At 46.1% G+C, this 140,131-nt stretch overlaps 1 protein-coding gene and 1 long non-coding RNA gene across 2 annotated transcripts; one reads left to right on the top strand and one right to left on the bottom strand.

The window, feature by feature from the left end:
- Positions 1 to 18,288: 18,288 nt before the first annotated feature.
- LOC144328349 (uncharacterized) lies at positions 18,289 to 23,077 on the top strand. Its single transcript, XR_013393529.1, has 2 exons — positions 18,289 to 19,811; positions 21,682 to 23,077. It is a non-coding gene; the product is annotated as an uncharacterized LOC144328349 (long non-coding RNA).
- Positions 23,078 to 30,762: 7,685 nt separating this feature from the next.
- SFRP1 (secreted frizzled related protein 1) lies at positions 30,763 to 65,955 on the bottom strand. The gene is made up of 3 exons (XM_028741515.2): positions 65,116 to 65,955; positions 55,377 to 55,454; positions 30,763 to 33,006 (listed from the first exon to the last, which is right to left on the bottom strand). Exons 1-3 carry the CDS (start codon positions 65,789 to 65,791, stop codon positions 32,684 to 32,686), a joined length of 1,077 nt encoding a protein of 358 aa, XP_028597348.2. The 5' UTR covers positions 65,792 to 65,955; the 3' UTR covers positions 30,763 to 32,683.
- Positions 65,956 to 140,131: the final 74,176 nt, after the last annotated feature.

Genomic DNA, 140,131 nt, shown 5'->3' on the forward strand with positions numbered 1-140,131 from the left:
TGTGTGAGCATGTGTGCATAATGGTGTCATTTCACTGTTTGATGACCATAAAATTTAGTGACACAAGATAATTTAGTGTTGTGGATCAGGAAATAATATCTCTCAGAAAGTTGTAAATGTGATGGCAGCTCCTTATCCCGAGGAGTATGACAACTTCTTACAACATGTGAAGATTTATGGGTCTATAATAATAAATATCACAATGAAAATATCCCTCTTGGGGGCTTTGCTGAAGAGTCCTGAAAATGCTGGTGCTAGATGTGGTCTCTGCTACTTCATCACACACAATGTGTGTCAGGTTACAAGGTTAAGTCAAGAACAAGTTCAAGAATCAGACACATCACCACCAATCCATTACAATGGCAATAGGATGGCGGGACAGATGGCTTGAGTAAATAGCAAGGGTTTTTTCCAAAACAAAGAGGGCAGTTAATGCAAAACTGCTCTTTATATTCAGTATAAACACTTCCCACGTTCAGTAATGCCCTTTGACCTCATGGAAATGCCAACATTTTCTTAACAAAACCTTACAGATATTCCTCAGCCTTCTGCAGACATATGTCTGGTGGTATTTTCATTGCTTAAAAAAAACAGGTTGCTTGCACAGAAAATGTTCCATATGCAACTAGGACACCCTGGAGAAACAGTCACTCAGGGGTGCCTGACTGAATGAGCCAGGCTGCCTCAAACCTTTGCTAGCAAGCTGCAGAAGAGAACACTGAACTGTACTTTTTCTAATTTAATTCCCTTTCTCAACACCTGTTTTTTTTCTAATGAATTGATGCTCTTATATTTTGCAAATGTCTTACCTTGCTGCAAGTTTCTCATCGGCTTCTGATCTCTACCAAACAGCAATGTGGGCAAAGAAGAAGGAAGATGCCACTGAGAGAAAATATATATAAATCAGGGGAGCAAATGAGTGATGAAGAGCAGCAAACCAACACAAACAAGATGAATATTTGCCTAGGTGGATGTAATGCTCAGTAGTTTGGCTGCATCCAATGGGCTGCTTCTGAATATCAAAACTGGAGATTTTTTGGCACAGTCTTCTTGTGATTGGCTGGTCTGGTAAAGACATGTCCTGCTGGCATCAGACATCTTCACCAGCTCCCAGCAGAAGTCCCAGGTGATTCACTTCTGCTTTCCTTCTCCTTCAGGTAGTTGCTTAGCAATCAAACCCCACTAAAGTAAACATTAAATTAGGACATTTTGCCCCAATATTCAACTCCTTACACTGAATTGCAGTTGCCATTTTACTCCCCATTTCCCAGTCTGGAGAGATCCTTTCAGAGTTCTTCACAATCCCTGCACACATATCTCAGTACAGATCCTTGGAAGACTCTGGTCTCTACATCCCTCGCTTGGGAGAATAGATCACTTACCTCCAGCTTTGGTTGCAGTCTGGCGCAGCAGCAGAAAGTCAGCGCTGTCTCTGACACATCTGGGGGAAGGTGTCACTTCCTCCTCCACCAGGCATGGTGGGTGCTGGGGTTAGCCGCCAGGGAGGGTGGGATACAAATAAAAGTTGTTGTTGTTGTTGTTGTCGTCGTCATCATCATCATGGTTGTAGCCAATCACGGGTGAGCTAGGAGGCGTGGCTTGGGGAGCAGACCAGAGGGATGAAGTCTTCCCTCTGATCCACTCTCTGACCACAAAAGCCAGCTGTGCCCAGGCCCTGGCTGTGCCCCCTCATTGCTGGATTCCCCACCTACCCTCCCTGCTCTTTAAGTGGTTGGGCTGCCCAAGGATAAATAGACAGCCCCTTCAGAGGACCTTGCTACAGAAGTATTGTATTTGGTCGCCATATTTGGAGACAGGGAGGAATTTGCTTTTAAACAAATTGGGCCTGTCTGGGGGTTTTACCTACCTCATAGCAATTGACACAGCTTGATGACAGATAAGGCATTTGGTTGCATCATTTGTGGACAGTGGGTGGATGGGGGCCCACTCCAAAGGATCAGGGTATCCCCTTAAAGGGATCCAGTGGGGTGCATTTGTCCAGATGTCTCAGATGGGGGGCGGATGGGCCATGGCACCCCAAAATGCTGTGGTTTTTTATGTACACCATAGGATAGATCCTTACCCTTGGTTAACCCTGCCAAAGTAATCAACTAGCAGATAGGTTGGTTGATTCAGGATACACACCTATTGCCTTCAACAAAACCCGCTGATACCTGTAATCAATAAAGTTGGGGTCTTGGATGTCCTGTGGCGAGTGCTTCCGGACCAGAAAACATCCATGTATTCCTGCCATCTGCCTCCCTTTTCTTAAGCAGTTACTGATATACAAGAGGACTTCTGCACTTATTCCATGGCTGCTTTCTCAAGAGTCTTTGGTGAGGCATCTAGAGGCTTGCATCTATACAGTGGTGCCTTGGGTGACAGACGCTTCAGGTTACAGACGCTTCAGGTTACAGACTCTGCTAACCCAGAAATAGTGCCTCGGGTTAAGAACTTTGCTTTAGGATGAGAACAGAAATCGTGCGGCAGCGGCAGCAGGAGGCCCCATTAGCTAAAGTGGTACCTCAGGTTAAGAACAGTTTCAGGTTAAGAATGGACCTCCAGAATGAATTAAGTTCTTAACCTGAGGTACCACTGTGCATACAAGTCAGCAGATGCAATTTTTATGCAAATATGTGTCAGCTTTGGCCAACTTCTTTGTTTGGATACATTTCACACGGGGGGTGAGGAAGTAGCTGCCTTACTTGCTTCTCTGGCTCAGACATATAGCATACGTAGGCTACCCCCGCAAAATGAGCAATAACTGGTTTTATTTCTTAGTTTCTGGTACCCAGCTTTTCATCCGGCATCCATCGCAGAGCCACTTCCAAGGACAAAGGCCTCAAGCATGCTCAGTTCCAACAGTTTCCTCAAAAGAACACATTTGCCTTTTGGCCAATGGGGGCAACCACATAAACATACGTTACAGGAGGTTCTTGGGCATCCCACCCACTGCTTTTCCTTTGCTCAAGATCCCTCAGCCTCACATCTGACTTCCAGGGCAGCCCACAGCTGTTTGGCACTCTGCAGTGATGTCCCATTCAGGCACCCCAGGGCACTCCTGAGGCACAGCTGCTCCAATGCCACAAAGACTTATGGGCTGGATGAGGGTCCGGCCAGGCTGAGGTCACAGCCACTCATATCACAACAAAAAAGTAGCAAGGCTCGGAAGACCACACATGTTCTGATTACGGTTTCTCTCCTACAGTCTTCACAGGCCAACCTCATCATCAATCTTCCTCTGAAAGTCATCCACATCTTCATAAATAAATGCCACTTAAGGGCTGCTGAGTTTCCCCTTTCTCAGCACAGTTTACATTTGGCACTTATTGGGCTGTAAAATTTTTCCGAGGAAGGAATCAAGCACTTTCTCTATTTGCTTTCTTTCTCTCTCTCTCTTTTAAAAAATAAAAATTCGTGTGCCATACTCCAGGTATAATTCAGGCAGATCCAATAAATAAACGCTTCCTGGAGAGCGAAGTTAAATGGAAGTTGTCCACTTCAGCTAAATTGTCTAAATGCTCCCACCCTAACTCTGCTGCCATTGCGGAATATGGAAGCTGGACATTTTGTCCTGGAAGGAGAAAGCAGGCTGGGGGAACCTTTCTCCCCACAGGGCCACGTTTCCCCAAACTTTGATCAGACAGCCTTTCAAATAGAGGACTGCTCATGCCATTGCCAGTTTATTTATATGCTGAATTTTCCACAAGCACATTTGTGCTCAAAGTGGTTCACAGAAAAATCAAGTTCTGACTATGGTAATACAGTAAAAATCTATACAATATCACTGCACATAGCACTAAAAGAATGAATACTGAATAGCCCACAACCGACAGTTCCCTTGGGATCCCTTCCAACTCTACAGTTCAATGATTCTATGAAATAAACATTTAACCAGCCATACAGTTACAGATGGGTACATGGGATATTAGGGAAGGGGTAGTACATCTAGGGAAGGGGTAGTACCAGGGGTAGTACCTGGTGGGGGACATGTCCTGCTCCTTCTGGGGTAGTTTGTGGCTCCTAGAAGCTGCCAGCAGGCGACAGTGGCCACAATCCCTGGAAGCAGCTGGCTAAACCAAGTGAGGGGAGCGGATGGGTCTCAAACCCTCTATGAGTGAGGGACTTCCCCTGCATGTAAAGACAGGCTCTGGCATAGACAGGACCAATCGTGGGTCCAGTGGGTAAGAAGGCGGTTGGAGCTTTTAAGCTGCAGCCTTTCAGGGGTTAACTTTATGTAGTAGATGAAGATCCTTACATCATACATGGGGCTGCTGCTCACAATCCCATTGGTCGCCTACCCTGCCTACCCCTGGCTTCCGGCAAAGCCATTATTCCGAGGAAACAGACAAATCGCCTCATGGGGGCTGAGTTGCAAATCCAGGACCCTAATGGGGAACTACAAGCCTATACATTTGGGAAGATAATGGAATGTGAGCTTACTTTTTAACTGCAAGAGATAAGTCACATGGCCTTATGTTATCAAGACACGAGGTCAGTCGTGGCTAATTACCAAATGCCATGGTCAGCTCTTCAAGACCACGGCCATCAGGGTGACCTGGGCTCCCATGCTAGAAACAGCAGGGGCAGCTTGTCAACCCTCTGATGTACCTGAGAGTCCTATCCCTGGGGTTCCCCTGGCTGACTACAGGGACAAGGTCAACCATATAAATAGGGGAAATCGAAGCACTGCTGAGATCAGAGACCAGAGGCAGATGACGATCCCAACCCAGATAGAGGTTCCAGCTCAGACTTTGTGATGGCAGGAGGAGACCATCCAGCTCTAGGCATGTCCATTTGCTGTTGGGTCTGATAGCACAGACCCAACGAAGAAGCCTGGGAAGGCAATGCTAAATGCTTAAGAGTTTGCCCTAGGGATTGTGTGTGTGTTTTATGTGTAAAAACTTGACGAAGCTAATAAAACTTGTAAATCTTCACCCCCAAAGTACGCTTATTGCCTCCGAGTCCAAAAAGAACATCTGCCCTTGAGCAGAACACCATGCAAGGCAAGGATGGCAGTGCACTTGGGATTCTCTTGCAGCTTCTGAAATGGCCAGAGCTGCCCCCACTCCCCCCCCCCCCTGGAGCCAGGCATTCAGGCTGCAATGCTGCCAGCCTTGACTGATGGGGCTTAACAGCTGCCAGACAGTAACGAGAATTCAGTTCTGTGCAAGATGCTTAGCCAGCCCTCAAGAGCGTAAAAGCAACATCAATCTCAGAAACAAATTTTGGTCAGAGCCTGGAGCTGAGGCGCAATGAAAGCTGGTTTTGTACCTCCTGCCAGAGATTTTGCAACCAGAGACATCTTAAGGCGGGTCGTGCACAGCCCCATCATGTGTAGGCAGGCTGCCCCGTGCCATTTTACAGATAGAAACAGAGACCCTCTTGGATGGTTGCAATATTCCTGTTCTTCCTCTCTCCAAGGCTCTCTGCCCCCATTATACATTACGGAAGACCTTTTGCTTTTTGTACTCTGTACACATTTTGCCATAGCCTGTCCTGAAGTGATTTAAAAACCAAAAGGACTTTGGTTTTGGAGTAGAAGATACACCTAGAATTTTTTTATTACAGTATTATTATTATTATTATTAAATTTGTGTCCCACCTTTCCTCTCCAAGAAGCGCAGGGTGCCAGATATAAAAAATTTAAAACAGCACAATTTAAAATAAAATAAAAACATATTTAAAATATTTAAAAACAATTAAAATCATCTAAAACATTTAGAACATCTCAAAATATTTAAAAGCATTCGCATTCCCTCACAATTATTTATTTCATGGTTGTCTTGGCTGGTATCTCTCAGCCATCAAACGCCTGGGCAAACAGGAATGTTTTAAAGTTTCTCCTTCTGAAAATCAATAATGAGGGAGACAGATGCACCTCACCAGGGAGAGCATTCCACAGATGGGGTACCACCACCAAGAAGGCCTTGGCACGAGGCAACGCCAACTGGGCGGCACCATTATTCTTTAGGAATATGCCATCAGCTGGTTAACATGAGACACAGCTGCTGCAGAGTGTGAACTGTCAGGCTGTACATTTCATAGTGTCTGACTTATCACATTTACAGTGGTGCCTCGCAAGACAAAAATAATCCGTTCCGCGAGTCTCTTCATCTAGCGGTTTTTTCGTCTTGCGAAGCAACCCTATTAGCGGCTTAGCGGATTAGCACTATTAGCGGTTTAGCGGCTTAGCGGCTATTAAAGGCTAAAGCAGCTAAAAGGCTATTAGTGGCTTAGCGGCTTAGAAAAGGGGGGGGGGGCGAAAAAAATCGCAAGACTCGCAAGACGTTTCCATCTTGTGAAGCAAGCCCATAGGGAAATTCGTCTTGCGAAGCGCATCGAAAAACGGAAAACCCTTTCGTCTAGCGGGTTTTTTGTCTTGCGAGGCATTCGTCTTGCGGGGCACCACTGTATATCCTACCTTCCCTTCCTGAAGCTCAAGGAAGGGGGGGGGGGGTTAGAGAAATAAGTTCAGCTTCCATGTTAATGAGAACCAGCTAAGTCACACTTTCTGAACCAAAGCGTGAGCTGAAACAACTATCCTTTGAAAGTAACAGTTCTTCAAATTTTACGGAATCCATATTTAAAGTGTATGTTAGGGAAATGTGTGCAAATCTGTGTGTATGAGTGAAAATAAAGTATGAAATCCACTTTATTAGATAATATTGAGAACGCAAGTGCATGCATTAAAAGAAATGTGCACCCAATATATGCAAATGTTTGACCATCCTAGCTCAAGGTAATGTGGCCTCTTGGGGGACCTCCATCTCCCCCCACCTGCCCGACCTGTGGCCTCTCAGAGGACTTCCAGGCCAGGACCTACCTGCAGCTGAGCAAGTAGGGAAGGGACCAGGACCCCAGGCAGGCGGCCCTGGAAACACTGGCTGCACCAGCTCAGCAGGCCCCCGCGGCGAAGCCTGCCTGCTCTGGGGACGCCCCTCCCCCGGGGGCAACACCAAAGGGGCTTTTCCCCCTGGGGTGGCACTCTAGAGGTGGAACGAGGGCCTGGGCCAGCTCTCTTGTGATGAAATTATGGTTTTATTTTTTTATTTTTTAAAAAAGATTTTTATTAAAGTTTTCAAAATGTTACAAAAAGAAAAAATACAAAGTAAAAACAGTTAAAAACAATTCAATCTTTCTGTGTCTTATCTTTCATTGCTTGTTCCCCAGACCTCCTCACACCTCCCTTTTTTGTATCCAGTTCAATTAGTTGGTTCAGCAAATCCTTTCCCTCTTTGTTTTTATCCTAATCTTTAATCTTAATATATTATACCTTTAGATTATCACCTGTTAACAATCCATTTTTACACATCTTTATAACATTACTGCTGAAAACCACTTAACTTCAATCCAACATCATTCTAACATTCATTAATTTTACAGTATTTCTGTAAATAGTCTTTAAATTTCTTCCAATCTTCTTCCACCGACTCTTCTCCCTGGTCTCGGATTCTGCCGGTCATTTCCGCCAGTTCCATGTAGTCCATCACCTTCATCTGCCATTCTTCCAGGGTGGGTAGATCTTGCGTCTTCCAATGCTTTGCAATAAGTATTCTTGCTGCTGTTGTTGCATACATAAAGAAAGTTCTATCCTTCTTTGGCACCAATTGGCCGACCATGCCCAGGAGAAAGGCCTCTGGTTTCTTCAGGAAGGTATATTTAAATACCTTTTTCATTTCATTATATATCATCTCCCAGAAAGCCTTAATCCTTGGGCACGTCCACCAAAGGTGAAAGAATGTACCTTCAGTTTCTTTACATTTCCAACATTTATTATCGGGCAAATGATAGATTTTTGCAAGCTTGACTGGTGTCATGTACCACCTGTATATCATTTTCATAATATTCTCTCTTAAGGCATTACATGCCGTAAACTTCATACCTGTGGTCCATAACTGTTCCCAGTCAGCCATCATAATGTTATGTCCAACATCTTATGCCCATTTAATCATAGCAGATTTCACTGTTTCATCCTGAGTATTCCATTTCAACAGCAAGTTATATATCCTTGACAAAGTCTTAGTTTTGGGATCTAACAGTTCTGTTTCCAATTTTGATTTTTCCACCTGGAATCCAATTTTCTTGTCCAAATTGTATGCCTCCATTATTTGATAATAATGAAGCCAATCTCGCACTTTGTTTTTTAGTTTTTCAAAACTCTGCAATTTCAATTTATCTCCCTCTTGTTCCAAAAATTTCCCAATATTTCGGCCATTTGGCCTCCATATTGAGCTTTTTCTGAGCCTTCGCTTCCAGAAATTATGGTTTTAATGGAGATAGAGTTTTAACTTCGGTGGGTGTAGTTTTATTGGGAGTGGAGCTGTTTTAAATTGTTTTAAAATGTTATATGTGGATTTGTATTTTGTATTTGAATTTGTGAGCTAGGATATTATTTAGGGGATTATGTTGAGAAATGTATTTTTTATTAGTTTGTATACATCAGTATTGCTAACTGCTTTAATTATTGTTATTGTGCACTTTGTGGTGCCAGTGTGGTGTAGTGGTTAAGAGCGGTGGACTCGTAATCTGGGGAACCGGGTTCGCGTCTCCGCTCCTCCACATGCAGCTGCTGGGTGACCTTGGGCCAGTCACACTTCTCTGAAGTCTCTCAGCCTCACTTACCTCACAGAGTGTTTGTTGTGGGGGAGGAAGGGAAAGGAGAATGTTAGCTGCTTTGAGACTCCTTAAAGGGAGTGAAAGGCGGGATATCAAATCCAAACTCTTCTTCTTCTTCTTCTTTGTGCTTTTTATATTGTAACTTTAAGTTGTGAACTGCCCTGAGACCTACGGGTATAGGGCAGTCTACAAATTTAATAAAGTCCAACTACCTAGGTGGTCTCCTATCCCTTTTTTGCATCCCATGTGCAAAATGGCCACCCTAGCCCCATGTCCGTTCTAAGGCCATAGGGTCTGCCCAGAACAGAGGCTGATTCTGTCTGCATGCAGGGACATGTCAGGACCTCTTCCAGAAAAAGAAAGAAAAAGGACAATGCATGGAAAATGTTCCTCCTACCAAAAAACAAGGCCAACTTCGAAAAGTTGAAAGCAGACCACAGTTATAGGGGCGTATCCTCTGTAATGAAAGAAAGCTTTTTTCCTATTAATTTCCTTTCTTTCAATTTCCCATGTTACTGCTCCTGCCTAATGGAATTAATTTGTCATTGCAGCATGTTCTGGCAGTATGTTGTTAGTCTGATAGCAACTGTGACTCAAATGACCTGATTATTTTCTTGCGCCATGGAGCAAGCTTTTTGGCAGAGTTCCATAAAGTGTTGTCCAGAACATACAGTATCTGGATGGCAAAACCAATAACAGTGATGTGGCCTTTTCAATGCCTTCTGAATGCCTACATTCTGTGCAGTCAGAAACTGTGTGGGCTGAAGCAGGACTTCACCCAGCATCCATGCGATTTACCTCCAAACTTTCCCTTGTTTCTTCTGCACCAAGCAAATGAACATGTGGAGGTGAAGAACGGGGCAGTGGGGGCAATACCACTCTCACCCATACATCCAGGCAATGCCTGCTCTGGGTTTCAGAGTACCTTTGGAGGAAACCTCCTCCAGGGGCCCTAGGGTTGCCACACCTTCAGTGCCAGGTAGGTGTGAGTGTCTTTTTTTATAAAAAAAAAAAGGTCCGTGCAGCTTGCAAGATTCAGGATTAGGCAAATCCATGGAGCAGGCTGCAAATTATTGTATAGACTTTTTGGCAAGCTTCCCCTTATATATTCTACCCTCTCGGACACAGGGCTACAGTTAGAGATTAGGATCCTGGCACAGCTACCTCTTTGCTCATCCCTTACAGAAAATGACTGTTCTCCTGCACTGTCAAACTGTTATGTACTGAAGTTCTCACCCTGGGCCAGCAGGGGGGTACTGTAGATAGTTTTCACTCAGGTCCATGTCAGTTATTTTAGGCGGGAAACCCTGGGTTGTTGTTGCTACAATGTTGACAGCCGGCTGCCTATAAAAGCAGGCCGGCTGAGCTGTTTGCTGTTCAGTTCTGTTCCAGCTTACAAAATAAAGAGCTGCTTTGGAGAAATCGCTGTGTCGTCTGCCATGTCTACCCGCTATTCAACACAAACCATGATTTAGCATTGTGAGGATTAGTTTATCTTGGGCTCTCATGTCCCGTCCCCCGTCCCCCCACTCTAGCATGGCCACATGAAGCAAATCAGAAGCTTCCACTTACAAGCCAGCTACATAAACCACACCTTGTTTTAGTCAACCAAAGTTAAGACTAACCACAGTTCATCCAGGTTTGGATGTCACAAGATACAAGGGTGAGCCGAATATGGAAAGCAAAGCTTTTGAACTCTGCCAGAAGAGCTGGAAGGAAGGGCACACCAGCCTGAGGCTTGCACAGACTCAGCCCCACGAAGCCCATAATGCCAAGCCATGCTTTCATAATACATGGACATGCAAGGCTCGCTGTTCAGGAGCAAAATGGCTAACCTTGCAGTAACAAGGCCTCTGCAGCAAACTCTTTGTGGCACATTCAGCTGAGATGGATGTCTGCAGCCAGCCGAGGGGTTATATGTCCAGTTCATCTTGTTTGTGGCCCCCTCCTCTTCCCCGGAGGAGCTGTGGGGCGAATTGTCCCCATCATAAGAGAAAGCCAGATTCTTTTCAATAGTTTTTATTTTATTTCTCTCTCTCTCTCTCTCTCTCTCTCTCTCTCTCTCTGTGTGTGTGTGTGTGTGTGTGTGACTTAAGGAGTTGTGAATTGATAAAGGCTTCCTACCAGTCTATAAAATCTGCTGATACTTTAGCTTGGCCATAAACTCATAATCGCATGCAGACTATGCTGTGCCTGTAAGTGCAAGCAGATGTATCTCATTGCTGAAATGCTAAATCAAAGCACAAAGGCCCTCGCTGTTATCTCCAATCATCAATTTACATGAAAAGCAAAGGGCAGATTTTCAAATTTTATCTTTTGCAGAGCAGAACTGAGAGATTACATTCCCGAAGAAGCAGGACATTGCAAGAAAAACAAAACAGCTCAGAGAAAAATAAAGTTTTGTTACTTGGGGTTTGTTTACTTGGAAGGTTTTTGTCTCTTTTAAAAAAAAACAACAATCACCAACACACACCCACTCTGAATCCCATACCAAAAGGAATCCCTTCCCACCAATGAATTGTCTCTGTATTGTAGAAGAAAGTACGGACTCCTATGGAAAACTGCCACTGATGGAGGGTGTAAGGATGGAGGGAAACATGCTTTGTTCAGCCTTTTTCCTTTCAGTGTCAGATAGTGTTATGTAGTGTAGTTTCACCCTGGGCCAACAGGGGGATACTGTATATAGTTTTCACTCAGGTCTGTAGATAGTTTTCACTCAGGTCCGCGGCAGTTATTTTAGGCGGGAACTCTGGGCTGTTGTGGTTACAATGTGACAGCCGGCTGCCTATAAATACAGGCCGGCTGAGCTGTTCACTGTCAGTTCTATTCCAGCTTACCATAATAAAGAGCTACTTGAAGAGATCGCTGTGCCGGCTGCTATGTCAACCCACGACTTAACACTGGCGACGAGGATGGGATAGATGGACATCAGAGCACAGCCAGATGCGGCCAGCCTCTGAACTGAGCTGAATCACTGAGCTGAATCACAGAGCGAAATCACTGAGCGAAATCACTGGGCAGAACCAGTTCAGAGCTGACTGTTCTGGCTAGAGCACTGTGTTCCATCCATCGCCCTTCACGCCGGCATCGGAATCATGGCTTCACTTGTGCCTCTACCGCCGTTTGCGCCAGCCTCTGAATCATGGGACTCCTACCTCGCTCGGTTCGACTGCTACCTCCAAGCCAACGAACTGACAGCAGTATCACAGGATCGGAAGCGGGGCCTATTCCTCAGCCTCTGTGGGCCTGAGGTGTTTGAGACGGCCCGAGCGTTGGTTGCGCCTGAAGCAGTCCAGGCATCACCATGGGACACGATCCAAGAGAAGCTCCGCAACCACTACGCACCAAAGCCGTCCAAGATTGCTGCCCGCCATGCGTTCTACCACAGGAACCAGGCAGAGGGGGAGTCAATCAACAACTACACCACCGCCCTGCGACAGGCTGCAATGCACTGTGAGTTCCGAGACTTAGACGATGCCCTGATGGATCGAATCGTCTGCGGGGTCCGGGACATCCATCTGCAACGGCGTCTCCTAGCCAAGCCAGACCTCACGCTACAGAAAGCCATTGAGGAGGCTGTGGCCTCAGAAGCTGCTGAACGCTCCGCTCAGGAGATCCGCAAGTCCAGCAGCCTGCGTCTTGCTAGGGAGCCCGTTCCGGTGCATCATGAAGAGGCCAGCAGTGAGGAGGCATCCTCCAGTGAAGACGATGATGTGCACCAGACAAAGCGGGAGCGCAGGAAGTTCCAACAGAAGTCCAAGGGCCAACCGGAATGTGCTGGCTGCGGAGGCAACCATTCCCGTGCCAAGTGTCGATTCAGAGACGCCATCTGTAGGAGGTGTTCCAGAAGGGGCCACATCGCTAAGGTCTGCCGATCGGCTCCGTCTGACACCCCCCCTTCATCGACTCGCAAATCCAAGTCTTCACTCCAGTCTGCCAAGGAAAGTTGTTTCGCTCTCACCAACTGCCGCTGCCCGTCTGGAACCACGATTGGCCAAACCGACTCGCCTACGAGACGCAAGCTGAACGTCACGGTGCTCATTGAAGGAGCTCCATGTGACATGGAGATCGACACCGGGTCTGCCCTGTCCATCGTGTCATGGAGCACCATCAAAAGACTGGTACCCAGAGTGTCCAAAAGGCAACTCGACTCTCACCGCGTACACCTGAGAGACTACCAGGGAAACGACGTTCCCGTGGTAGGCGTTGGCCGGTTCCGGATCGCCTTCAAGGATTTTTCGGGCCTGCTCCGGTTGGTGGTGGTCGAAGGTCAGCGGCCAAGCCTCCTAGGGCTAGACTGGTTTGATGCCCTCGGCCTGGAAGTCACCGGCATCAACTGCATCTCTAACGCAGAGACTGAGGGTCTGGTCAAAGACTTTGCCGAGGTTTTTGACGGCACCTTGGGCCAATATACAGGTACGCCCATCTCCTTTAGCCTGGATCCACAAGTCGCCCCCATCAAGCTAAAGCCACGCCGGGTTCCCTTTGCTCTCAAGGCTAAGGTGGACGAACAACTGGACAAACTGATCGCCCAAGGAGTTTTGGAGCCGGTTGACCACGCAAAGTGGGAAACCCCCATCGTCACGCCTGTCAAGCCAGATGGGTCGGTGAGAATCTGCGCTGACTACAAGTGCACGATCAACAAGGCACTTCAGCAGCACGCTTATCCGGTTCCTGTTGTCCAACACCTGCTGCATTCCCTGGGTGAGGGTAAGGTCTTCGCTAAGCTGGACCTTGCCCAAGCCTATCAACAACTGCCAGTCGATGATGCCACTGCTGAAGCCCAGACGATCGTCACCCACCGGGGGGCATTCCGTTGCCGCCGGTTGCAGTTCGGGGTGAGTGTGGCTCCTGGCATCTTCCAAGGCCTTATGGAGCGTCTCCTGCAAGGGCTTCCGGGCGTGGTACCATATTTTGATGACGTCTTGGTGTCTGCAGACTCACACCAGCAGCTGTTCGAGCGCCTCCGTGCCGTGCTGACCAGGTTCCAGGAGGCCGGGCTCAAGGTAAAAAGGGAGAAGTGCCAGATCGCCGTTCCACAGGTAGAGTTCCTGGGCTATCTTATCGATGCCTCCGGTCTTCATCCAACCACATCCAAGATCCGCGCTATCCAGCAGGCCCCCACTCCAAAGAACAAAACGGAGTTGCAGGCGTTCCTGGGGCTGCTGAACTTTTATAACATGTTCCTGCCCCACAAAGCCACAGTGGCTGAGCCTCTTCACCGACTCCTTAGCACTAAGACGCCTTGGGCCTGGGGTCATCGGGAGACGGCGGCCTTCAACGCGGTCAAGGCTCTCCTTTCTTCGGACAGTGTGCTGGTACAATACAGTGAATCCAGGCCGCTGGTCCTTGCCTGCGACGCCTCACCTTTTGGCATCGGGGCTGTCCTTAGTCACCGTTTTCCAGATGGAAGAGAAGCACCGCTCGCCTACTTTTCCAGGACACTATCTCCGACGGAACGGAATTACAGCCAGCTCGACAAGGAGGCATTGGCACTTGTGGCTGGAGTGAAGAGGTTTCATGAATACCTCTATGGCAGGACTTTTGACCTCATCACTGACCACAAGCCACTCCTGGGCCTCCTCGCCGGTGATCGTCCAACTCCACCGGTCCTCTCACCACGCATGCTGCGATGGACTGTTTTCCTGGCTGCCTACCACTACCGGCTCATCCACCGCCCGGGGAAATCGATGGGCCATGCCGACGCCCTCAGCCGTTGCCCTCTTCCAGCATTTGTGGAAGACCCGGCTCCAGCTTCATCGCTCCTTCTGATTGAGGATCTTCCGGCAGCGCCTGTGTCGGCTGCCACTGTGGCCTCCGCATCTGCCCAGGATCGCACCATCAGCCGGGTGCTCAACTGGGTGTGGAGGGGGTGGCCACAAGGGCCCTTTGCATCGGAGTTCCAGCCCTTCGCAACCAGACAACATGAACTCTCAGCTCATCGCGGCTGTCTGCTGTGGGGAGACCGCGTCGTGATTCCCCAGGGACTCCGTCAGCGCGTCCTGGAGGCTCTGCACGTTGGCCACCCGGGAATTGTCAAAATGAAGGCGTTGGCTCGGTGTTACGTCTGGTGGCCTAATATGGACGATGCCATCACTGCCTGGGTGTCCGCCTGTCAAGCGTGCCAGGAGTCGAGGCCTGCACCACCGGCAGCTAAGGGATACACGTGGGAGACGCCAAAGACACCCTGGTCGAGGGTGCACATCGATCTGGCTGGCCCCTTTCACGGCCGGACCTTTATGGTAGTGGTGGACGCCTATTCCAAATGGCTGGAGGTCGCCCTGATGCCCTCCACCACTACCGAAGCTGTCATCCGGGTGCTGCGAGGCCTGTTTGCAACGCATGGGTGTCCTGATGTCCTTGTCTCTGACAACGGACCGCAGTTCACATCAGGCACGTTTGAGCGGTATCTTTTGGGACTGGGCATCCGCCATGCCCTAACGGCACCCTTTCATCCATCCAGCAACGGGCAAGCGGAAAGAATGGTGCGCTCGACAAAAGAGGCACTGGCGCGCCTGGACCGGGGAGACTGGCATGAGCGGGTCGCCGAATACTTGTTCGCGCAACACATCACCCCTCATGCGGCCACAGGGAGGAGTCCTGCGGAACTGCTTATGGGCCGCCGCCTCAGGTCACCGCTCGACCGGCTACACCCAGACTTTGCCGTGGCTGAACCCCCAGGCTGTGCCAACGCACCACGGTCATTTGTCCCAGGAAACCAGGTCTTTGCCCGGAACTATGTGGGGGACATCCCTTGGGTGCCAGCCACAGTAGTGGGAGTCACTGGACCTCGCTCGTACCAGGTGGCACTCGAAGACGGGCGCTTGTGGCGACGGCACATAGACCAACTTAGGCGCAGGGTTGGGGACTTGGACACTACCGAGGTGCCCCCAACTGCGCTTGCGGCTCCAGAAGAGACACGTACAGATGGCGAGGCCCCACCTACACCTCCCTCGCAAACTGCCAGCGTGGAGCCGAACCAAGCCGTCTCAGAACAGACTCAGACCACTCCACTTGCGGAGGCTCCACTCACAGCAGCGGATCCAGGGGAGTTGGTTCCAACGCCACCTAGGGTCGCACCACAACTGTGTGGCCCTCCGGACTTGGCTACCAGTCCCCGGCGGTCCGGCAGAGTTTCCAAGCGCCCAACTCATTTAAAGGACTATGTTGTTGGACAGGTATCACTGTTGGTCTAAGTATGGGAAATGTAACCGATATGCTTTTTGTGCCTAATTGAACCATTACGCGTAGTGCTGTATATAAGGAAACCATTACGATTGTAACTAACGCCTTATCTCGGTGGGGAGGGGTGTTATGTAGTGTAGTTTCACCCTGGGCCAACAGGGGGATACTGTATATAGTTTTCACTCAGGTCTGTAGATAGTTTTCACTCAGGTCCGCGGCAGTTATTTTAGGCGGGAACTCTGGGCTGTTGTGGTTACAATGTGACAGCCGGCTGCCTATAAATACAGGCCGGCTGAGCTGTTCACTGTCAGTTCTATTCCAGCTTACCATAATAAAGAGCTACTTGAAGAGATCGCTGTGCCGGCTGCTATGTCAACCCACGACTTAACAGATAGGGAATTTCTGCAGTGGGAAATTCTGCTTTTAAAAAATGCTGCCTTCCCAGGCCTGTGGCAGGTCTTCTGGGGCTGAAGTAATGCTCAGCAAAGGTTAGGTTATCAAGCTGACATCTTTTTAGCATTAGCTTTCTTGCCCTACACAATGTCTAAGCAGTGTTGGCTTTCAGATGTCTATATTAGCATGTTCCAAGCAGAAGGCTACCTCCCAATGTGCTGCGTGTGGGAGTTGGGCAACCCCCAGCGCCAGGGAGCTTGCAGGCCTCTTGTTCTGTCTCCCCCAGGGCCCTCCTCCCTTTCAGCAAGGCTCTCAAAAGCCCCGGGCTTCCCTTGGGACAAAGGCGGCTGAAGAGCCTTCCAGCAAGCAGGAAGCAGGGAGCACTCGTGCCATTCAGGGGCAGTCACCCAGCAAAAAAGCAAGAGCAGAACCTAATCTCCTCACAGTTACCCAGGGAGATTAACCATTCTGTGCAGTTTATTGTGACAGAAATTGTCTGTGTTAGTGACAAGGCAAATTGAACCCAGAAGGCTTGGGGGCCGCCAAGGTCCAGGGCATTTTCTCCATCCGAGAGAGAGAGAGAGAGAGAGAGAGAGAGAGAGAGAGAGAGAAGCTGCCCCCTTTTCAGCTTGCAGTCTGGCAGATTCTGGAGATGGATGCTCTTCTGCTATTCACAAATTTTAGGCATCTGGGGCTCCAGGCAAAGAGTCTGGCCCAATGGCCAGTTGCATTCTGCTCCCATGGACAGACAGGTGAGACTGCATTCTTGGTTCTTGAGGGAGGCTTCCAAAAGTGTTTTAGTTTAGAAAAAAGCAAATAAGCAAATAACACTGGAATTCATGGACATCCAATGAAGCTAAATGCTGGAAGATGGAGGACAGATAAGAGAAAGTCCTTCCTCCTCCCCCAGGAGGCAGTGATGGCCACCAACCTGGATGGCTTTCAAAGAGATTAGGACAAATTCATGGAGCCTAGGGCTATGGATGCTCACTGGTGATGAGGGCTTTCCTCTGCCTCTCTTCCTCCTTGTATGTCCCTTTGGCCCTGATCTGCTTTCTGTGGCTTCAGCCTTGGCTCTTTGGCCAACACCCTTATCTCAGCATCTGACCACCTAGAGCAGATCCCTGCTGAGACCAGACACAACTATACCTCTCAGATCTGATCGCTTCCACAATCAAATTCAGTTGATCCTGGCAGAGATAAGTCCCATAGGTTAACTCTGTGCAGCATGAAAAGGGACTTCTTAAAATCTCCCTTGTATCTTCCAACATTTGGCTTCATTGGATTTCTACAAGTTCTAAAGTTATGAGAGAGGGATGAAAACTCTTCTCTGTCCACTTTCTCCAGGCCAGGCATAATTTTCCTTGCTCTTCCTTGCCTTTCCCCTCCACTAAGAAGCCCCAATGCTGCAACATTTCCTCATAGAAAAGTCACTCTGCCCCCTGGATCATTGCAGTTGCCCTTTTCTGACCCTTTTCTGACTCGACAATGTCCTTTTTGAAGTGAGGTGACCAGAACCCTTCACAGAATTCCAAGGGTGGTTGCACCATAGATTTGAATAAAGAAAGATGAGTGAGTGGAATGTCCTTTGTCAACCTTGGGCACAACACCAAATGACCAATATCACTGCCGTCTAGAGATGGTCCTAAATTATCACCATGCCAAAGAATGGAAAGCAGTTCCATAAATTATGTTACCGGCCACCTGAATCCCTGCCGAGCCATTCACAGGATTCCAGGGGTTCTGGCCTTCGGTCAGTGTCTGTGCTCCTTTGCAGAAATGAAGACATGGCTGAGGCTGCAGTAGCTTTAAGAAATATGATGTATTAACGTATTTACTCCTGAATTTAGATGGAGGGACTCTAGATCTTACAGCATGGTCATCTCAAGAGGGGCCTGTTCCCCACAGCAGTGCAGCGCTGGAGTCCAAGGCATCTCTCCCAGCCAGTCTTCAGCCAGCCTGCCCAAGATGGATCTCTGTCTTTGTTCACCCCTCTTCTTACCAGTACACCTTGCTAAAGACTCTCTTTTCCTGTCACCACACACCCAGTTATACTGGCAACCTTCCAAATCTGCTGTCTCTGTTCATACTGTGGCATCTGAATATAGACTGCATTTTTAATCAAGGCATATATTGGCTTATATTTGATCAGGTTCCTAAATTAAATGGGCTTAGATTTTCAAATGTTTCATGCCAGGCAAGAAGGCCAGCTGTTTATAGAGAAAACCTTGGCCATTCTCCTAAGACAAGGGGCCCCCCTTTGATTTATAGCAGAAAACAATTCTCAAAGTCATAAAAGCTGGAATTACAGGTTAAAGAGCAAGGTTACGGAAAATAAAACCATGTGCCTTAAACTTGAGCCAGATCTTCTTTCTAAGGTTAAAAGGCCAAGACCAAATGGAGAAGCATCTAGCTGGCAGAAAGAGAGGCTTTTTGGGAAGTCTTTTTAAAGCATTTTTGGGAAGTCTTTTAAAACTGTTTCTTTCTTAAACTGAGAGAGTTAAAAAGAGCAATAAATGTTGGGAAAGGCAACTGGCTTGGCTGGGGAAGAAGAAGCTTCTTCCTATTTTATTTTGAGGCTGGAAAGGAGGGTGAAAGGGGGGGGTGAACTGAAGAGGTTCCTTTTAAAAGCTGTTTTTTACTGAGTTCCTTCCTTTTTACTTTGAGAAGCTTTATTCTTTTAAAAGGTTACCTATGATAATGTATGAAATATATTGGTTTAAATGTAATTATGCAAAGGATCTAGAAAGAAAGAAATGTTAAATTCTTATTTCATAGAGTCATATTGCTGTAGGAGACCAGGGGGGCAGATGAGCCTAGCTCCCTGCCAGAAATGAGACGCCATCCGAGCAGTTCTGATATATATGGTTGTCAGACATTTGTTTAAAGACCTCCAAAAGGAGATATTTCATTGATGATGCATGAGAATATGAACCCAAGGTCTCTGACATCTGTTCAAGATAAAAATTTAAGATTAACCATTTGTTTTAGAAGGCAACAGGGCAAGGAGGGCAAAGAGGTGAGCTGGTAATTAAGATTCCTTGTTGAGACACATGTAAAGATATATTAATACTTGTTTGTCAATTATAAATGGAAGGAAATATAGCTCTTTGTCTCCCATAAAAGGCAATAGGAAATGAGTGTATTTTTGTGATTGGTCATACCAATCAGCCAATAGGAATTCCAACCAGGCTGGTTGGACAGATGCAGCCAGAGGAGAAGCAAAGGGGGCTGGATTAAGGAAATATAAGTGCTGGCCATAATGGCAGGAGGCCAGGCCAGAGCTTGGTAATCATATACCACTGTGCCTCACATTTATTTGTCTGACAAATAAATTATTATTTTAATTTCTCTGTTGCTGCGTTGAATATTTCATTCCAGCTAAGCGTTAACCACAAGCAGGGTGCTACATTTTATGGTGCCTGCGACTCGGATAAGTGGTCTGCTGGAACGCAGCCCCTTCGCCTACTGAGCAGGGTACAAGACAGAGGATCACTCACTGCCTACTCAGCGCGCAATGGAAAATTTTTTTCCAGGGGAACGCAGCAGTCTCGTCTGTCTGATACCCTGCCCACCGACGGCGACGGACCGGGGGGAAACGGAACCAGCTAAGGGTAAGTGCACTAAAGGGTTTTGGCCCTCCAATTAATTGGGAGGAAGAGAAGTCCTGATCAAACTTCTGCGTCTCAGTAAAGGGGAACTGAGTACGCTAGGTGGCTGGGTACATCAGATGGTGATCTGGTGTAGGGAAAAGGGAAGATTGGGAGGTAGAGTGTGGGTGAAGTATCTTGCGCATTGCATGTGTGAGAAAGTACAATGTGTAACTGACCTAAGTGTGGAGTGAGTACTACTTCGTTTCCCAGTAAGGTGTGTGTGTGAGTGACTGAGTGGATACTTCACAGGGCCATACAATGGGAGTTGGGGGTTCAAAGGGGGGAAATACACCTCTTGAATGTATGTGAAATAATTTTAAGAAAGCCTTCTCAGGGGCATATGGAGTCAAAAGGACGCCAGAGCGCTTGAGAACGTTATGTGAACTAGAATGGCCAAAACAAAATACTGAATGGCCATTTCAAGGAACCTTTGATATAAATTTAGTAAGCAAACTTTGGTCTAACATCACCAAGGAAACTGGAGGGTGCCCAGAACAATTTTCATATATAGATTCCTGGCTGAGCACATTAAATAAAAATCCTCCATGGATAAGGGAATGCAAAGTCCAACGATGCAAATTATTGGCTGTAAAAGCCAAAGCTAGGAAAGGAATCTTGCCAAACAAATTCAAACCCTCCACCAGTTGTAACCCCAAGGCAAGAAAGTGGAATGAATAATGGGGGTGGAGTCATAGAACTTGATTCCTTGATAGATTATGATAAATATCTTCAGGAGGCATTGGAGTCCTATAATGAAGCCCAAGCAGAAGTGGTTATTCCACCTGTGAGTCCCAGTAGAACTCCATCTACAGTCTCCTTTAGTGGAACAACTGATTGCCTACCCTAAACCCCTGTACATCTATTATTACAGAAGTTACAGGGAGACCTTAATCGGTCAGCAAGCAATACAGCTAGGCGTATAGAGCTGCCAAAAGAACGCCTTGGGACAGATACCATCCCCTATGATTTGAGGCCCCTAGAGCAAAGCGAAGAGAAAGGTCACGTAGTAGCCCCTCTTAGAAGAGTATTTGATGCACTTGAGGAGCCTGTGCTGGTTAATGGGCAACCTGGACCACGGCCACCTCGAACTTCGACCCTGCAATGTATTCCATTCACAACTACAGTCTGATGAATTGGAAAACGCCCCATCTTTCGCAGAAAAACCTCAGGCTATGATGGACTTGGTGACTTCAATAGTAATACTCTCTTCACCACTGAGGAAAGGAGAGACATAATTGAAAAGGCACAGATATATTTGCGTGAGCAGGCCAGAGTGGGAAATATTTATAATATTGACCGTCATCTCCAGGACAACTATCCCTTGGAAGATCCTAATTGGGATCCAAACAATGCGATTTACCTGGCCAGACTTACCACCTACCGCCAGACGCTTGTGCAAGGTATTTGCAGGGCATGCCAGAAGCCCACTAATATGTCTAAAGTCTCAGGAGGGTAGATGTGTTACCCATAACACTGTTTCGTGTTCGGTGCGCACCCACAAAAAGACTTAAGTTGTCACCTTTTGAGCTCCTGTATGGGAGGCCGCCCTCCTTTGTTCAGGATATTCCAACTGACCTCAAACAAATAGGAGACCATGTGACACAGGGATAAGTGCAATCTCTCCCCCGTGTTTTTGTCTCTCTCCCGTGTTTGTTTGTTTGTTGTTGTTTTTTTCTTAACAGGTGGGCCCTCAAGCACACGCCGTGCAGCATTGCCAAGCCGATTCATCAGCTCCAGGCTGGCATAGCATATGGGTGAAAGAGTGGAAAACGTGATCCACTTGCACCTAAGTGGCGTAGACCTTACACCGTCTTGCTTTCTACTCCAACAGCGGTGAAGGTAGCTGAGGTGACCCCCTGGATTCATCACTCTCGTTTGAAGAAGTCTGAAGGCAGTTGGACGTGCAAAGGTGACCCCTCTAATCCTTTAAAATTGACTCTTTCTAAAAACCCCTGTATCTAGCCCTACCGGTAACGGGTTAGGTCACGGGCAACATTAGACGACCGGCCTGCTGCAGCCACAACTTGGAAGCTGGCTGACCTGCGCACGCCTGAAGCTTGAGGAGCGTCTGAACCAGCGACTGTGAGCGGGAAGATTCTCTTATACAATTGATTGACTGCCCCCTTGTGGAACAATTATCAGAGATATTACACATTGGGGATCCTTGGGATATATGTTTTGGTCTTGGTGGTTCCCCATTTCTGTCACTGGGGGAATTATATTGGGACTAATAGTTTTATGCTATCACAATAAGGTAATCTTTTGTGGAAGGAATGCATATGCTAGACATCAACATGATTTTATTATTAATCCTGATCCCTTGGTAAGGGGAAGGGTCCTTGAATCTGACCAAATTTGTTAAATATGGATTCAGCCATGACCACAATATGTGGGTAGGCTTAGCTGAAATGGTAGCCAATGTTGCAAATAGGACCAATTGCCTTGTTTGCTCTCTTGGGCCAGATGATTCAGAGGGAGGTATGCCCTTATTACTGATACCATTAAATGCCATTGGTATGGTAAGCGAAATGCCACACCAAACAGAAATACAGAATTTCCCCGGATGGAACTCAACTAAACCATTACAGTTACACCTGTACAAGGGGAATTCTGTGTACATAAATCATCAGATGCAGCTGATTCTACCATGATAGGCTCTTCTCATTGTCACTATACTTGGGATTATATTAAGAATAGTCATACCTGGGCACACGGTACTACCTATCGAACTCGGAATACCTTGCCCTGTGCACCTCCTTTTATTCATGCATGGAAAGTGGTATGGAACATAACTGTGACAGAGAAAGGCAATCTAACATACTGCACTGTGAACTCTCTGCCTCTTTTGATATTTCGCCTTCTGTACTCCACGTACCAAAAACCTCAGACCCGATGGTTGTGGTGGATATGTGGAGAATGGGCATACAAGAAACTCCCTTCCAAATGGAGTGGGACTTGTTTCCTGGGACGGGTATTACCACTAATGTGGATTTTGCCCACTAGTTCAGCTAAGCGAACACAAAGAAACGCTGATATTTCTCGTATAGCAGGAGGAAGTACCCAAAGTTGGAGCGGTACTAATGATTGGCCACCAGAGCGCATTATAGCCTATTATGATCCTGCCTCCTGGAATCCTGGTGAGCTCATACAAGGGGCACGGGATCCTATTTATAATCTAAACAGAATAATTCGATTACAAGCAGTAGTGGAACTTGTAACCAATGCAACGGCCCAGAGTTTGAGACTTATTGCATAACAGCTGGATGAAAGTAGAGCCGCTATTTTGCAGCTGAAAATGGGAATGGATTATGTACTTGCCAGGCAGGGAGGCCTATGTGGAGTCTTGAACTTGACAGGGAATGCCTGTTGCTTTAACATTTCAGATAATGGTTTTATGTATGGTGCCATGTATCATCTCATGTTTTAGGAGTACAATTAGCAAGATGATTTCAAATGAAACTTTACCTCATATCATGGCACTATATAGAGCCTTACCTCAGGAATATGATGTAGATCAAGCTATCAAGGACGCTTTGTAGCCAGGTCCTTGAGCTTGAAAGGGGGGAATGTGGCATCTGAATATAGACTGCATTTTTAATCAAGGCATATATTGGCTTATATTTGATCAGGTTCCTAAATTAAATGGGCTTAGATTTTCAAATGTTTCATGCCAGGCAAGAAGGCCAGCTGTTTATAGAGAAAACCTTGGCCATTCTCCTAAGACAAGGGGCCCCCCTTTGATTTATAGCAGAAAACAATTCTCAAAGTCATAAAAGCTGGAATTACAGGTTAAAGAGCAAGGTTACGGAAAATAAAACCATGTGCCTTAAACTTGAGCCAGATCTTCTTTCTAAGGTTAAAAGGCCAAGACCAAATGGAGAAGCATCTAGCTGGCAGAAAGAGAGGCTTTTTGGGAAGTCTTTTTAAAGCATTTTTGGGAAGTCTTTTAAAACTGTTTCTTTCTTAAACTGAGAGAGTTAAAAAGAGCAATAAATGTTGGGAAAGGCAACTGGCTTGGCTGGGGAAGAAGAAGCTTCTTCCTATTTTATTTTGAGGCTGGAAAGGAGGGTGAAAGGGGGGGGTGAACTGAAGAGGTTCCTTTTAAAAGCTGTTTTTTACTGAGTTCCTTCCTTTTTACTTTGAGAAGCTTTATTCTTTTAAAAGGTTACCTATGATAATGTATGAAATATATTGGTTTAAATGTAATTATGCAAAGGATCTAGAAAGAAAGAAATGTTAAATTCTTATTTCATAGAGTCATATTGCTGTAGGAGACCAGGGGGGCAGATGAGCCTAGCTCCCTGCCAGAAATGAGACGCCATCCGAGCAGTTCTGATATATATGGTTGTCAGACATTTGTTTAAAGACCTCCAAAAGGAGATATTTCATTGATGATGCATGAGAATATGAACCCAAGGTCTCTGACATCTGTTCAAGATAAAAATTTAAGATTAACCATTTGTTTTAGAAGGCAACAGGGCAAGGAGGGCAAAGAGGTGAGCTGGTAATTAAGATTCCTTGTTGAGACACATGTAAAGATATATTAATACTTGTTTGTCAATTATAAATGGAAGGAAATATAGCTCTTTGTCTCCCATAAAAGGCAATAGGAAATGAGTGTATTTTTGTGATTGGTCATACCAATCAGCCAATAGGAATTCCAACCAGGCTGGTTGGACAGATGCAGCCAGAGGAGAAGCAAAGGGGGCTGGATTAAGGAAATATAAGTGCTGGCCATAATGGCAGGAGGCCAGGCCAGAGCTTGGTAATCATATACCACTGTGCCTCACATTTATTTGTCTGACAAATAAATTATTATTTTAATTTCTCTGTTGCTGCGTTGAATATTTCATTCCAGCTAAGCGTTAACCACAAGCAGGGTGCTACAATACCTCAGAGCAAGTGAGAAGGATGGTTCTCTTGCCTTGCCAATGGCCCTCAATGCTTTCTTAATGGTCCTAAGCTTGGCCAGGTCATCCTGCATAGGCTAGCTCAGGAATTCCTCTGCAGCTGGTATTTTCCCCTTTTGATCCCAAATAATCAGAATCCTACCATTTATTAATTTCTAGGGTTTAGTGGTGCCCCTTCTAAGCCTATAACATCAGTCTAAGAGAATGCCTTCTCCCATGGCATTGAGGTCAGAGAAGGAGACCTGGCTGACAGTCGTTACACAGAATGACTCATGCAGTGCCTGGTTCCATAGAAGGGCCTTTTCAGTGGTGGCTTCACATCTGCGGAGCACTCTCCCTACTTCAGGTGCATCGAGCTACACCATGGTTTTCTTTTAGGAAACTGCTGAAGGCGTCACCTTCTAGCCAGCTTTTGGGTGAGATCATCAGTGACTGAACAATTCATGAATAATTTGGCACTGCTGATTATTATGAATTGTAGTGTTTCAACTATCATCATCATTATTATTATCATCATCATCACTTCATGGGAACTGTGTTACATATCCACGCTATGTTGCTTTTTGTGTTACTCTGTTGTAAACTACCCTGCACAGAGACCCTTGCACCGTGAAAGCCAGCAGATGTCCCTTGCTACTTGACTAGAGACAGATCTGGCCAGGCCAAATCCCTCCATTGCCCATTCATTCTATTTGAGGAGCTCACAGAGTCCCAGGCTGTGGGGCTCCTGGACCCACATTTGGGGAGGGGTGCATGTTGGGGGCAGGTCTGCCAAGGAACAAGCAGATTTCTTACCATTCCTTAAAGAACCCAAGGCTTGGACTGTCTCCCCACAGCCCGGGTCGTCTCAAGCGAAGTCGAGCTGACAGGGTGTTTAGCAAACATTTAAAGCCAGGAAGCTTAATAGCTCTTTCAGGATTATTAAATAAACATTGAGAATGAGTGAGGAGGCAGGCAAAGGAAATGGTGGTGGGATTGGGGGTGGGTGGGGGCTAACATAAACTTTCCAAGGCTTGAGGCCAGGGGAGGTGGAGCAAGGCAGAATCCTGCCAAGTCACGACGGCCCTCTCATAATTTGAGAAATGCCACAAATTCGTGAAACTTTGCACTGCTGTGTCGTGTTAATTTTGGGAGGGAGAGCCATGCAAATGTTTAGTCTGGCATTAATATTTCATTCCAGTCAAGGCCACCTTCAGGTGGGAGGCCAAGGCATCTGTTCCCAGTCCTGCGTTGAATTCAGTGACACAGCATTTTACACACAGGTGTCACGAGATCTGTGATGGCGGATGGTGACCTGTTCATATCAGGATATAATGAACCTTTCAATCAGCAGCTGGGTGGGTGTGCTAGAAGAGATTTGGGGGGCAGCACACACACACCCATGTTCAAAGGCAGCCAAGGAGGCTGAGCGCAGAGCCAAGCGCAGTGTGGCTTCAGTGGCTGGCTCCTTCTGCTCTTCCTGCCATGGAAGGGAAAGAGCGGGGAAGCAGCCCCCGATCAGTGGTGTTGGCAAGAGCAGCAGCAGGAGGAGCCACGGCCACTGAAATTCCATGGCCACCACATCCAGCTCCACCTACAGCTCTTTCCGCGTCGTGATATTGCACACGCAACACCCCCACAATTCTCTTTCGGAAGCTGGCGCCTCTGGACCAGAGAGAGATGGGACACTTTCCTCCAAAGGCGTTCATTCTCCTTTCCATGGTGACCCACAGAGGCATAAATAAGATAATGCAGCATTTTTAACAGTCAGAAGTATGGACACATACAATTTTTTTTTGTTTTGTCCTGCTGTCACTCCTGATCAAACAGGTTTTGCACCATTATCAAAGCATGCAAAGAAACCCCGTACAAAAACTTTTAACCAGAGATAGAAATGTGCTAAGAGCAGTCATCCCTCTTGAAAACTGTTTTCCGATTGGGGCGGGAGGGGGGAACTATTATCTATCTCAAGCCCCAGAAAAGGCCCTTAAGTTAAAGGAAGGGCGAAAACTTAGATACAGATAAAAACCTAAATATGGATTTATTTACAGGTGATCACTCAGGTCGCTTGAAACACAACAAACTAGGGTTAGAAAACAACATTTCTTCATAAAAACACTCATAAAAACTTTAGTTAAATGAACGTGAATAGACACAGGGAAAGCACTTGAGAGGGAAACAGAAGAAGTATGAGCCTGCACATAGAAGTGAAGTGGTTCCATCAAACAGTGTGTCCAATTCTGGGCACCAGCTCCGGCCACTGATGTGCTGGAGTCTCTTCTTCCTTGAAAGCCAGATCCTCGGAAATTGGCCTGGGCCCTAAAGTTGCAAGCCTGTGCCGGCTTCCTTGGCAGTGAGACCCAATCAACTCTCTTCTGCGCAGGGTCAGGCTGCATGTTTTGCAAACACCCGAGGTGGCCTCACCCTCTCTCGACTCCATTGGTTCCACTCAACAGCAGACCTCCAAGGAAGCAGGCAAGGGGCATTCCTAGTCCTGCTAGATGATATCCTCTTAGCTGGAGATGCTGGGGATTAGACTTAGGACCTTCTGCCACTGACCTAGGAAAAGGGGGAGCTGCCATCTGCCTTGCCAGATCATGGGCCCATCTTTCTCCATATCATCAACACTGACTGACAGTGGCAGACCAGGATTTCAGGGAGAAGTCCTTCCCTTGTGCAATGACCTGCACACAGATAATCACTGGCCCCAATGTGTAGCTGATAGTGCTGATATGGGCGGCGGGGGGGGGGAGGCCTAGTGATGGCTCCCAAGAGAATGTGCTGGAGCTTCCAGAACATCCCTGCACATTTATTGATTACTTTGCTGATCCAATGACCTCTACTGACACTCCTTAAGAGACCCAGAGCCACTACATCGCAGGACTGAGGGAGGCAGCGTGTTAACCAAATGCAGGTTTGTTTTCCCCACTCAAACAGGTGCTTCCCTTCAGAGCCAAAGCTAGCTCATTGCCACATACATTGCTCTGCACTTCTGCCTTGGACAAGATCCATCATTCCCCTTCACTGGGGAGGTGGGGCAGAAAATGAAACTTGCCACTTGAAAAGATAGCACAGAAAAATGTTGTGTGTGCGGAAACCAATAGGTTGCCTTCAGTATTCCGACAAACGAAGGTCACCCCAAGAACTCAGTGCAGGACAGCCTGATCCCATGCATGCTTACTCCAAAGTAAGTCCCACTGAGTTCAGCAGGGCTTACACCCAAAAGGGGCGCATAGGACTGCAGCCATTGGCAGAAAATCCAAACGTTTTATTCAACACCCTTATCAGTATTGAGCACAATATCTATGTGAACAATTCTCCTGCTCAAGCCCCATTGGGAATGGGCAAGATCACAGCAAAAATAAGCATCTGAGTTGGGCCTGACTACATGGAACAAATCCGATTCTTCTGCCCAGTAGTCCCACAAAATGGAACTGGAAAAGCTTGATTCTGTGATTGGGAGGGAAATAGGAAGAGACCAGGCAAATTTGCCTTGAGCATGTCTTACCTCTCTACTCCCCGAGAGGAAATGCATTTATAGTATCCCTGCTCTTCATATTCTTGCTCTCTCCACCCCACCCCACCCCGCATTTCCCAGAATTGCCACTGGCAAAAAGCTCCCCTCATTTTTGGCTTGCCAGTTTTATGTTGGGGGGATCTTATACACAATTTCCGTTTTTCTTTATAAAGCCACAATAAAAATGCATAACTTTTAGAAGTGAATCCAATATGCAAACTGGAAATATTTGCATATATTTAGCCAATTTGTAAATGTCTCATATTGCCTCATATAACAATGAAGAAGAAGAAGAGTTTGGATTTGAGTTTGGATCCCGCTTTATCACTACCCGAAGGAGTCTCAAAGCGGCTCACATTCTCCTTTCCCTTCCTCCCCCACAACAAACACTCTGTGAGGTGTGTGAGGCTGAGAGGCTTCAGAGAAGTGTGAACAGCCCAAGGTCACCCAGCAGCTGCATGTGGAGGAGCGGGGAATCGAACCCGGTTCCCCAGATTACGAGTCCACTGCTCTTAACCACTACACCACACTGGCTCTCACAATGGATATTATGCCTGTTTCCAACCTGGTGTCCCGTCCCCCCACATGCTGTTTGACTACAACTCCTATCATCCCTGACTACTGGCCATGCTAGCTGGGGCTGATGGGAGTTAGAGTTCAAGAACACCTGGAGGGCACCAGGTTGGGGAAGTCTGGGATATTGTGGCAGCTCTGGTTTGGGGCGGGTGGTGAGTCAAGGTACCATGGAGCCATGGTTGGGCAGAATTTGGCTGTGCTGAGTGCAGAGGCCCCAACCAGGCCACCTGCTTTCTCAGCTTTGAACAATGGATGTGTCTTCTGTCCCTTCCCAGCATCCATGAGGAACTGATACCTGATCCCATTTTAAATGGTATTGGAAAGAGAAGTCTGTGTTTTGTGTCAGAGACCTTGCACAGAGAATCATGGGGCTGCTGGGGTTGGGCAAATGTTGAGACTGCTTCTCTCCATAGAGCCTTTGCTGGAGTGGGGGACCTGCAGCTCCCCCAATGTTACTGGACTCCAACTCCCACCAGCTCCAGCCAGCCTGACTAATGGCCAGGGATGCCCCACATCTCTGTTTTTCAGAGTAATACAAAGATTTACAAGTAGCCTAAAAAGATTGCCATATGGCATTGGATGTATTTTTCTGCTCCTTGGGTTCTGTTATTCTTATGAAAATCAATATTAATAGAATAATGAAGAAAAAAGCACAAACTCCATTCTTAAACCTCAACATATCTCACATTTAACAACAAAATAACTGAATTTAAGAGGGGGTGGGGTTCAGGAAACAAGAAAATAGCATACTTTAAAACTAGAAAAAGCTACCAAAAACAAAATCCAAGGAAGGGGGTTATAAACAATCATGTAACTTCTCCCTCCTGGGAAATAAAAAGGAACCCAGCAAGGTCCAAGCACAGTTAAAATAACTTGACACATTAATTAGCAACAGTTCATTAGATTACACTTTTCAGTAAATAACTAGAACAAGAATGGGCCGCTGTCAGCCCCCAGAGCAATGTTCATCTAGCCTCTGGTGATGCTGTCAAAAGTGAAGTCAGTATGCAGTAAAAAGCTTCATTCATAAGGACGATAAAAATGTTTTCAAGTTGCAATACATATTCCATACTTTAATGCTACACATCTCTTTTGCTTTCCCTAAGCAATTTGTAAATGTAAAAATTATATTGGTATGTAATATGCTGTTCCTGAGTGCATGGTGTGCTCCATAATTGTGAGGCTGTTAATGCTGGATGGCACCTGGGACAGCTCAGTGGATAGCGCCAGTGGCGGAGGAAGGGGGCAGGGGACAGTCCACACTGGGTGCCATCTCTGAGGGGGGTGACAAGAAGGTACCCCGCGGGGTGCTCGTCCCGCCGCCGTGAGCAGAAGATCCCACCGCCATCCGTACGGCGCTTGAGTGTATCAGTGCCGCGCATGCACTACCGGGCGGTTTGCCCCGCCCCTCGACACCCCACGCTGGGTGCTGGAGAGCCTTCCTTCGCCCCTGGATAGAGCATGAGACTTAACCTCAGGTTTTGGGGTTCAAGCCCCACATTGGGCAATGTTGGAAAAGATTCCCACACTGGAGGGGGTTCGTCCCTTCCAACCCTACAATTCTATGAACATTCCAGAAGGATCTGTTTCTGCAGCAAAATGCACTTCTTTCTCCGAGCCCTCAGACCATTGTGTACAGCAGCCTCCCCAACCTAGGTGGCAAATCCAATGGTCAGAAATGAGGGGAGCTGTAGTGTAAAACAAATGGTTGGGGGAAGGCTGATTTAAAGAATGCCTCCCCCCCAAATACAGACACCAGTCATTTCTGAACTATGGCATTATTAAACTTACTCTACCCCCATTCTGCCAATTTAACAATTAACTCTTTATCTGCTTAATCCTGTGCCTTGGCAACACACAGGACAAATGGAGTGGAACCCAGGGGTTCTCGAACTGTTTCTCCCCTCCCTTCGTCCCCAGGGGTTCTCGAACCATGGTTCTCCCCTCCCTTCGTCTGCCTTGAGGAGGCAACCGGAACCCAAGTGCTTCCATTTATTCCACAGGAGAGTGTGAGGGTTGCACACAACCTTCTGCTGGTTCATGTGATGATATGTGGGCTGAAATACTAGCCGAGCTGTGGAAGCAGAAGAGGAGCCAGATGGGGCATTGAACTCCATCTTTCAACAACCACCTATGTAGAAATTTTGTCAGAAGAAAGAAGCTCTTCTGAGCTTCCTTCTTTCAAAACTGAATTGATGAGCCAAAGGGGAGAGATTTCTACCAATCTAATGTGAATTAATGAGGGTCCTCCAGCAGGGGACACTGAACTATGATTAGGGGAGAAATTCAATTCAGTTCCCATTTAAAGATGAATCTATCAAATCCACACTTTCCAAAACAAAACACAATCAGACCCCTCGTTAGGAAGGACTTCCTGATGTTACAAGCTGTGGAACAGACTTGGAAGGGGGTGGACACCCCTTTGTGAGGGGTTTCTTAAGCAGAGGCCGGACGGCCTTTCAGGGAGGGACTGAACTAGGTAGTCTTCTAAGTTCACTTCCAACTCTATGATCCAATGAAATGATTTAAAACACATCAAGTAAGCATGACATATGTGGGTGGTCTTAGGGTCCTCATTACTTCCTGTTGCACCTGCAGACACTCAGACTAAAGCTGAGTTTTTGTTTTTTTACAGACTAAAGCTGAGTTGAAATACCTCACAGTTTTTGTCGATGTTTTTGCCTTGCCAAAAGGAAAGAAAGAAAGAAAGAAAGAAAGAAAGAAAGAAAGAAAGAAAGAAAGAGATGTCTTTCTATTCAGTTATATATTCCGTTATACTGCCCTCAGTTACCTACAGTGGCATCATCACACAGCAAAATCTAACTGGCCACCTCTTGCTATGACACTATCCCATTCACCACAGGATTCCTTACTGGGTGGGATCATCCACATGGATGGTCACTGAAGAAATAGCCAGGAGAAATGACAGAATCAGAAAAAGGAGGTTATTCAGAAATCTTACTTTTTTAGTGAAAACTTACACCCCAGTGACATTGAAGATTTCTCCCTGAAAACTGGAGAGCAGCCAGCACAGCTCTGCTGAAAGTGCTTCCTTTCAAAATTACCTCAGTCAGGGGCTTATAGAATCATAGAATTATATATAAAGTTGGAAGGAATCGAGAGGGTCATCGGACTCCAACCCCCTGCATTGCAGAAAGCTCAACTAGATCATGCGTGACAGATGGCCATCCAACCTCTGCTTAAAAATTTCCAAAGAAGGAGAGTCCACGCAACACCAGATTTAGGGCAGTGCCCTGCACAGGGCACTGAGCTAAGGGGGCACAACATTGAGAAGATCCATCACTGAGAAGATTCATTTGGGGTGCCAAATTTTAGCCTGGCTCAAAGATTACCCAAATCTGCCCCCATCCACCACCTCTCATGGGAGTCTGTTCCCCTGTTGAACAGCTCTTACTGTCAGAAAGTTATTCCTGTTTAGTCAGAATCTCATTTCTTGTAACTCGAATCCACTGGTTTGAGCCCTACCCTCCAGAGCTCCCTCTTCCATGTGACAGCCCTTGAGATATTTGAAGACGGCTCTCATATCCCCTCAGTCTCCTCGTTTCCAAGATGGCCTGGGCAGGGGTGCGTGGCTGAGGAGATGTGTCCCCAGTGACAGACAGAGAGGCTTGGAGGGCTGCATTTGGACCTGGGCCTGAGGTTGCCCACCCCTGCTCTAAAGGAACAAACAGAAAGAAACGACAAGGGATCAAAGTTCAGTGTCCACCAGGGCAGAAGGAGCCAAAATGTATGAGCCACCAAGTCCAAAAGAAAGTCTGTGCAAGTTCAGGGCCAGCAACAAAACAAAACAAAGAGAAGAGAAGAAATGTTCCAATCCTGGCACCATCTGATCATTTGAAGACGGAGTGAAATGTGGGGCACTCAGGACTTTTCATTTTCTTCATGAACTTTTTGAACTCTTTGTTTTTCTTATCCCACTTGTGGATGGCCGTCAGAAGGTACTGGGTCTTCACTTTGCGCCCCATGATGAGAAACTGGTGACTGAGGTTGTCCAGTTGGTGGCAAGGACAGTCTGCCCCGTTCTTCAAATACAGCACCAGCTTCTTGAGATCTTTCTTCTTGATGGTGCCCAATTTCAAGGGCTTCTTCTTCTTGGGGATGATCTTCTTGTCTCCATTTTCTTTTTTTACCTCTTTTATTTTCATCTTTAAAGCTGGAAGTCAAAAGAAATGGGAAAAGGAATTTTTAAAACTCTTACCCATCAGGCACATGTGATCATAGGACAGGTGAAAGCAGAATCCCATTTCACTGCATGGAACGACTTCATTTCTTATACCACAAAATTAATAAGACATGAACACTGATGCAGCACGCATCAACTTGAAAAAAATAATCGTGGGAAAGGTCAAGAGATAAATTATTAATAGGGGTTAATAGATAGGTTGGCATTATGATTTGCAGGTCTTGGTGTCAGCAATCAGGGAGTGGAAAGGCGTCATCTGCTCTCTTCGTAACAAAAGTGGGAGGAAAGATAAAATGTTATTTTCCTGTTGCAACTTCCTGTTGCAGATAGTTTTCTATTGCAAAGCTTTATAATAAAAAGAAATAATTGAGAAATAAATGAGTGCTAGCCTCTTACAGAAAACAACAATAGCCAACTGTCCTGTGGCCAAAGATGGAGGGATATTGCATATCCCTATATGTGTGTACATACTGTACATACATTTCACCCAACGGCATCTGAATTTAGCACAAACAAGCTTGTTCAAGTCTACACTCACGGTCTCTTAAGTTGTGATCTTCTGTCAATTGCATTGAGGCAGCAATCAAAAAACCAAGGTTTACCTTGATCACCCTGACTTTTGAGCAGGCCTGCATAGGATTGCACTGTGAGCGATCCTAGATATAGGAGCTTTAGTAGCACCCAATCCTTGCAGTTTTGCTTGCAACTTGAAACAGAAGAGCAATGCCACTTCCAAAACTCTGGAACCCCAAGTGAACTTTTGCAGCCAGACAGGCAGGATTGCCCCTCTCCCTAGAGCCAAGCGCTGTGTGGGTTGTTTGTGCACATTTGTGTGGTGGGGCCAAAAGGTCAAATGTTCCTCTCCATCTCACTGCAGATCTCTCATTTCCAACTGTGGCTGCAATTTAGTGGAATTTTAAAGAAACAGATAGTGGCCAACCAAATGCCTGTGGGAAACAGGACATGAGCACAGGATCACTCTCTCCTCTCTCCACCTGCAGCTGTCAGCAATCCAGAAGCACAAAGCAGAGCAGTTGCAGATATAGTCACCCCACTCTGGCTTTTGCAGGTCTGGAAGGTACACATAAAGCTAAGAAGAGTCACACTGCCTGCTCCACTCATTTTTGCCTCTGGCACCCCCCACCACCCCCCACCCCGCGCACAATGCAAGTGGTTCTTGGAAGGTTGTCTTTGAGGCCATGTGGCCCTCTGGCTGATAAGGCTTGTGCCCCACTCCTGACCTACACAGGGCCACACCTCCCCCACCAACACCACCACTTTAAATACCGGTCAAAATCCACCATTTCTGTGAAGCCCTCAGATTAACTCCTTTGTCCCTCACTCCTTTCAGAAACTAAACCTAAGTATGTGGAACTGGATGTGTCTCATGTTGGAAATGCAACAGCAGAGATCATTCAGTGTATAACTCAGGGGTTAATTCTGTTGGTGTTAAAGTCGACTAGCTAAGAAGGGGAATGATGGAGATGTTGCTTAGCAACCAGGCAGAATAGCTTAATCCTTGCTGAAGTGCTGATTGTACAGTTCTGCAAAAGCTTTTCTTCTGTATGTCTGGTTATATGTCTGCCTGCTATAAACAAGGTCTGCTCCTTTCTTCTCAAATTATACACTGTTTTTGCTCAGTTTGCTCAGTAAAGTGTTTATCGGGGCTTTCCTCTCTGGACTCTGCCTGTATTATTTAAGTGACTTTGCTAAACTCCAACCCAGTTGCCTGTTACTCCTACCTCTGTCTCTTCCCACCCATCTCTGCTGTTCCTTTCTTCTGTCATCTCCCTTGCTTTGAAATTTACACTGTGAACTCTTCTCAGGGCAGGTCTTTCCCTTTGCTTCCTTTACTCTGCAAAGCACCATGTACAACCAAGAAGGTAGCACGACAAGAAAAGGGCGCACGGATGATGCACCATGTTTCAAGCATGGTGCAATCTGCAGACTGACTAGTCCTGCTGAAGGGCCATATGCGCTTGAGCAACAAACAGAGCCAAGCAGGAGAGAGAAAGGGCATGTTTAATGCACAACACATTGACGTCCTGTTTGCCCTATTAAACTGAATTCCATCACACCGTCACCCGCAAAGGAACATTCACTGTGGGCTGAAGCTGCAATCAATAACTCAGAGAAAGCTCTGTGCCCAGCTGAGAATATTTTCCATTTAAGTCACAGCAAATTAGCTTCTCTTCCTCCCCCCCCCCCAACACACACAAGTCTGGGGCTGTGCCTGCAGTGGCAAGCTGTCCCGAGCACCTTCACTCTTGAGGTGCAGAGCGGGAAGGCAGAAACTGCATCTTCCCGAGAGAGCAGCACCACGGCATGCCTGGCTGTCATCCACACAGCTTTGCTGCTGACTTGTCAACAAAGCCCAGGCAAAACGGGACCCAAGAGTTGCAGCACCTTAAGCACAAACAACATTTATGGTTGCATAAGCTTTTATGGGCCAAAGCCCCCTCCATCATATGCCTGGAGAACATCAGCCACAGATTGGATCCTCCAGGGCCACATGCAACTAAAGCAACGGAAAAAGCTTAAGCGGTCAAACATCTTGTTCAGTTCATGGTACAATCTGTGCTCCCAGCTGCACATATTTCTCTTGCCTTGACCTGGTCCTGGCTTGGTCCCTGAGGGGGAAGGCAGATGCCCAGGGCAGGGTTAAGATAGCAAAAGGCCCGTCAGGGTAGGGAGCCAAAGCAGGAAGCTGCCTTACACAGAGCCAAGGAGCTGGGCTCTTCCAATAACTAACAACTGGCCATGGGGAGCTTATGTGCCTTCATAAGCCAGACTCTGTCAAGTTAAAAAGGGTTAGCCCAGCCCTCTTGGCCTTTGCAGAGGGTGAATGGCAAGGCCTGGCCAGGCACAGCGGGCTCCAGCGCCCCTGGGGGCCATGGGAGCATGCTCCACCGCTGCCCCTACCTGAAAGCCGCTGCCAGTCAGCGTAGAACAGGGACAGCCACATGGTGTCCTCAAGATGTTGGTGAACTCCAGCTCCCACCAGCCCCAGCCGGCAGGTCAGGGATGATGGAAGTTGTAGTCCACAAACATTGGCTCTCCCTGGCACAGGCAATGCTGAGGTGGGTAGGCCCATTGTCTGACTCAATATCAGGCAGCTTCCTATGCTCCTATTGGTGGGATTTCTGCCAGATTTCAGGGGAGGAACTTACATTTTTATTTTTATTTTTACTGAATTTATAGACCGCCCTATACCCGGAGGGACGCAGGTGGTGCTGTGGTCTAAACCACAGAGCCTAGGGCCTGCCGATCAGAAGGTCGGCGGTTCAAATCCCCGCGACGGGGTGAGCTCCTGTTGCTTGGTCCCTGCTCCTGCCAACCTAGCAGTTTGAAAGCACGTCAATGTGCAAGTAGATAAATAGGTACCGCTCTGGCGGGAAGGTAAACAGTGCTTCTGTGAGCTGCTCTAGTTTCGCCAGAAGCAGCTTAGTCATGCTGGCCACATGACCTGGAAAAACTGTCTGCGGACAAATGGTGGCTCCCTTGGCCTATAGAGTGAGATGAGCGCCACAACCCCAGAGTCGTCTGCGACTGGAATTAACTGTCAGGGGTCCTTTACCTTTACCTTTATACCCGGAGGTGTCAGGGCAGTTCACAGAATAATTTCTTTTTTAAAAGAACTGTTTGCTGACACCCCTGCAGTGGAGGAAGGAGAGCTCCAGGCACTTCCCAACATTTGCCCACCTAGCTTTTCTGTATTTCCAAATTTAGTTGTTTTCCACCCATTCCTGAGGCAAGTCCACTGTCCTGCATAGCCCTCATCCCACCTGGAGGTTGGTCCGGCTACTGCAAGGACTCCCTTTATCGTTTTCGCCTGCAGAAGTCATTGGGCAAACGGCCAGAGGAGAAGACTGGCTTGGAAGTCTTTCCTCTGAAAAAAAAGCCTTCACCCCCTAACCCTCCACTGCAAGCACTGCCAGGGAAAGAGTAGAGTTTAAATACAGCCACTTATCATCACAGGTCTCGGCTTTTGGCCTTCAGTGGAGCTGCCAAAGCAAATATCCCTTTGCTGGTCCCCCAGCTTCCCCATCAGCACGCTTGAGCATCCTGTCCCAGGTGGGATCCCTGAGGTGCAAATGACGGAGAAACTGGAATCCCATCCAGATTGATGGGCGTTCAGCCACTCCACTGAACCCTGCACCATTCGGTCATCCTTCATCACAGCCATTATTCACCCAGAAAAGAGCTCAGCAAGAACTTAATTTTAGCATCAGCATGTACAGGAAATATCCAGATGGATGCAGCTAGACAAAAGAAAAGAAGAATGTACGAATGCAGTGAGTTGCAGTAGGCTATGGGCATCAGAGGACCAGGTAAGAAAGGGATGCTCAACTGTAAGCAGGACTGGCTCTAGACATTTTGCTGCCTGAGGCAAAGGCGAAGGTGACCCCCACACCCTCCCCATTCCACATACAGAAACAGATCAAACTAACGGCTGAATCAGGATAGGGTCCTCTTCTGCAGCTCAGGGCGCCAGGCTTCTGAAGGGGTGCAGGGTGGTCCCCACGGAACACACAGCTCTGTCCTCCGGCATTTCATCTCACTCCCTCTTCCACCTGATGCCTGCTTGCCACTCACTCAAGCATATGCCACAACGCGGCAGTGGCACCGGCCTGCACCCTGTGGGCAAAGCAGCACACACAGGTGGGCGCAAGGCCTGCTGTGATGCACAGCCCACTCATGCGGCCTGGGGGCTTTCCTGGCAGTGCTGCCTCTGGTTACCATCCACAGTAGGTAACCCAGGAGGGGGGTGGCATCATCATGTGAGCTTCATGTGAGCAGCTCTTTCTACAAGAAGGGATGGGGGTGAACAACAGCCTCGTGAGCCCCCATCAAGCCTACCCCTCTGCAGTTCACCACCCTGCCGAAAGAATCCTTAAGAGGCTGACCTCCAGGCTGAAGCTGAGCCCTTTCTGTGGCCTCCTGCCTGGCAAACTCTCTCCACCTCTGGGGTGACACAGTAGGAGCAGTAGGAAGGGCAATCCGGCTTGGAGGAAGCTGCCTCCGTCCTCCCTTCCTCCTCTAACGGGGCACTGGGCAGTGGAGGTATGGCTGAGTCCTGTGAGCAGTGGCAGGAGCAGCCCTAGCTTCTCTTCCTCGCCTCCAGGGCTGCATAGGAGCTGTGCCCCGGCACTAAGGCGGAACAGAGCTACCTCAGGTGCCTCACCCGGCAGGAGCCAATGCTCCAGAGGGTGGCTCCCCGTAGCCACTGCTTGCACGAGAGGCCACAATTGATGTGAGCCAGAGCTGGCGGTGGCCCAGAGCAGCTCAGGGAAGAGGCTGTTCCATGAATGCCCTCGACTCTGGGGAGGTCAGTGCCTGGGGAGGCCAGCAACACTCTGGGGCTCCTTGTTTGCATGCACAGTGCCATGCGGTGCCCCGGCTGATGCACTCTGCCCTGGGCAGCGACACTCACCTGGCCTTGCCATACAGTGGCAGAACCTGCGCAAGGCGTCCCCAATCATCTGTGGGGCTGGCTACAGAGGGCTGGCTGGCTACTCCACCAGTTCAAACCGGTTTGAAGTCCACATGCAGGAATCAACCGTCACCTGCTTCTTCCTCCCCACCTTATTTTCTCCTTCCTTCTTATTTTCAGGCATCATGATATATCATTATATCACAATGTTTAGCTGGTGATATATGATGATATATTGCCCAGTCCTACCAGGAACTCAATCTTCTTTCCCTGGACTCATTAAACTCCTCCTTCCCTGACTTACAAGCCAAAGCATCATCACTAAGGATGGGGGCAGGGAATCCCACAAGTCCTGGTGCTAAGTGGAAGCACCAGCCCTTCCTGCCCAGATTCCCTATGCAGGGAACAGGACGGGGCTTCATTCTGCATTGCCAGATGACCACTCTGCTGTGGATTTTCATTCAAGTGGTCTGAGGGAAACCTGCTTGTCTTCTGTCATTTTGCTTTTTTAAAGCAATTTTGCTGCCAGCTAGTGATGATGATGATGATAATAATAATAATAATAATAATAATAATAATAATAATAATAATAATAATAATACCCCGCCCATCTGGCTGGGCTTCCCCAGCCACTCTGGGCGGCTTCCAAAAAAATATTAAAATACTGTAATACATCAAACATTAAAAGCTTCCCTAAACAGGGCTGCCTTCAGGTGTCTTCTAAAAGTCTGGTAGTTGTTGTCCTCTTTGACATCTGGTGGGAAGGCGTTCCACAGGGCGGGCGCCACTACCGAGAAGGCCCTCTGCCTGGTTCCCTGTAACTTGGCTTCTTGCAGTGAGGGAACTGCCAGAAGGCCCTTGGAGCTGGACCTCAGTGTCCGGGTAGAGCAATGGGGGGTGGAGACGCTCCTTCAGATATACTGGACCGAGGCTGTTTAGGGCTTTAAAGTCTTGGCAGCCACTCCCAGTCACCAGTCTGGCTGCCGCGTTCTGGATTAGTTGTAGTTTCTGGGTCACCTTCAAAGGTAGCCCCACGTAGAGCGCATTGCAGTAGTCCAAGCGGGAGATAACCAGAGCATGCACCACTCTGGCAAGACAGTCTGCGGACAGATGGGGTCTCAGCCTGCGTACCAGATGGAGCTGGTAGACAGCTGCCCTGGACACAGAATTGACCTGCGCCTCCATGGACAGCTGTGAGTCCAAAATGACTCCCAGGCTGCACACCTCGTCCTTCAGGGGCACAGTTACCCCATTCAGGACCAGGGAGTCCTCCACACCTGCCCGCCTCCTGTCCCCGCAAAACAGTACTTCTGTCTTGTCAGGATTCAATCTCAATCTGTTAGCCGCCATCCATCCTCCAACTGCCTCCAGACACTCACACAGGACCTTCACCGCCTTCACTGGTTCTGATTTTATAGTTATATAAACTATATATATAAACTATAGTGATAGTTATAAAAGAAGAGCCTGCTGGATCAGGCCAAAAGGAGTCCATCTAGTCCAGCCTCCTGTTCTCACAGTGGTCACCCAGATGCTTCAGTAGGAAACCCACAAGCCGGAGTCGAGCACAAGAGCAGCCCTCTCTCTTCCTGCACTTCCAGCAACTGGGATTCAGAAGCACTGCAGCCTCCATTCAGGCAGAGGAGAGCCCAGCTGGCAGCCACTGATAGCCCTCTCCTCCTCCTCCTCCTCCTCCTCCTCCTCCTCCTCCTCCATGAATTTGTCCAAACGTCTTCTAAAGCCCTCCAAGTCTGCAGCCATCACCTCCTCCAGTGGGAGAGAGTTCCATAGACTGACTGTGTGAAGAAGTCCTTTCTTTTTTCTGTCCTGCATCTCCCAACATTCAGCTTCATTCTGTGCCTACAAGTTCTAGTGTTAAGAGGGAGAAAATCCTCTCCACTTACTCTGGGCAGCTTATAGCACATACAAAAATTGTAAAACATAAGACATAAAAATTTCCCAATATAGGGCTGCTTCTTCTAAAAGTCAAATACCATAGTTGTTTATCTCAATGACATCTGATGGGAGGGTGTTCCACAGGGTGGGCGCCACCACCAAGAAGGCCCTCTGCCTGGTTCTCTGTAACCTCACTTCTCGGAGTTGGACCTCAGTGTCTGGGCTGAACGATGGGGGTGAAGACGCTCCTTCAAGTATACTGGGCCGAGGCTGTTTAGGTATCTTCTATCGTGAGTACGCGGGTGGCGCTGTGGGTAAAACCTCAGTGCCTAGGACTTGCCGATCGTATGGTCGGCGGTTCGAATCCCCGCGCCGGGGTGAGCTCCCGTTGTTTGGTCTCAGCTCCTGCCCACCTAGCAGTTCAAAAGCACCCCTAAGTGCAAGTAGATAAATAGGTACCGCTTTGTAGCGGGAAGGTAAACGGTGTTTCCGTGTGCTGCGCTGGTGCTGGCTCGCCAGAGCAGCTTCATCACGCTGGCCACGTGACCCGGAAGTGTCTCCGGACGGCGCCGGCTCACGGCCTCTAGAGTGAGATGAGCACGCAACCCTAGAGTCGGACACAACTGGCCCGTATGGGCAGGGGTACCTTTACCTTTTATCGTGAGTATGTACTCAGTCGATAATAGCAAGTAATAAAAGCAATTTAGCCACTAGCTAGAGATGGAGCAGCCAGCCAGGAGACGGGGCTGTTACAGCCACACAAACGGAAATGAAGCAATTCCCCTGGTGACAGGATGCTGCTCTCGGGGGAATTTTCTCCAAAGAAGACTTCCCCTCAAGTGTGGCCAAGTCATTTTTTTGGAATAATTGTAGAATTTATTGCCTTTCGGTGAATGAGTTTCTCATCTTTTGTATTTTATATTGCATTTTATATCCACTTTGGTAACTTTTGGTTGTGAAGTGGTTTATAAATCCACAAACTGAAGAAATTAAATAAAACTTCACATGCAATGTGTGTTAAAGATGTAAAATTCGGTTTGAGACCAATGACAGGTCACCAAGACCCCTCACCCCCAAGGGGAATTGCTACATGGACTTCAAGATGTGCAGCCTCACACAATCACTGGTTGCTTTGAAGCAGCTGAAATTGCCTGGTAAAAACAAGAAAATATGGAGATAGAAAGGCAGCCCTCGGACTTCCTTGTAAGAACTCATGAGGCAGACCACTCTGTAGCATTGCTTTCCTTCATTTTTACATTAAAAACTTATGTGCAACTTATGGAGAAGTTGGCGCACAAGGTCAGAGCCAGACTTTCACAGATGACTTCAGTGCTGGTTGGAAAAGCTTCATCAATTATATTGCAACAACTGAACATGACTGTAACCCCACCCCCGACCCCAACACAGGGAGGTCTGTGGAAAGATGAACTTGGATGGCTAAAAGTCACGCTCATATTTCCTCTTGAACAATGATGTCCAGAGTTTGGCCTCATTGAACTTGCTTATGCGTTTGTGACTCTCTTGATGGTTGTTACTGTTTTCTATTTATATTTACCAAAACAACAGCAACACACAAACATACAACATAACCTGTGCAGATTTTAAGGATTTATACAGAGTCATCCTCAAGAACTTGCACAGTAATGGGATGGAACTGACTTTAGTCTGATTCCATGAGGATGGGCCCAGCACAGATTTTGCCCAGGAGAAGCCACCACTCCTGGAGCACCAGCTCAGAAGAATGGGAACAGCTGGAGGATTCAGGAGAAATGACCTGGGACATCTCAGGAGGAGCAGCCAGGGCAGCAAAGGGGCCTCCACTGGAGACCCCAAAATCTACTGCCTCGGGTGATTCCTTGGTGGGCAGCATTTTGCAAAGTTTTAAAGAAAAGAAAATTGACAATAGCCACAGCCACGACTGTGAAAAGTAACCCCCTGTTCCTGGAACAAAATTCACCATGGTTCAGTGCACCTCAACTATGCACACACTTGTCATTCAGGCCTCTGTTGCCTCTGGTCAAACGGAGTTTGTTGCTTTTTCAAACAATGCAAAAACCTAGCAAATAGTTTGGCCAGAGACAAAAGTGGGATGAGTGAACTGAGCAAACTTCCACTGTGCAAACTATCGTCAACTCTTTGATAAATATATATCACCACAAATGAAATCTCCCCTCCACCCCAACAAATGGAAAGTCATTAACTCCCTGTAATGACCTGACACAACAGGAACAGGATGTAATTGCTCCCCATTTTTCATGGGCTGCTCCAAAAGCCTTCATTCTTCAATGCTGTCCATCTCACTGCTGCTCTTGCCACCCGTGATAGATTTTCATTGCTTTAGAGGACTGCTCTCAAAATGCCTCCCAAGGGGAAAGGACAACAGATCCCACACTCCTCTGCATTGCAAGCAATGACCAGCTTGCTATGCACAGGGGCTCTGGATGCTGCAGAAATCTCAAGCTCCATCGAGTGAAGTTTCCAAAAAGCAAGATTGCTGGACCACATTCCTTCCCAAGTGAAACCTGGAGGTCTGCTTCATTCTCACATGGAAAAAGGTTTACTTCTGTAGTGTGTGAGAAAAAAAGAATGATCCATCTTCAGCGAAGCCCATCCAGTTCCTTTGTTTCTACATGGCTCTGGATGTGCCTTATGACTGGGAAGATACAACCCCAGCACAGGGACTCATTCATAGATGCAATGGGCAAGCTCTCTGGTGGCAGGTGATTTTGCAGAAACATCCAAGAGATGTGGGTGGTCCAACTCTACCTGATGGAGATATGCAGCAAAACTGGACACCCAGGAAGAGGTAAGGCTGGAGCCGTGAGTCATGCAGAGACACTGTGGGGACCCCCTTCAGTAAGTGGGTAGTTTGGGGCTCACAGGGGAATGAATTCATGTATTCATTTGTCAGGGCACACCAGCCATTGCAGCACAGGAGTGTGCTTTACCACACACTTGGAAATTTCTGGTTGGGGATGACCATAAGCCAGACCATCACAAAGCCCCTGCCAGGAACAGCCAAGAGCTTACCTTGGTGCATGGGCAAACATCGCCCACCACAGTGGCTTGCCAGCTCTACAGCAAAACATCGCAGGGTGGAGTTTTCTGCAAATGTGGTCAGGCAAGATTGACTTGTTGCTGTTTAGCATCCCAGCATCCACTTCACACACATCCTCCCATTTTCCATTTTTTTCTCCCCCAAAGTCAGTAAGCATCCCATGGCCTCTGAGCATGAGCAGTCCTCACTGGGCTATTGATTGCCCCCAGCTTTCTGCCATAAATTGAAATTGCAGGTTATTGCAAAAGTGTGATGCAGCAGACATACAAATGAACACATGCAAAACTGACATGGGTCAGAAACAGGCTGACCCCTTTGGACGCATGGCTTAAAATTCTCTCTGGTTTAGATTCCTGTTTGGACAAATGAACTGCCTAAACTCATCTGTACATTTAAATTAGGGATGATCTAACACCGTGGTTCCCAAAGTGGGTGGCACCACCCCTGGGAAGGGTGGGATTACCTGGGGGGGGGGCTAAGAGTCAAGGGGGCAGCTGGCAGGTGCTGGAGGCGCAAATGACCATCAGACTTTGAAAAGCTGGTATAACTGGATCAAGTTCATCAATTCTGTTTGTTGAATGAATGAATGAATGAATGAATGAAACAAAATAGTTTTCACTGGATTCTGAATAAATGTGCAATTAATGGTTATGATTTTAAATTTAAATGTGTTATTTTCTCCCTTGGTGGGTTGTGCAAACTGCTACTCTGAATAATGTTCTTTACAGGGTAGGGTAGGGGGCACTAGGGATGAGTTTATGGAACCAAGGGGACCGTGACCTGAAAAAGCTTGGGAACCCTTGAACTAACACAATCTGGGTGCAACCTCCTACCCTACTATAACTGACGGAGCCCTCCAGTCCAACAGAGCAGCGAACTTTCTGCACTCATCTCAGAGCATTCACACTGGTGTGCCTGAAGCCCTTCTGGACATGATCCCCTGCCGTGGGCCCAAGCGGCCCGTGTCCTCCTGCTTTGCTCTTTTTAGTGAAATCTATGCAAAATCTTTATCAATCAGATTTATTAAATCTGCAGATTTATTAAATCTATCAGATTTATTAAATCTGCACATGATCATCGGATGAATTTTACGATCTTTTACTGTTCTCAGTTCAAAATGCATCTATCGCTCTTGGAGGAGCCAAGCACTGAGCTACAGCAAGCAAAACCCTTCTAATATTTTTTTCCTTTTCCCAGTTTGTACCATGACTATCACTTTTTAAAAGCTGGTGTCCATTTTATTTCATGTTCTGCTACTTTTATTTATTGCTATTATACACATCTGTAAAATATGTGCTATGGGCCTCTTGTTTTGCTTCTTGGATGCTGGTCATTAGCCGTAACTTTAAATATTTGATTCGATTCATCCATATTGTTAATATGATGGCTGGCAATGTTTTTATCTCCCCCCCCCTTTCCTTGTCTCATATTTGAAAAATGAATCTTTAATTTAAAACAAAACAAAACCAGAAATAGGCTGATCTGCCCATCCCCCAGCTACCACCAAGAAATGGGCTCCTTTCATTGGAATCCCTTTCCTCTCAAAAGACTATGGGGTGGAGGCATCAAGGGGAGGAAACAAAATAGCCCACTTCACTCTTCCATCTCGAGAGAAGGAAAGCTGCCAAGACATCCATTAGATCTGTAAGACAAGAAGGCTTCAGGCAACGACCCGCCAGTCAGAGGGGTAAGAAAACAAAACGGGGTATTGATTTAATTTTAGTTTCCACTGCATTTCATAAGGACAGTGCTTTTTTCTGGGTGGACACAGGGGTATGCATACCACTAAACATTTAGTGAATCTTTGTACAGTGGTACCTCAGGTTACATACGCTTCAGGTTACGTACGCTTCAGGGTACAGACTCCGCTAACCCAGAAATAGTGCTTCAGGTTAAGAACTTTGCTTCAGGATGAGAACAGAAATCGTGCTCTGGGGGTGCAGTGGCAGCAGGAAGCCCCATTAGCTAAAGTGGTGCTTCAGGTTAAGAACAGTTTCAGGTTAAGTACGGACCCCTGGAACGAATTAAGTACTTAACCTGAGGTACCACTGTACTTTTGTCCATTTACTGTATTTATTTTTCCCAATTTGAACTATAAAATGGTGATTTTCTTGAGTCAAAATGAGAGTACCCCTAAACATTTTTTTAGGGGAAAAAACACTGCATAAGGACATAAGAAGAGCGCTGCTGGATCAGGCCAAAGGTCCATCAAGTCCCACCTTCTCTTCTGACAGTGACCAAGCAGATAGATGCCTGTGGGAAGCTTCCAAGCAGAAAAGTGGACAGAGAGATACACTTTCCGTCAGCATCTCCCTCTCCCGTCCTCTCTCTCCCTGCCTTCTTAATGACACGAGCGCAGTTGCACTCTTGTGAAACCCAGCAACTGCGTGTAGCCATATAGATGTCTAATCTGCTCTTAAAGCTGTCCAAGTTAGCAATCATTATCATTACATCTTGTGGGAGTGAGTTCCACAATTTAACTATGTGTTGTGTGAAGAAGTACTTCGAAAATGACTTGCAGCTAATAGGGTAGCATCAAAATGAAAAGGTAGGTAAAAGGTAATGGTAAATGACGCCCTGGACCGTTAAGTCCAGTCAAAAGTGACTATTGGGCTATGGTGCTCATCTCGCTTTCAGGCTGAGGGAGCCGGTGTTTGTCTACAGACAGCTTTCTGGGTCATGTGGCCAGCAGGACTAAACCGCTTCTGGCACAATGGGACACTGCGACGGAAACCAGAGCGCATGGAAATGCCGTTTACCTTCCCGTCGCAGTGGTACCTATTTATCTAGTTGCACTGGGGTGATTTCAAACTGCTAGGTTGGCAGGAGCAGGGACAGAGCAACGGGAGCTCACCCCATCACGCAGATTCAAACCACCGACCTTCTGAGGTAAAAGCAGGAGTGAATTCTGAAAGTTGTAGAAATGGACTGAACATGTGAGAAAGTGTTTAGTAGGTTTCTTGATATTTTGAAGGAGAACCGAGATGCAGAAAAGATGAAGGTGGCAGACCTGGGGCACTGCTTGTGGCAGCAGAATAACAGGCAAATGAAATACAACCCCCATTGAAACAAGCACCACCTTATCATGTCAATTTAGTAGTTTTTTTGCCACTAGAACAAAATATCTCAAGCTGGTTCTGAGAGATGAGCTGCCGCAGAATATCTCCTTTCATTTCTTCCCATGAGTTGCGCAGTCCAGCACCGCAGAGCCCAGAGCAGAAAGGACCCTCAGTCTGTGTCCACACTGAATACACAAGGGCAGACTAGTGAATCGGGGGAAAGTTGTGGATGGAGTGTATCTTGGTTTCAGTAAGGCTTTTGACAAGGCCCCCCACAATATTATCACGAAGAAGCTGGTAAAATGTAGGTTGAACAAGGTAACTGTGAGGTGGTTGACTGACCGAACCCATCCTCGTCATCCTGGGGAAAAGTGACAAGTGGGGTGCTGCAGGGTTTTGTCCTGGGCCTGTTGCTGTACAACATCTTTATAAATGACTTGGATGGAGGAATTGGGGCGCCCAGGCCCCCAGGAGTTGGTGCCAGTGCTCAGAGTTCTTCCAGCTTTACACTTCTACGGTTCTATGATTAGCTGACTTGGCAAACAAACATCTTCTGCTTGCACTGCTTGGCTGCCGGTTCCCCTTGAGTCTTTATTAGATCAGCAGCCTGAGTCACTGCACCTCCTCCCTGGTGCCCAGAGTATTATAGGCACCAGGAACCCTGGGGCATGTAGTTTCCAGGGCCTGCAACATCCATACTAAGGACTTAGTTGTCCTGGAAACGTCCTGCTTGCCCTTCTCCACTCGAGACAAGGCAAAGGCACTGCAACATTTAGTCTGGAAGGTGCCTCTGGACAATCAACAAACACCCAGTGCAAACCTTGGTGGAAGGCAGAGCTCAAATGGAAGGGTTCAGAGGATGCCAAGCCCATCTCCTCCCCCTGCTGGGGTCATATTCCAAAGTGTGTGTGTGAGTGTGATTGTGTGTGTGTGTTTGTGTGTGTGTGTGTGTGTGTGTGTGTGTGTAAGACAAACTGAACACACACACACCCTCTATTCACATATCATAACAATGCAAGCTTTCATTGTATAGACCTGGCTTTCTCCCCAGAAACTGTTACCTGCCAGTTAACAGTGTTTACCTTGGTGGAAATTCATGAGAATTTTGAGTCTGACTAGATTAGGGTTTGTGTTAAGTGCCAGGCATATGGTTTTGCCTGATAAGACACCCACTGGGGAACGCTTTCCTTCCGAAGAGCTAGCCAGGCTTCTCCAAGCGCTTTCCAAATGTGGAGCCTGTCCTGGGAGATAGTATTCTTCATGTCCCTTTCTTGGCAATCTGCAAGTTGACAGGTGCTGAGGGATTCATTGGTATATGTTTAATACCTTCTCCTTGTCCATTCTATTTTCCTTTCTCTGTCTCACACTCAGAGGCCCACTATTTGCCACTTGCTATAAGGTAGTGCCACACTTCCAAATAATCTTTTTTTGGCATTTGAGAGGCAGTGGGGATGAAGTGAGCCTGCACCTATGTCTGCACTCTGAGCAGAAGCAAGGGTGTCCTGGGACTGGGCCTTCTCTGTGGCAGCCCCCAAGGGGTGGACTCTCCTCCTCACACAGCTGCATCTGCTAGGCAGCTCTGCGCAGAAGAAACCTCTCTTGACCCTGGCCTGCAACACTGAAGCTGTGCGCTTTCAGAGCCCACCATATTGTGAATGTAATATGTTTTAACTGCTCTTAATTGTGAATTTTACATTGTTGCAACCTGCCCCAGGGCCTGCTAGTAATGAAGAGCAGGTAATGTATTCAAATTATTGTTATTATTATTAATGTTTCTAGTAACGTTGGGTAAATCTGTCAATTTCTGTTTCCCTCATTTTCTCATTTTTCCAATCTTTAGCTCAATGCTCCACATTGCCACAGCTTGGGATCATTATTTTTTTAAAGTCCTCATAAAAATTCACCAGCATTCCAGTGTGATTTTCTTCTAAGATGCACATGTATCTATGCAATTTCCCCTAAAAGAATGCATTTTGTATGTCATCCTTACAAATATATGAATTTTTAAGCAGGCATGTGTCTTTTAGCTCACATTACCTGGCTGGAGAACTGCATTGCGGGATTTTGAAAAGTGTGAACTGCGAAGGAGGGCTGTGTTTTGGTTCTTGCATGGTTCCATAATGTGTGTGTTAGGTAGGTTCACCTTTAAATGCTACCTAAATCAAAATTCTTCCCTGCCTCTATCTACACAACCTGCAGATGAGCTGCCTATACTTTACAAGGGTGGATCTGGTGACATAATCCCAGGATTACAAACTAGCCACATTTAGGTGCTGTAAATCAATTAAAAACACATTTCCAGAGTTGCAGTCAGGTTGGTGTGCCTGAGGCAAGATATGACTCCTGGCCAACAGCTAAGGGAGCTAAGGGAGGAAAGTCTGTTGACTGAGGCCTGACTTGGCAGGGGTCTTTTGATTCCCCCTTCCAAAAATCAATAGAAGCTATCAAAAGAAAAACAATACGCATAATTGCCAAATAATTCCTAACAGCCCTGTCTGGAAGAGGCCTGAGCCAAGTGCAATTAGGAACGGAAGACAAGAAAAGCAGCAGCAGCAGACTCTGCCAAGCAAAGGGACTCATAATTTGGTTGCAAACACCCCTGGCTGCTCACCCTAAAGTCATCCCACTGCAGCAGGACTAGAGGAGCTGCTCTCCCGACCATGGCATTCAAAGCAGCTGTTCTAAAACATTGCCTTTGGGCCAAACAAGACATGATATGGGACATTTCTCGAGAAACAGCCAGAGTGGTGGGGGGGGGGGGGTTATCTGGTTCACGCAGCAGCACTGGGGGAGGGGGGACTAACCTGGATCCCCCACATTGATTCTCCCATGGAAAATTTCACTGACACTTCTATTAGCCCCAGAGGGGAAAACACACAGGCACCATTTCCTCCCTAAGGCTTCATCGGGAGTAATAGCAGCTTCAGGAAGGAGTGACTTGGATCAGGGCTGCAACCAGGTTGGGGGGTTACACCCCTCGAGCCATGAGGCCATCTCAAATTGACCCTCCCCCCAGTTTTTTTGTTTGGGGGTTTTAAAGCGAGAAAAATCATAAATGTGGGAACATTGGAAGCTGCCTTAGACAGAGACTGAAGGTGGCTCCAGCTAGCTCAGCATTGTCTACACTGACTGGCAGCAACTCTCTGGAGTTTTCAGCCAGGAGTCTCTCCCAGCCTGACCTAGAGATGCTGTGGGTGGAAACTGGGACCTTCTGCATGGAGAGCAGGTGCTCTACTACTGAGCTATGGCCCTCTGCATCGCAGGGGGTTGGACTAAGTGACCCTTAGGGTCCCTTCCCACTTCACAATTCCATGATAAAGCACCTTTTTCTTTTTTTCTTTTTGCATGAAGAAGGTTCCAGGAGCAATCCAGCAGGGCTCTCCTTATTGTTCTTAAAAAGCAGAGCATGGGCCTGTTTCATATCTTTTTGAATATGCATTTATTTTATTTTTATTTGCATTACTTTTTATCACACCAGTGTTTGCCACCTTGGGTTCCTTTGGGCAGAAGTATGGGAGATAAATTTAAATAAATAAAATCTGTGCCATCTCCAGCAATTTTTTAAAAAAAGGATTTGGAAATAAGTGATATGAAAGCCCTTTCTCGGGATCTGTGAAGTGCTGCCCCAGGTGGCAAGCTACTGAACTGCAGGGGGCAGACTCTCAGGGAAGGGCCTTCAGGCGCTGGACTGGCTCTGGACTTGGCCCCACCTTTGCAGTGTGGTTCCGCATTTGCCCTGCCGCTTTGCCCCAGAAAACCCGCTCTTTAGTGCTAAACCAGACCAAAGAGCAGTCTGTGGAAAACCCGGTTGCTGTTTGTTTCAACCCAGCATTGAAGATTGGGTTTCCCTGGGGGCAAATGGAGGTGTGGAAAAGCCCTCTCTCTGCCGATCCAGAGTGGGAAGGAGACTGAGAGGGCTTCCTTCCCCAGCTGACTCCTGAGGTGCACCTGTATCCTTGTGTCTTCCCAAGGTGCTGGCCTCCCAAGGCTTTGTCTTGGTTTGTTCTCTCAGCCCCACTCACCCCTTTGGTTCTGGCTCCTGGCCTTGGACACATGTGTGCCACACAACAAAAGTGCTATAATCTCACCTTAACCAGCCACGGCTTCCCCCCTCAAAAACTTCTGGGAGCTGCAGTTTGTTCAGGATGCTGAGAGTTGTTAGGAGCCCCTCCCCTCCCCCCCCCATATACACACTGAGCTACAGTTCCCAGAGTGGTTTAACAGTCCATCCCTCTTCATGGCAAGCTCTGGACACTGTAGCTTTGGGAGGAGAGACCAATTCCTCCTTGCAAATGCGCTTCCCCTGCCCGCCCGCCCCCACTCCCAGTCAGACCTATGTCTAGTCTCTAGAAAAGTTTTCCCCAACCAGGTGCCCTCTAGATGTTTTGGACTACAACCCCCACCAGCTGGGGTTGGTGGGAGTCCTAGTCCCAAACACTTGCATTCAGCTGGCAGAAGAGGGCGCTCTTCACTGGTGGATGCTGGCAGGGCTGTCCCCACCACCCTGGCTTGGAGCAAAGGGAGCTTGGTTTGCACATTTAGCCTCCTCAGCACACTCTTAAAGGGGAGGATGACAAGATGTTGGCAAGGAATCAAAGACTTGAGCCATGAAATCTCAAGGTCTGAGGTTGGTTACCTAGAGCTATGGGTTCAAGAAAATCCATAGAACATTGGAAGGGCTGTTCTGGATCAGGTCAAAGGCCCCACTTGTCCAGCACCTTCCTGTTTAGCACAGTGGCCGACCGGGACAGGAGAGCAGCAGCACTCTCTCATCCATGCTGCCTCTAGCAGGAAGTCATGCACAAACAGCATGGCTAGGTGTCAGGGGCTGGGCAAAGGAGGAGGAATGGTGGAGACCGCCTCCCCGCCTGACCCTTCCAGGGAGGAGGAAGAGCAAGACAATATACAGGGGTCTGCAGGAGGTCGCAGCTCAGAGGCAGATGAGGGGAAAAGTTGGGAAATCATGGGAGAGCCAGAGCATCACCCTGCTGACACATTGTCATTGGAAAGTATTCCAGACCCTCCATCTCCTAGAACCCGGCAAGCCTTCAAAGTAGGAGAGCAAAGAGTTCAAAGACATGGCAACACCTGTAGAGGAGGTGATGAAGATGATGAATGAGGAAGTGGGAGAGATTCACTTGGGACAACGCCACTATCCAAGAGGCTGGGTTCTATAGCCTCTCTCTGTAAAGACTGAAATAAAAAAGGACTTAAGAAACTTTCCCTTGTCTTTATACTTTCCCGGGCAACCAGCCGGGAGCCGCTGACAGCATCCTGACACTAGTAGCCATTGATGAATCCATCATGAATGTTTATCGTCTCTTTTTAAAGCCATTCAAGGGGCTGGCCATCCCTACCTCTTATACTTCTGCTTTATACTGTGTGAAGAACCTGGCTGCTGGATGCCTCTGATCCAGCATCTCTTCTCCTGGTGGCAGAATCTGAACCCAGCAGCAACACTTGGGCTCCCTAGCAACTGCTGTACAATAAATGCACCTTAGAAAAAGAAACAAAACCCAGCAACACTTGAAGAACTCAACAAAACTAGCTCAGCAAAGCCAGGGAACCAGTCACAGCAATATTCAGGGATTTATTTTAGCCCTTCTTTAAGTAAGTGCGTTGTGAGCCTTGGGAAATCCTCAGAAATCAATCACAGAGCCACCACTGAGAAGATTCTTCTCCTTGTCATTGCTCATCTCATTGCTTGAGCAAGGTTTTAAACTGCGGCTGCAGCAACCTTCTGCAGGAATCTTATTGCCCTGTTTAAAGACTTGTATTTCTGGAGCAGGAGCTCTGCCCACCAGTGACAGCTCAGCCTTGTTCCAATGATCGTAAAGACTTCTTAAGCCCCAAGTACAGCAAGCACACATGGAGAGGAGAGCATTCAAAGATAGTGGTTCCTGGGCGTCATGGTCTCTTTAGAATGCAAGTACTGGGGACCTACAATAGCCCCGAGTGTCCTGGTCCCTTCTTGCTCCTCTCTTCACATACAGACAGCAGCCATTTTGTGCAGGGGCTCCATTTCCAGACCTTGCACACATCAGTGGAATGTATAAAAGCACAGCCCACCCTGTTCCTCTTTCCGCCCCTGCTCAGCCTCTTTCCGGTCCAAAAGGACCCGTGTGTCAACAGACACACCTAAAACAGTTGCTGCCTGTACTTAGTTACTCAGAAGTGTGTGGGGGGGGGGTTTCCTCTCAGTTCCCACTGGCCGAGGGAACTCATCACAAGAATTGTTGCTTTTCTCCCAAAAAGCACATCCTGTGCCAAAGACCTCCAACGCTTTCAAATCGGGGACAGGAAAACACACAGATAGATATTTGCAGCATCCTTATTCTACAACTAGAAGCCAGACTCCAGGCCAAGGATTGCCAGCATTTTGGGGCCGCCCATGGGCACATTTGCAAACCGAGAAAACTTGTTGGCACCACACAGACGTCCCAGCTAAACTCACCTCTCCAACAACAGCTATGAGACAGTGCTTCTTTCAAGCCTGATTTCAGTGGTGGAAGGGCAGAGAAATGGCGCCCTGGGGTGCACCCACTGGAGCCATGTTGGTGACCCAGGCTCTGAGTTAAGAGATTTACAAAGCTCTAACCTTTTTCCAAGAGAGCTAAAGCTCTTCCACAATAACAGACAGGCTTGTAAGTGGATATTGGCCTGGTCACTGGAGGTGAACAAGCATTGCTTCCAGCCAACTGGAAAGTTGGGAAGAACAAGGTTTCCAATATCCAGCCTGTGTGGTGCCGTGGTTCACACGTCAAGCACTCCAATCTCCACTCAGCCCTAAAGCTCACTGGGTGCCCTTGAGCCAGACATTCACTCTCATGGCCTGGTTGCTGTGAGGAGAAGGGGGCTCCTTGAAGGAAAGGTGGGGTATTAGTATAATAAATAGGATGGGATGGGATGGGATGATCTACTTCTTCTGGCCACCATTATGTGAGACTACGGCTGCATCAATGGGTTCTTAGTCTAGCATGTACCACTTAAAAGCCAACATCTCATACGACAAACTTGGAAAGGCAAGAACCTCCAGCATCACCTCTGAAATGTTAACCATTTTACTTTCGTGTATACCCCACCATTCTTCCTTCCATGGAGATCAGTGCAATAGACCCAAGGGAGCCCCAGCAATCTCCCATCCAGGAAGGGACCAGACCTGGACCTGCTTAGTTTCAGCAAGGCTCTTGCCTCACGTGCCTTCAGTCTGTGCCCCAGGAAATAGGGACCTGCATGGTCAGAATGAGGAATTTGGCTAAGGATCAGAATGTTCACAAAGGAGTCAACCTTGACAAACATTTTTTAGTGGAAGTGAGGAATCTGGAATATATATTTTCTCTACTGATGAACCTGACTATGTATTTCTTTTATTCTCTCTGGTTCTCACTTTCCCCTGTATATATTTCCTTATGTCTCAATGATCCCAATTAGAAAACTACCACCTTGCGCACGGGGTGGGGGGAATGACCTCAGGCCTGGGAGCCATGTGGCCCTCCAGTCCTCTCTCCTTGGCCCTTGGGACTCTCCCCAGGCCATACCTCCTCTCCTCAGGCGACATCCCAATTTCGGCTTGTCTTCTGCTCTATCAGTCCCAATTGGCACCAGCCACCAGTGCCAGCAACTAGAGGGAACCATCTTGGCAATCCCTAGGATAAAGGAATCCACTGAAGGTGCTGCCCTGAGGGGCTTGGAGAGAGATATACTTCACAACTGGGGATAACTTTTCATGCATCTGATGAAGAGGACTTGAGTTCACAAAAGCACCGGCCACATTGAATCTCCTTGTTTCTGCACCAAGACTTTATTATTCATACTGCAGCAAACTATCAGTGAGGGGACAATATTTATAACATCCCTCCCTGACCTGTTGCACCTCAGATGTTTTGGACTACAACTCCCAATGACTTGAATTTTGAATATTTGCAAATGTGTGCTTCTATCCTAGCCTGCACTCAGATGTTGGAAGCTGGGCTGCCATTTTGAACAAAAAGTTGGATGTTCGCCTCCACATCTGTTTTGCCATCCAGGCTGAACCAGGAATGCCCTGGCCAAGCCAGGACTCAGGAGTGGCTGTTGATATTATTTTCCTAGTATAAAAATGTTCCCAATAACCACTCTGGACTTGGAAAGATTTGGCAAAGCAGCTGCCCTTGAGAGTCAAGAATTTGTTAAAAAGAGAGTTCCACTCCCTGCTTTGACAAAACGTGGCACACCCAAGCACTAATCCCAGAGGAATGCCCACCTTCTTCAATAGGCCTTTCATTTCCTTCCTGGAAAATTAAGCTTTGCCAAAAAGGCATAAACGTCACTCGTTTGAACTGAACTTGTGCTGGCCAAATACCAGAGCCGGTCTTGGCTCCAGGGGCATCTTGGCTGGATACTCCCTGCCACAGCCCGCCATACAGATATAGCGCTTACAGACTGCTTTTATTCCAGCATGCAACTCAAGGCACTGTCTATGGCCTCTGCATCATAAGAAGATGAGAGCAGTGGAAACACACCACCGGGGGGGGGGGGGGGCGGATTAGGTCAGCTACTGTCTTGACACTTCACTGACCTTGCCACTTCTCCCCTGCAGCATTGACTCACCTGCTGGGAAGTCAGGTAACTGTCTGCCCTCCACCCCACTGTTTCCAAGTGCTGGTAGTTCCAAATGTAGCGGGCAGGGAGGGAGCCATCAAAGACTGCAAAATCTTCCACACCAAACTATGGATTACTTCCTACCAGCCCAGCCCACCCATTCCATAGGTGAGAAGCCCCTTCCTGTAAGCCAATGCCGCCGTCATTTTTGAGCTGGAAGAGGAGGGTTGGGTTGTTCTGGTTCCTGAGAAAACAAGTGTCCTCCATCCCTGGCCTAGGGCAGTTAAGCTCAGAAAAAGGAGGATCTCCTTACCAAATTCACTCGCACACAGGTGCTCCAGGATGGCGTCTGACTTCATCTCATTGTCGCAAGGAGGACATACTGCAGTGCCTGCCAAGAAAGGGGACAGCAGAGGATTAGTATGAAGGGCAAAATAATTATTTGGGGAGACTACCACTATAAGGGTAGTCCAATGCTGCCCCTGGGATGCTAGAGGGTTCTGTGGTGGAGCATCAGCTTTGAATGCAGAAGGTCCCAGGTGCTAGGAGATTTAGACTACCTGACCCCTGGAGGGGTCAATGCTGGGTGTGCTCCTTCAGCACAGCCAGAGTTTTTTTCAGGCTCATTGGCAAACCTGGAGAAAGCATGATGGCTATATTCTGCCTCTCTGGTTGGAGGCTGTGATGCTTCTGAATGCCAGTTGCTGGAACCCACAGGAGGGGCTTGTGCTCTTGCACTCAAGTCCTGCTTGCAGGTTTCCCATGGGCATCTGGTTGGCCCCTGTGAGAACAGGATGCTAGACTAAAGGGGCCATTGGCCTGATTCTGCAGGCACATCTTATGTTCCTATGAGAAGCAAAAGCCCTGACCGAGACCTTTGCTTAATGGGCTTCAGACCTAAAACCAGAGAGCCCTTTCCCATCTAAACAGACTGTCAGTATCAGCAATCAGAGCCTCCAAAGCTGAACCTGTCTTGTTATTCCCTGTCATTATCTTTACAATGGAATTGCTTTCTCTTCTCTCTCCCCCCCCCCCCCTTCACATTTCACTTGCCTCTTCGCTCATTTCTCCTAAGATGTCTACACAGGCCCTGAAGTCAGCCATGAAAAATGTGGAGGAGAGCTACAAGATTTCCAGAGCAATATGTATCCAAAGAAAACTCTCAGAAAACTCAGCTAGGATGACAGAAGTTCCCAGAACGCAGCCATACCTGAATCCCTCTGTGTGTGTAGGTCTGCAGGTGTCTATGCAACAAATGAAATCAGATTCCATTTTGTTTCTCTACCATGGACCTCAGCCAAGTGAAGACTGAGCTGATGGTCCCCAACAGAGGATTCATAGTCTCTTCACAAAAGAACAGTTACAGACAGGGATGGGGGAGGAAATTGTTTCAATTCACATTTTGGAGGGCAACCAAAATGGTCAAAGGCCTGGAAACGATGCCTTATGAGGAACGGCTAAGGGAGCTGGGCATGTTTAGCCTGGAGAAGAGGAGGTTAAGGGGTGATATGATAGCCATGTTCAAATATATAAAAGGATGTCATATAGAGGAGGGAGAAAGGTTGTTTTCTGCTGCTCCAGAGAAGCGGACACGGAGCAATGGATCCAAACTACAAGAAAGAGGATTCCACCTAAACATTAGGAAGAACTTCCTGACAGTAAGAGCTGTTCGACAGTGGAATTTGCTGCCAAGGAGTGTGGTGGAGTCTCCGTCTTTGGAGGTCTTTAAGCAGAGGCTTGACAACCATATGTCAGGAGTGCTCTGATGGTGTTACCTGCTTGGCAGGGGGTTGGACTCGATGGCCCTTGTGGTCTATTCCAACTCTATGATTCTATGATTCTAATCTATGTGACTGGCACTTTACAAAAGCAAAATGCAGCCATTCAAATTTATCTGAAATTTGCAATGCATTTCTCCAACCAAGGAATGGGTACAGAAGACGGTGGGAAAGAAAGGCATAATTGGTAGAAATAACATACAAAAAGGCATCATATTCGAGGAAATGTGACTATAAGGCAAAATTGCATACAAAAATGAGCATATTATAACAAATTAGCACTATAAAATGCTGATGAATTTTCAGGAGGACTTAAAAAATAAAAATAAATTACCAAGCGTGGAAATGTAGAGAATGGAAGGCTAGGGGGGAAATGAGAAACAGAAAAATGGTAATTGTCAACTCAGAGATGGTTGGGAGGACCAAGCCTGAGTTTAGAGTGTTAGAGTTGAAAGTGATGTGACCTAGAGGTAAAGCAGCAAGTGGAGAGAGAGGCAAAGCCATCTCTGCTGTCTCTTTGAATTCAAGGCTACGGCTGTGGGAGATACAAGACCCTACTCTGAACTCCACCATTGCAGGCTCAGGTGGTATAGATGTGTCAATGAACCATATCTCATAAAGGCACCTCAGTCTCCGCTGTGCCTTATTTCCAAAAGGAAACAAAAACCCTTGGTAAGGAATCCCTGGAATCTGGCCCCCAGCGGAGACTGGGGTGGGGGGCAACAGTTGTAATTATTAATACAAGGTGTGCCGGAAGTGGATATTGCTCGCCGTACCAAAACCTGGGGTCATCCATTGAAGCTGAATGGTGGGAGATTCAGGACAGACTGGAGAAATCACTTTTCACACAGCACACAAGGGATTTGCCACCAGAAGACGAGCTGATGGCAGAATTTTTTGGCCCTGCTTTTTTCAGCGAGGAGAATGAGGGGAAGGGAAATAAATTAGGTTCAAAAATCACACAAAGCTCACTGTGTGAACTTGGGCCAGCCAGTATCTGTCAGCCTAGTCTGCCTCACAGAGTTGTTGTGAGGATAAAATGGGGTGGGCAGAAAAAAACATGTAGAGCACCCCGACCTCTTTGGAGAAACATAAATGTAATAACAAGTGAATGCATAATATGAAGCCAATCCAAAGCTGCAGTGTGGAGATGTTCTTGGACTTGCCCAGCTAAGCCTGTGTTTCATAAGGTTTTCTTCCCACCTCTTTGCAGCAGCAGCATCCCTCCTCTGACCCTTTGCGCAGCACAGTGCTGCTCAAAGCAAAACCTTACTCCAGGGCGAGGGAGAGGAATGTGCCACGCTCTACTAATCGGCAGCTCCCACCCAGTGCATCCAGCAGGTCTGCAGGCTTTGCCATCGCCCTGCCTAAAGCAAAAGGAATTCAGGCAAGTCAGCATTTCAGAGGCAGGGACAAATCCCACTTCTCAGGCGTTAATAGAGGGAAAACTGGAAATGGTTTTGAATGTCTATATAGGATCTTCTGGAGGAACACCAAGAAACTTACACAAACTCAAGTCACCTTTGTGGGTTTGATATACAGTCATACCTCGGGTTAAATTTGCATCAAGTTGAGCGCGTTCAAGTTGTGCTCCGCAGCAACCCGAAAGTAACGGAGGGTGTTACTTCCGGGTTTCACCGCTTGCGCATGCGCAGACGCTCAAAATAACGTCACTCGCATGCGCAGAAGTGGCGAAAAGCGACGCGCGCGTGCGCAGACGTGCCATCGCTAGATATGTTTACCTCTAGATGCGAACAGGGCTCCGGAACGGATCCCGTTCGTATCTAGAGGTACCACTGTATTACAATACTTTTAAATGTGTTAGAACAGCGGTGGGGAATCTCAGCTCCGGGGACTTAATACAGCCCTCTAGGCCTCCGTACACATCCCTCACAACTTTTCCCAGACCACCCCCTCTCTGTATAGGTCATACCACTCCACACAGTTTGCACCCCCCTCGGGCCAGAATGGAAGAGGGGCACTCAGGCTCAGCTGACAGCTGAGGAGAAGGAGAGGAGCAACAAAAGGCAGGTGATGTCTGGACTGGGGAAGGGTGGGGCACTCTGCAAGCATAAGCCAATCCAAGGCTGATAAATTTCCGCTGCCAGGAAACACAAAATCCCAGCTATTCTGCGAGATCCAAGAGGTACAACGGACCATGTAGGATGGACCTCCCAAAGAACCCTTGCGCTCCAAACCCACCTTGGCCTTGCTCTTCAAAATGGGACCAAAGGGGGCAGTCAGGTGTGGACACATCCTAGCTTGTGCCCAGTCATGTATATCTTAAAGTCCTGCTTCAGGTTCTGTATCTTGGTCTGTGTTTAAATGGTGTCCTAACTTTTGGAATAAAGCTTTTGGGGATTCTCTAGCCAGGAGTCCATGTCCTTTGTCTGAGAGTGAGAGCCAGGACACTCACAGGCCAACCAGGGACAGAGAATAAATTCATTTCAGTTCACATTTAAAAGCAAACTTACTGAATTCACACTTTCCAAAATAATGCATACCCTTCAACTGTCTTGGGAAAACCAGGATACCCCATTTTCTCACGTGAGAGTATGGCAGCCATTTTGGACACCACAACCTTGCCCCCAAAAAGTGCTTTTGTCGTACGCACCACAAAATGCATGTTTTTGAGCCCCAGGCTCTCATGGGAGAGCACCCCCCCCCCCGGAAAAAAGTGTACTTTGGGGGCCGCACTCTCGTGTTGGTCATGTGACTTGCCTGGGAGATGCATGTCCCAGTTTTTGGCCTGGACAAGTTGAAGGGCATAATAATATGCAAACTGAAGTACAAGCCCTCCTTTAAAATTGCAGTTCTATCGCTATGTAACATTTACAAAAAAAAGCATATAATAGGGTAAAGTGTTCATCTAAATGTATATGTTGATGAAAATAACATACAAAAGCACATTACAGTGGTACCTCGGGTTACATACACTTCAGGTTACATACGCTTCAGGTTACAGACTCTGCTAACCCAGAAATAGTGTTTCAGGTTAAGAACTTTGCTTCAGGATGAGAACAGAAATCGTGCTCCGGCGGCACGGCAGCAGCAGGAGGTCCCATTAGCTAAAGTGGTGCTTCAGGTTAAGAAGAGTTTCAGGTTAAGAACGGACCTCCGGAACGAATTAAGTACTTAACCCGAGGTACCACTGTATATTAGAGGAAATTCCTTTCAGAAGTGTCTATATTGGGAGAAATTTGCACTAAGATGTTGATAAAATTTCAAGACAGCTTTTTACAGAAAGAATTGCTAATCATTGTAAAAATGTGGAGAACAAAACTTAATATCAGAAAAATGAGAAACACCCATTTCAAAAGCCAACGAAGTGAGGCCATACACTATAGCTTCAGTCCAGCTTCCACTCTGGTCATGGGACCGAGATGGCTCTGGTCGCCCTAACAGATGATTTCCGTAGGCAGCTGGATCGAGGTGGGTCGGGGCTGTTAATTCTCTTAGATCTGCCAGCAGCCTTTGACATGGTCGATCACGAACTTTTAGACCACCGCCTCGCCGACGTGGGGATTCAGGGCACAGTCCTATAATGGCTGCGCTCGTTCCTTTCTGGTCGGGGACAGAGGGTGGTGCTGTGGGGGGGGGAGCTAGCGTCGCGCTACTCCTTGGTGTGTGGAGTACCACGGGGCGCAATTCTCTCCCTTATGCTTTTCAACATCTTTATGTGCCCCCTCGCCCAGCTTGTCCGGAGTTTTGGGTTGGGCTGCCATCAGTATGCCGATGACACCCAGCTTTATCTGTTGATGGACGGCCATCCTGACTCGGCCCGAGACACACTGATCAAATGTCTGGAAGCTGTGGCTGGATAGCTATGTGGGAGCCGGTTAAAGTTAAATCCTTCAAAGACAGGGGTCCTTTGGCTGGGTCGGGACGATATAGGGTTGGGGGGCAAACTCCCATCCCTTGCAGGGGCACAATTAGTGCCAGTGCCTTCTGTCTAGAGTTTGGGTGTAATCTTCAACGCCTCGCTTTCTATGGAGGCGCAGGTTACAGCTATAACAAAGGTGGCATTTTTTCATCTCCGCCAAGCTAAGCAGTTGCTCCCTGACCTCTCTCGCCCTGACCTTGCCACTGTGATCCATGTGACAGTCACCTCCAGACTTGATTATTGTAACTCGCTCTATGTGGGGCTGCCCTTGAAACTGACCCAGAAACTCCAGCGGATGCAGAATACCGCAGCGAGGCTCCTTACGGGCTCCTTGCCATGGGACCACATTCATCCAGTGCTTTACCAGCTGCGCTGGCTCCTGGTGGAGTACCAGATTTTAACTTGTCTGAATTAATTTTAAGATGTATTTTAATGAATTGATGTCTATTCTTATGCATATTGTGTTGTTCTTATGATGTTAGCTGCTCTGAGCCTGGCCTTGGCCGGGGAGATACAAATAAAAAATTATTATTGTTGTTGTTGTTGTTATCTGAGAAAGTAGCCCAGCCTTCTCCACATTTACTCAGAGGTAAGATCCAATGAGTGAAATGGGACTCCCTCCCAGGAAACTGTGCAAGATTGAAAAAGCTCATGGGATGCTTTCTTTTCCCTAAATCAACAGCAATGAAGAATATATCAGCTACCCTGGGATCCTTTGGCAAGTAGAGCAAGATATAAATTTAATAAATAGATAAAGGTTCCACTAGCACCAAAATGCTTAGGAGGGTTGGCGCAACTCCTAAAACAGGGACAAGAAACTTTCAGCTCTCCAGCTGTTGTTGGACTATGATTCCCATCATCCCTGACTGTTGTCCATGCTGGCTGCGGGTGGTGGGATTTGGAGTCCAACATCTGGAGGGCCACAAATTCCCTGTCATTACCCTGCAAGGAAAGCTTACAACATTTGGGGATTTTTTAGTTCAGAGAAAAAGACGAGTAGGGAGCATGTATAAAATTATGACTGCGGTGGAGAAAATGGGTAGGCCTTTTTCACGAGACTAGAATACAGTGTGTTTGGTCACCCAGTGTAGCCGAATGTTGGGGAGATTTAGGATGGACAAGAGAGGAAGCAATTCTTCACACAGCATAGAGTTGCTAAGCCATGGATTTTGCTGTTCATGATAGCCAGGCTACAAAAGGCCCCTTCTGATAATGGCCACCTTACCTCCAGAAAGGGTGCCTCAGAATACCAGTGGCAAAGAAGCATCACCTGGAGACGGCCATTGCCCTCCCGTCCCGATGGCAGGCTTCCCAGAGGCATTGGGTTGGCCAGGTAGGAAACCGGATGTTGGAGAAGCTTTCTTTGCCTCACGGAAGAGCTTCCATTGTTGAGTTTGGGACGGGAGCCAAGACAGGCAGGGTGACCCCTGGATTGGATGTAAGTGCAAAGGCAGGCAGGTGGAGGTTGGCTGAGAGCAGAGAGAGGTTGGTGGGGCAGAGCAACATCTGCTGTGCCAATCCCAGGAGAACATCAGAACCGTCACAACAGTTTGACTGTCCAGAGGTCCAGTGGGAAGGGAAAGGTGCACATGGCTGGCTAGCACAGATTCCCTCTCTCACACACATGGATTGCTTTGTGAATCAACCCAAAAGACGTCCCTGAGTACTCAGGCAGCTTCTTTGAGGCATACATATATATCCCTCAAATATCATGCCTGTTATGACATATGCATGCCCACGATCTGCAGCAGGGATGAGAGTCATGAAGACTTCCAGATGTTGTTGGACTCTCACCAGCCCCAGCCAGCAAGGCCAGCTGTGGGGACAGAGGATAAATTCAATTCAGCTCACATTGAAAGGCAAATATACCAAATTTGTACTTTCTGAAGTAATACATGAAACACCTTTTGAAATTCGCACGCATAGAGCAGAGTGCATTTACTAGTGAAAATAACATACAAAACATTGAATTGAGGAAATTGCTTTGCAGAAATGTGTGCATTGAGCCAAAAAGGAAACATTTCCTATGCAAATCCCACCCCCCACCCCACCCCCCGTGATCGCCAGCAACTGGTTCTGAGGCAAATTTCCCAGGCCTACTGGAACCTGAACCGGAGGCCTTCTGCTTTCAGCACACACTCTAACATTGATCTGCTCTGACCATCTCCTCATGAGCCAGCCTGCTCCCTCCATTGCTCTTGGAAAGGCCTTGTGTCCGTTCCCCGTAATCTGATCCAGGTGCAAGGAATCTTTTTCAGCTGGAGGGACACATTCCCTTCTGAGCAGCTTTCTAGGGACCCCGTGCCAGCGCTGGCTGAGGCCAGAGGCAAAAGTGGGCTGAGCAAGGACTGACACTTTTGCACAGAAGTCTCACTCCCACCTCCCTCTCTATCCCCTGTGAAGTGAAGCCAGAACCATGGACACCAAAAACACTCAAAGAGGTGTGAATTGGAGCAGCGAGAAGGCTACTCTGGGAAGGGGAGGTGTGGCCTGGGCAGAGTCCAGGGGCCAGACAGCGAGGACAAAAGGGTCAAGCTCAACTGCTGGGCCTGAGGTTCCCCAACCACAACTTGAGGTAAGGTGGGCCATCTCAGTGGAATAACCTCCCAAGGGAGCTTCTCTAGGCTTCCTGTAGGTGGGTTTCAGAACAGACCTGTGAAGTCTCTTAAAACCTTCCTTTGTGATAGGTTTTTTGGAGAGGCACACCTCTTGCAGATGTTGTTCTTGCATTTTCTTACTCAAGTTAATGTTTCGTCGCTCTTCTGTGCCATCACATGACTGTGCTGGGTTTTGATGCAGCTGTTTTTATTTCAATGCGAGTTCCTTTTCACTGGGAAAACAGAACGCACAGCAAAGCCCCAAACGGCTCAACCACAGAGCTCAACCTCCAGGGCCAGACCAAGGTAGCTTGAGGAGGAAAAACCAAATGGTTTTGCAAGTTCTGCACTCTCTCTGCATTGGAAGAGGCCTGAGCAGAAGCAATCAAGGCCTTTTCCAAGGGGCTTGCACAAAAGAACGAGGCCCTCCTTGGCAGTTCCAAAGTGCTCCAGGTGCTTCAAACACACTACCCTGGCAAACTTCACAACAACCCTGCATGGTGGCTTATTATTATTATTAGTAGTAGTAGTAGTAGTAGTATCCCTAACATGTAGGGATTAAAGACAGCAGCTTGCTTAAGTCTGAGTACTTACCATACATTTAAAGCACATGTCTTCCCACAAAGAATCCTCAGAACTGTAGTTTGCCCCCTCACAGAGCTACAGTCCCCAGCAGCCTTAAACTACAGTTCCCAGGGTTCTCTAGGAGAAGTTCTATGCTTTAAATGTATGGTGTGGATCTGCCTTCAGTGTGTCTTAAGGGTCACACCCCTACATTCCTCATGGCAGAGACAAGATTTGGACCAGGATGCCCTCCTCTGTGTACCAGCTCTTGATAGACCTGCCCACCCAACCTGCTAAGGCCTGCTGGCTTTACTTTATGAAGGGGGATTGGGCAAGCTCAACGAGGAGGAGAGGGTTCTCACCAGCAACAATTATTGGTGGGTTTCCCAGAAGCATCTGGCTGGCCACTGTGGGAAACAGGATGTTGAGATACCTCAGCTTTTGCCAACCCAACATCAGTCCCAGTCAGCAGCCTATCAAGTTGGCAAAGTCTGGTCTAGATGAATCTTGGATTTGATCCCCCACAGCTCTTAGCAAGCCACATTATACCATGTTAAACCACTGATCCATGTATTTTAATTTTCTCCCATGATTGGCAGCTGCTCTCCAGGATCTTTCCCACCCCAACCTAGATGCCAGGGATTGAACCTGGGATCCTATGCCTACAAGGCAGGTGCCTCTGCCGTGGAGCTGGAGCCCTTCCCTCTTATGTCCTCCTTAACGTCACACAGGAGCCTGCCTTCTACAGGTTCCTCTATCCCAGGATCGTCTGTTCCGGGGGGGGGGGGGGCAACATGATGCTCTACAGGATCAAGGATGATGGGAACTGGTGTCCAGCAACATCTTCAGGGCAGCCCATTGCCAGCCCCAGATCTGCTCCAACTGGAAGAAGCTTTCCACCATAAAGGGTTCTTTCTCAGCCCAACTACCAGAGATCCTTAACAGAAAAAGGAGGGGGATTGGGCTGGGACCTTCTGTGTGGAAGCTAAGGACCCTCTCCCTGAACATCCACAAGACCTTCCCAAGAGAACATGCCCCAGGCGGGCCTGAAGTGCCTGTGTCCCCACCCCGCCATCCCTAATCTGCCACCTGAAGCAACCATCTCACCTGGCTTCACAGCAGGGCCATCACAGACTGGCTTGACCCTAAGGTGGTCATAGGCACCTCTCCCAACTTTGCCTGCCTGCTTATCACCAAAAGAGAAGGGTGCTACTCATGGCAGACCCTTACCTTGAGGTTTGGACGCCTCCGTGGCATTTGGGGCGGTCATAGCAATGCACACGTCATCCTGCGGGAACTGGTCACACTTGAGCATCTCGGGCCAGTAGAAGCCAAAGAACTGCATGACGGGCTCACAGGAGTCGCGGACGGCCTCGCAGAGCCAGCGGCAGGGGTAAATGGGCCTGTCCAGGCAGACCGGGGCAAAGAGGGAGCAGAGGAAGACCTGGGTGCCCATGTGGCAGTTCTTGTTGAGCAGAGGCACCCAGCTGCTGGCTTGCTGCTTCACCTCCGCCATGGTCTCGTGGTCCAGGAGGTTGGGCAAGACCATCTTGTCGTAGCCCACGCTGTGGCACAGGCGGAGGTCAGCCGGGATGGCCACGCACTGAGGGGGCTTGGTGTAGAAGCGCCCGCTCTGGTAGGCACTGATGTCGGACTGGAAGCTGACGTAGTCATACTCGTTGCCCTTGGCCAGGCCGGGCAGGAGAAGAAGCCCAAAGGCCACCAGGATCAGCACCCGGGGCCCCTTCCGCCAGGGGCCTCTGGAGCACCAGCCTGCGCCCATTCTGGCAAGGAAGCCCGCGCCTTGCGAGCGGCTGGGCATCAGCCGCCTCTCTGGAGGTTGGCAAATAAGGACGGGGGGAGCCCGAAGGTGGTCGCGACTCCCTCCCCCGGGCGAGACCCCCATCAGCTCCTGCCCCGGCTGCCGCTGCTGCGCAGCTCTTCCCCCGCCTGCTCCAGGGGGTCGGGACGCTTCTCGGCTGCGCGGATCCCCTTCCCGATCTCAGTCAGCAGCGGGACCCGAGGGGACCACCGAAGAGCACTTTCTTGCCGGGAGTTGCGGAGCCCCTTTCCCCCCGCAGCCAATCAGTGCCGGCCTGCGCCCCTCCCCTTTCCTCTGCCCCCTCCCTCCCTCCCCCAGCTGTCGCTCAGGGGCTGCCTTGGCCAATGGCGTCGCGGGCCGGGGCTGGTTTCCAGGCTGCGCGGGTCGCCTCCCCTCTCGGCGCGGCGGGGAAGGTGAGCCGCGGAGGCGCTCGCTTGGCGCCCGGGGGAAGGCGCGGGCGCGGACCTCGGGCGCCTTTCCTGGCGCGCATCCCCCGCGGGGGCGCATCTGGCTCGCTCGCTCGCGCCATCCTGGGCACGGTTTCGAAAGGGGTTTCGTTTCGCTTGGTGGGGTTTCGCACAGAATCGCAGCTGGAAGTTGCGCGCGCTTCTTGGCAAGGATGGGCAGCGCCTCAGCCCAACGGGATTTTCCTCCAGACCCCGTAATGGGCGCAAAAGGTGCGCAACGCGGCTTCAGTTAGCGCTCTCTCACGGAAGTAAAGCCCCGCTGGTTTCCCACATGGCTTACTTCCAAGTAAGTACTCTCGAGGTGGGGGGTGTATTTGTGCAGCCCGGGATTGTGTAGGTTTACCCCAAAGTTAATTAACAGCGCAAGCCTAGCCACGTCTACTCAGAAGTAAGTCCTGTTGAATTCAAGGGGGCTTGCTCCAAGGTAAGTGGGGTTAGGATTGCAGCCTACGTTCCGCGGTGTTCAAGAGAGCATCGGGTTTTCTGGATAAGACACCCCACTCCGGACCCCTTTGTGCGCGGCCCCTCTTGGAGTCCTCGATGCGTTTAGGGATGCAGCCTTCAAGCCCAGCTGACCCGCAGTCTTACTCTGCAGGTCTGCAAGAGAGCAAGCGCTGCTTTTGCCTTTTACCAGGGTCACAGCGTGGCCTCCCCAATAAAGCAAGGAAACCTAGTTAGCTGGTAGTTGCGAAGAGCCAGACTGCGGGGCCACGAGACTAGAGTGTGGCGCTGAGAACGCCAAGGTTGCAGGTTTGATCCCCATATGGGTCAGCTACATATGCCTGCATTGCAGGGGGTTGGACTAGATGATCCTCAGGGTCCCTTCCAGCTCTATGATTCTATATGTAAGAGACTCATTTATAATTATATTTTGGGAATGATGCATGCTCTTATGTATCTTCATTGCATTATACTTTCTGCATGTCCCATGATCGTATTATAAAGTAATTGTGCTCTGTGTCATAAATAAAGAACAGCTATGAGTTGTTTCTTTTTGTTTTCCAATGTATTTCTTATCAAGAAAAAAAAAATTGATGTGGCGTGAGCAAATTTTTATTCTGAAAGTGTGGCCCAGGCCCCAGAGAAGAAAGTATAAGACCCACTGGCTTATAGGATTGCAGCCTAAAAGGAATTAAGAGATATCAGTCAGTCTTCCCATTTTTCAGAATAGGCACAGCGGGGGGGGGGGGGTTGGGGGGGGGGATACCAGTCCAAGAAAAATGATGCTAAGAGGGCCACTGGATTCAGAAACCATTTTATAATCACAGCAGCACACCCTCCTGGAAGTATTTTTAGTCTGTCTTTTTGGAGGGGAAGGCACAAGACGTCAGCACATGATGAATGCCGCCACCTACCAGCTTTCAACAAATTTCTGCCTCTGCTTCTTTAGTGGGCAATAATACAACCATAAGCTATCACATTCAACATTGTTGAAATGAGTTTATTACAATCATATGTACACTTGATTTTTTTTTAAAAAAAGGATGTACATTTTAAGAATTAGTACATTTTGAGAACAAGTAAAAATACTTATCTATCCACCCTTACTACAACAGCACTTTAAAAAATAAAAATGCTTAGACATCCTCACAGGGTGGGGGGGGGTGTGGAATGGGCTCTGCCCCAGTTGCTCCAAGGGTCCCTGCAGAGGAAGGGGGTTGTGTTGTTCCTGCTCTCAGAGACATCAATTGTCCCAGGGTTGGGTTCCGACCCTGACAAGTTCAGGGGCTCAACGTGAGCACAAAGTAAGCCTGAGCTCTTGGCTGTTCCGGGCTCTGGTGTTTTTCCTTCACTTGATTTGATGCATATTAACCAGAGTTTATATGAGAAGGAAAAGTACACACCTGCCTGACAGGTAAAAAGAGGAGACAGGCACTCCATGTCCCTAGCTGGGCGTCCAGTTCACTAACCAAGACAAGCTGGAGGAGGGGCTCCACCCCACCCATTTGCCCCTTTCCTTAATGGCCCATCACCTCAACACAGGAAACAAGCCTGGCTTCAGTGCTTTTTTCCTAGAAAAATAGGTGCCGGTACTCACAGTGAAGTTGTTACAGTAAGTGCCACACTTTTTAACAACAACAACAAAAGGTGCAGGTACTGCGCACCCTTGAGTATCCCTGGGGGGAATATACTGCCTGGCTTATATTTTAACACTTGCTGGATCCAGGGGTTAGAAGGGTCTCACAGACAGCCTACTTCCAGCCCAAACTCATAACCATATTGTTTCTTCACTGCCACTGGGCTGGGTTCCTGCATTCAAACAACTTAGATGTAAATGATTTTTCTTCCCCTGCTGGCATTTTCAAAGTTGACAGTGCCTTTGAGGCTTACATAGATGCCCTAAGTGACCTCTCCTCAAGGCTTATCAGAGCGGAAGATGAGCTGCCCCAATGATGGTTGCTGTGTGGAGCAGCAGATTCAAAGGATGCATCATGGTTTAAACTCAAATCTTTCCCAAACTGATGCCCCCCAGAGGCTTGAGCTACAACTCCCAGGCTTGTTCATGCTGAAGTGAAACACATCATTTTTAACTGGGTGGCAAGTAATATTGAACAGGCTTGGCACAGTTTCATGTAAATGTGTGCTAATCCCACAAGACATGCTAGATTTACAGATCTCTTTTCTGAACCTAAGCTATTGTAGTCCGGCTGGTTCTCCTTCCTTCAAAAATATATGGGACTATATATGTATTTTCCTCACAGTTGCACTGCATCATGGACATTGTAGTCTCAAGTCCTCCACAAATAGATTCTTGTATTATGTTTCACAAATGGTGATGCTGTGTCCATGAATTTCATAGTTTTAAATATATTTAGTTGTATGTACACAAATGCACTCAAATGCTAAGTGTGAACTGGCATAGCACACTGGCTAAGACCTGAGTCAGATGCCCCCAGTTCAGATCTCTTGATATTTTTATCTCCTTATTCTCAAGAAAGAAGCAAGAAAACGAGTGCACAGAGAGACCCGTGTACTTTAAATCCCACAGTATTAAAAATATTAAAAACACAGTACAGCAGTAAACATTAAAAACTTCCCTAAACAGGACTGCCTTCAGAGCCAGTGTGGTGTAGTGGTTGAGAGCGGTGGACTCTAGTCTGGGTGACCTTGGGCCAGTCACACTTCTCTGAAGTCTCTCAGCCCCACTCACCTCACAGAGTGTTTGTTGTGGGGGAGGAAGGGAAAGGAGAATGTTAGCTGCTTTGAGACTCCTGAAGGGGAGTGATAAAGAGGGATATCAAATCCAAACTCTTCTTCTTCATTTTTCTTTAATATAATTTTTTATTAGTTTTTTTTAACATATCATTTTCAACAGTAATTAAACATACTTTTACATCTTATTCAATTTTTTGACTTCCATCAATCCTGTCTGAAAATTTTCCAATCTAATCTCTCAGTATGCATTTCTTATCTTCCCTACTGCATTTCAAACTCATAGCCAGTATCTCTATCTTTTTCTACTTTGTAACACTGCGTATATTTCTCCTTACAAAACTTCTTGTAGTCCTACTAGCGTAATTTGCTGATTTCAGTTGCTCTTCAAATAATTCATATACTTCTTCCAATCTTCTGTAAATCTCTGGTCCTGCAGGTTTCGAATCCTTCCTGTCCTTTTGTCCAATTCTGCATAGTCCATTAATTTCGTCTGCCATTCTTCTTTCGTCAGAATTTTTTCTTGTTTCCATTTCTGGGCTAACAATACTCTTGCCGCGGTTGTTGCATATAAAAACAATTTAACATCTTGCCTATTAATGTCCTGACCTATAATACCAAGTACGGTAAAAATGCTTCTGGTTTTTTAAAAAATGTATATTTCAACATCTTTTTCATCTCATTATATATCATTTCCCAGAAGTTCTTTACTTTTTTACATTCCCACCACATATGATAAAATGTTCCTTCTTTTTCTTTTCATTTCCAACATTTATTATTTGTCTTATATGTTTTACCTAATTTCACTGGTGTAATATACCATCTATACATCATTTTCATCATATTCTCTTTCAAAGCATTACAGGCTGTAAATTTTATCCTTTCATTCCACAATCTTTCCCATTCTTCAAGCTGTATAATATATCCAAAGTCTTTTGCCCAATGTATCATTACCGATTTCATTTCCTCATCTTTCAAATGCCATTCCAACAGTATTTTATACATTTTAGACATTGTTTTACATTCATTGTTTAATATATCTATTTCAAATTTAGATTTTTTTATAATCAAATCCTTTTCCCTTTAAATCCTCTTTATATATTCCATTGACTTGGTGATAGTGCAACCAATCATTTACATATTCTTTATAACCTCTTCATATGGTCAAACTCTTCTTCTTCAGATGTCTTTTAAAAGTAGGATAGTTGCTTATTTCCTTGACATCTGATTGGATGGCGTTCCACAGGGCAGGGGCCACTACCGAGAAGGCCCTCTGCCTGGTTCCCTGTAACCTCACTTCTCTCAGTGAGGGAACCACCAGAAGGCCCTCAGTACTGGACCTCAGTGTCCAGGCTGAACAATGGGGATGGAGACGCTCCTTCAGGTATACAGGGCCAAGGCCGTTTAGGGCTTTAAAGGTCAGCACCAACACTTTGAATCGTGCTCGGAGCCAATGTACTGGGAGCCAATGCAGGTCCCTCAGGACGGGTGTTATATGATCCCGGTGGCTACTCCCGGTCACCAGTCTTGCTGCCGCATTCTGGATTAATTGTGATTTCTGAGTCACCTTCAAAGGTAGCCCCACGTAGAGCGCATTGCAGTAGTCCAAGCGGGAGATAACCAGAGCATGCACCACTCTGGCAAGATAGTCTGTGGGCAGGTAGGGTCTCAGCCTGCATACCAGATGGAGTTGGTAGACAGCTGCCCTGGACACAGAATAGACCTGCACCTACAAGGACAGCTGTGAGTCCAAAATGACTCCCAAGCTATGCACCTGGTCCTTCAGGACCAGGGAGTCTCCACACCTGCCCGCCCCCTGTCCCCCCAAAACAGTACTTCTGTCTTGTCAGGATTCAACCTCAATCTGTTAGCTGCCATCCATCCTCCAACTGCCTCCAGACACTCACACAGGACCTTCACCACCTTCACTGGTTCTGATTTAAAAGAGAGATAGAGCTGAGTATCATCTGCATACTGATGAACACCCAGCCCTAACCCCCTGGTGATCTCTCCCAGCGGCTTCATATAGATGTTAAAAAGCATGGGGCAGAGGACGGAACCCTAAGGCACCCCACAAGTGAGAGCCCAGGGGTCTGAACACTCATCCCCCCAACAGCACTTTCTGGACACAGCCCAGGAGAAAGGAGCAGAACGACTGTATAACAGTGCCCCCAGCTCCTAGCCCATTTAGACAGTCCAGAAGGATGTCATGATCAATCGGATCAAAGGCCGCTGAGAGATCCAGCAGAACTAGGAAACAGCTCTTACCTTTGTCCCTAGCCCGCTGGAGATCATCAACCAGTGCGACCAAGGCAGTTTCAGTCCCATGAGGAAGCCTGAATCCCAGTTGGAAAGGATCCAAATGGTCCACATCTTCCAGGCGTGCTTGGAGTTGTTCAGCAACCACCCACTCAATCACCCTGCCCAAGAATAGAAGATTTGAGACTGGGCGATAGTTGGCCAAATTGGCCAGGTCTAAAGATGTTTTTTTAAGAAGCGGTTTAATGACCACTTCTTTCAGCGGGTCTGGGAAAGCTCCCTCGCAGAGGGAAGCATTCACCACCCTTCAGAGCCCATCGCCCAGCCCTGCCCGGCTCGCTTTTATCAGCCAGGATGGACATGGATCAAGGAGACAGGTGGCTGGTTTCATTCATCCATGCAGCCTGTCCACATCCTCGGAGGTAACAGATTGGAATTGATCCCATATAGCACAACTAGACAGGAGTCCAGCACTCTCCCGCCCTGGCCCTGCTCCCACGGTGGAGTCTACCTCCTTCCGAATCGGAGCAACTTTATCTGAAAAAATACTTTGCAAAATCATTGCAGGAGATCTTGGGGTCCCTACCAGGCCCCAGTGACGAAAGTGGTTCTGATAGATTGCGAACCACCTGAAAGAGTCTCCTGATGCTGTTTTCTGCAGATGCAATAGAGGCGGTGAAGAACATCCTTTTTGTCGTCGCTATCGCCACTTGGTAGGCTCGACATTGAGCTCTAACCAGTGTCCGGTCCGATTCAGAATGAGTTTTCCGCCACCTGCACTCTAGCTGTCTCAGCAATTGTTTCATCGCCCTCAGCTCCAAGGGAAACCACAGGGCTGTCTGGGCTCCATGTAATTGGAGAGGGCGCTTCGGAGCCACACAGTCAATAGCCCTGGTTAACTCCACATTCCAGCAGGTCACCAGGGTATCGGGACTGCTGGGTACCTCCTTAGGAAATCCACCTGTCTTACCAAGGTTTGTTTGTGCTAGTTAGCTGGATCCTCTCCCTCTCTCTCCATCTGTGATAAATGTTTTGTTTGTTTGCTTGGAGAAAAAGAAGATCCATTTCCAGCTCTGCCTGCACCACCTTCCCAAAACCCTCTGTGAGGTCCTGAATCTCAGCCAGGCTATGGAACATTATGAAGAGGCTCTTGTTAAGCCTACCGGGAGGTCCTTCCCCCCCCCAGCCCCCGCCACTCAGCATTTCTGCTCTGCTCCTGCACTGAGCACTGATATAGAACACAGCTGGGAAAGTTGGCTTCTGTGGACATGCATTCAAAATCTGAGCATTGGCTGGGTCTACAGAGCACACCGGCTGTTGTTCATAAGACAGAAGCAGAATCCCAAGTGAGATGGCAGGAAGGGAACTCTCCATCCCTAGTTAGACCTTGAAGTGCCCTCTGCAGAAATTCAGTCCAGGGCAGGGGCTGTTCATCGGCATGCGCTATCTGCAGGCAACGTCTAGAACAGGGCAGGACAACCTGGTGCCCTCTAGATGTTGAGAGCTATGGCTCCCATTGTCTCTGACCATTGGCCATGCTGGTTGGGGCTCCTGGGCATGTGGCCCCGTGACATCTTGGTCCAGAGCACACACATGCTGTTTGACTGTGGAACAGTCTCCCTCGGGAGGTGATGGACTCTCCTTCTTTAGAGGTTTTTAAGTAGAGGCTGGATGGCCATCTGTCATGGATGCTTTGGCTGAGATTCCTGCATTGCAGAAGCTTGGACTAGATGAGCCTCTGGATCCCCTCCAACTCTACAGTTCTGTGATACTATGCCCTGGGTCCTGCTGCAGCTGAGTCAGAGCTGCCATTTTTATTTCCCACAATGTCCCTCATATAAGTTGCTCTGGGGCATTGTGGGAAACTTCAATGTAAATGGGGGCCACTAGTGGGGACTTGGCAGCTGCCATTTTAATTTCCCTTGATGCCTTGGAGCTGCACCGCATCAGGGGCATTGTGGGAAATGAGCATGGCAGCCTCCAGACATGCCTATGTCCACACAAACACACAGGTCATGTCTGCACCATACATGCGCAGCACTCTTGTGCCACTTTCCGAGTCATGGCTTCTTTCAAGGAATCCTGGGAACTGCAGTTTGTGAAGAGTGCTAAAAGTTGTTTGGAGACCCCTAGTCCCCTCACCAGCATCCCCTGTGAAGAGAGAAACTGCAGCTCTGTGAAGGGAATGAGGCCTTCTAACAACCCTCAGCACTTTTGATGAACTATAGTTCCCAGGATTATTTGGGGGGAAACGCGACTATGAAAATAATAGGGTTTAAGTTTAGTGTCGAAGCAGCCAAAATGAAGTCGCCTGGCAAGGTGGTAAAATTCTGGACTGGACTACTGCAAGCGGGGGGGGGGGGGAGGATGGCTTTCTTTTTTTTAATGCTCACAGACACAAGCCATGCATGTAGAAAATGAGTCCAGCAAGATGTTTTTGTTTGTTGCTTTCTAACGTGGGGAAACATTATCAAGTATTGCTCACCCTCCCACCTCTGTAGGTGGTGCAGCCCACAATTCTGCCACTTCATTCTGCTTCATGAACAGCCATTAAAATAAACCCAGGATCCATATTTTCCTTGCTCCTGGCTCTCTGAATCTACACTTTGCAGAGCCTCCAACAGACCCAACCCCAAACGATGAAACCTAGTTGCACATGAAAGAGGGAGAGTGGGAAGAGAGAGGCAAAATGAATAGCTTCTCCAATACAAATGCCATTCAACCTTTGTTTACAGAGCCCTGTATCCCCTTCCCCTCCCCACCCCAGCCTGTGCCAGAGCCCCAAGAGGAATGTGCAGGGGCTCTCTCCCAGGCCTGCTGCACAGCTCCCCCATTGAGAGCACTGTTACACCAAATATTACCCTTAATTTGAAACAGATGAGGGAAAGGCTCCAACACTATAGAGCTAGTATCGCAGAATGACCTGACCTTTCCAACTTGCTGAAAGTCCTGCTGAAATTCACAAGAACACATTGCAACTTCTGCAAAGAGTTATTTATTGCAAGACCATAAATAATATTTGTGGTGGATTTTCCCTGCTAATCTAGAAAATGAATTAGATTGGAGGGATCTGTGGAATTGCTTGAACATCAGGCAGATGTGTTGGCTTAGACCTGTTTAGTGATTGATCATTTCTTCTTCAGTTGGCTAGATAGATTAAGTTTCATCTGCAGGGAAGGAGAGATTTTTAATCAAACCCTTTCTAACTCTTTCTAGTTAGGGTCTGTGTGGATTGGAAAGCAAAGACCTCTCCCCTCTGCTTAAACATTCAGACTTAGATATTAAGAATGCAATACTGGTTTCTAGAAAATGCAGAATCACTAATTCCGTTTTGGCCTCTCTAAAACACACACACACACACACACAGAGAGAGAGAGAGAGAGAGAGAGAGAGAGAGAGAGAGAGAGAGAGAGAGAGAGAGCATTCTTTGGTTTGTTCAAAAGCAACTGATCTCCAAGAGGAGTCATGGAATTATGCAGTCAGTGATGAGTGGATTCCCCAAATTCACTCTGGAAATAATCTGGGAAAAGCAGAATAATTTTCTGAATGCCTAGGAAATTAATCTGGACCACAGACTGAAGTCACTACCAGATGGTCTGCTCTTTGAGCATTCATTCTGATTTGCTTGTTGGGAAGTTGGAGGGGGGGAGCATCAAGTGTTTTTCCACACTTTCCACACCATTTCCTCATCACAGACCCTCCAAGTGTCCCTATTTTCCAGGGATGCCCCTGATTTAGAGAAGCTGTCCCAATTTCTCATTTGATCCGGGAATGTCCCACTTTTCCTTAGGATGTCCCTATTTTAATTGGAGAAATGTTGGAGGGTATGAAATTATCTGATCCTTGAGCCGTCTGAAGGCAATCCTATTTAAGGAAGGTTTTTTAAAAAATGTTTAATGTTTTATTATGTTTTTATATATGTTGGAAGCCGCCCAGAGTGGCTGGGGCAACCCAGTCAGATGCGTGGGATATAAATAGTAAAGTTATCATTATGGAATGGGATGTCCCTATTTTCATTGGAGAAATCTTGGAAGGCATGCCATCACTCACCTTATCACAAAACGTTCAGTTGGCGTGGGGCATGGCTTTGTTGCCAAATCCACTTTAATTTTATTGACATCAAGCAGGCATCTTCACGACACTCTTTTCGGCAGCTGCTTAAAGCATTTTTAGGCAAGCCTACCCAGACACATAAAGCTTGAAAGAAAAAGAAGAAAGCTTTTTCTTCTTTTACTTTTAATTATTTTTAAATGTTTGCAACTGTTTTTACTATAAATATTTCTTGTAAAGTGGCTAGAGGCTTTTAATACAGCCAAGCAGTATATACATTTTGTTAAAATAGGCTGCGGAACGTGAATGTGTCAGCATGCGGCACAACCCCACCCCAAGATGGCAAAGGTTTGCCTAGGAGCACCCACTGTCTTGGGTTCATGGCCGTCTTTACCCAGGTGCCAAATTCTGGGGGGCGCCAGGCGCTCACTGCTGAAGCTGCCTAAGCTAACTATCTACCTGTTATGAAATAATAAATAATTTTGATCGAGCTAGAAAAACAAAATGCATATATACCTAGGTATTACCGAAATGTATACCTACTGTTTCACTAAAGGACTTTTGACTTTGTGCGCTCATTTAGTAAAGACGCTCTGCGCCAGCGGCGGCACGTGTCATTCACAACAGCGCTGTGCACGCGAAAGGAACTTTTACATCAAAATATCACGTTACGTATTGCATTGAGCTGCGCTGCTATGTGGCAGTGGGGTCAGCAGCACCTTTGACACGGCTGATGTTTCTCCTAAGTAGGTGCCTAAACAATACTTAAAAGTTTAAGTGTGGTGGTTGAGCAAATAAAAAAGTTTCTTTCTTTTTCCTCCCTTCTTTTGTAAACAAGAGAGAAGGCGTAAGCGTGGTGTCTGACATAAGCATAATAAAAGTTAGTTTGGGGGCTAAACTAAATTTGGGGGCACTGGGCGGATCTTTACACCCCGGCGGCGCATATGCTAAAGACTGTGCTGCTTGGGTTGTGGCACCATGTGACAATGACACTGCCCACATGTTCCTGTTCAAGGCATTGGTTTCAGATGGAACTGCCCAAGCTGGGGTTGTGGCAGACAAGCCAGTGGAGAAGCTGAAAGCCGCAGGGGGTGTCATTGGCCCTGTCGTGCATTCAAAGTTGTCGTTTTATTGCCAAGAAGTTAGTTCTTCATTTCAGAAGTTGCCTGTAAAGGGAAGGAGGCTTGACTGGCTAGAATCATGAACAGGAGTATGGCAAACTTCAAGATTTCATTGCAGGACTGCATACACACCACACATATAAAGCGCATGGCTTTCCCCAAAGACCCCTGGGACTGTACTTTATTTCTCTTAGAGCTACAACCCCAAGGACCCTTAAACAACAGTCTCTCCCTGATTCTTTGGGGAAGCCATATGTTTTAAATGTGCTTCAAATGTTTGGTGTGTACACAGCCTAACTCATATTTGCAAAACATTAAAGATCTACTGCAGAAAATTGGTTGCACTAAAGCTGAGAAGCTTTAGTGATGGTAAAAGTCACATTATGAGCCACTATAGGAAATGAAGCCTTTCCTGTTTTGGAAAGTTGGAAACCATCTTTGCTGTATTGAAATCCTTTTGAAACATATCTTGGCCACTAGGGGCACATCAGAAGATGGCTGACAATAACATCTCTCCGACCCACACGAGGTAATTTGGAGGCTGTGATGGGAGTAATAGCCTCCCTACCCCCCCAGGATTGGGGGGGGGCTGCCCTTGCCTGCTGTGCCCTATACCACCCCCGAATTTGAGGGGATGGGGGCACTAGGCAGAATGCCCTTCTGTGGATATCGGTGCTCCTGGACGCTGCCCCTGATCCGCGCCTCTAGCTGCAAGAACTTCAAAAGGAGGGGGAGTAAAGACTGCTAACAGAAGAGATCTCTGATAAACGAGACGAGTCGGAAGAGCAAGAATTAACCAGATGAAGACATACCAAGACTCAGTATGGCAAAAGGACTGGATGGGGACGGACGGACTTTCCTTTCTTTCCTCTATGTGAATAAACAAGAATCCCCCCCCCCCTCACAAGTCAGAAATGTCATTTGAAGGACTTAAGCTGTGGATTTATGTCTGTGTGGAGATAAACTTTCTAACCAAAGCATGTTTTAAGAAGAGCGTGGAATGTATAAGGGCTTTGGAATGACGCAGTTAAAAATACCATCGCCATATTGGGAAGTTCTGTCGGAGGACTTAAGTCTGGGAGGAGAAATAGAGAAATAGAGCTGTTTTTATATTGTGGGTGAAACTTCTCAGAGGGACTTAAGAACAACAGTTCTGTGATTAATGATGGAAAGAGTGATGTTATCTATGAATGCGATGATATATGGAAACCATCTCGATTTGAGGATTGGATGAACAGAAAATTCACACAGGATTATTATTGGTGTTTATCGGCTTAAGGAGATTATCAGAAGAGATCATAAAGAAAAAAGAGAAAATATACGAACAAGATGAGATGCGGAAACAGCAAGATAAGACTAGATAGAATTATGAACTTTGTTTGGACTGATTCGGACACTAACGCAGTAGCAAGAAGATGATCAGAATCCCCCTTCAGATCTTGAAATATGGGTCCCCTCAACAAAATTTAAAATTCGGCTTTGTAATTCGGAATTTATGTGATGTGATTTGATTTGATTGGTCGGTTAATAAAAATTATTTATATATAAAAAAGAAACATATCATGAAGATTGTCTTGAAATATTAAATAAGATCCAATACAGTGGTAGACCCACTGAAATTAATAAACCTAAATTAGTCATGTCCATTAATTTATATGGATCTATTCTGAGTAGGACTAGCATTGGATGCAACCCATTGATATTTACTTAAGATTTACTTAAGTGTGACATTGCCTAGAGTTCCCTGACCACGAATGGACCCTCCAATCTGGATTGTCTATAGAATATTTGTGGTACTTTTATTTCTATATTTTTATGCAAATAAGTATTACTAAATATAAATTTTAAGAGAATGTGTGTGAGAGAGGGGGTGGGGAGGAAAGTCAGTGTGCTCCTTTCTACCTGGAGACAGTCTCCCACTGAAGATTAAAGTCTAGGATGCAGCTCTAAGTAATGAGAGGTGGGTTGGGGGGACTAGTGCAGGGGTCTGCAACCCGCGGCTCCGGAGCCGCATGTGGCTCTTTTACACCTTTGCCGCGGCTCCGGGGCGGATACTAGCGAGGGGAGGGGGCGCATTGTGCGCCCCGACACTCCCCACTGTGGCGGGCGCTGTACTGGCTGTGACGTCGCACCGTCACGCACCGTCCCAACGTCACCTTCCCGCCCACCTGCCCACTACATTGTAAGGGGCATGTACGCTGGTCACTGCATTGAAAGGGGGCATGTACACTGGTCACTGTTTTGAAGGGGAGTGAAGAACACACACACACACACACACAAAAAGGTAACTTGTTAATTTAACGTTTATTTCTATGAGGAGGAGTAATTCTGAGGGGTCAAACAAAGAAATAATAAAAAAGTGACAAAAAAGTTATTTTTATAATGACAAGTTTTGCGGCTCCCAGTTGTTTTTTCTTCGGAAATGGGTCCAAGTGGCTCTTTTTGTCTTAAAGGTTGCAGACCCCTGGACTAGTGGATTAATGCCATGCATATTAATGCCATATAAGAACATAAGAAGAGTCTTCTGGGTCAGTCCAATGGCCCATCTAGTCCAGCCTTCTGTTCTCACAGTGGTCACCCAGATGCCTCTGGGAAACCCACAAACAGGATTCAAATGGTTTTCAGAAACCTTAGTGTCGGAATCTCCACTCGGCCAAGCTGATAAAGCTCATCTTCCGGCCAAGCCTTCGGAATCGCCCTCCGACGAATAATTAACGACCTGAGCCTTTGATAAGGCCTCAGGCACGCTCCCCCATTCAGCAGAGAATCCAGCACAGGGAAGTGATGAGATTTATGGCTACATCTCTACGCTTTATTTCTTACTACGCAGACAACAAAGAAATATACATCCTCTCTCTATGAAAGCAGAGAGCAGCTGAACAACAAAGGAACAAAGGAAACAGGAAACCAGTACGTCACATCCGTCTCTAGTCTCCCATGAGACTTCCAATAGCCTGGACTGTCTCTGGAATGTAAACAGAGCCTTGTGACTCTAAGCAGCTGCTCAGTGCCAAACAGAAACTAACACTTAGCACCTCCAACTCTGGAGGCAGAACATGGCCTTCATAGCTGGCAGCCATTGATAGCCATTGATAGCCATTGATAGCCATTGATAGCCATTGATAGCCATCTCTTCCATGAATTTGTCCAGTCCTCTTTGAAAGCCCTCCAAGTTGGTGGCCCTCACCGCCTCCTGTGGGAGGGAGAGCCATACTTTAACTCTGTGCTGTCTGTATTGAATCTTCCAACAATATGCCATAAGTAGTTTGAGCCTGGCAGTGCCCAGCCAAAGAGCCCGCAAGATCCTGGCACCTGCCCTGAAAAGCAGCCTCCGTTTCATTATTTTCTACAATCCTTGAGTCCATCCGCTTATCCTTACTGGTTTTCATCATCCTTGACTGATTCTGCCCACCCTCAATGGCATCTTCAACCAACTAAAGCTGGTTGCCTCCGTAGCATTTTGATATCTTCCTGTTCCGTGCATGGTGCCTGGTTGGCTAGGACTGCCCAGGTGACTGATGCAGGAGGTATTGTCCTTAAACTCAGTTATCTGCCTACCCTCAGTGATGTTATCACGAGGCCCAAAGTGATTGGGAATGCAGGATTATGAAATCCTCCCTTTCACAATGAGATCCCTGATTGTTTGGGGTGTGACTGATCCAGGAACAAGAAAGAAGGAACAATCCATGAGAAAATGGCGCAAAAGCAGCAGTGGCAGTCAGAGAAAACAATGGCCCTGGTTGGTTGGCATCCACCTGCCTTGAGAGACAGTGGAAGACTGCGCCTTGGAGGTGAAGTCAAAGCGTTGGAGAATTACGCCTGTTGCAGCTGCAGAGACGGATATGGGAGAGACATGTTCTGTTGCAGCCGGGCCAGATGAATAATCAAAAAAGAATATTTGCCCACAATGTAGCTTGGGAAATATTAGCACCCCGCTGAAACTGCAATTTTTGAACAAGAAAATCACACCTTAAAAATATTCATCTCAGCCCTTTATTGGGGTGTAAAGGCCTGTGAGGGAGCCCTGAAGCCAGAGGCAGCACTGACTGCACTTCGCACCAGGCTTCCAGGAAGCTGTGGAGGTCAGTGGCAAAGCCGTTGGGCACATAGCCAATGGTACCCACTCTCCATGTTGTAAACTGGGTCCCAGCAAATGTATGGAAAGTGTCAGACGTGGGCTATCTAATAAAAGTGAAGTCAGCTTTACCAAAAGCAGCAGTCTGGGACACCACTATTGTTTGCAGGAGTTGATCAGAGGGAGTTTGCCAATGGGTTATTTAATTTGAGCTTGTATCTTGTTGCAGTTAAGGAAGCGTTCCCAGTAGAATAAGCCCTAATCAATATTTAAAAAATTAAAAATGGCAGCAGGTGGGTTGAAGCCACTTGGATTTTCCATGGGGGCACAGAATGTCTTCAGCCAGCTCCTCCGGTTTTCTAGTTGCATGTGTGACAAAGGCAAGCAGGCAGCTGATCCATACATGCCTGAACAATTGGCACTGCTCTTCTGCGTCTTTCCTTCCAGGCCTGGAGTGCTCCTGGGAAAAAACTTGACATGAATGATTTGATGTGGCTCTCTTCTGTTATCAGACCTTGCCCTTTCCCCTCTGGCCTTTGCACTGTTCCAAGGGCAGCAGAGCAGGGCTCTGGCTACAGTGCAGGCTCAGCTCCCATGGGAACAGAAGCATCTTTCTGAGCTATCTTCCACTGGGAAGCAGAATCTGGACTGACTCAATTTCCCCAGACCAGCAGCTGGAACAGGCAGAGAGTCCTCTCCAGAGAATTCCGCCACTAATGCCAGCATCCTCTCAGGAGCTCTTCCTGTGAGGATGCTTCCCTGCGTTGCTTTCCCCTCTTCTAGGTGGTAAAGCAGCCTGCCAAGAAACAGTGAGCTACAGAGCAGGGCAGAAATTCACATATGTGTATTAATGCAAAACTTCCTGAAACTATATGCGAACCAAACTACCGTACATTTCTCCTTTGAAATTTGCATTCTCCAAATTTTACAGTACAGTTCGGGGGGGGGTGAGAGTACAAACATGCATGTTTTATGGGAAAATGTGCATTAAAATGCATATATTAGTGAAAGTAGTAGACAAAATACATTATATTAGGGAAAATTGCTTTGCAAAAATATGCAACAAAATTGCAGACAAAAATGTGTATATTAGGAGAAATGTGTGCTAAAAATAAATGATTTTGTTGTGAGGACTTTGAAAAACCTGATGTGAAAAATGTGGCAAACAGAATTTATGATTGGGAAAATTTGAAACTTGCTGCCTTTTGTCTCCTATTTTAGCACAGTCCTAGCCTGGGTTTACCAAAACTAAGAACCAAAACCTATTTTCACTACTTGGCTCATTCATCTCTATAACATCTCAAGTAATAGTAAAGAAACACACCAATGAGCATGTACAAAGTGTCTTTTCCTTACCACTGAGTAAATACAAAGTCCCCACAAATTCATTAACTTTGTTAAAGAAAACTTATTACTCCCCTTTTAACTGATGAACAGCCATCTATGTTCACCAGCTGCCTTTGTTGGGTGCCCCGTTTGAAACAGCAGTGGACTACTATCTTGATTCCACAGCAGTAATTTAACCCTAAAGTCTTCCTTTGCTGCCTTAGACCCTATAGAAACCTTACAGGAGAATGTAAACACCCAGCAATTGGCTTAAATGTAAACTACCAGGCAAAGACTCACCAACAGTGAGAAGTTATTAGCTCCCTCCTTCACTGCTCTGAACTCCCAAGATGCCAAAGCATTTTGCCTAAAGTGAAACATGGAGGTGAAATTGGAGAGCTCTCAGGAATTCGGAGGAGAGAGCCAGCCTTGTTTCTATAAGAACACTGTTCTGATGTTAGCTTGACCATTGGGGTCCTTCCTTGCTAATCTTTCAAAGGAAGTAAAACAAAACCTGTTAGCCATTTCTCTCCTGCTGGAGGGAGGGGTCCCCACGGTGTCCAGCCCTTAGCCCCAATGGCACGCACGGCAGATCGGGTATGCTAGCCCCCAGGTGTGTTTGCATGCAGAGGGAGGCCTGGCTCTGATCTGTACCTGGAGAATAATACTCTGGTCAGAACAAGGCAGCAGTGACGGCAGAGAACAACATTCATCCATCTTAGTCATTACATATCTACACACTACACACAATACAACCCAACCAGGGAGGACAGGGACTACAGACTAATTTTTGCAGTCACTTCAAATTAAAAACCGAGAGGCATCATGATATATAGAACATTCTCAAATCCTTAGAAAAGCCATGTTTCACACACTGCTAAAGCCATTGAGTCCTAAGGCTATTTGCAGCAGTATAAGAAATGAAGTCCCTCCACAGAGCATAAAAATGTTCTGGAGTTTCCAGTCCCCCAGAAACATTCAAATTAGGCACTATTTTGTCATATTCACAATGGTCCATGTGTTTTTTAAACTACAGGGAAATTTGTCACTCTTGCAATGTCTTCCATTTTTGTGCAATACATATTCTATCTGCTGCCAACAACCTGTCATGAATTCTTTTAAATGCCATTGTTGAGTCTGATCATTCTGTTGATTTAACAGCAAAAGAGCTGTAGAGTCATTTGAGCGGGAGCCCTACAGATAGCAGAAAACCTCAAACCAAAAGTTTTGTACAAGCGCTGCCACCATAAACAGGGGGGGGGGGGCACCCACCCTTGTACTTCACAGCCATGCTAACAACATAATGTCATTTGTGAAGTTGTCTCTAAAAGCTGGATCAGTGTACGATACCGTCTGTGGGAGATTTTCAGTTAACCTTGCCATATATATTAACTGATGCACATTGATACGGCTTTTACGTCCATCATTTCTTCCACTTACAGTCTGAGATTACTGTCCTCATATGCAAGCCCCAGAGCATCTTAAGTGTAGGAGAAGCACTGAAGCCGAATTTGATCGATGGGATACCTGGCCTCTAGTGGGCAGGGCTTTCTAGAATCGGCCTCTCCCTTCATTTAAAAAGAGGCTAAATGCCACTTGCCTCAAGATGTGCCATTTTTCTCAGTCAATGTGTCACATTAGTAATTAAAGCTTTGTTTCATAAATATACATGTTATGTACTGAGTTGAATAGGATCCAAACTGCAGCAGTCTGGTTGGTCCTAGAGCAATAGGATTCAGATGCAGCAGTCTGATTGGTCCTAGAACAATGCAGCAGTATGATTGGTTGGCAGGAGCCACCCAATCCAGCTCCAGATAGAAGTGAATCCACAACCTGATTGGCCTACAGGAGAATTCCGGAATTAGCCAATCACGTGCAGCCCATTTTGTAAATAATGTATATAAAGCTGATACTTTGAGGGGATTTTCATTCCCTCCTCACCACTATGAGCTGAATAAAGAGCATGAAATCCACTCTCAACTCTGAGTATATTTCAATACATAAGCTGTTTGCTTCACTGGATAAAGAGACAAAACTCTGCTAAAGAAGGAGAAGGTGGCATCTCTTACACTGGGTGAGTGAGGAGTTAGTTCCCTGACAGGAGGACTGAGTTTTAGTCACCCCCCCCCTCCATCAAGCCCTATAAGGGGTCCAGATCTAACCATTGCCTATCCGTTGAGGAGGCAAGCTGTTTTCCAAACAACGCTGGCAATGCACAGGGTGATAATCTGCTCCTCCAGTGATTTACCAGATTAAGTGCACACAGGGACTAATGGTTTCTAAACATTTTCTAATGACTATCATAAAACCCATCTCTAGCTGCTCCAGGATGACACTGGAACACCAGAACAAAGCCAGGAAAGCCCCTTCTTTCCTAGATTCAAACTCCGTGTAAATTACAGCACAAATATATATCCTGGGGTCAAAAAAGATTTAAACACCGGAAGTGAAATTAAAAGAGGGACAATATTCTTCTCTCTCTCTCTTCCATTGTGGGTTCCCTGCATTTTCTTATATTTAGTAAAAATTTGGCTCCAGAACATTTGATTTCCATCTGAGTGCCCCCAAAGTGGGTGCCTGTGTTTTCCTGACGGTCCTGGGAGCTTCTTTTGTAAATCACTGGAGCAGAGCATCATTAGTGAGAAGTGCAGAGACGTTGTACAAAGAGGAACTTGCCAAATTACTAATAAGCAAAAACCCTCATCCATCTTAATGAGACAGGGTTAAGAAAATAGCAACCTAAGCTGCACACAATGAGGGCCTTCCCAAGCTGTTCATTTATTGTGTTCAAAAGTAGTTCAGAGCTGGGATGATGTGCTTGTGTGAGATGGTTGTGGGATCTCCCAGTGGTGCCCTTGCAAGCCACAACATTCACATAATGTGCAGACCATCATGGCTAAAATCTGGAGGTTCGGGGATAAATCATTTGGGAACTCTGTGCAAGTTTGTAGAAAATGCCACAAGTGGGATATAAGCATGATGCACAATGCATACTTTCTACCAGGAGATGCATGACAAGAATGGTCTGTCTCAGGATAGACAAGTATCCAGTGTTCAACATCGTCAAGCAAATGCAATAACCATCTCCTACCCAATTATTTGTAAGTGTTATTTGGACACTTACGGCTGATGGTTGCTGACAGATGTATCCATATCCATAAACATGCCCAAACCAGTAGCCATTAGGCACGGGGAATGGGTAATGATTTTGTTCGCACTGTGATGCAAAACTACCTAATCTGCACTTTCTGAAACTATATACACACAAAAACTTACACTTTCCCAACTTTTGTGAAACAGTCATTCAACCAAAGGTTTGGGGATCGTACCTAAAGCAAAATCGCCTACGGTCAAACCACACTGGGTTCAATGGCAGGTGGAACTGTCAAGGTCTTTTTTCCTGGACACCTGCCCCCTTTCTGCCCCCTGTTAAACTTTTTTTTTTAATTGCCAAATGCCTAAAGCTGAATGTAGACAAGTTAAAGTCACATAAGTTGTGGGTTCCCTGTATAGCAAAATTGGAAGCGGATTGAAGTGCAGTATGCAAGAAGGTTGTGCTATCTCAACAACTGACAGGACCAAACTCAAAGACTAAGCTGAGTAAGAATAAAAAGGCACAACTTCCCATCCCATGTAAAGATATAAAAAGGCAAGTGTAGTCAAAACAGTCTTGGGAAGATGATACAATAACAACCTGACTTCTCTATTCAGGACAAAGCCTGATCAAAATCTTTATATTGCCAATAAACAACAACAAAATTTGTGAAAGGCCAATAGTCAAAATGAATAAAATCACAAAGACAAATATATGCGTCATAAGAAATATGGAATGATATGACCAGAGTTCAGATCCTTGCTGAGCTCATAAGGAGGCCTTGAGTCATTTGCATAAAATGGGGAGAAAGAGAACCAAATGCACCAGCGGGAGCAACTCGGAGGAAAGATGCAATCTCAATGCAATAACTAAAATACTAAATAAGAAGACGGAACTATGCACAAATGGCCAGTGAACATTTTCCACTGGGAAATTGGGAAGGGGGTGTGAAAACCAAATTTCTCCAGGGGGTGGATAAATTCCTGAAGGGTTGCCTGCTGCTCCCCATTAGCTGTGGCAGAGGCGTAGCTGCTCTGTTTTTTCTTGCTGGGGCAGAGCTGTGTTGCTCACTTCCTAGCAGGAGGGGTTGCTGCTGCTCCCCAGGAGGCAGAAGCAGAGGGGCCAGGCAGTGGGGAGTTTGGTGTGGGTGCACCAGCCACACTTTGACACCACGCAACCTCTCCACCTTTCTCTCCCGTTAAGCAGCAGGGACACTGCTGCTGGGAAGGAGAAACTTGAGCCTGGCTCTGCTCCACTGGGCAAGGGGGGGGGGACCCGTTTCTGAGTGGCAGCTACTTTTTGATAGCACAACAGCCCCATTTTGTATCCTCTGCAATGTCCTGGACTTGGAGTCATTCTGAGGCATTGGGAGGGGGAGAATAGCAGCCACCTCCAAAAATGGTGGATAATATTTGGAGAAAATTCTGCAAAGTGGCCCCCTTTTTCTCGGAGGGTGAGAAAAAGAAACCTATCAGAGAAAAGTATTCTGATCAATTTCAGCTGTGGTCTACTTCAAGAACTGGACCCCCCCCCCCCCCCCCGTTTCCCTTCTGCCTTCCATGCAGACAGCTGTGGTGTAAACCCTTCTGGGAAATTCCAATGTTTGGGAAACCTCTACATCATTGAAGATCATTATGGAAAGGAATGCCTTGTAATGCAGCTGTTTCATTGGAATAAATATTTATAATTACAAGCCATCTATTTGTCATAGGTTTCCATCTGCTTTAGGTGACAAGGAGAAGCATTCTCCAGTAACTTTTGATGACGATGACAATGTTAAAAGGCCCTGGCAGTTGAGACCAGAAGGAAGAAAACGCCGAGGGAGCTAGCAGGGCATGACTTCTATTTTACAGTCCTCAACTTAAAGGACCATCTAGTCCCACCCCATGTTAAAGAGAAAGAATCCTAAGAGACGGGGGGACGGGGGCCTTAAAGTAGGCCATCAACAGTGAGCACCTGGGAAGCCGGCTGAAGAGGCACACAGCTCACCTGCTTACAGTCTCTCCCATTGTGACAAGATGCACGATGTCTATTACTTATTTATTTGTTATATCTGTTGGCTGTTTTACTCACAAAGGGGACCCAAAGCAACATTACAACCATTTAAAACAAACACAACCAATCAAAGCCTAAAAGCACATATATCCAGAGAAAAGACAGGTCTTACAGATCCCGCTCCGCTGAAAGAGGCCACAAATGCCCCAAACCCTTCAAAGGCTGAACAAGTTAAATCCGTAATGATACACTGGGCAAGGGATTTGGGGCATAATATTCAGCTTTCAGATTGGGAAAGGTTATGGAAAACAGACTTGACATTCACGGCATGTTGTATGCTGAAAGAAAACTATACGAAAATGATGTACTGGTGGTATTTGACTCCTAGTAAGTTAGTAAAAATGTATAAAACAAGTACAAATACCTGCTGGAAATGTAAAGAAAAAGAAGGTACCTTTTATCATATGTGGTGGTCATGCAAGGTAATAAAAGCTTTCTGGGAAATGATATATAATGAACTGAAAAAAAGTTTTAAATAACTTTTGTAAAAAAAAACCAAAAAACAACCAGAAGGGTTTTTTTATTAGGAATTGTGGGTACCGACATCCCGAAGGAGCAGAAATGACTAGCTACTAGCCCAGAGATGGAAAGACGAGTCCCTGCCATAGAGAAATGGCAAACCAAGCTGTTAGTCTATGCCGAAATGGCAAAGCTGGCTGGAAAACTCAGGAACCAAGAGAACAAAAACTTCAAGAACAAATGGGGAAAATTTATAATTTATTTAGGACCCACCACTGTAAACAGATGAAAACATTAGCAGGATTTTAATTTCACTTGTAATGTAACAAACATTATGAAACAATATGGACAGATAAAAAAATATAGATTATTAATTAATATGCAGTTGAAAATGTTGACAATAGGTCCCATGGAGGGAATGGGGGGAAGTCTTGAGATTCAGATAAATCTCTATATATGGATATGTTTTTGTTACTGTTATAAATTTACATTTGTAAAATCAAATAAAAATGATTTTTTTAAAAAGGCCCAAAGACTGGGTAAAGAGAAAAGTATTTGCTGGTGCCTAAAAACAGATAGAAAACGCACCAGAATGCATGCCTCCCTGGGGAAAGCGTTCCACCAAGTGAAAAGACCTATTCTCCTGCTGCCACCCTCAGGACCTCCCATGGAGGGAGCACACAAAGAAGGGCTTCAGATGTCAATCACAGGGTCTGGATTGGTTCATGTAGGGAGAGGTGGTCCATCAGGTATTGAGCTTTATAGGTCAAAATCAGCACTTTGAATTGAGTAAGTAACCAGTGCAGTCATGCCAAAATTTGTGTTATATGCTCCGACAATCCTGCCCCAGTCAACAATCCAACTGCAGTTTGTGAACATCTTCAAAGACAGCCCCATGTATTGCAGTAGCCCAACCTAGAAGCCACCAGAGTGCAGAAAACAAAAATTAACCTCTCCTTCCCATGATTGGGGCACAGATGGGCCACCAGTCAAGGCTGATGGAAGGCCACACATAGACTACTTGAGCCTCAAGTGACTGATGGATCCAGAAGCACCCTGAGTACATCTCTGCTCCTTCAGAGGAAGTGCCGTTCCATCCAGAGCAGGGCACATCTGGGTTGGGAAGCACATGCTAAGAGCGCTGTGGTCCTCTTTGAATTAAGCTTCAGTTTATTGACTCTTATTCAGTTCGTTTCCAAGGCAAGACATTAATCTGGCACATCCACCACATTCCCATCAGTAGCTGAATTATAGTACTTTTCCCCCTAATTTTGCATACATTCATATATACTAGGCATACCCCAGTTTTAGGCAAATGAGTGTCTTCTTTTTTGATCATTCAGAAGTGGCCACCTGAGAGGGAGCAAGAGGCAAAGACTGGTGTTGGAAGAGAGCAAGACAACTGCTTAGACCAGAGCATCTGTTTGACTAAGAAGCTGTTATAAAATTCAGGGAGTATCACCTGACTTGGCCTGGCTTATCAATGCTGGCCCAATCATTCCTCCTGCCCTTAGTCCTTTTGAATAGCACAAGAAGTGTGGGCACCTGGGAAGGTTGCAGAATGATATGTGGAATGAAAGGAAGAACTTTGTGGGGGGGGGGACCCTAGACTACCTTGGAATGTGGTAAGTACAACAAAATCCTGCATCCTGCCCATGAGAATATCACTGACGTTATCTCCCCTTTGACAATTTTGAAAGGATTTTCAGCCGCTGAGATTCAGATCGACCTGGAAATTTCTGAACGATAGGGGAGATAAACAGTGACCTGATATCCCCGTAAAGGTCGCAGTGTAACAACACATGTGAAGCCGTTTCCACCTCCTTCAGACCACATGGGCAAACTCGTTCAGCATAGGGTGTGCCCTCGTATCTGCCCTTTAATAAGGCAGATGGCAGTACATCAAATCTGGTAAGGGTAAACGCCCGCCTATATTTTGCGATTTGTAGATCCAGCAAATATGGGGTTAGATTAAACCCTTTTCCATAATCTTGGATAGCTGGATATTTATCTATCTTGCTCATATGGTCCTGAAGCTCTACATCTCCTATTCGCTGGCTCACCATCATTTTAGCCTTTTCAAAACCTGAGGCTATAAGTTCTTGTGGGGAAAGCCCCAGGCCCTTCAATTTTTCATAAAGCGACAATCTCCATTTAGACTGGAACGGGTCTAGTAGAGTCAATGGAGCCACTCCCACTGGGAAAAATATGAGTTTTAGCCAGAAGTGAATCTTCAGGATCCATATCCTGGCATTAATAGGGAGTTGACCTACCTCCAGCCTAATGGCAGTGTTGGAGACACAGGTAGGTAACCCTAGTAGGGAGCGGTAAAATTTAGTTTGTACAGATTCCAGGGACTTGAGTTTTTGAGAATTAAATATCTGGGTGCCATACATCAATTGTGGAAGTATTTTTGCAACAAAGACCTGGGAGGCAGCAGGAACATATTGACCTCCTTTTCTATAAAAGAATCTTATGATAGCTCTGAAAGATCTTTGCGCATTTACAATGGAATTCTTAATCTGATGGCACCAAGATCCCTTCTCATCAAAAATTATTCCAAGATATCTAAAAGATGTTACTTGCTCAATAGGTTGGTTATTGATTTTCCATTTATGTCGGAGTTTTCTCTTGGAGAACACCATAATTTTTGATTTAGTGTAATTTATTATTAGGTGTTCAGCTTCGCAATACTCTGTAAGAGCTCGTAAAAGTTTTCTTAGACCCACACAAGAGAAGGAAATAAGTGCCGCATCATCTGCGTACAAAAGGACTGGGATTGGTATATTGTTTAAGTTTGGGGAATGAGTACTTGCTTCCTCCATCTTTCCGACTAAGGAGTTTATATAGAAGTTAAATAGAATAGGGGCAAGAACACAGCCTTGCTTGACCCCATGGAAACTTTGGATTTCCTTTGATAGGTTCCCATAACGGTCGCATCTAACACGGATCCGAGTATTTTCATGTAGTCTACGGATAAGAAGCAAAAGACGTCTATCGATGTTTGTGGCATTTAATTTTTCCCAAAGTCTGTGCCGGGGTATCAAATCGAAAGCTGATTTGAAATCTATAAAGGCTACATAGAGAGAGCCTCCTTTCTTTGAGGTGTATTTCTCCACTAGATGTTGCAATGCCAGTCCTTGGTCTAGAGTTGATCTATGTGCCCTGAAACCAGCCTGGGCTTCCTTTAGGATGTGCTCCTGTTCCAGCCAGTCCGCAAACTTTTCACGTAAGTGAGTTGCATAAAGTTTGCTAATGATGCTTAAGAGACTGATTGGTCTGTAGTTGGCTGGATCAAGTTTACAGCCTTTCTTGAATATGGGAACGATGATTGCCAATCCCCAGTCCTCTGGTATTATTGCTGTTTGATCTATGCTGGTGAAAAGGGTGGCAAGGACTGGGGCCCACCAGTCAATATTGGCTTTGAGAAGCTCAGGAGAGATATTATCTGCTCCCGGGGCTTTTCTGTGTTTGAGTGCCTGAATAAGCCTCCTAATCTCCACAACCGACACCGGAGGCCACTCATCACCTGCCGCACACTGTATTAGTGGCTGTGTCAAAGGCAGAGCTGAATATGAAGATTGGAAAAATGCCTCCCAAGTCCCTGCAGGTATAGTATACTCCACTTCTGAGGAAGTAGATCGCACTCCATTTGCTACCAGTCTCCAGAAGGTGGCCGAATCTCTCTCTCTGGATGCATCTATTAGGCATTTCCATTCTCTTTTCTGTGCCAGGAGTTTTTTGTTTTTGATCAAAATTTTATAATTTCGTTTATCTTCAAACCAGCCCGTGGGGAGTTGGGGTAAATTGGCAGATCTATAATTCTTGTATTTTTTCAGTAAGTTTAGCTTCATGTCCTGACATTCTTGATCAAACCAGGGTTTGGAGTTTTTATATACTGAGGATTGCCTACTTGGCCTGTTCCTTTTTTCCTTCAGGGAATCTTGAAGGAGTGAAATTAATTTTTTTTCTTTTCTTCTGGTCTATGACCGTAATAAATTTATTCATTCATTCAATTTTGAAAGGCAATTTCTTTTCTCATTAATTGAGGCAGAATAGGTTTTTTTTAAAATAATAATAATGCAGAAGTCATTTTCAGCACAGCACTACTTTCAACTAATCCAGCAGACACTCCTTGCATTCAGAAAATGAAAGGATGCTTTGGGCCTTGCCACTGCTTCCTCCAGGACTGCCTGGTTTAGACCAACAAAGATCAGCTAGGAGTCTGGTAGCATCTCTATGCAGATGGAATGTGATGAATTGGCACACCTGTCAAGACTGAAGGCTGCCATGTGTTTGAAAACAGTAATCAGAGGGATGTCAATCAAGGATCCCATCTCACGTGCCGTCAGCCAAGGATGCTCATAGCATTCATTTGCTAGAGTGGCTCTGGTGTGGTGTTTTAAGGAATAGGACAGTCAGCCATTCTGTACTAGGTCTTGGTTATCAAACTTAGGTCGTAAAAGGTTGCTTCTTGCTTTCAAGGCTTCCAGCATGCTGCTCCTGAAACCTGAAGAGGTTGCGCTGCATTTCCCCGCTTTCGTATGGAAACTTGGGGAGGTCAGGGTACCCCAGTACCAGCGGCTGCAGAACGAAGGCCATTGATCTGCCTCAGTTGCTGCGCCTGAGAGGAGACAGCAGGACGCTAGAGGCCACCTAGAGATTTGAGCCTCCACCTGGCAAATCTGGAAACTACTTCTGCCTCCCATCTGACTTATCAGAATTGCAACACCAGGATCACACCACGGGCGCAGACCCTGCTGTCCAAATGGTACATCTGTCTTCCTTTTGACGCATCAGAATTGCAGCCGGGGCTGGGAAACAGAGTTTATTGGAAAGCGACTTTGTGGGCCTGTTAGCAGGAGATGTTGCGCCAAGTGTTTTCTGTGAGAGCTGAAACTCTGCCTGGGTGCGGGTGGGGAGGGAGGGGGCTCTTCTTCTCAATATTCTTTAGCTCTTAATCATGAGAATGGGAAAAGGAGTCCATGTCACACTCTGGGCTCCCGGACCCGGGTTCCATTCAGGTCTTTCAGAAAACAGGGTCAGACGTGTCTTCTGACCTCCGACCTCTTGCTTCCCTCCTCACCATAATTATCTTATACTGCGCTCCCCCTGTCAACTACAATGAAACAATTTGTCAGTTCAATTGTCTGTCAGTCAACAGTGAGCCCCTTTTCAACAGGCCCAACACATGTTTTTTTGAGAGCTTGTCAGCAAGGCCTGTCTAGCCAGACACCATAAGCACAGAAAATAGGACCTTTGTTAATTCTGGTTCTTAGAAAAGTAAATCCTTTCACTCCCCCCTCTTCCCCCCAGAGCCTCTCCCTCTCCCTCTGCGCCCCCCCCCCCCAAGCCTTCAATTGGGTGTTTCCACCAGAAGCTTGAATTGCCCCTGATCCTTAAATGATTGGTCAAAGGATTTGCATGAGGAAGCAGAAAATAATTATTCTTTTCTTTGGCTTGTTTTATTTTCTTTGCTTTCTTTTTCTTTTTCTTTTTCGTTTCTTTTTTTAAAAAATCTGTAATTGTGTGTTTAGAAATGAGATTACATTATGGAGCAGTGCAAAGGGTCTTGGAGGAATTACTTTGCATTTATTTAGCTCCTTAGAGTTAAGATCCCCCTAATCATTTAAAGCATTTCCTAAGAGTCTCTCTGCTTTTACTCTCGACATTAATGACTAAACAAAGATTGGGCTGTGTTTCCCGAGAGTTTTTTGGCAGCTCTTTTGGGCTTGGGAGAGTAGGGGAACCTGGGCTCTTAAATCTCCAGTGAATTTTTGGATTATGTTGGCAACGTTTTGCTACCAAAAGGTCTTTGCCACTCAAATCAAAGATTTTGGAAGATATTAAATGTCACCTGTGCTGTTGGAATGGATCTGGGTGTCCTTTTAAGCATCTGAGCTCCAGCCTGGAGCAAACTGACCCAAACGTTTTCATGATCGCTGCTGGGCTTTTGTTCATTTCACAGAGCCAGTTCCAAATCAGCTCTGTAACATCATGAGTCAGTCTCAGATGGGGACCCAGAAATAATCTACTACTAGGACAGCCGAAAAAGAAAAAGGACAGAATACCACTTGCCACCTCCAGCTAAAACCATTGCTAGGACAGAAATTCTATTCAGTTCACATTTACAGGCAAACTTACCTAATTATCACTTCCCAAAACAATACAGGAAGAAAAACACAACCATCTTTCAAAATTTGCACACCCACAGTCCCCCAGCCATGTGTACAAAATGTGTACAAAATGCATATACTAAGGCAAAGAGTACATATAAATGCATATATTAGTGAAAATAACATACAAAATGCATATTAAGAGAAATTGCATGTACATATTCTGCAAAGTTGTTTACAAAAATGTGCATATTAGGATAATTTTTTTTTAAAGTATAAGAATTGCAGACTGATATGCAAATGTGGAAAACTTCAGAGCATCAAAATGAGAAATAGAGAAAAAGCAAAACTGACATTTTTTCCCATTCCTTGTGATGGCTTGGGAATCCGATTCAGAGAGTGAACCGGAGGAATCCCAGCCTGTACAGGAGTCCCCGCCTCCAGGGCCGGTTGAACTGGGGCAGGGCCTTGATTCTGAGGAGCCTGCACCTGTGCCGGATCCTCAGGAGCAGGCACCAGGTGAATCCATTCTGGCTCCAGAGGTGGTTGAGGACTCAGTGCCTACAGGTGAGTCTCCCCCTGGGCCCAGTAACCCTTCAGCCTCTCCTGAACTACAGAGGCTTAGGGCAGAGAGGCGAAGGGAACTGGTTTCTCCCAGGAGGAGTGCTCGCCTTAAGGCCAGGAGAGGCGGGGCTCCTGGGGGCCGGGACCGCCCCTGGCCTTAGAGAAGATAAAGGCCAGTCAGCCCGGTCCCAGGTTGCGGGAGCAACGTCGTCATTGAAGAGCTGTTTCGGCCAGCATCCAGTCCTGTTCCTCCAGTGTTCCCGTCCTTGCCCGGCTCCTCCCTGTGGACCCTGCTTCGCCCGTGGAGGACTGTCTGCCGACCCTCGACTCGGGTCCTGGACCTCGCCCCACGGTAACCTCCCCCCGGGACCAGCACATTCCTATTACAAACCGTCCTGAACAACTATCTTTCCCTTTCATGGGCTTGGACTGCACTTGATACATAAAGTGCCCTAACCTAAAACCCCACCAAGAACAAGAGGCCACACAACAGAGACTCAAACACAGCATCAGAGCCCCTGCCATGTGCACAGATGCTGGCCCTCTCCATGCAACTGACACAGAAAGGGGGCTTTGGCCTCAGCTGATGTCAGTCCCAACGAGTCTGGCCAGAGCTCTGTATGAGCCAGGTGTATCTCCTAGAATGGGTTCCAGAGTCCTCTGCAATTGGTAGGATGGGGAGAGTGGGGTTGCCCTTGTCCTCCTTGTGGGCTTCCCATCAGCTTCTGTTTGGGCACAAGGAAAACAGAATGCTGGACTGGAAGGGCCACTGGTCTGATCCAGCGCGGCTCTTCTTGTGTGATATCTACACAGAATAGGCTCAAGGGAGGTAAGAAGCCTGGAAACTGCTAATTTACTAAAGTCTATAGCAGTCATGTTCTCCTGCCAACCTAGCAGTTCGAAAGCACGAAGTGCAAGTAAATAAATACCATAGGTACTCCCGCTCCGACGGGAAGGTAAAACGGCGTTTCCATGTGCTGCTCTGTTTCACCAGAAGTGGCTTGGTCATGCTGGCCACATGACCCAGAAGCTGTACGCCAGCTCCCTTGACCAGTAAAGTGAGATGAGCACAGCAACCCCAGAGTCGTCTGCAACTGGACCTAACGGTTAGGGGTCCCTTTACCTTTATAGCAGCCAGGTTAGAGCATGGACATCTTAAAGCAAAATTCAGCATTTAGGGCTGCTGCTGTCATAAATGCTCTGCCTTGGATAGAAAGACTGTGATGGACAATGAGAAGGAAGAAGACGGTGAGATGGCAGAGTGAGACCAGGGAATGGAAGTACTCCCCTTTCCTGAAATCTGGCATTTTTGAATGGGGAGACAGGGATTCTGACTCACCTCTTCCCTACTGGGGAGAGGAGAACATCCATGGGGTTTGGAGAAGGTATTGACTAGCCACTGGTGGTGGAGGAACCAGAGTCAGAAGGGGAAGGCAGAGGACGAAGCAGCAGTTCCACTTCTGGAAACAGACCCATCCTCCTTGACACAGTGCACGTCTTCATGCTTGACATTTCCACAAAGCACAGGAGTCACCTGAGTAAGCTTGCCTCTCCTTTAAAGGACAACTGTCAGGACACCTCCGTTGCTTCCACAAGGTTCTGAACTTCTTGCCGTGATCTTGGACTCCTTAAACTTGAACTGCTACATCTAGCCCAGTAGATTCCACAGTTCCCATCAACTAGTTCAAGCCATGAGGCTGTTGTGATTCAGTTCCTTTTGCTGAGCCTGGACCTTAAAGACGCCTCAATAAATATATCTTCCTTACTGTCACATGATGGCTTTTGTTGTCATGGTCTGAGCAGGAGCCAGGACAGCTGCTGTGCTCAGGATGCTCTTTCAGTTTCAGCACAGTGACCAAAGCTGGACTCTTAGCCAGCCTGTCATCCCAGGGTCACCTCAACAACCTTTCTTCCAGCCAATGTTTCCTCCATCCAGACATTCAGACTCCAGTCAATGAAACTCCGGGGAATATGATGAGAGGGCAAAGTTATACAAAAGGCTTGCCTCATGTTACATGGCTGATCTTTGGGAGGCAAAGGAATATGGACTGTGTTTCTTCCATTACACCAAGATGATGGAAAATGTAAGGCTTGGGTCTCTCCCAGACACATGAGACAACTTCAGCAGTTACCGTAATTAAGATTTATTGGTTCAACAAAAGCCCCGGTTGGAGCTCCGTTAATTTCAGTCTTCCTCCGATGCCACTGTTGCCGGGACTGAGCTTTGCCCCCTTCTCCCCAAACAGGAGAAACCCCACCTCCTCTTCCTGTAATTTTCACGCTTCTCGCCTAATCTCGTGAGTCTTCGAGATCGGGGTGATTGCACTCTCTCTATTTCTGTGTCTGTATCACTATCTGAGCCTTGCAGCTGAATTCCTGCTCTCTGTGTCTCTCCGTTTCCCTCTGTGTGTGTACAAAGGCCGAATTCCTGTGGCTAACTGCTTCTCCCCCCTCTTCCTCTGTGCATGTTCTTTCGCTGCTTGTCAGAAAGTCCAGTTCTCTGACACCACCACCTCCACTAAGCCCCCCTTCCTCCTCCTCCTTGGCTTCACTGCCTGCCACAGAGGGCTCTCTCGCTGCAGGTTCCCACCATGCCTCACTCTCCTCAGCTTCTTCTTTGCTAAGGTCAACCACCTCCCTCCACCCTCTGGGTTTGGGTTTGTGGGGGTACCTACGGTGGAACTGCCGCTGCAATGCTGGGGCATGCAAATCCTGGCTTCGTACCCAGGAGTTTTCCTCAGGACCCTAACCTTTCCAGGACACTAAATACTGCAGCTGCATTCTACAAAACCTCGAATCCAAAATTTGTTGGATATCATACACCTCTTGGTCTTCCACCATAACTGGAGAAGGAGGTGCCTGCTTAGGTTCCTGGAAATGGTGCGCCGGAACAGATGGCGACAGAAGAGCCCTATGGAATACAGGATGTATCTTCATTGAGGCAGGCAATTTAAGTTTGAACGATACAGGATTTACCTGTTCTGCAACTTCAAATAGCCCCAACCGCCTTGGCTCTAGCTTCCTGCACCTCCCCTTAGTTGGTAAGTCTTTAGTCGACAACCACACCTTATCCCCCACTCTGGTCTCCTCTCCCTGCTGCCTATGCTCATCAGCACTTCTCTTGTACTTAGTGTCAAGTTTCTCCTTTAGCAGTTCCTGTAGAGCCTGTATTTCACCCATGAACTGCTCTGCTGCTGGCACCAACAAGGTGCTCCATGGCTCTGGAAACGCTCTTGGATGTCTTCCATAGTTGGCCAGAAATGGAGTTTGCTGGGTAGACACATGCACTGTGTTATTATATGCGAACTCTACTAGTCTCAATTTGTCTACTCAGTCCTCTTGCTGGTAGTTCACATAGCAACGAAGGTATTGTTGCAAAGTAGTGTTGGTTCTCTCAGACTCCCCATTGGTTTGTGGGTGTCTCACTGAGGTCAGGCACACTTCTACCTCTAAAAGCTGCATCAGCTTTCTCCAAAATTGCGCCCCTCTGTCTGAAATCACTCTCAACAGCAGCTTAAACACATGGTCCACAAACATCTGTGCCGTCTCCTGGGCCAATGGCAGCTTTTGGCACGGCACAAATTATGCCATTTTTGTGAACAAGTCTGCCACTACCCAGACTACTGTTTCTGAGAAGCCAGCAAGTCCATGATAAAGTCCATCGCAATCATCTCCCAAGGTCCTTGCAGGGTCAGAAGTGGTTGCAGCAGTCCTGCAGGCACTACCTGAGGCATTTTTACCCGTTGGCAAGTTTCACATGCCCTCACATACTCCTTAGTCCCTTCCTGTATTCTTGGCCACCAAAATCATCTCGTTAGTTGATGCAGGGTCTTGTAATGTCCAAAATGGCCCGCCATCAGGTTATCGTGACACTGCCGCAGCACTAGTGTCCGCAAGTGGGATTCCACAGAAGGTAATGGGATCTTCTAAGATGGCAACGGCTTAGCAAGCAGGCTTCGGAGCTCCACAGATAACAGGACTGTAATTAGCACTGATTTTTCCTTTTTTTACTTCTCTACTTTTAAACTTTTTAGTTCCCGCAAGTCCCCTTCTGGCACATAGAGAACCTCTCCCTTAAACAAAAGACCTTCCTTTTCTGTGAAACTCTTGGTACTGTTCTCACCTCTCCACACCGCTGCCAGTTTCTGCCACATGAATTCATCCCCTTCCGTCAGTCGTTTAAACGCCTCAGCCCCAACAACAGGCACCGCCACCAGTTGCAACTGTTCCAGCTTCTGAATGTGTCTCAACTCTTGTTTCTGCTCACCTTCCATGTACTCAGGTTTCCGGGACAAGGTATCTGCCCTCTGGTTTAGATGCCCCGGCAAGTATTGTATGCTGAAGTTGAAACATGCAAAGAACTGTGCCCATCTGATTTGCCTCTGGCTCAGTTGCCTCACTGTTTGCCAGTATTCTAAGTTCTTGTGATCTGTGAGCACCTCCACTTGGTGTTGCTCTCCCTCTAGGAAATGTCTCCACATGGCCAAAGCTTCTTTTATAGCCAGTAGCTCTCCCAAATCATGTAGTTCTGCTCCGAGGTGTTCAGCTTCCGGGAGTGGAATACGCATGGCCTTAGATCCCCATTGTGGTCAGATTCCATACCTGGCATCTCCAGGTAAGGTTGGGAGAGACACCTTGTCTAAAACCCCAGTGCGGATATTAATGCTGAGAGAGATAGACCACAGCCAGGCTTGGTATAAAGCAGCTTCCTATGTCCCATGCATTTTGACCAGTAGCTTCTCAAACTCTTCATCTCCACCTCTGCTCTGCCCACAGACCATTTGAAAGTTGCAGAGAGTCTCAGCAGATCACCTAATGCTTTTTCTGCCTGTTGTAGCAATTGTAATGCATGGTGCTCAGCATGTATGATTTCTAGTTGAATCAAAATTAAACCTTAATTTTAGCCTCCCATTTACTGTCTTGCTTACCTTTCAGGTTAACTGCCAGGTTCTAAGAATGATGGAGCAGCTCCAGCCCCAGCCCCAGCTGTTCTTCACAGACATGTCCCAGACCTCCTCAGTGAAGCTCATGGACCACTGGTGGTCCACAGAGCACTATTTGAGACCATATTCTTAAATGGGGCTTGAGCAGGAGACTTTCTGGGGACCTGGTGGTTTTGATCTGCCTTCCCCTGATCTATTACAGTATTATTAATAGCCTTACTTTTCCTCATTGCACATCAGTTTCTGCAAGAAGACCTGATGGACTCAGATTGAAGTTTTTTATCACACAAAGCACAATGCATCTCTGGGGGAATGGATTTGCTCCTTCTGCCCTCTCTACAGGCCATGTCAGCATCAACTGACAAATGCTATGGGTGAAGCTAATGGAGCCATGACAGCAGAGAAGGTCAGAAGGGCATATACCGACTGACTGCTAACACAGCATGTTTAAAACATTTCACACAGCAAGGGAGTTGATACTGCAGGGTCACAAAAGCAGGAGATAGACGGGGGGGGGGGAGGGTTGAAAAGTGATTTGAGTTGCTGGGGGAAATGAGTGGGAGGAGTGCCATTGCGCTCAGGTCCTGCTTGTGGCTGGGAACATGAGTACATCAGAAGAGTCTGGTAGCTCAGGCCAAGACCCTTTCTGGTCCAGCGTCCTGCTCTCACAGTGGACAACCAGATGCCTATGGGAAACCTGCAACAAGGCCTAAGCACAGCAACTGGTATTCAGAAGCTTTGCTGCCTCTGATCATGAAGGTAAAACAAAGCCATGTGGCTAAGTAGCCATTGATAGCTCTCCCCTTCATGAAACTGCCCAATCCTCTTTCAGAGCATCCAAATGGGGGCCATCCAATTCCATAGTTTAAGTGTACATGGCCTGAAGAAGTACTTTATTCAGCTTCATTGGATATGCATGAGTTCTAGTGCTAGGAATAGGGGGGGCAAGGATTTTATCCATCCCGTTCTCCGTACGATGCATTGCTTTTTATACAGGCAACTCCCCATTTATGTGGTGGTGATGTTCTGAGGTGCCACGTGTTTAAGTGAAACTGCAAATATTGGGAACTCCATTGAAAACCCGGCAAACGCCCTCTAAACCTCTGGAAATGCAAAGGCTCATGGGATTGCTAGGCACTATTTTTGTCCACTTTGGCCGTTTATGCACTCTTTTAGGGCCATTTTTGTCCCTTTTCGTGTGACCTCTGGGTTCACAGCAATGCACACATGCAGTCACATGTGCCTTGAACATGCATAAATGGGGAGTTGTCTGTATTTCTATCATGTTGACTCTTGCTAGCCTTTGCTCTGCAGCGACTAGTCCTGAACTCTGCAACCTTTCCTCATAGCGACATCCCTCCAGCATCTTGATCATTTGGGCTGTCCTTTTCTGAATCTTTCCCAACTCTGCAATATCCTTTTTCAGGTGTGGTGAGCAGAACCACTTCATGAGAAAACCAAAACTGAAGAAAGGTGGAATTCTGTCTGCTCCAAGCAAAGGCCTATTTGGGAAACAGTCAGTGGTTTCCAGGCCCCTCCACCACCACAGATGCCCATATTCAAGAGGTTAGAAAAGCAAGGCTCCTCCAGCAAAATCCTGACACCCCTTCTGGGGAGCATGGCAGGCTAAGGAAATAGAAGGCAGCTCCTGTTTCAGCTGAAGCCTAAGAGAGCAGGGATTGGCTTGCCCTCCCAACCTTGAAAGTTGAGGCAGGAGCCCAAAGGGAGTTCATGAGATGGCTCATCTAGTGGCATAGCTAGCTGATCAAGTGCCCGGTGCGGCACATGCTGCCCATGGGGGTGGAGTGTGCTGCATGGGGCCTCTCCGCCACCTCCACCTCAGCTGTATGGCAGCTGAGGGAGATGCGGTGGGCAGACGCAAGCCCTACGCTGCTGTTTCACTCCCAGGAGAGATGTGTGGCTCAGGCAAGCTGCAGACCCTGCGGTAAGTGCCGGACCCTGCGGTGTAGCGCCCAGTGCCAGCCGCGTTTTTTTACGTTTGTTGACCGAACAAAAAAGTTTTGTGAGCTCAATTTTTTAAAAACTTATATTTTTGTCATTTTGTCACCCCCTCCCCCAGTGATGACACCCAGGGCAGCCTGCACCCCGCTTCCTCTGCCACTGGGTTCATCCATGTTCTTGAGAGCCAGCCCATCGGACTCCCTTCGCTCTCTGACCAGAGCAGTTGCTCCTTCACACAAAGGCAACCTGGGGGTGAAATCAGATGGCGCAACCTCGCCTGTATGTGGTTGTTTAGAAGACGATTCATAAATTAAGGATGATAATAATATTAATGCTTCCTAGCTCTAGCACAGACTTGCCCAACCTGGTGCAAATCCCATCAGCCCCAGCCAGCACAGCATGATGGGAATTTGAGTTCAAGCCATCTGGGTCCCAGACTGGGAAATGCTGCTCCAGGAACTGAAGACTACTCCAGGCAGTCTGTCGACTAAGCATCTATCCTCTTTTCCTTGCAAAAGTTTACAAGGAGGTTAGATAATGTCCAGCCCCTACCAAGCCTTTCTTCTAACTGGTTTTCAGGGATATTATGGGACAATGTGCTCTCATCCTCATTTGCTGTCCAATGTTCATTCATTTCTCCTTAAATCGTTTATCCACCCCATGCTTCTCAGTGCACTTTTTAAATGACTTTTTAAATGGCAGAAAGGCTGTGGGGGTTTTGTTTTTATTAAGTGGAGTTGAGGAACAAGGGTGACAGAGCAATTTAAAGGTAAAGGTAAAGGTACCCCTGCCCGTACGGGCCAGTCGTGTCCGACTCTGGGGTTGTGCGCCCATCTCGCTTAAGAGGCCGGGGGCCAGTGCTGTCCGAAGACACTTCCGGGTCACGTGGCCAGCGTGACGAAGCAGCTCTGGCGAGCCTGCACCAGAGCAGCACACGGAAACGCCGTTTACCTTCCCGCTATAAAGCAGTACCTATTTATCTACTTGCACTTAAGGGTGCTTTTGAACTGCTAGGTGGGCAGGAGCTGGGCCCGAACGACGGGAGCTCACCCCGCTGCGGGGATTTGAACCGCCGACCATACGATCAGCAAGTCCTAGGCGCTGAGGTTTTACCCACAGCACCACCCGCGTCCCACGACAGAGCAATTTAATCCTCCTTAATTGTGCAAACTGAGAGCTTAGAAGAGGAGAAGAAGAAGAAGAGTTTGGATTTGATATCCTGCCTTTCACTCCCTTTAAGGAGTCTCAAAGCGGCTAACATTCTCCTTTCCCTTCCTCCCCACAACAAACACTCTGTGAGGTGAGTGAGGCTGAGAGACTTCAGAGAAGTGTGACTGGCCCAAGTGTAGAGACTTCAGAGAAGTGTGACTGGCCCAAGGTCACCCAGCAGCTGCATGTGGAGGAGCAGAGACGCGAACCCGGTTCCCCAGATTACGAGACTACCGCTCTTAACCACTACACCACACTGGCTCTCTTATCCTGGCTTCCTTTTGTGCTGTGTTTCAAGACACAGGTCCGCATTTTAAAGCAATGTGTCTTAGTGCTTTTGTGGGTTTTTTGCCTCAAACTTTCCCTCTGAAAACTTGCTCTTTCCTGCCTGCTGAATCAGAGCATTTATTTGATTTAGCATGAAAGAGCAGAGTTTTCTGGGGAGAGCAATGGGCAAAAAAAAAAGTGCTCAGAGATGGACTGGGAAAGCAGGGACCTGTCCCTAGAAAGCACAGGGCAAAAGGTGTGGGGGAGCCCTTAAATGTCTGATATGCACTTGGAACCTCCCACAAAATGCTGGCAGTCTGGAGGTGACCAGCCTGGAATCATTGCCATTATTCCTCCTCAAAACCATCCAAGTTGCCCTTCTAGCCAGGCTCCACCTACCCACGCAGAAGTTGCTGTTTCTGAGTTTACATGAAGCCACTCCCAGGTGCTTCCTTTGGAGTTTCTCCCCAGCAGCGCAGTCTTTAGCACATGCACCGCCAGGGGGGCAAAGATCCGCCCAGCGCCCCCAAATTTAGTTTAGCCCTCAAATTAACTTTTATTATGCTTATGTCAGACACCACGCTTACGCCTTATCTCTTGTTTACAAAAGAAGGGAGGAAAAAGAAACAAACTTTTTTATTTGCTCAACCACCACACTTAAACTTTTAAGTATTGTTTAGGCACCTACTTAGGAGAAACATCAGCCGTGTCAAAGGTGCTGCTGACCCCACTGCCACATAGCAGCGCAGCTCAATGCAATACGTAACGTGATATTTTGATGTAAAAGTTCCTTTCGCGTGCACAGCGCTGTTGTGAATGACACGTGCCGCCGCTGGCGCAGAGCGTCTTTGCTAAATGAGCGCACAAAGTCAAAAGTCCTTTAGTGAAACAGTAGGTATACATTTCGGTAATACCTAGGTATATATGTATTTTGCTTTTCTAGCTCGATCAAAATTATTTGTTTTTCATAACAGGTAGATAGTTAGCTTAGGCAGCTTCAGCGGTGAGCACCTGGCGCCCCCCAGAATTTGGCGCCTGGGTGCCCCGCACCCCTTGCACTCCCGGGTAAAGACGGCCCTGCTGCCCAGCTGGACATGCTCAGCACAGCCAATGGATGCCCGGGGGGGGGGGGTGCATGCGTGTGTGCGTGCGTGCGTGTGTGCGTGCGTGCATGCATGTGTGCAAGTGGTTAAAACTAGCAAACCCCATTCCACTGTGAAAAAACTTGGCTCCAAAAAGCAAGATTTGGCATGCCTCAGAGGCTGGATCTGCAGCCTTCAGATCCCAGCTGGTTCGACTTACCAATAACAAATGCAAACTTTTTTAGTGGGCTTCCCACCTACACAGGTTCAAATCACACTGCGGGAGGGAGAGCAGAGGACTCTTGGACTCCTCATGGCTGAGCTGCAGATAAAAACACAAGGATAGATTCAAAGAAGGAGGCTGAGAGCAGCAGGAGGAAGGAGATCTGGTCATTACTAGAGTCATCAGCCTTTTTAGGACCCTAGGAAGCTCTCTTCTGCCAAGTCACGGGAGCATCAAGCTCAGTCTTGTCTATACCTCCCACCAGCCCATCCTAATACTCAGGGCCAGGGAGAGTTGCGAACCAGCAACATCTGATTGGCCACAGGTGGGGGTGGTTGTATCTGTCGATTTGGGTGTCTTTCAGTTTTTCACTTAAATGGGCTGGCATAGCTCAGTTGGTAGAGCATTAAGCTCTTAATCTCAGGATCATGGGTTTGAGTCCCATTGAGGGGGGTTGGCCTAGATGACCCTCATAGTCCCTTCCAGCTCCTGCCATTCAATGTTTCTGTGATTTTTCCTATCTTCATTTCTCTACATTTCCACATCAGTTTGCAGAATTTTTGGGTAAAAGTCTACATACAAGTTCACATTTTAGTGTGGATTTCCCCTAATATACAATTTTTTGCAAATAACATTTCCCCAATCTAATGCATTTTTCTATGTTATTTTTCATAACAGGTAGATAGTTAGCTTAGGCAGATATATATATATATATATATATATATATATATATATATATATATATATATATATATATATATGAGAGGTCCCATCACCTCCTGGCAAATAGAAGGGGAAGAAATGGAGGCAGTGAGAGATTTTACTTTCTTGGGCTCCATGATCACTGCAGATGGTGACAGCAGCCATGAAATTAAAAGACGCCTGCTTCTTGGGAGAAGGGCAATGACAGGCCTAGACAGCATCTTGAGAAGTAGAGACGTCACCTTGCCAACAAAGGTCCGTATAGTTAAAGCTCTGGTTTTCCCAGTAGTGATGTATGGAAGTGAGAGCTGGACCATAAAGAAGGCTGATCGCCAAAGAATTGATGCTTTTGAATTCTGGTGCTGGAGGAGACTCTTGAGAGTCCCATGCACTGCAAGAAGATCAAACGCATCCATTCTTAAGGAAATCAGCCCTGAGTGCTCACTGGAAGGACAGATCGTGAAGCTGAGGCTCCAGTACTTTGGCCACCTCATGAGAAGAGAAGACTCCCTGGAGAAGACACTGATGCTGGGAAAGATGGAGGGCACAAGGAGAAGGGGGCGACAGAGGACGAGATGCTTGGATAGTGTTTTTGAGGTTACCAGCATGAGTTTGACCAAACTGCGGGAGGTAGTGGAGGACAGAGGTGCCTGGTGTGCTCTGGTCCATGGGGTCACGAAGAGTCGGACACGACTAAATGACTAAACAACAACAAAATGTTATTTTTGTGGGATAACTAGCCTCATATAACCCACATGTTTTAGTCTAATTGATACATGAAGGGGTTAAGACCATAGAGCATAAGTGCCAGCTCTAGGGGGCCTGGGGTTGCAGGGCACCCACAACATGGGGCTGCGATGTGACTTCCAGTTTCTACTGCAAGTCACATCAGAGCCCCAACTCAACCTCCCAGATGATGTCCGAGGCCCTACAAAGCCTCGGAACACAACTTCCAGTAGAAACGGGAAGTTGCATTGAAGTTCTCGCGAGGCCTCAAAAGCGCTGCTGTGCCACCAATGTAACATGACATCAGGGTGTCAGGACATCACATTGTGTCATATGTCATTATGCCATTGGGCCCCTATAACTTGGGGCCCAAGTCAGGGCTCCTGCCATAGAGCAGGCTGTCCTGCCAGGCTTAGCTCCCCTTGGGAAGAACTAGGTAATCAGGCCTATTATTCTCCTCCAGTCTACCAAAGAAGCTCAACCTGTGAAGAGACTTTGAACTGGTTGCTGCAGCTCAGACCACATGGCTCTTGCAAGCCATTCTTGTGTTCCTATACTAATACCGGGAATTTACAAATTTTCACCACTGTAACTAAGCCAGGTTTTATTGCCTGTACAACTTTTCTGAATGCTGTGTGGAAAAGCACATGAATCTGACCACTGCAGCGTTTGTAAGTAAACCATTTTTAACTTAACTAAAGGCCTCCTCCCTTGGGCAGCTCCTAGGGGCTGCAGGAGAGGGGGCAAGGAGCAGAGGCTGCTGCCACTGAGGTCCAGCCCTGCAGGACACACTGGCTCCGAGGGGCAGGCAGAGGGCAGGGAGACCCTGGGACGGAAGAAAGGAGTCTTGATTCTGTGTGTGTGTGTGTGTGTGTGTGTGTGTGTGTGTGTGTGCGCGCGCTTTGTGCATTATTGTGCATCTAATATTGCCCCTTTCTAAAATGTATTTATTGGTGTGTGTTTTTCTTTTTGTGAATCTACCAAAGAATAAAATAAAATCAGGATTAAGGGGTTTTCTCAGGACAGTGGAGGCCGTGTGTGCTGTGTCCCATGGGGTGGTGGTGGCGGCACTCGCCCCTCTTCTGACAGGAAATGCTCTGGGGGGTTGAGGGGAGTGAGAAATGTCCCTATTTTCATCTGAAGAGTGTTGGAGTGTGTGTGATCCAACAAGCAGCACACAGCCTGCACTTTCCTTTGGGGCACAGCTATTTCTGCCTAAGACGGGGCCAGCAAGGGGCTGCTCCTTCCAGCAGATTCCAGGTCCATGAGGTTGGTTTGCACGGCAACTGCAGTTCTTCTACAACATTCTGCAGAGCTTCTGCAACAGCTCTGCCCAAAAGGCGGCATGTAGAAGCAGGCTCTGCATGCAATGAGAGAGACAGGTTTCTTCAAAGCAGGTTTCTAACTTTTTCAAGAGAGGCAACGCTGCTAGTTCTTCAATGAAGCATTTCACTTCCAATTCAGCCACTAGAGATTTTTCTTGTTGTCAGGCCCGTTGGGATGACTCCATAAGCAATTGCTTACAGCTGGAGAAAATATCGTACCCGTTTGTTTTTCCTGTGTTCATTAGCACATTCTGAAAGCTAACAGAATTTTGGACTGAAATATTGGCACATTTGCATGCGAATTCAAGAGATTAATCTCAGAAGAAAGTCACAAGGCAATTTAACCACAAGGGCTTTAGAATTTACTGGAAAGGCCACAACATTCTAAAACTCCCTAAAAACAGATTCCTGGCTATGGTTTTTAAGTCCTAGTAAAATTGTAATTGGATCAAATTTTGTATTCAAAAGTACATTCCTGCAGAATGTTTTATATGCACATAAAACTTCAAGAGAAAATATTAAACATTATGATCTTAACCATTTGCACATTGGAAAGAGGTAAAGGTTAGGAAAATGCAGCCCATCTGCTACCAAAGAATTAAAAATTTGATTATTGTGTATCTGTATGTACATTTCCTTAGGGGTTAAGATATGTCCTCATTGTAGGACACAAAGTTGGGAATATTAGCCAAAACAGGAATGACATAGCTATCAGAAATAAATATGACAACAATCTGTGTTTACAGTTGGATCTTGTTCACATATTATGGTTTAGCCATGTGGTGTCTGTACCAGCGGGAGGAGCATCAAGGCATGGGGCATAGGCAGCAGCAGAGCAAGTCTCTGCACCAGCCTCCCAACACGTTCCCCTCCATAACCAGGGACTAGTGGATCAGTCCCTCATTTGCCTTAATGGAGCAGTCTTCAGTCTGCATCGCAGGGAGCTGGCACTGCCCCTCCAGCAGAAGCCGCAGGCCAGTTCTGGCGGTGTGGCCCCAAAAGGCGTGAGAAATTTGCCTGTGGCTTCTTCTCCTCCTCTCTGCTTCCGCTGCTCTTGACTTCCTTTGGCTCTCCCCCCCCCCCCCATTGTTCAGGGCCTGTTTGCTCCTGAAGCCCCATGAGGTGTTTATTAACTTTCATTACCAAGTGCCAGAGGGCTAATTAGTTCATGCTGTTGCTACAGAAACTTGGGGGAAGGGAGGAAGGTGAACCTCTATTAGCATCAAGAAATGTCCAGTCTCCAAGTCCGGCTGCACCAATCATCAGGTCTATGGGCTGGACAGATTTGCAAAGCAACCCCAAACTATAATTATCACATTGACATACCAGCAAGATGGTTAGACATACATACTTATGGGAATGCAACCATGTGTGTGAGATTTATTGTTGTTTTTCAGGTTTTAGTGGTTTGCAAATATTTGCATACTTAATACTATGCATTATAATTTTAGTATTTTTTTTATAATACCTTTGAACTGGAAAAGTGGGGTCAAAATTATTTAAACAAACAAAAAAATACTTTATTTTTATTAATAAATAAAGAAAAAATGCTTTTGTTGCTTTTATTTATCTATTTAGAAAATGCATGAACTGCTGGATCAGAGAGCTCTCTAACGGGTGTACACGTTTTAAGATACTGGAGGAAGATGGCAGGCAGCATATGTACTTTGTTGTCTTTAGAACCACAACATGGAGCCACAGAAAAGAGAGAGAGGGAGAGGAAGAGTCGGTCATGGGGGCGGGAGGGGCCCCAAGAGAAGTTTTTCCCAGGGAAGGAGCAGGCCGGAAGCCCATGGAAATAGGGGAGGATAGGAGGCCGCCTGGCACCCAGCCAGTTCTTGCAGGGCGAGAGCTTGGATAAACAAAAGAGGCCAGTGGTGGGAGCTGATGGGGTGCTTCTCCCAGCAGTCAGCCATGCTGCGTGACGGGTGTCACTAGGACCCACAGCATGAATAGAAGCAGGAGGGTGTAACTTGAGCCTTCCTGCTCGCTTCCCTCCCTCTCCCGCCAGGTGCTCCAGCTGCCTCCTTGTCCCACCAGCAGTGCCATTCCTTGGCCACAAGGCACCTCCAGGGTGGATTGGGACAAGGTGAGAGAAAGGGAGGAAGGAGCAGGGCAGCCTCCAAGGCCTCCACCCCAGCCGCCCCATCCACCAAGGGGGTACAACACTTGCCCCGTCCTGGGTGCCAGCAACCCACCGTCTGCCTCTGGGCATCGCCAAAAAACCCATGAGGAAATCCATCACTGGACAAAAGGACAAAGGAGAATGCAGAGTTGCATCAAAACTGCATTTACTAATTTATGTGTGGTACAAATATTGGGGTCTATTCAGTGTCGACCCACTGAAATTCATGGATGTTAGTCATGTTCATTGTTTTCAATAGGTCTACTCTGTGTAGGACTAGCGCTGGAGACAAGCCACAACAATCATGGGTTGTAGCCAACATTGGTCCTTCTCAGAGTAGACCCATTGAAGTTAATAGGCTTGACATAACTTAAGTTCATTCATTTCTGTGGGTCTACTTTGAACAGAACTTAGTTGGATTCAACCCTGTTACTCTCATTTCAATAGAAATGCAATGTATCTCCGCATAGGCTGTGACCAGGAGGTGTCCCTCAGCAGGAAAAAGGTTCTCCATCCAGCTTTCGAACTGCATTGATAAAACTGCACAGAAAATAAAATCCGAACAAGTTGAGCAAGACAAACTGAAATGGAATTCCCAGCTCTGGCTGATGATTTGTAGCTTCATTTCCCAGCTGCCCTATCAGCCCCCTTTGAGGCGATGGCACAATGTCACCTTCATGCAGCAGGCACAAGGCTGGCCCTGGGCACCTATAATTTTGCAAAAGTGATGTTCAGGAAATAAATAAAAATATTGGTTGTTGTTTAGTCATTCAGTCGTGTCCGACTCTTCGTGACCCCATGGACCAGAGCATGCCAGGCACTTCTGTCTTCCACTGCCTCCCGCAGTTTGGTCAAACTCATGCTTCAAGAACACTATCCAACCATCTCGTCCTCTGTCGTCCCCTTCTCCTTTTGCCCTCAATCTTTCCCAACATCAGAGTTTCTTCCAGGGAGTCTTCTCTTCTCATGAGGTGGCCAAATTATTGGAGCCTCAGCTTCAGGATCTGTCCTTCCAGTGAGCACTCAGGGCTGATTTCCTTCAGAATGGAGAGGTTTGATCTTCTTGCAGTCCATGGGACTCTCAAGAGTCTCCTCCAGCACCATAATTCAAAAGCATCAGTTCTTCGGCTGTCAGCCTTCTTTATGGTCCAGCTCTCACTTCGATACATCACGACTGGGAAAACCATAGCTTTAACTATACGGATCTTTGCCGACAAGGTAATGTCTCTGCTTTTTGAGTTGCTGTCTAGGTTTATCATCGCTTTTCTCCCAAGAAGCAGGCATCTTTTAATTTTGTGACTGCTGTCACCATCTGCCGTGATCATGGAGCCCAAGAAGGTAAAATATGTCACTGCTTCCATTTCTTCCCCTTCTGTTTGCCAGGAGGTGATGGGACCTGTGGCCATGATCTTCGTTTTTTTGATGTTGAGCTTCAGACCATATTTTACGCTCCCCTCTTTCACCCTCATTAAGAGGTTCTTTAGTTACTCCTCACTTTCTGCCATCAAGCTTGTGTCATCTGCATATGTGAGGTTGTTGATATTTCTTCCAGCAATCTTAATTCCGGTTTGGGATTCATCAGTCCAGCCTTTTGCATGATGTATTCTGCATATAAGTTTAATAAGCAGGGAGACAATATACAGCCTTGTCGTACTCCTTTCCCAATTTTGAACCAATCAGTTGTTCCATATCCCGTTCTAACTGTAGCTTCTCGTCCCACGTAGAGATTTCTCAGGAGACAGATGAGGTGATCAGGCATTTCTTTAGGAACTTGCCATAGTTTGCTGTGCTCCATGCAGTCAAATGCTTTTCCGTATACTTCAGTAGCTTCTTGGCGTGCCTCCCGTGGGCAGGCCATGCAATAACATGTAGGTGCTCTCCAAACAAGTTAACCCACCCAAGAGCAATTTCCATCTTCAGCTACATGAGTTAGAGATCACATTTTTACTACCCCATCTGGAATTTCAAAAGCCCTTGGAATAGATAACATCTGGATTGAGTTCTCCTCTTGTTGTTACAGAAACTTCTTTTATTTAATATTATTTTAAAACAGTTTATTACTTCTCTGTACTATTTCATAATCTGCTCCTGGGCAAGAATGAAAAATATCTGAGGGAGGGAGAAATTGTGAGTGTTTTCTGTGAAATGATGCTTCCACCAGCCAATGAAAGGAGCATTGACTCAATGGAAAGATGGAGGGCTCTCTCTCTCGCACGCTCTCTCCTTCCTTCTCTCTCTGTGCGTGTGCAGAGCACATTCATGGCAGCATAAGAAATTCAATTCAATTTGGGACTTCTGGCGGATCGCGAAGTGAAAGCAAGTGGGATCTCTTGCTTGCGAGAGTATCCAGCTATCGGGAGAGAAAAGGGGGGTTTGCAAGGGCGCCACAGCCCCCCCAAATACTCTTGGAAGGGAATCCAAGAGGCAGGGGTCCCGGCACTGCCATTTAAATTCTCCTCCGGCCACCAAGTAGCCTCCTTCTTGGAGGCGACGAGTGTGGCAGGGTTGAGACATCGGCAGCGGGAAGCCATTTCTATCTCTCTATAGCGAAGCCCCTAGCTTGCACACAAAGCGATCTGTTTTCAAACAAAATAAAACAAATTGGAACCTTAAAAAGTTAAATCTAAAAGTTGGATTTGAACTAATTCGTGGCGGTAAGGTGGAAAAAAGGAGGTCAGCCTTGCCGGGAATTTTATTTAGATACAAGAGGAATTCGCGGAGCGGAGAAAACTGTAAGTTACGACAAGCAGGAAGCAAAGCCAGCTCTCTCGCTTCCTCACCCCACTGCTGCTTTGCTGCCCTTCCTTCCTGCCTCCCTCAGCCAGCTACTGTCTTGAGGAACACACATCTATCTTGTAAGGTGTAGCAGGAACCCCCCCACCCCAATCATTCTGTTTGTACAAACTTCACACACACTCACACTCACACACTACATACGCCACACTTCTGTTATAAATTCATAGAAAAACCAACCATACATTGGATTTGCACTGTTCTATTTTTATTTTACTCCATATGACAAGGACTATCAAAAGGGAGTGGCTTGGTTCTGGTCAGCCATAATCCCTTCACCATCCCAGCACATCCACAGGAGCCCTGCCCAGTTGCTATGCCAACCCTGATGATCCCAGACAGAAGACAATCAAGATCACAAAGAACTTGCATACGGGAGTGGATTCAGCATGGACTGAAACAAAGGACAATGATCAGATCTTCCCTCTGGGGGCAGGAAACTGCAAACTCCCCTTTGTCTCCTGGAAGTGACTCATGGGGAGGGGGGGGGAGGAGGAACCAGCCAGGTGACAAGACACTCAGGTTACCACCAACTCCTCCCTCAACCCCTCCTTTCTGTAATGTATGCATGATGTTTCTGGGGGTGGGCTTGACCTAGAGGAGGGGAATTTCAAAAGTTTTTATAAGACCTTGCACACTATTTTTCTTTGTCTTTCCTCTCACCTGCAAGTGAGGGGAGCACCCTGTCGCGACAGTCTTTCTTCAATAAAGACCAAGCCTACAGGCTGCTGATTTGCTTCAATTTACTCTGGTTGGTGTCTTTACTTTTTGTCCAAGGGAGCCCTCGGATTTTTCCGGTAACATGGGAATTTTATTTAGATACAAGAGGAATTCGCGGAGTGGAGAAAACTGTAAGTTACGACAAGCAGGAAGTTTTATGGATATACTAGATGGTTTTTATTTGAAAGGCTTCTCACAAAGATTAAAATTAAGTCACAATTAAGAGGGGGAAAGGATTTGCTGAGAAGCATATGAAAACAGTCTGTCGGAGAATCGGCTGTGAGTGTCGGGGAGACAATGGGAGACAGCAAGCTGCATTACTTTCACTTTTAAAGAAAGTGCACAATTAAAGTTACGGACTCTAAGGCATTGATTTGGAAATTAAATAGAGCCTTTTGGCTCAAGTAATAAGAAAGGAAATTTAAGACTGCGGACGCCAACCTTTTCTGCTTTTATTTGTTGGGGTTTTTAAGGACTTAGTGACTATAAAACCCTCTTTTTTTTCATGCGGAATACAACCCCCCCCCCCTTTGGAGCTATAAGTTAGAGATACAAAGTGCCATCTTGTTGCCAGTGAAGGAGCTTCTTGTAGCCATTTTGTTGCCAGTGAAGGAGCTTTCCCTTTCCTTGCGGATATAATCGCTGAGGACTTAATTTTTGAAGAAACATTTGGACACGACAGCTTGGAAGAAAGAGGTTTCTTCTTATATGGTTTTTTATTTTCATTTTTCCCCTTTCCTTGAAGACTACCGGTTTGTAGGATGTCAAACTCAGCCAAGAGCATAAGGTCAAACAGATTCCTCACTGGCCTTGCAGACAACTTCATTGTCCAGAAAGTGGGAGAAGCAACAAGAGGAACAGCCATTTTAGATCTGGTCCTAACCAATGTTGATGACCTGGTTAGTGGGGTAGAAGTGGAAGGATCATTAGGCGCGAGTGATCATGCTCTTCTGAAGTTTACTATACAGCGGAAAGGAGCAGCCAAGCATACTAGGACTCAATTTCTTGACTTTAAGAAAGCCGACTTCATAAAACTTAGGGAAGTGCTGGGTGAGATCCCATGGACAGTAATACTAAAAGGAAAGGGAGTTCATGATGGCTGGGAGTTTGTTAAGAGGGAGATAGTAAAAGCACAACTTCAGGCAATACCAATGAGACGGAAACATGGAAGGTGCCTAAAGAAGCCAGGGTGGCTATCTAAAGAACTTTTAACTGAGTTAAGATTAAAAAAGGATGTGTACAAAAAATGGAAAAGGGGGGAAACCACCAAAGAGGAATTCAAACAAATAGCCAGCACATGTAGACACAAAGTCAGAAAAGCTAAAGCACAGAATGAACTCAGGCTTGCTAGAGAGGTTAAAAGCAACAAAAAAGGCTTTTATGGGTATGTCCGTAGCAAAAGGAAGAACAAAGAAACAGTGGGGTCACTCAGAGGAGAAGATGGTGAAATGCAAACAGGGGACACAGAAAGGGCTGAACTCCTCAATGCCTTCTTTGCCTCAGTCTTCTCTGATAAAGAAAACAATGCCCAACCTGAAGAATTTGGAGCAAATGATTCAGCAGAGGAAACACAGCCCAGAATAACTAAAGAGATAGTACAAGAATACTTGGCTAGTTTAGATGTATTCAAGTCTCCAGGGCCAGATGAACTGCATCCAAGAGTATTAAAAGAACTGGCAGATGTGATCTCAGAACCACTGGCAGTCATCTTTGAGAATTCCTGGAGAACAGGCGAAGTCCCGGCAGACTGGAGGAGGGCAAATGTTGTCCCTATTTTCAAAAAGGGGGAAAGAGAGGACCCAAATGATTATCGCCCAGTCAGTCTGACATCAATACCAGGGAAGATTCTGGAGCAGATCATTAAGCAAACAGTCTGTGAGCACCTAGAAAGGAATGCTGTGATCACCAATAGTCAGCATGGATTTCTGAAAAATAAGTCATGTCAGACTAACCTGATCTCATTTTTTGACAGAATTACAAGCCTGGTAGATGAAGGGAATGCAGTGGATGTAGCCTACCTTGATTTCAGCAAGGCATTTGACAAGGTGCCCCATGATATCCTTGTAAAGAAGCTGGTAAAATGCAGTCTTGACTATGCTACCACTCAGTGGATTTGTAACTGGCTGACTGACCGAACCCAAAGGGTGCTCATCAATGGTTCCTCTTCATCCTGGAGAAGAGTGACTAGTGGGGTGCCACAGGGTTCTGTCTTGGGCCCGGTCTTATTCAACATCTTTCTCAACGACTTGGATGATGGACTCAAGGGCATCCTGATCAAATTTGCAGATGACACCAAACTGGGAGGGGTGGCTAACACCCCAGAGGACAGGATCACACTTCAAAACGACCTTGACAGATTAGAGAACTGGGCCAAAACAAACAAGATGAACTTTAACAGGGAGAAATGTAAAGTATTGCACTTGGGCAAAAAAATGAGAGGCACAAATACAAGATGGGGGACACCTGGCTTGAGAGCAGTACATGCAAAAAGGATCTAGGAGTCTTGGTTGACCACAAACTTGACATGAGCCAACAGTGTGACGCGGCAGCTAAAAAAGCCAATGCAATTCTGGGCTGCATCAATAGGAGTATAGCATCTAGATCAAGGGAAGTAATAGTGCCACTGTATTCTGCTCTGGTCAGACCTCACCTAGAGTACTGTGTCCAGTTCTGAGCACCACAGTTTGAGAAGGACACTGACAAACTGGAACGTGTCCAGAGGAGGGCAACCAAAATGGTCAAAGGCCTGGAAACGATGCCTTATGAGGAACGGCTAAGGGAGCTGGGCATGTTTAGCCTGGAGAAGAGGAGGTTAAGGAGTGATATGATAGCCATGTTCAAATATATAAGAGGATGTCATATAGAGGAGGGAGAAAGGTTGTTTTCTGCTGCTCCAGAGAAGCGGACACGGAGCAATGGATCCAAACTACAAGAAAGAAGATTCCACCTAAACATTAGGAAGAACTTCCTGACAGTAAGAGCTGTTCGACAGTGGAATTTGCTGCCAAGGAGTGTGGTGGAGTCTCCTTCTTTGGAGGTCTTTATGCAGAGGCTTGACAACCATATGTCAGGAGTGCTCTGATGGTGTTTCCTGCTTGGCAGGGGGTTGGACTCGATGGCCCTTGTGGTCTATTCCAACTCTATGATTCTATGATTCTATGAATCTCTAGTCTGCACTTTGGGTCTTTCCTTCATTTTATATTTGTATTATTGGATTTAAAATAATGTGATCTCTGCAGGAGACTGTTTAAAGGGATTTAAGAAGGGGAACGTTCTTTGTTTTATTTCGAAACTTGCAACCAATTCCAGGGATATAGCTAATCAAGTGGCAAGAAGGCATCGAAGGGTTTTTTAATTAATCTTGAGCTGGTCATATTTATGGATATAGCTATATAAGTGGCAAGAAGATTGTTTGGATACACTTATTGCACTTAAGGGTTTTGATTCATTTGCTGCATTCAAGGAGTATATCTGATAATTTTGAAGTAGTACATTTTATAACTTTTATGAACTTTCTATTCTGGTCTAAACTGAGGTTTTTGGGGGGATTTTCTCTTATTGAAATTGGAAATAATTTATTTATTCAAAGTGAATATTTTTTAATTTTTTGTTTTTGTTTGAGGCTGGTTTAAAGGATCTAAAGTATTAATGAATTAGGAATTGATAAGAGTGATATTGAAGATTACTTTTAAAACTGAAATTAATTAATTTGTTAATTTTTATTTCTTGCTTTGAAAAATAAGATTTTTGGTTCTCTTGCCTAAGTTAAAAAGGGGGAGGAGAGGAAGTTAAAAATGTCATATCCACAGAAAAAGAGTGATGATGCAACACCAGGAGAAAGAAAAAGTTCAAGACAAGAACTAGAGTGGAAAGCAGATATTGTAAAGATGTTTACAGAATTAAAGACAGATATAAAAAGCAGTGAGAAAAATATTGAGAGTAAATTAGGCCAAATGGAAAGAAAATTAGAGCAAATGGACAATAAAATAGACTTAACAGTAAATGAATTAAAAGACCAGATGAAAGAAATTGCTAAAAAGAACACAGAAATTGTCAAAAGAACACAGAATTTAGAAGAAGGAATGAAAAGGACAAAATTAGAAATGAGAGAGGTCCGAAAGGAAGAGGAAAAAATTAGGGCAGAAATGTCAGAAGTGAACAGGACGCAGGACAAGCTGTGGGATGCGATTGCGATGAATGAACTTCGGCAACGGGAAACTAATCTGAGGTTGAGGTCTGTGCCGGAAACCCAGGGAGAAAGGATTAAAGAGAAACTGACAGCAGAAATTGCCCAATGGTTGGATATGAAAATAGAAGAAGCGGAGAAAATACAAAATGCTTTCCGGATTAAAACAAGATCGACCAGAGTTAAGAAATTTCCTGGAGACTGTTTGATTATCTTCAAAGATAGAGAAATGAGAAATTTGATTTTGCAAAAAAACAGGGAGAAACGTTTAAACATTGATGGAAATTATATAATTATTTTTAAAGACGTGCTGTTGAGACTTTTGAAAAAAAGGGACCAATATAGACAATTGGTACAAACTTTGAAGAAAAACGAAATTGAATTTAAATGGGAATTTCCAGAAGGAGTAGCATTTACATATAAAGGGAAGAGGCACAGACTGACAAAATCGGATGAGGTGGATAAATTTTTTAGAAGATACAAAGAACCGACCAGAGAAGGAGAAGAAGCAGAGGTGGCAGGAGCAGGAGGTGATGAAGGAGACTCTGTAGAGTTGGAAGAGGAAGAGGAGTGAAGCAGAAAGGATAAAAGAAGAGGAAGAGGAGAAAAACGGGAAGAGGAAGAGGAAATTGAAAAAGAACAAGAAGAGGAAGAGGAGGAAAAATATTTAATTGGCAGACACTATGGCACTAAAATTATAGACATGGAATGAATGATTAAAAAACGAATAAAGTGGGACAATATTTAAAACAAAAGAATTTGGATATAATTTGTTTACAAGAGACCCATGTTAAAAAACGCACAGGAAAATTTTAATTAATAAAAAATTAGGAAATGAATTTATTTCATCAGATAAAAGCAAAAAGAGAGGGGTGGTATTGTACATAAAAAAACAAATTAGAGGCACAACAATTATTTAAGGATGAAGAAGGCAGGATCATAGCAGTCCAAGTCAATTGGCAAGGTGAAAAACTGATAATTATTGGAGTATATGCACCGAATGGTAGTAAAGCAGACTTTTTCAAAGGTCTGGAGGAAAAAATATTTGAACATTTGGATCAGAAAGTAATAATAATGGGTGATTTGAATGGTGTGGTATCAATGGAGATGGATAGACTTCGGGCTAAAGGCAAATCGAAGGAAGGGAAGTTACCAAAAACCTTTTTTCACATGGTGGAAAATTGTAACTTGGTGGATATATGGAGATTGAGACACCCATTAGAAAAACAATTTACTTTTCATTCAGAGGTAAGTAAAGCAATGTCACGAATTGATCAGATATGGGTTTCTAGTGAAATAACCACAAGAATAATAAAGACTGAGATTCAACCTAAAGTTCTATCAGACCACAATGCGGTTAAAGCTATTTTAAAAGGAAATGAAGAAAATCTTTTCGGTGGAGATTAAATGAAAGTCTTTTAGATGATCAGAAGATTGTGGACAGAGCTCAGAAATGTTTAATGGACTATTTTGTAAATAATGTTAACAAAGCAACAAAGATGAGTACGGTTTGGGATGCGAGCAAAGCCATTATGAGAGGATTCTTCATTCAACAAAATGCAATAAAAAATAGAATAAGAGAAAAAGGGAAAAAAGAAATTTTAAGACAAATAATGGAGAATGAAAAAAAAAATAACTATAAGGCCTAAGGATGAAAAGATCAAGCAAAGTATAAAAATGCTCCAGACACAATTTGCGATGATAATCAATAAAGAAGTAGAATGGAATATAAGAAGAATGAAACAAAAGAATTTTGAATTTGCAAATAAATCAGGGAAATGGTTAGCGTGGCAAATTTAAAAAAGGAAAGAACAGAACACAATTAATAAAATCAAAATAAAAGATCAAGAGATTGAGAATCCGAAAGGAATAAGGAAAGGTTTTGTGGACTTTTACCGAGATCTATATAAAAGAAAAGAGAAACTCAACATAAAGACAATGGAGGAGTATTTAATGAAGAAAAAGGTGCAAAAAATATCAAAGAGTAATAAAATTAAATTGAATGAACCAATAGAATTAGAAGAAATTCAAATGGCAATAAAGGATTTGAAGAGTGGGAAGTCGCCGGGACCGGATGGATTCAGTGCAAGATATTATAAAGAAATGAAACACACTCTACTTGTACCATTGAAAGAAGTAATGAATAACATATTGAAAGAAGGAGAAATACCTGAGACCTGGAAAGAAGCATATATAACGTTTATTCCCAAACAAGACTCTGATTTAACACAGGTTAAAAATTACAGGCCAATTTCATTACTGAATAATGACTATAAAATGTTTGCAAATATTTTAGCAAATAGGATGAAAAAGGTATTAAAGGAAATGATTCATAAGGATCAAACAGGTTTCCTTCCTGGTAGGCAGATGAAAGATAACATAAGAAATATAATTAATATAATAGAGTATCTGTCAAACAGGAAGGATAAACAAGCGATGTTGATATTTATGGAGGCCGAGAAGGCCTTTGATAATGTTTCTTGGGAATTTATGTTAAAGAATTTGGAATATATGGATATGGGTCAATCTTTTCCTGAGTGGTATAACTCCATATACCAGTGGTATAACTCCATATTGGCTATCACCATTGGAGATAATGAGTGTGAAAAAGATCAATATGACAGGGAGATGGATTACATATGAGAATTTGATAATCAAAGAAGGTAATAAATGGAAATTGAAACCATATGAAGAAGTTAAATAAAATGTGAATGATTGGTTGCACTATTTTCAGTTGAATGCAATGTTCAAAAAAGAGATGTCAGAAAGAGGTTTTCAGGAAAAGAAATCTAGGTTTCATCAAGAAATCTTGAATAGTGATGTTAAAATTTTATCAAAACTGTATAAATTATTACTTGAGTGGCATACAAAGGACGAAGAAGTAAAATCAGTTATGATTCAGTGGGCCAAAGATTTTGGTTATAATATACAATTTGATGAGTGGATAAAATTGTGGAAAGAAGGAATGAAATTCACTGCATGCACTACAATAAAAGAAAATGTCATGAAAATGATATATAGATGGTATGTAACACCAGTGAAACTTGGTAAGATGTATAAAGTCAGTAATAAATGTTGGAAATGTCAGGAAAAAGAAGGAACATTTTATCACATGTGGCGGGAGTGTAAGAAAGTGAAAGGTTTCTGGGAAATGATTTATAATGAGATGAAGAAAATGTTGAAATATACTTTTGTTAAGAAACCAGAAGCATTGTTATTAGGAATATTAGGGAATGAAATTAAAAAGAAGGATGTGAAGTTATTTAGGTATGCAGTGACAGCAGCTAGAATTCTGATGGCCCAGAAATGGAAACAGGAAGAAATGCCAACGAGGGAAGAATGGAGAATGAAACTGATGGAATATGCAGAAATGGACAAATTAACGGGGAAAATTCGGAACCAACGCAATCAGAGATTCACCGAGGACTGGAATAAATTTACAGAGTATATCAAAAATGTATGTGAGGGGCAATTAACACTTGTTGGCTTTCAAGAAGTTATGTGAAAATGATTGATAGAAATGTTGCTTAAAAGATATGATAAGGACTTCCGGAGGCGGCGCGAAAAGGCAATGGCGGTCCTCCTCTTGTGCTGAGGGGGAAGCTCTGCGGAATCGGGTCGTCCGCTACGGCAAAGCGGAGACCCGCACCGAAAAACCACAGGCAGCAAGAGCCTATGGCCGTGGGACTCGGCGGGCGCCGAAAGCGACCTCCGAAACGTTGAAGAGACCCCGTAAGGAGCCTCGGATCGCGGAGGGGGTTGCGGCGCTGTGAGTCGATCGCTACTCTGCAGAGTGAAGCCGCGCAGCTGCTGTCACTGAGCGCTGACCTTTTTTCCTCAAAAATTCAGAACCAGAAGCTACAACCCGTGAGTAAAGAGGGACTTTTACAATTGGGCTCTAAATTTAAAGAAAATTGGCAGAAAGCGGAGAGACGTTAAAAGGAAGTCCGTCTTCCGCTGCTATTTAAACTACAAAGCAAAGAGCTGGAGGAGTGGAGCTTTTGTAGAGGCTTTTTAAACCATCTGATCTGAGCATCCACTGGAACTACCTCTAGACGAAGAAAAGATATATTTATTGGACCTACTTTCTATCTGAACTGTGTTAATTTTCTCCTGTGGGAACTACAAATCTGGACTGAGAAACCCAGGTATTTGGGCTGCCTAAAGAACAGAAGAGCTGTCAGTTTGCAAACTTGGCTATTGTGTATCTGGACTTGTAACATTCTGAGCTCTTACAGACTTGTTACTTTGAAATACTAGCTAGCACTTGTCAGAAACAATGTTATGTTACTAATACCAACTCTACTAAACACTAGGTCCTGGGACTTTAAAATCAACTTTATTGATCTTATTTGATCTGACTTCTTCCCTCAAGACACTTCAAGCCCCCTCTAGAGGATTTGGGACCAATAGCAGTGACATTATTCTACTTTCTCTTTCCTTTCCTCCTGTTTGACTGTTTATCTCTGGGCTGCTATTTTCTCATGGGAACAACCCAGACTGACCTTGACTTTTAGATAACTTTGGAATGAGTGGCACAAGAAAAAGAGGACCAAGAACTAGACAAACAACTTTAACCTCGGCCTTACAGACACGTAGATCATCTGTACCTATCATACCGTCGGCAGCGGAAGAAGAAACTGAGCAGCTGCAACTGGAAGATATGGCCTCAGGAACAACTGCTTCAATTCTAGAGAAAATTTATGAAAAGTTGGAATCTTTGGACAAAAGAGTAGAATCTTTGGACAAGAAAGCAGATGAACAAACAGCTAAGATTGATCAAAATACAGCCTGCCTAAATCAAATAACTGGACAAGTGGCACAGAACGTACAAGCAATTGGGCAGTTGACTGAGGACACTATAGAAAATCGAAAACTGGCTGAGGCTACTAGTCAAAAAGTTGAAAAATTAGAACAAGAGGTAAAGCCACTCTGCAAACAGGTTGGAGAGCAACAGACGTACTTATCTATGATAGAACTTCAGAATCGGGAAAATAACTTAAGGATAAGGTCAATACCAGAAGCTGAGGAAGGGAATCTAACTGAGTTCCTGACCAAAGAGTTTTCCAAGTTTTGGCTTATTGAAGAGAAGGACTTTAAAATTCTGTCTGCTTTCAGACTTGGGAAATTTGCAAGGAAAGACAAGCCCAGAGACTGTTTGATAACCTTGAGATCAAAGGAGGAAAGGGATAAGATTTTGGGCCTGCACTACGGAAAGTCACTGGACATTTTGGGCAGAAGAATTGAAATTTACAAAGATATTCCGAGACAACTGCTGGACCTTAGATCTGAATATTTTGAACTGGCCAGATTGTTGAGGAGCAACTCAATCATCTTTAGGTGGGAATTTCCTCAGGGATTATCCTTCACCTTTAGAGGGAAGAAGGTTAAAATCAAAACAGTGGAAGATAGAGACAAATTTTTGACTGCTTACGGAGAGGACCTACAGAAAGGAATTGAAACACCTTTTGGGCCTGGAGCATCTGCTGTACCTACACCCTTGGACACTGAAGACTCAGAGAAAAAGGAACCACCCCTTGAAAAATAGCAGATTCATTCAGGATGTCTCTGCAACTCCTGAGTTGGAACATAAATGGCGCTAACATTCCGGAGAAAAGGAAAAAAATATTTCATATTTTGAAAAAAGAACAATTGGACATTATTTGTTTGCAAGAAACACATGTGACTAGGCTACACAGAAAAGTGCTAATAAATAAAAGATTAGGCCAAGAATTTATATCCTCGGGCCGAGTGAAGAAGAGAGGAGTGGTGATCTATGCGAAAGAGAGCCTGTCACCTAAATTCCTTTTTAAAGATGAACATGGAAGAATTTTGGCAATTGAGATACAACACCAAGGAGAGAAGTTTTTGATATTAGGAATTTATGCACCAAATGAGGGGAAATCAGAATTTTACAAGAAGTTGCATGAGAGTGTCCTGGACTATCTGGACTATGACAACATCATTATGATGGGAGATATGAATGGCGTGGTCTCAACCAATATGGATAAGTCTCAAAACCAAAATGTGACAAAAGATGGCAGACTACCTAAGACTTTTTTTGAACTGACTGACAATATGGACTTGATTGACATTTGGAGGACAAAGAACCCCTTGGGAAGAGAAGGAACATTCTTTTCTGAAGCCCAACTGACATGGACAAGAATCGACCAAATATGGATATCTAGAGGTCTGGCACCTAAGACCAGAAAGGTGGAAATCTGCCCAAAGACCTGCTCCGACCATAATGCGGTAAAGATGGATATGACACTATTACCAACCGGCTCCTTTAGATGGAAAATGAATGACAACTTGTTTAGAGATCAGGAAATTATTAAGAAGGCCCAAAAAGCTTTGAAGGATTATTTTGAGATAAATTTGAACACTTCGGTGGAAAAAAGAACTATCTGGGACGCAAGTAAGGCCGTGATGAGGGGGTTCTTGATACAACAGAATGCTGTAAAGAAAAGGACACAAAATGAGAAAAAAGACAAGATCTTGGAGAAAATTAAAGAACTAGAGAAGAAGTTAAGATCTAATCCGAAGTCACAGCCGATTCTGAGAGAAATTAAACTATACCAAGCACAATATTCTAAACTGATAAACCAGGAAATAGAGTGGAAAGTTAAACTAATGAAACAAAAAACATTTGAATCTGCGAATAAATGCGGGAAACTGCTAGCTTGGCAATTGAAGAAAAGACAAAAACTAAATACAGTTACTAATTTAGAGATTGAAGGAAGAAACATTCAGAACCCCGTGGATATTAGAAAATGCTTCCAGAGATACTTTAAAAAACTATATACACAAGGGCCGCAAGATGAGGCTGAGATTAAACAATTTTTGGAAAAGAATGGACTACCAATACTGTCACAAGAAAATAGATCAATCCTGAATTGTAAAATAACATCACAAGAGATTGAACTTGCCATTCAGAACATGAAATTGGGCAAATCTCCAGGGCCAGATGGGCTGACCTCCAAGTACTACAAGATATTGAAGGACTATTTGATACAACCATTGATGGAGGTCAGCAATGAAATTATGGAGGGGAAGAAGGCGCCGGAATCGTGGAAAGAAGCCTTTATCACATTGATACCAAAATCGGAAGCTGAAAAGACACAACTTAAGAACTACCGTCCCATCTCCCTTTTAAATGTGGATTACAAAATATTTGCAGACATTTTAGCAAGTAGATTTAAAAAAGTTCTAAATGAAGTAATCCATAAAGATCAGGCAGGCTTTCTCCCAGGTAGACATTTGTTTGCTAACACAAGGAACATTATTGATATTTTGGAATTCTTGCAAACAGATGTCAACATAAAAGCAGTGTTAATTTTTATAGATGCGGAGAAGGCCTTCGACAACATCTCTTGGAAATTTATGAAAGGGAACTTAGAAGGGATGGGAGTGGGACGGGGTTTTGAAAATGGGATTGACGCAATTTATTCAGAACAAAAGGCTAAACTGATAGTTAACAATGTGGTTACAGAAGAGTTTAAAATTGAAAAAGGAACACGACAAGGTTGCCCTATCTCCCCATTGTTATTTATCTCAGTTCTGGAGGTGCTCTTGAATATGATTAGAGGAGACCGGTTGGTGGAAGGAATACAGGTCGGAGTGAAACAATATAAACTTAAAGCTTTTGCAGATGATCTAGTTTTGACTTTGCAGGAGCCAGAATCTAGTACGAAAAGAGTATTACAAATAATTCAAGATTTTGGTCGGGTGGCGGGATTTAAATTAAACAAGCAGAAAACTAAGGTAGTGGGGGAAAACCTGACAGATGCAGAGTCAGAACGGTTTCAGAGAGAGACAGAGTTAAATGTGGTCAAGAAAGTTAAATACCTAGGGGTGAACATAACAGCAAAAAATCTGAGTTTATTTAAGGACAACTATGAGAAATGTTGGTCAGAAATTAAGAGAGATTTAGACAGCTGGACAAGACTGAAACTTTCCTTGTTAGGCCGAATTGCTGCTATCAAGATGAATGTATTGCCAAAAATGTTGTTTTTGTTCCAAACATTACAGATTGTGGATAAGACAGAGTGCTTTCGGAAGTGGCAGAGAGATATTTCTAAATTTGTCTGGCAGGGCAAAAAGCCCAGAATTAAGTTTAAGATACTAACAGATGCGAAAGAAAGAGGGGGCTTTGCCCTGCCAGACTTAAGGCTTTACTATGAATCAGCAGCCTTCTGCTGGTTAAAAGACTGGCTACTTCTCGAGGACACTGATGTGTTGGATCTGGAAGGTTTTAACAATGCTTTTGGTTGGCATGCATATTTATGGTATGACAAGGTTAAGATTAACAAGGTTTTCAAGAATCATATTGTCAGAAAAGCAGTGTTTAATGTCTGGACAAAATATAAAGACTTACTGGAAAATAAAACACCAAGGTGGCTTTCACCATTGGAAGCTAAGGCCCGAAAAAGATCCAATATGGAGGCCAACTGGCCAAAATATTGGGAAATACTAGAAAAAGATGGAGATAACTGGAAATTGCAGAGTATGGAGAAAATGAGAGATAAAGTGCGAGATTGGTTACATTACGCTCAGATTAAGGAAGTTTTTAAACTTGACAAAAAGTTAGGGTTCCAGGTGGAGAAATCGAAGTTGGAAATGGAATTGTTAGAGCCTAAGACTAAGGTACTTTCAAGAATGTATAACTTGCTGTTAAAATGGAACACACAAGATGAAACGGTAAAATCAGCCATGATAAAGTGGGCACAGGACATTGGGCATAATATCATGTTTGAGGACTGGGAAAGGCTGTGGACTACTGGGTTGAATTTCACTGCTTGTAACGCTTTAAAAGAAAATGTAATGAAAATGATATATAGATGGTACATGACCCCAGTCAAACTTGCAAAAATATACCACTTGTCTGATAATAAGTGTTGGAAATGTAAAGAAAATGAAGGAACATTCTTTCACCTCTGGTGGACCTGCCCTAAAGTGAAGGCTTTCTGGGAAAACATATACAATGAATTGAAAAAGGTATTTAAGTATACCTTCTCTAAGAAACCAGAGGCCTTTCTTCTGGGTATGGTGGGCCAAGGGGTGGTAAAGAAGGACCGAACATTCTTTATGTATGCAACAACAGCAGCAAGGATACTTCTCGCGAAGCACTGGAAAACACAAGATCTACCCACACTGGAAGAATGGCAGATGCAACTGATGGACTATATGCAACTGGCCGAGATGACCGGCAGAATCCGAGATCTGGGAGAGAGACGGTAGAAGAAGACTGGAAAAAAATTAAGATTTACTTGCAAAAACATTGTAAACTGTATGAATGCTAAGCAGGATGCTTGATTATAAACAATTTGGCACCATTAAAATAGATGAAGCGAAGTAGGAAGATAGGTTAAAATGTAAGAAAAAACAATCTTTATTTTGGATAAACATTTGGTTAAATTTAATTGATAGTTAGACAGTAAGGATGGAAGTAAGGTGATAATTTGCTGGACTAAATTTTTTTAACATGGAAGGTAGGGGCGGGAGATGTGAGGAGGTCACAAGAAGATAAGAAAGTATGTTATGTTTTGTTATAACTTGGTTTGTCTATTATATTGTAACTTAAAAATTTCAATAAAATATTTATAAAAAAAATAAAAATAAAAGATATGATAAGATTAAGATTGTTAAAGCGCAATATAAATTTAAGAAATGTGAGTAATTGTGATAATATGGAAAATTGTCAGATAGGCTGAGGAAAGTCTAAAAGATGTATATGTTAGAAGTGGGTGTTAAATATGGATGGAATGTATATTGGAAATTGAATAAAAATTAATTATAAAAAAAAGAAATTGAATTCAATTTGAATTTAAAGGCAAGTCCACAAAATTCATGCTTTCCAAACATTACACAAACCAAAACACAGCCATCCTTCTGAATTTGCAGTTCTCTGAATTTTGAGACGCACTTCTCCAGCCAAGTAATATACAAAACACATAGATGAGGTAAGGTGTACAAAAAAAATCATACATCTGTGAAAATATTGTATAAAAATGCACTACATATGGGAAAATTGGTTTGAGAAAATGTGTCTGTTAGGCAAAATGGAAAAAGAAAAATTCAGATTCAGATAGTGGGGTAGGAGAGTTGAAAATAATGCCAATAGAGCTCACATCTGGCAACCAATGTCCCCCTTGGATTCAGATAGTACATGGGTAGATGAGTCAAAGAAGCCCGGGACACAAATTTTCTCAGCCCTCCAGTCTTGGGTGGCTCCTTTAACAGAAGTAATGTATTTAGTGTTAACTCTAGAAGTGTAGACTCAATTCTGATCAAACTAAGTCTCCTAGAGCCCAGAATACACCAGGAGGCTTTAGTATGGTATGGTAGTGGGCATAGCTGTGTTGTAACTTTTGAATAAATGTAATCATCATCATCATCATCATCATCATCATCATCCAGGTTTGTGAAGGTGTAGAGCTGAGATGAAATGCAACATTATTAACCCTTCCCTTGTTCAGTCCATACTGGAGACGGCTCAAGATATCTTCAGGCAACTGACCATTTGCTGTCCTCAGTGGCGTAGCGTGGGGGGTGCAGGGGGTGCCGGCCGCACCGGGCGCAACATCTGGGGGTTAGGGTTAGGGGCGCAAATCCACGGGTTAGGGGGTGCAAATTACTTGCCTTGCCGCGGGTGCTGACAACCCACGCTACGCCACTGGCTGTCCTTTCTTGGTCCTGGGCCAAGCACTGGAAATGGTTGGTTTTTCCTAAATTTCTCCAAAGGAACTCAAGGCAGCCAATGAATTGTAATAATGAAAACAAGAATTAAAATGTTGTTTTTTGTTTTTTAAAAAACCATTATTGGGCATGTGTCAAATGGGAGCAACGCATAGCAACCTCTGCTACTTCCTGGGAAAGCGTGGCTCCCTTGCCTTGCAGGCAGGGCTGAGATTCAGGACCCATCTCAGCAAGGACCAGGCATCTCTCCCCCGGCTGCCTGCTGTCTGGGTCGGCTCAATGTTGACGAACACTGGAGATTCATTTTCCAAGTCTTCTTGAAAGGACATTACGGGGAAGCCACAAACCCAACCCACCCAAATCCCTGCCTCTGGTTGGAGCAGCCCTTCAAGGGTTTCCAAAAGAATAAGTGGCGAGTGGCAGGGAGATGCCATGTGTGGAAAAGGCCCGATGAAGAAATAACAGAGGCATTTGCAAAGAACTCACAATTCCATTCTTGTTATTTTACTTTTTCAAAATTCCATTTATAATATTTCTCTCACACACAACTCCGGTCACCTTTATTTAACCCTGACATTTCCATGAATTCCTGATCCTCCTCCAGGGCCAGCAGAGTAACCTCCCACCTGCTGGGTGCCCAAGTCCTCCCACAGCTGCTGAAATTCCAGAGGTCATAGCAAGAGGAATTTAATCTAGCCGCAAACATGTGCTCATACCCAGCTTGCTCCATAGTCTAGACAGTTTTCAGATAAAGAGTGTCAAGGATGAGCTGGGCTACTTTGTCAAGGAGATAAAGGGTGAGATCCAACCCAACACAGCTCCTGCTGCACAACCTTTCGTGTGATGCAGGGCCAATGGCCCCAGACCAGATAGGAACACAGGCAGCTTCTGAGCTTCACAGAACTCTTCTTCAGGCTTAACCTTAAACAAGAAAGGCAGAAATAAAGACATGTCATTTTCTTGATGAATCACAGCACAGTCTCACTGGTCAGACATCATTGGGTTTGCTGCCAAAACCAAACGGGTTTTCTACAGAATGGTTTGTTTGTCTGCAAGGGAGAGGAAGCCTGGAGGCTCTTTGGCTCTGCTTGATGTCACAATAGAACAGCAATAAATATTGGTTAGTTAACAATAAAAATATTGTGAAGACCTGTCTTAAAAGTACAATTTTAAAGAGATGTCTAAAAGGTGGCAGGGACAGTTTGTGCCAAATGTCTACAGGCAGAGAGTTCCACAGGGCAGGGCTTGCTCCCTCGTAAAGGCCAAGCAAACCTCAGGTGCCTGGAGGACCGCCAGAAGTGCCCCATCAGAGGAACTCAGAGTGTAAAGAATCCTATTGTCCTTAAGGTATTTGGGACTCAAGTTGTTCAGGCCTTTGTAAATTAGCACAAAAACTTTGCGCCTGCTTTGACAGCAAATCAACAGCCAGTGTCGCTCTCTCAACAGCAGAGGAACACGTTGCCAGTAATTGGCTCCTGTGGCCAGCCCAAAAGATTTTGGCACCTGAGGTTTACCGCAAAATCATGCCCCCCCCCTGCGCACCAAGGATGAAGGGCAGAAGAAAGATTGACATCAGGAAAAAGGGGTAGAAGAAAAGTCAATCATGGGATATGCTGTCCCAGGGGATTCTGCCACCTGAAGTAGTTGCCTCACCTTGCCTGACCTTGCCCTGCCAAGAGGTAATCTGGCTACTGCATTCTTCCCTAGTTGCAGCTTCTGGACCAGATACACGGGCAGCCCCACAGACAGTACGTTACAGTCATTCAGCCTGATGTTGGCATTGATCCGCCAGAACTGAACCCTCAAGTGTCGGTCCCCCTGGAGCTTGGCCAACAATTGGCAGACTCCAGGGCTGCACTGCTGTGGGGGGGAAACCCAGTGGCAAAGGAAGCCTCTCCACCACCTGGGGAGGGGCGCCGAGGGGCGGGGCAAACAGCTGGCAGCGCATGCGTGGCGCCCATACGGACAGCACTCAAGCGGTAGCTTGTACGGATACTGTGCATGTGATCTTGGCCGCTCTGCAGCTGGGGGGGGCAGTGGGCCATCTTGTCACCTCCCCTGGGTTGCACCCCCGCCCCCCCTTCATACACTCCTGAATAAACCCCTCTTGAAATGGTCGTGCTGTAAGATCTGGACTCCCTCCAGACAGACTGAAGGTGTAAATAGGTGAATAAGCCACAGTTCTTAAAGCTACAACAGTGTCTGCCGTGTCTTCAGTTCTCCAAAAGAGCACAAACCTTGGGTGAGTGCCTGGAACCCCCTGGGATCTCACCAACACTTGGCAGAGAGTGGGGGTGGTGCCCAACTCTTGTAGCAATATCATCTGATTTGACCCAGGATGATTTGGAGAGCCTAGATGGGGGGACCTAAATCCCCCAGCAGAGTCAGCCCAGCATAGGCACCATCTCTGGGAGCCCTGGGGGCCTCAACACCCACAGAACTTCCACTGCCTATTGGAGCAGCCCCAATCCCATTCCTACTTGCGTGCAAGCAGGAGGGGGCTGGGATCCCTCAGCTGGGAAGGGAGGCTTCCCATTGCCTAACTGAGAGACCCCTGCCCTGCTCCTGCTTGCACACAAGTAGGAGTTGGGAGGCTGCTCCAACAGGCAGCATGAAGCCTCCCTTCACAGCTGAGTTGCTGGGGTCAAGGAAGGTGGAGGCAGCCCAGAAGCTGCATCCTAGAGCCCCTGCACCACCATCATATGGGGACTTCTGAGCAGCTCCTGAACCCAGCCAGAGCCAACTGCTCCGGGCTGCTGAGACTGCGTTTCCCGGGGATGTTAGAAGAAATCCGGGGACATTCTGGGGATGGAATTTGTCTGGGGACTTATTCGCAAATCCGGGGACTGTCTCCAGGAAACGGGGACGTCTGGTAACAGTTTGCAGCTGAGCTGAGGGTTAAGAAGGGCATGTATGAGAAATGGAAGAAAGGGGAAATCACAAAGGAGGAGCATGCATGAGTAGCCAACAGTTGCAGGGGGAAAGTCAGGTGGGCTGAGAATGAGCTCAGGCTTGCAAGAGAGGTTAAAAACAATTTTAAAAGGTTTATTTGACTAATATTCAAAGCCAGAAGAAGAACAAACAAGGGGTAGGTCCTCTGCGTGAAGACGCGTGAAATGGTATTGGGTGGCAGAGAGAAGGCTGGACTGCTCAACCTGGTGATAACAGAAGGAATGATGTAAGGAGGGAGCTGCAGCCCAAGATAGGAAAAGAGAGGGTAAGGGAACAACGAGCTACTTTAAATGAATTCAAATCTCCAGGGCCTGATGAGCTGCACCCAAGCTTGCAGATATAATCGCAGAGTCTCTGTCAATAATCTTTGAGAATTCCTGGAGAACGGTTGAGGTCCCTGCAGATTGGAGTTCTGGGGCTGCAAAAGTAGAGGAGGAGGAGGAGGAGGAGGAGGAGGAGGAGGAGGAGAGTTTGGATTTGATATCCTGCTTTATCACTACCCGAAGGAGTCTCAATCTCCTTTCCTTTCCTCTCCCACAACAAACACTCTGTGAGGTGAGTGAGGCTGAGAGACTTCAGAGAAGTGTGACTAGCCCAAGGTTACCCAGCAGCTGCCACATGGAGGCAGTGGAATTGGAAGCAAAAACAACGTGTGGCCCTTTGGCCCTTCAGGCCTTTGGCACTCTCCCCAGGCCTGCCCCCTGACCAGCCCAGCAACAGGCCTCCCTCAGGTCTTTCTGCCAGGCTGGAATATGTCCTTGGATGTTGCTTCTTGCTTGACTGCAAGGTGTGTGGGTGTGGGTGTGGGTGTCAAAGTCTCTAAATTGTGTATGAATGGTTTTTGGAATGCAGGGTAAGAGCAGCATTGTTTGTCTTGCCCACTTTCCCCTCTGGTTCTGCTCACACTGGTATGTGGCCCCTGAAAGGTCGCCCATGAGGGAATGTGGCCCTTGCCTGGAAAAGGTTCTCCATCCTGCCTCGGAAACTTTCTATACTAAGCAGAAGCAGAGTTTCCCAATAAGACTCACGTGGGGATGATTAGGGAGGCAGGAGAGGATATATTATTTAATGGTATCCTTCCTAACTTGCGCTAGCAAGTTCCATATTCTAGCGGAGTTCCAAACATCCCCCTTTTTAAATTACGCAGCGATCAGCTTGTTGCTGACTCATCTGAGTCTTACTATTAAAGATTCCTTCCTGGTAAAATCCCCTCTAATCCCTCTTAAAAAGAATAAACACAAGAATCTGATTAACGTTAATATAAAAGTAGTTTACTCAACAGATTCATTCAGGTTCACAGACATATCCCTGAAGGCAGACTTGGGTTACATAACAACTAGAACCATTCCATAAAGAAGTTAGTCCCAAGTGAGGGCGACTAGGCAGTCACTTCTCCAAACACACAGCAACATACAAAATGGAGAAGACACACTGATCAGAACATGGAGGCCGTGTGCTCCTTCTTGCTAGTACAACAGACCGCACCCTCTTCAAGTCTTTCCCAGTTCAGGAGGAAACAGGAAGTCTTCTCCCGAGTGGGACAAAACATCCCTTAACATGTCCACTGTAGGACTGCAGTTTTACATCCCACAACTCACTCACCTTGTGCCTTTCTCTCTCTCTCTCTCTCTCTCTCTCTCTCTCTCTCTCTCTCTCTTTCCTCTTCCCTTTGTTTAAGTAAAATGTTTCCAAGTCAATGTCATTAAACCCAGACCCCATTCAGCTGTAGCCACGTGCATTTTCTTACTTTTATAAACAGCCTTCAGACTGAACTCTTTCTTGAACAGATTCCTTTTCCTTTTTTCCCACAGATCAGGCACCGTTGGGCTGCCACCTCAGCTGAGAAAGGCCATCATCCAACATGCTTACTCTTATTTTATTTATTACTGTTATCTATATCCTGCCTTTCAGGATACAAATTAAGTGGCCCCTGCCACTTAATGGATCCAAATGGTTTCCAGAGAGTGGTAGGAGATGTTTTATCCCATGTTGATGGCCTTTCAGCTCGTTACATACAATGAAGATACCAGGTAACCTGACATCTGGCTGGTTGATAGGGGATCAAATACTTATTTCACTCATTATAATGCACATCAATCTCTGACTTTTATCATCTAGGTTTCTGGGGGTTTTCCTGTTGTTATTCTGTCTCTCACAGCTACAATAAACCTACCATTAAAATTATGGACTGGTCATTTTTTCGTCAGAGGGCAAAGGGGCAAATTTAGCAGGTGGTCAAATACTTTTTTCCCTCACTGTACATTGGCTCCTAGTACGTTTCCGAGCACAATTCAAAGTGTTGGTGCTGACCTTGAAAGCCCTAAACGGCCTCAGCCCAGTATACCTGAAGGAGCGCCTCCACTCCCATTGTTCACTGAGGTCCAGCGCCGAGGGCCTTCTGGCAGTTCCCTCACTGTAAGGTTACAGGGAACCAGGCAGAGGGCCTTCTCGGTAGTGGCACACGCCCTATGTAACGCCCTCCCATCAGATGTCAAGAAAATAAGCAACTATCCTACTTTTAAAAGACATCTGAAGACAGCCCAGTTTAGGGAAGTTTTTAATGTTTAATGCTGTATTGTGTTTTAATATTCAGTTGGAAGCCGCCCAGAGTGGCTGGGGAAACCCAGCCAGATGGGTGGGGTATAAATAAATTATTATTATTATTATTATTATTATTATTATTATTATTATTATTATTATTATTCCAAGGTGGAAATAACCAAAACAAGTTCAAACCACAATAAACAACATCAACATTCAATTTAAAAAGTAGCCAGGCCCCTTCCCACAGGGCAGGGGTGTAACAGTGCATCAGTTCATTCCAACCCATGTTGTTTGCAAGCAGCATTGTTTCTCTTCTGCTGCAGTTAACTATGTTATTTCTTTCCCTGGCCACTGTGGGGGAATTTCACTCAACTTATTATGTTATTATTTGCATTTTTAAGAATGTTATTTCATCCCACTCATCACAGTGCAAAGTAAAAGCAGGGGAAATAGGAGAAATGCAATAAATTATGGATTGTTTGCAGACTGAAAGTAACAACAGTGAATATCAGTCCTAGTCACTAGATAGGTGTCCCTTCTGGACATGAGATGAATAAACAAACATCTGCAATTTGCATTCCTTTTTCCAGTGTGGTGTAGTGGTTAAGAGCAGTAGTCTCGTAATCTGGGGAACCGGGTTCACGTCTCTGCTCCTCCGCATGCAGCTGCTGGGTGACCTTGGGCCAGTCACACTTCTCTGAAGTCTCTCAGCCCCACTCACCTCACAGAGTGTTTGTTGTGGGGGAGGAAGGGAAAGGAGAATGTGAGCCGCTTTGAGACTCCTTAAAGGGAGTGAAAGGCGGGATATCAAATCCAAACTACTACTCCTCCTCCTCCTCCTCCTCCTCCTCTTCTTCTTCTTCTTCTTCTTCTTCTTCTTCTTCTTCTTCATTGGAATTCTCTGACTTTCTTAGTGGTAGGCAACTACTGCTCCGCAGCTCATGTGGGGAAGGGAAAAGTCCAGTTGTAGGCGGCTCTGGGGTCTTCTTCCCCTCCCTCCCTCCCTCCCTCCCTCTTCAGTTCTGGGTTAGCTCACTTAACATCAAGCACATGCTGGATTTAAACAGTGCCAAATGTAAGCCTCACTACAAACAAACAACTGGGACTCCACTCATGCACTCAGGATTATTCCATGGCAGCCAGTGCTGTAGTTTTACCTATCACATTTGACATAATTGATTGACAGGTGTGTGTTGCCTGCCCAAAACAGCAGCATGGGCCAAATTTGCTAGTCTGGCCAATCTCATTTGCCCCCCTTGGCCAGAGATTCCTTTCCCTGCTGAAGGCCAAGGGACATTCAACAGTCTCTTGAGCATGCAAGGCCAGGCACTTGACAGAGCACCTTGCAGAGAGTGAACCACCAGTGCCAGCAGAAGCAGCAGAGCTGGAAGAAACTGCTATTTGGCTGGTTTGATGCTCCCTGCTTTGGGTTGCATGTATAAAGTTTGTATGGTGGTTTGGACCTTAAGAGAGAATAGTAAAATAGGCCTGTGACTTACAGTTGTCCCTGAGATGCTGTGTTTGAGTGTGTTGGTTGTGTTTAGGGTAAAGAACATTTGGGAGAGAAATGCCATCCCCCATAGCAAAAATCCAGATATCTTTGAACACTTTGCTTCAGATTTGTTCCTTCCTGCTAGGCACTGTAAAAGGAGATGTTTTAAATTGGTGAGTCCTGGCACCCTTTTTTCCTAGGACAAAAAAGCACTGCATGCAGCCAAGCTTGTGGACAGACCGTGACCTTAGAGAACCCTCACAGAGGTGAGGTGGATACAGATCATGGTAGACAACAAAGAACTGGGTTCAAATGGCTGCTTTGCCATGAAGCTCCCTGGGTCAGGCTGCTTTTTATCTAACCTGCCTTATAGGGCTGTGTGATGTCAATAATTTTCCTTCTATGTACCCTTCAATAGGAAAATTTGAGTACAGTACAGATACGAATAGTAACAGTAGTAACCAGTGAAAGCGGCACGTTTTATTTCTCTTATTTTCAGCATATTTATACCAAGCCTGTAAAAACCAGAAGGCAATGGGGAAAGGAAATTGCATTCAGTGGGTGGGGGTAATCACATAAATAACCCAGGAATTTTAGGTAGGCTTTAAAAGTACAGTTTCTAAATGGATGTGGATTGCAAAGGAGAAAGTTTGCCAGGAGTCTTTTCGGATGGAACTTCACTTCAAGACTGACAGAGAAAGAGCACCACCTAGAGATGGTCGGAGGGTGGAAAAATCTATTTTACAACACATTAAAAGGGAAAAAAGGAAATGTTTTAAGTGTTCTGCAGGGACTGCAATTCATTCCATAAGAAGGTCACTGTAAATTCAGAGAGAAATAAAAATATTCCTTCTAACACAGCCTTTGCCAACTCAGGGTCCTCCAGATGCTTGGGAGGCTGTTCTGACTTGTGCTCACACGACAGGAAGAGCAGGTGTGACAGTGCTGCAGCTGCTGCTTTCAGAGGACAGCTGGGCTGAGGCACAGATTGACTGGATGGGACCAGAATAAGAATACAGTGGTACCTCAGTTTAAGAACAGCCCTGTTTGCAAACTATTCTCTTTACGAACTCCGCAAAACCAGCAGCAGTGTCCCGGTTTGCAAATTTTACCTTGGTCTAAGAACAGAAGCTGAATGATGGAAGGGCACCGGCGGCAGGAGGCCAAGGCCTCATGAGGGAAAGTGCGCCTCAGTTTAAGAACGGTTTTGGTTTAAGAATGGACTTCCGGAATGGATTAAGTTCGTAAACCGAGGTACCACTGTAATAAAAAATTATTTATTATTTATACCCCGCCCATTGGCTGGGTTTCCCCAGGGGGTCTGGAGCTTGTGGGTTTCACAGAATCATGGGAGGGGCCCTAAGGGACATCCAGGCCAAGCCCCTCCAATGCGGAGCTCTAACCCACAACCCTGAGAAGAAGAGTCTCGTGCTATAGCAACTGAGGTCATTAAGGAAACCCCCATTCCCCACCCAAATGCAAGTATCACTTCTAAATGTCACAGTCTGAAGTTTCTCTGATTGAGAAAGGGCCCAAATGGGTAGACAGTCAACGCACAACTTGTGCTCTTTTTCCTTATGTGATGCCAACCTTATGCAGGTGGTGGAAGAATAAAGAAAGAATTGGGAAGAGAAGGGGGAAATCAAAATACGAGGTAGAAAAACATCAGGAGGAGGAGGGAGAGCGGGCAACAGCAGCTGGCAATCCCATCGCCCATTGCACTTGCCCTGGGAGAGAGTTTGGGCTTTGCCAGAGAGTTGGAGTCAGAGAGTTGCACAGGGCCTAGCAAGAACACAGAGAGCCAGCAGAGGTGTTCCCAGGATTATCTGGGAGAATGCACATAGCGTTCTCTTTGCATGTGTGTGAATTGCATGGTACAGATGTGACCGACGTGCATGCCCTTCTGACAGGAATGCTCGGTGGTGCATTGTGGAGGCATGATACAGCCCCACTGCATTTCCCCCTTCCTCTCTGGAAAAATTTGCTTCAGTGCATTTGCTTGGGAAATGCTTGACAACTGCACATTTTCTTACGTTTGCTCCCAAAAAAACCCTGCTGGACACTGAAGTCAGGGGTCTTCACTTACCAAGGGTTAGGCAGGGTTTGGAGAACATGTACACACACACCCAGCAGAGGCACATTCAGGGCAGCAGGACCGCATCCCCAACACTGGGCGCTGAGCCTGGGGGTACCACAGGGCCTGGCAACTCTGTCATAGTGAATTGAGCAGAACAGAAGGCGAGAGGCGGGGGGACACTGAGTTTTGGTTGTGCACAGGGCGCTGCTGCAATCTGAAAGACCAAAGTCCACTTCTGCCACCAGATGTTGCTGGATTACAATTCCCATCATTCCTGACCACTGGTCATGCTGGCTGGGGGTGGGGGGAGCTGGGAGTCCAACTACTGAGCTCACCACCCTGGTTTAAGCTGTTTGGGGGCCATTTTGCTACAATATGAGAAAACATGTATTACCCCCAACTCCTCTCAAAGCAAAAGGCTTAACAGGAAGGACCTCATCCCAGGAGCCAAACTGTGCAGAAATAGCAATGTAGATTTCTCTCTGTGGTAGAACCTAATTGGAGATGGCAGACATAGCAGGCATGATGCAGTTCAGCATCATCTGGAGGAGAGGACCCCACATCTACCCATGTGGAGCCTCCACAGTCAAAGGAAATATACCTCTGAACCCCCAATGCAGCACACAGTGGGAAAAGATCATGCCTTTCTTGTAAGCTTCCAGAGGCGCCTGGCTGGTGGCGGCTGCAAAGAGGCTGGAAGGCAAGATGGGTGTTGCTTGGCTCCAGGAAGGCCAGGTTCAAGCTCCAACCCCAGTTCCAGATCGGGGAAGTCTTCTGCACCGTGGTGGGTTCTGGCTTTAGAAGGGCTGTGACCACATGCTTCTTCTTCTTTTGTATTTTTATTAAAGATTTTCTGGATTTACAGAAGTATGTGTAATGTCTCTCTCTTGTATTTTTTCCATGTAACATTTTTGCAAATCAGTTTCGTTTGTTGAGACATTAGGAAGAAAAGGGGGAGAGGGGTGGAGGGAGGGAAGATGGGTGGGGTGGGGTCAGGCGGTTTCTATTTTGCTTAATGTATGTAGAGTTTGGTGTCAGCGTTGCTTGTGCAGGTTCTCTGCTGTTCACTTGTGTTCCTTTGGTGGTGAGAGAGGTTGGGGTTGGCCTAGGGTGTGGTTGTTTGTTTGTGATTGGCTGTGGTGATCTTTGTTTTCGTGTGTGAGTGAGGTGGGTGGGTGTTTTGGATCAGGTTAGCCATATTGATTTGTATGCTGTTGGTGGATTATTGTCATTGTCTTGTTGGGCTGTGTATGTGATAAAGGGGAGCGTCGTCTTCTGTTTGTCCCCATGTCTGTTTCAGTTTATTGGTTAATTTTTCTAGTAGGGCTGTTTCTCATACTATTTGGTACCATTGGTCCATGCTTACTCCTGACAGGTCTCTCCAGTGTCTGGTTATGGTATTTCTGGCTGCTGAAAGCAGGTGGGTTATGAGTTCTTTGTGGTGTAAATGGGCATTGTTGTCTTGGAAGATGTATAGTAGGCCCAATTCTGGGGTGATTTCTAATACTTGCTTAGTTATTTTACATATTTCTTGTATGGCTGTTGTCCAGAATAGTTGGATTTTGGGACACTCCCACCACATGTGGAGGTATGTGCCTGTGGAGGTGCACCCTCTCCAGCATTTTGGTAAGGTTCCTGGGCGTATTAGCGCTAGTTTTCTTGGTGTTAGGTACCACCTGCAGGCGAGTTTCAGAGTGAGTTCTTTTCTTTTCGTTGATATGGATTTAAAGGGGGATTTAGACCATATTCTGGTCCATTGAGTGGGGTTAATCTCATAGCCTATGTCATTCCCCCATTGTTTTTTGATAGCGTCTAGGGGGGTTGTGGGATTTTGGAGTAGTATTTTGTATATTGCGGGTACCATCCCTTTACCATGTCCCTTTGTTGTTAGGAGGAGGTTTTTGAAGGTTGTCAGGGGCCTAGTTGCTGCTTATTTTACTGTTGGGTTGTTTAACAGGGCATGTAATTGGTGTTGTGTTAACCAGGGCATTTGGGTGTCTTCTGGTTTGTCTTGTATTTCTTCTGTTGACAAAGGTTTGTTATTTTTATAATAGTGTATTAGGCGATATAAGCCTTTGGTTTGCCATGTTTTTATCTGGAGGTTTTGTGCTGCATGGTGGAATAATGGGTGGTACGCCAGGGGGATTAGTGGGGATGGGGTTGGGGATAGTTTGCCTATTTGTGTTTTCCATGCTTTGAGCATGGTCTGTGTGTACCTGTTAAGTGTTGTGGGAATTTTCTTTAGTTTGTTTGGGAGGAGTGGGTATGCTGTGGTGCAGGTGTTTTCAATTGTGTCCCTCTCTAGGTGTACCCATTGTTTTCTCTAATTTTCGAGTATATATGGAATTATATGGCGTATTTGGTTGGCAATGCAATATGCTTCTATGTTGGGGATTCCCCATCCTCCTTCTGAGGTGGGGAGGTGCAGGTATTTGGGGCTTATTCTTGTTTTTTTATGTGAGAAGATAAAAGAGTGTAGTTTTCTCTGCCAACTGCGGAGTTGGGTTGGGGGAATCCAGACTGGGGTGGGGTGGGGTTGGAATAGGTAGGTTAGTTTTTTTGGGGGGGGGGTCATTTTGAACATGGCTATTTTGTCTGAGAGAGTGAAATTCATGTTTTTCCATCTCTTTAGGTCTTTGTTAATTTGTCGCCACAGGGGCTTGTAGTTGTGGAGGTACAATTTATTGAGGTTTCTGGTTATTTGTACCCCTAGGTATTTGAACTTGGTGTGGCAAAGTTTTATTTTGGTGACCTTAGTGAGCTCTTTTTGGGTGTGAGGAGGGGTGTTGAAGCACATAGCTTCTGACTTTGTAAAATTTACCTGTAGGCCCGACACCATTGCAAATGTGTTGCGTTCTCTGATTAGGGAGGTTGCTGTGCTTATGGGGTCTGGTGTTGTGACCATTAGGTCGTCTGCAAAGAGCCCTCATTTACAGGTTCTGCCTTTTATTTCCACTCCTTTGATGTCTGTGGCTGCTCGGATGCGGATTGCTAAGTGTTCCAGAGCCAGTGATCACATGCTTGAAACACTTGTTTGTTTTCAAGCATGGAGAGGAACTTGAGGTTTTAAAACTTTTAATTCCCCTCAGGTGGTTTTGCACCTGCCATGCAATAGACTTCCTCTTTTAACCAACTGTTTGCAAGCTGGAATCTGCTTGTGGTTTTGCAATAAAAAACCCTGTGTGGTTGCAGGGCTGTGAACTGCATGCTTTGTGTGCACTCATTTTATCTCAAGACTGTGAGCAACTTGAGTTCAGCTGCGGTCGAGGTGCTTGACTGAAGCCAGACCCTGGCACAAAGCACAGCTTTGGAGAAGGACCACACAGACAGACTATATCTATGATTTGTGTCTATTGGAGCTTCCACAAGGGGGCTGTTTTGGGGTATAATTCAGTCACATTCCTGCAAATTCAGGTTGCACCATTAAAGTTGTTGTTGTCAACAACAACAACAACCCCTTTGTCTGTTTGCAGTAAGGAAACTGACATAGAAATGCACTGGAAAGTGTGAGGTAAAGATTGCTTGGTGCAATATCATATAACATTCCCTGAAAAGAAATTGGAAGGAATTCTCATGGAATCTAACTTTCCCACAGACTTTGTGCAAACAAATCCATGGGGTCACGAAGAGTTGGACACGACTAAACGACAAAAATAATT

Source organism: Podarcis muralis, chromosome 7, assembly GCF_964188315.1.
Source record: "Podarcis muralis chromosome 7, rPodMur119.hap1.1, whole genome shotgun sequence".
NCBI classification, from domain to species: domain Eukaryota; kingdom Metazoa; phylum Chordata; class Lepidosauria; order Squamata; family Lacertidae; genus Podarcis; species Podarcis muralis.

Coding starts and splice junctions, on each gene's coding strand:
- SFRP1 (XM_028741515.2), bottom strand. CDS start 65,791: ATGGGGGTCTCGCCCGGGGGAGGGAGTCGCGACCACCTTCGGGCTCCC. Junction 55,455..65,115: donor GGAGGCGTCCAAACCTCAAG/GTAAGGGTCTGC, acceptor CTTTCTTGGCAG/GCACTGCAGTATGTCCTCCT. Junction 33,007..55,376: donor CCTGTGTGCGAGTGAATTTG/GTAAGGAGATCC, acceptor TTTGACTTCCAG/CTTTAAAGATGAAAATAAAA.